The 141,820-nt window shown below is 46.2% G+C and overlaps 5 protein-coding genes and 2 non-coding genes across 7 annotated transcripts in view; 6 read left to right on the top strand and 1 right to left on the bottom strand.

Moving 5' to 3' along the window:
• The first annotated feature begins 2,049 nt into the window (after window positions 1–2,049).
• Window positions 2,050–50,115, top strand: ADCY6 (adenylate cyclase 6). Its single transcript, XM_033138114.1, has 22 exons — window positions 2,050–2,173; window positions 3,127–3,958; window positions 11,839–11,988; window positions 12,337–12,458; window positions 12,758–12,869; window positions 13,584–13,711; window positions 16,530–16,688; window positions 19,485–19,626; window positions 20,383–20,511; window positions 32,762–32,787; window positions 33,013–33,160; window positions 33,304–33,401; window positions 35,494–35,581; window positions 36,695–36,811; window positions 37,238–37,399; window positions 37,979–38,154; window positions 40,415–40,450; window positions 41,971–42,100; window positions 43,403–43,666; window positions 45,568–45,772; window positions 45,918–46,042; window positions 49,354–50,115. The coding sequence occupies exons 2-22, from the start codon at window positions 3,128–3,130 to the stop codon at window positions 49,477–49,479; spliced, it is 3,474 nt and encodes a 1,157-aa protein (XP_032994005.1). The 5' UTR covers window positions 2,050–2,173; window position 3,127; the 3' UTR covers window positions 49,480–50,115.
• A 5,872-nt stretch (window positions 50,116–55,987) lies between these two features.
• Window positions 55,988–61,354, bottom strand: TEX49 (testis expressed 49). Its single transcript, XM_033142523.1, has 4 exons — window positions 61,131–61,354; window positions 59,742–59,879; window positions 57,754–57,898; window positions 55,988–56,173 (listed from the first exon to the last, which is right to left on the bottom strand). The coding sequence occupies exons 1-4, from the start codon at window positions 61,213–61,215 to the stop codon at window positions 56,125–56,127; spliced, it is 417 nt and encodes a 138-aa protein (XP_032998414.1). The 5' UTR covers window positions 61,216–61,354; the 3' UTR covers window positions 55,988–56,124.
• A 4,756-nt stretch (window positions 61,355–66,110) lies between these two features.
• Window positions 66,111–76,271, top strand: CCNT1 (cyclin T1). Its single transcript, XM_033138127.1, is given in 14 exon segments — window positions 66,111–66,329; window positions 67,551–67,632; window positions 68,840–68,968; window positions 69,712–69,772; window positions 71,059–71,121; window positions 71,517–71,562; window positions 73,475–73,638; window positions 73,908–73,978; window positions 74,565–74,885; window positions 74,887–75,075; window positions 75,078–75,338; window positions 75,340–75,368; window positions 75,370–75,794; window positions 75,797–76,271. Coding segments are annotated over 14 exon segments (2,151 nt in total). The 5' UTR covers window positions 66,111–66,153; the 3' UTR covers window positions 75,931–76,271.
• Window positions 76,272–82,163: 5,892 nt separating this feature from the next.
• KANSL2 (KAT8 regulatory NSL complex subunit 2) lies at window positions 82,164–94,821 on the top strand. The gene is given in 11 exon segments (XM_033138141.1): window positions 82,164–82,233; window positions 82,908–83,166; window positions 86,758–86,936; window positions 87,685–87,799; window positions 88,961–89,073; window positions 89,076–89,123; window positions 89,695–89,861; window positions 90,189–90,282; window positions 91,165–91,418; window positions 93,562–93,801; window positions 94,684–94,821. Coding segments are annotated over 10 exon segments (1,560 nt in total). The 5' UTR covers window positions 82,164–82,233; window positions 82,908–82,915; the 3' UTR covers window positions 94,783–94,821.
• Window positions 90,372–90,507, top strand: LOC117043068. Its single transcript, XR_004426148.1, has one exon. It is a non-coding gene; the product is annotated as a small nucleolar RNA SNORA2/SNORA34 family (small nucleolar RNA).
• On the top strand, window positions 94,395–94,530 carry LOC117043069. The gene has a single exon (XR_004426149.1). It is a non-coding gene; the product is annotated as a small nucleolar RNA SNORA2/SNORA34 family (small nucleolar RNA).
• Window positions 94,822–103,022: 8,201 nt separating the features above from the next.
• NCKAP5L (NCK associated protein 5 like) overlaps window positions 103,023–141,820 on the top strand; it is a 45,924-nt gene continuing 7,126 nt past the window's right edge. Inside the window, exons 1-8 of the mRNA XM_033138154.1 lie at window positions 103,023–103,041; window positions 128,813–128,882; window positions 131,568–131,774; window positions 133,506–133,574; window positions 133,699–133,737; window positions 134,220–134,333; window positions 137,579–137,692; window positions 139,427–141,531. Coding sequence (XP_032994045.1) covers window positions 131,673–131,774; window positions 133,506–133,574; window positions 133,699–133,737; window positions 134,220–134,333; window positions 137,579–137,692; window positions 139,427–141,531 — 2,543 coding nt within the window. The 5' untranslated portion in view covers window positions 103,023–103,041; window positions 128,813–128,882; window positions 131,568–131,672. The remainder of the gene's footprint in view (window positions 103,042–128,812; window positions 128,883–131,567; window positions 131,775–133,505; window positions 133,575–133,698; window positions 133,738–134,219; window positions 134,334–137,578; window positions 137,693–139,426; window positions 141,532–141,820) is intronic.

Genomic DNA, 141,820 nt, shown 5'->3' on the forward strand with positions numbered 1-141,820 from the left:
ACACCGTTTGGAGAAGAGGAAGGGCACAGGGCTGAGAGAGCAGCAGAATGGAGCGCTGGAATTAGTGGACAAGTAAACTGAGTGTGGACTGAGCTGTGCCCATAGTAGTCCCTTTCACCTCGTGTTCTGGATCTTTGATGCGTGGATCAGGTGAGCCAGCAAGTGTCGGGAGACCAGTGGGGTCTGATCTGAACTTCAGCAGGAGTTTTCTGGATTTCATAAGGAAGGCTGCATATCGTAGGCTGTGTTCGCTGCACGTTTTAAACTTTTTGTATGCATACGCTTGTGTGTCTGTGTGTGTATTCGCTGCGCAGAGATACCATTTTGATGGGCAGTGTGTTTTGCAAGAGCTTTGGTGGAGGTCGGTGGGTTGCTTGCTGTGCGTGTGAACGCTCTCTGTGTCCTCTCCCCTTTGCCTCTAGTGACAGCCAAGGAGTGTGGCGTGTTGCCTTGAGATGTCTCTGAATAATTCAGTCCCTTCATCTGCATAAATCCACCTTTGACTCTTTGTTTCTTGGTCACTCTTAAGAGTGGGATGAAATGTTAGGAACCAGGTTTCGCTGCCAGGCTGACACTCGCTAAAGACTCTTCCCGCTTCAGGGGAGGGGGGGGGGCAGGGCACAGTCGCCTTGCCACCGACATGCCTTCTCAACCTGCCGCCAGTTAAACAGGGAGGCTGGCCTAGCTCCACCCGACCCCCTCCAGCAGCATTCTGTAGTGTAAGGCCTTGATCAATGCTAACAACCCCCTTATTGTTGCAATGGGCAGGATGTGTATAGAGAGGGGGCCTGTGTGTATAGTACCCCCTCGCCATGGGATCTATGTTGGTGAGAGCAATGCACAGGGAGATTTTGCTTCAGGCAGCCACTAGTTCTCCAGGTCCAGCACTTTCACTTTCTCTCTGGAGGAATTACTGACAGCTGTCCTCTCTCCTGTGGGAAAGTAGGGAAAGTGTGCAAGTGCACTGTTGGGGTGGGGCTGATCCCATTCCCTGCTCCCTTTCTTGATCTTGGGGATTAAGAAGAAGAAGAAGAAGAGTTTGGATTTGATATCCCGCTTTATCACTACCTGAAGGAGTCTCAAAGCAGCTAACATTCTCCTTTCCCTTCCTCCCCCACAACAAACACTCTGTGAGGTGAGTGGGGCTGAGAGACTTCAGAGAAGTGTGACTAGCCCAAGGTCACCCAGCAGCTATATGTGGAGGAGCGGGGAAGCGAACCCGGTTCCCCAGATTATGAGTCTGCCGCTCTTAACCACTACACCACACTGGCTCTCAAGCAGGTTTTCCCTTCTGCAACAAACCCCTCCTCATCCACGTAACACCTTCCTTTTGAGTCCCCCCCCCCTTAGTCCTCAAGTGGGTTGGAATGTTAGGAGCTGGCTTTTTTTAAAGAAGGAAATTGAGATTAGCATATTGATCATTGTTCTTTTGTTGGAGCTGACCTTGGAAGGACAACTGTTGCTGCCTGTCCTCCACTTTGCTGCACTGGGGATGCTAAATTGAAGCAAGCCGCTCCAGAGACTCTTGTTAGCTGCTTTTTGTGCAGGTCTGGGGGAAGAAAAAAAAAACCATGCAGATATTTCTGATTCTCAGTACCAGCAGCAGATGGCTCAGTGACCAAAGTACCTGCAAGTCTCCCTTTGTCAGTGCCACGCAGTCTGAGGTTACAAAGCGACTTGTTTGAGCTGTCCTTTTGACTCAAAGCAGTTAATGTATTTACTTGTGTTTGTGTGCTGTTAGTTAGAGCATCGCACTCACACTGTCATCCTTGTTGGAAGGGGAATAAGGGACAGATATCCTCTTTGCGTCACTCAGCATGCAGTATGCTTGGGGGGGGGGGAAGGGGGCGTCATACCCTGGTGGGAATCTAGTTGCATCTCAGGGGAAGTGTCTGTAATAGAACTTGAGGTGGAAAGAGAATGTGTGAAGGTGACCACAGGTTTGCAAGTAGAGAAATATCCAGCCTCAAGTTCCAGAGAGCAGGAGAACGGGATGCAGTGGGGGCTTCAGCCTTGGAAGAGCATCGAGGATGTACAGCAAGTCTGACTGCTTTCTTTTCTTTGAACAGGTTGCCGCTCAGCGCTGAAGAGGAAATAAGAGACTGCTGCTTGTTTGCCTTCCCTACGGGGATCCATGTCGCCTCCTCGTGTCCAGTTCCCAGCGGCCTTCCAGGTATTGAATCTCCCCAAGGCGAGGGAGGGCAGCCTCTGAGCCATTGGCATTCCTGATGCCTCTGCAGAATTATATTCGGGGGTGGGGGCTGAAGCACCGACCCCTAATAAATCTGAACCCTCCCTCTGCAGGCTCTCCAGATACTCTTTTCCTGAATCCAGAATGTGGATGCTCTGCTTCCCCTGTCCCACCTCTCTACGTTAGGCACCTCTGGTTTATGTATCTCGCCACGCAAGCCTTGCCTCGCCCCCTGGCGCTGATCTGGCTGCCCTGCTTGAAGAGGATCCTATTTGGTGGCCTCCATCCTTGTTACCTAAACTGGAGACGTCCCAGTGCCCTGTGTGCTTTGCCTCTGTGGTCCAGCCCTCTGTAGAGGGGAATAGCTTTGCCCAGGAACTGGTGGAGCCCTCCTTGCCAGTGGTCTACTAATGACCAGAATTTCATTCTTCCCTTGTCCTTGCTTTGTGTCCTGCAAGGAAAGAAAGCACCTCCTCCTAGGTTGTAGGGACCCACAACAACAACAACAACAACAACAACAACTTATTATTTATACCCCACCCATCTGGCTGGGTTTCCCCAGCCACTCTGGGTGGCTTCCAACAGAACATTAAAATGCAATAATCTATTAAACATTAAAAGCCTCCTTAAACAGGGCTGCCTTCAGATGTCTTCTAAAAGTCTGGTAGTTGTTTCTTTGACATCTGGTGGGAGGGCGTTCCACAGGGCAGGTGCCACTACCGAGAAGGCCCTCTGCCTGGTTCCCTGTAACTTGGCTTCTTGTAGTGAGGGGACCGCCAGAAGGCCCTTGGCACTGGACCACAGGAACTGCTGCCCTTACTGGGCTGCTTGGGGAACGACGTGGGGTTGGTCCTCTCAGAGAGGCAAGCCCAGTTGACTCCCTCCCTTGCTCTGCTTGTTCTTATTTCTCATGCCCTTTCCCCCTCCCCCCACAGTATGTCCTGGTTTAGCGGCATCCTGGTGCCCAAAGTGGACGAGCGGAAGACTGCTTGGGGGGAGCGCAATGGGCCCAAGCGCCACCGCCCGGCGCTCTGTGGCCCACGCTACATGAGTTGCCTGCAGGACCCGGAGCTGGAGCGCGGAGGCAGCGGGGGGCTGGGCCTGAACTGTTCATGGCAGGAGGACCACTATGGCAAGAAGCCGCCGCCGCCGCCGCCACCTCCGCCGCCTGGCACTGGGGACCTGGGACTCAAAGCCGTGGACCTGGGCTTCGAGGACGGGGATGGAGAGACCAAGGGGCTCTCGGCCAGCGACTGCGGCCGGCGCCTGCTGCAAGTGTTCCGCTCCAAGCGCTTCCGTTCGGCCAAGCTGGAGCGGCTCTACCAGCGCTACTTCTTCCAGATGAACCAGAGTTCGTTGACGGTGCTCATGGGAGTCTTGGTGCTGGCTTGCGGGATCATGCTGCTGTTCCACTGCGTGCCTGGCACACCCCGCGTGCCCTATGCCGCTGCCCTGGCCGTGGCGGCCGCCCTGTTCCTCTCGCTCATGGTCCTCTGCAACCGGACTGGCTTCCACCAGGACTGCATGTGGGCCGTGAGCTACCTGGTCATTGGAGCGCTGTGCGGGGTGCAGGCTCTGGGCACTCTCCTGGTCTCGCCACGCAGTGCCTCCGAGGGCGTCTGGTGGAGCGTCTTCTTCATCTACATCATCTACACCCTCCTGCCTGTCCGCATGCGGGCGGCGGTCCTGGCAGGGGCCTTGCTCTCTGTGCTGCACCTGGTAATCTCCTGGCACCAGAACAGGGCGGACTCCTTCCTTTGGAAGCAGGTAAGGGGGAAGGAGTGAGGGCGGAGGTTAATGAGTCCCTTGGGGACAAAGAAAAGCCTTGGAAGCGGTGAGGAAAGGCACACTTGAAACCGTACACTAATTGGGCAAAGGCCTTGGGTGTGAAACGAAAAGGCTGCCAAGTCGGGGACTCGTATGGTAATTGCTTCAGGCTTTTGTTGGGGCCTGCAGTCAAGTGGCCTGCAGCAAACTTCTCTCGTTGAGCTGCGTGGGAACCATGAATCTTTGGCCCCTTCCTAAGCTGGTAGGAGAAGCTTTGGGTAGTATGGGAGGAGCCTGCCTGTGGCTCCTCCCCATGCTGTGGGATCGGCCCAGTTTCTGGAAGTGGGTGATTGGGATATTTCGTTTCCTGAGTTCCCCAAATAACACGGTAAACTCGGCTTTCGGCGCTAAAGCCTTGTGTGTGAAAACTTCGTTTTGCTGCTGCCATGTATCTGTTTGGTCCTTGCCCGCTTTTCATTGCTTGGTGGTGACAGAGCAATGCCTGGGAATCTTGTTTGGACAGAACTAGCACTGAACATCTTTTTGCCAGCACAGAATCTGATGGCACGTCCACAGGATCCTCTACTTAACACAGGAACGTTCCTTGTGGTGGGATGGTTGAATATTTTTGGCCAGTTTTAAGCTGCCCGCTTGGCCTCCTCAGCATCCTGCCTCTTGTTGCCGCATGACCAGTAGCCCCTTTTTCCATCATGAGTTTGTCTAACCCCCTTTCAAAGCTATCCAGGTTGGTGGCCACAGCCGTGACGGCAAATTCCACAGCTTAAATATCGCTGGGTGAAGAAGGTTTCTGCCTGGTCTGTCCTGAACCTCCCAACATCCATTGGATGACTTCGTGGCTCGAGGACAATGAGAGAAACCCCTGCCCTCTTTCTCCCCACCTAAATAATTTTATATAACTGTCTGGTGGTCTCTTCTTGCCCTTCCCTGGTCTTACTTGCCTTTTTTTTTAATCCCCTAAACCAGGGGTGGCCAACTCCCAAGAGACTGTGATCTACTTACAGAGTTAAAAACTGGCAGTGATCTACCCCCTTTTGGGTCAAAGTTGTTGAGCTTTTTTGGGGAGGAGGAAAGCCCTGTTTTTTGGGGGGATGCAGGGCGAAAAAAATGAGCTTTTTTTAAGGGGAGCCAAAGTTCTTCTTTGGGGGAGCCAGTGATCTAGCCTGCCCTAAGCTGACAAGTCAGGCATGCTGTTCCCTTTTCTCATACAGGAGTTGCTTCAGCTCTTGATAATGTTTCCCTGTTTAGGGAAGTTTTTAATGTTTGATGCTGTGTTGTTTTTTAATATTTGGTTGGAAGCCGCCCAGAGTGGCTGGGGAAACCCAGCCAGATGGGCGGGGTATAAATTATAAATTATATAATATTATAATTTTGGTTGCCCCTTTTCTATGGATGCATTGGGAAACCAGGCATTTGAAAGTGAATTAGAACAATTTGTATGAGAAAGAGTTCTCTGCTGTCCAGCAGTTGCATATTATAAATCAGTGCCATGAAAGACAAAGTCTTACCTGTTTTGTACCTTAGAGAGTGATGCCCTAATTATGGTCTGCACTACGCAGAGAACCATATCTACACATTACTCCTAGACATCTCTACCTGCTGTCATCACTGTATCATTAGCGCTACAGAGTCAGTGCTGTGTAGCATCCAGATTTATGGTGACCTTGTTTTATCGGCCTTCGCTAACTTGGTACCTTCCAGATGTTGTAGATTGCCGTCATCCCTTGCTATTGGTCATGCTGGTTGGGGCTTGTGGGAGCTGTAGTTTTAAAACATCTGGTGGACATGGGGCTGGATAAAGCTGTTTTTATATGCTTACATTGCAAGCCTTGAATTCACTTTCCTGATGCTCTGTTTGCTGCAGAGATGAAGGCAAAGGTGTAATTTAAATGTCCACATTTATTCAGCTGGTGAATGCAGAAGTTCAGCTAACCATAATGTTAATAGTCAGTTCCATCACCTCTTTTTGTGCTTCTGTTTCTTTGGCCCTAGGAAGGAGCAGCATAATTTACCCGTTTCTTTTGTATTTTTATTCTTTTGAAATCCGTCAAATTCAGCGTGTGTAAAACTTACATAATTGCACTGCAATTAGGTTTTTGAACTACTACGTAATACACCTTTTTAAACACGGATCATTAAAATTGTGGTGTTGAACACTACAGTGGAAATGAGGCATAATTCTAAATGTGTGATGTTTGTGTGTGGAGAGGGAGAAAATGGGAGGAAGGGAAAGAGGCCACAAGAGGGTGGCCTACATAGAATAATGATCTGGCAGCTTGCAGACTCCCTCGGTGATTTATATCTGTGCCCCTTTATTGGCATGTTTTTAGAAACGGGTCTTAAAAACACTCAAATCCGCAAGTTCACTGGCTGTTTCTCCCCCACCCACAGCCCCCCCAGATCTCTCCTGTTCTTCTTACATTGTCTGTTAGCCTTGGTTAGCCCAACTTTCTCAGCGTTTCACTTCTGGGAATAACTAGAAGAATATGCATCTGCAAAGTTATCAGATTGATGATCGCTGCCGCTGGCGACGGAGAGGCAAATGTGGTGGTCAGTTTGCAGCTGCTTCTGCTGTTAGTGTAACCCTCACTGCCTGCTTGGGTTTCATCCACGCCTCCATTTGGTTCGTTCCCCTTCCTCCTCGGTTCAGCCTTCCAGTGCTCCTTTCCAAAAAAGGATCAAGGGTATAGCTGCTCACATCAGCCTTTTCTGTTCAGGAGGAAAGAAATAGCTACTTTAAAGCTTTGGGTTGCTGTGGATTTCTGTTGTTGTTTTTTAAAACACACACACACAAACACACACACACACACACACACACACAAATAGCTCCCCTATGATGCTTGGAATTATTGCTGTATCTTCAACTCGTAAACTAAATTAGAGTTAACCCTGAACTATCCAGTGCTGGCAGCAGCAATTGGGGAGTTACCGGTAGCTTGGAGTCAGCGGTCTGGAGGTGTCTATAAGTGGCCCAGTCACTGTCTGCCATAACTTGGTGACATTCTAGTGGGCAATCATTTTTGCTACTTTTCAAAACTCTGGTCAGAATTTATTATTATTATTAATTACATGTCCATACCACCCTTCATACAAAGATCAGAAACCAAAGTTTACAATATAAAAACACAAAAATACAATGCTCCCCCCACAGTTTAAAAGCCCATAGATTGTTTACCGTATTTTCCGGCGTATAAGACGACTGGGCGTATAAGACGACCCCCAACTTTTCCGGTTAAAATATAGAGTTTGAGATATACTTGACCGCAGATTCTCCACCCGGCGTATAAGACGACCCCCGACTTTTGAGAAGATTTTCCTGGATTAAAAAGTAGTCTTATACGCCAGAATATACAGAATATTCGCCTAAAGGTAAAGGGACCCCTGACCCTCAGGTCCAGTCGTGTCCGACTCTGGGGTTGCGGCGCTCATCTTGCTTTATAGGCCAAGGGAGCCGGCGTTTGTCCGCAGACAGCTTCCGGGTCATGTGGCCAGCATGACAAAGCCGCTTCTGGCGAACCAGAGCAGCGCACGGAAACGCTGTTTACCTTCCCGCTGGAGCGGTCCCTATTTATCTACTTGCACTTTGACGTGCTTTCGAACTGCTAGGTGGACAGGAGCTGGGACTGAGCAACGGGAGCTCACCCCGTGGCAGGGATTCGAACCGCCGACCTTCTGATCAGCAAGCCCTAGACTCTGTGGTTTAACCCACAGCGCTAAAAGCCTGGGATAAATGCTTTGACAGTGCCTAAAGATTAATACTAATACATTTCTTATACCACACACATCTGACCGGGTTGGCCCAGCCACTCTGGGTGGATTCCAACAAAAATACAGGAAAAAAACCAACAACAAGGCAGCCAAGGTGCTAGGCAAGCCTCCCTGGGGAGAGCATTTCTCAGGCGAGGGGCCACAGCAGAAAAGGCCTGTTCTTGTGTTGCTGCCCTCCAGACCTCTCACGGAGGAGGCACAGGTGATGATCGCAGGGTCCGGGTCAATTCATATGGGGAGAGGCTGTCCTTGAGGTTTGATTGACCTTGCTGAGATGAGATCAGAGCCATCAGTGGCATTGTGGGAAAGAGCCCGCTGTGGACATTTGTGCTCCAAGACTCTCATCATGCTGACAGCATCCCTAGAACCTACCATCAGTGCCCTGCAGTAATAAGCACACCTTTTACCTGTGAGCGTTCCAGCATTTATAGAGTGGAGGTTTCACCTGCCTCCTCCCACAGCTGACCCCCCCCCCCCAAGCAGATGTGTTTCCAGTTATCATGGCACTATTAGGTGACCAGGGAAGAAGCCTTAGCTTGTGTGTTATTTACATAGAAATTATTTAGACTCCCCCCCCCATGCTATCTCAATGGCTTAGGGCAGATTAATAATAATAATAATAATAATAATAATAATAATAATAATAATAATAATAATAATTTTATTTATACCCCGCCCTTCCCAGCCAAAAACCGGGCTCAGGGCGGCTAACACTAATTAAAATCACAGCAAAAAAAAACAACACAATCTATTTAAAATAACAGATTAAAATACAAATTTAAAAATTCAATATTAAAACTGCTGTCTCATTTTCAAATAACCCACCAATAAAAGAATGAAGCATAAATATCAAATAGAAACCACCCCAAAGGCCAGGTGGAACAGCTCCGTCTTGCAGGCCCTGCGGAAAGATGCCAAATCCCGCAGGGCCCTGGTCTCTTGTGATAAACCGTTCCACCAAATCGGGGCCAATACTGAAAAGGCCCTGGCTCTGGTTGAGGCCAACCTAGCATCTTTGTTGCTCGGGACCTCCAAAAGATTATTATTTGAGGACCTTAAGGTAGACGTCGGCCGTAGACCAAGGTACGAGGGTCCTAAGCCGCATAGGGCTTTAAAGGTCAAAACCAGCACCTTAAACCTGACCCTGTACTCCACCGGGAGCCAGTGCAGCTGGTAAAGCACTGGATGAATGTGGTCCCGTGGCAAAGACCCGGTGAGGAGCCTCGCCGCGGCATTCTGCACCCGCTGGAGTTTCTGGGTCAGCTTTAGGGGCAGCCCCGCGTAGAGCGAGTTACAATAGTCAAGTCTGGAGGTGACCGTCGCATGGATCACTGTGGCCAGATCAGGGCGAGAGAGGTAGGGGGCCAACTGCTTAACACGGCGGAGATGGAAGAATGCCACCTTTGCTGTGGCTGCAACCTGTGCCTCCATGGAAAGAGAGGCGTCAAAGGTTACACCCAAACTCTTGACAGAAGGCGCTGGCACTAGTTGGGCCCCCGCAAGAGATGGGATTACAGATTGGTGTTGCCTATTGACTGCAATAGAGTGAGAACGAATTCACCCAAGCTGCCCAGGAAGCTTACAAGGATACCGAGTACCTGTCACTGTGACAAACGTTGCATGAGCTACAAAGAAAGTCCAGAGTGACCAAGGAACTGCAGGTGCAGTGTGTGTGTGTGTGCGTGCGCATGCATGCTTGCAGTCAAAAGTGCCACTGATTTAACAAGGCAGCAGATTTTAAATTTATATTTCATATTGTATATTAATGCAGCGTCTTACCAAAAAATGCAGGTAGGAAGTGCAATAGATGGTAGGAGCGTGCAAAGGCTTTGCATGCAGAAGGTTCCAGGTTTAATCTTTGGCATCTCCATTTTCCATGGAAAAATGCTGCCACTCTGAGTAGGCATTATTGGGCTCAATGTATAAATAGTCTTTCCTGTTATTATAAGGCAGCTTTCTGTGTTTCTTATGTTTGTAAAAGAGGAGTCATTGTCTCTCCCGTCCACATAACCATGTGCGCACACTCAAGGAAATGCCTCTTCTAAAATAGAGCTTGCTTTGTTATCTACCGAAAAAATGCATCTTGCTTCAGAAACATTGTTTTCTCCCCTTAATGCCACTGTTTGCAAACGTGCACGCAGACATAATTGATCACACAAACTTAATTAATAGGTTAATCAAATAAGAGTTTCAGTTGATGAATCAGTTGAAATGTCTCTAATTGGGGTTGTCGCCCTGAGAATAGACGTCGGCCGTAGACCAAGTCTAACAATTTCTTTTTCTAGCCAGACATCCACCTACTCGGTATGGCAGCAATTGCACAAAGGTTTCAAGCTGAGGTCTTTCCCAACCCTGTCACCCAATCTTAGGCCTTCCCCATTCCAAGACCAGCTAGAGATCTGTTAACTGGAAGAGCTGGGGGTGGCCTGTGGAGCTAATAATTATTATCATTATCATTATCATCATCCACCCATCTGACTGGGTTGATCAAGCCACTCTGGGAAGTTTCTAGAAAAACATAAAATACACAATAAAACACACTCCCATCCAGGCCCTGCCCAGGCCTGCTTGGCTTCAACATGGCGGCTGCATCATGTGCCCATGGACGATGCCCTCGACTTTTCTGAATAAATCTGTGCCTCTGTCTGCTTGTTTGCCCATTCCCTCCCAATCCCTTTCTCCATCATGTCAGCTGGACTGTAAGCTGGTGGGGAGAGGCTAGGGTGTTTTCTTAATATTAATATTTGTGCAGTACCTAGAAAACATTAAAATTAAATGATATCAAGTTAAAGAGCTGAAGTGAGATTTCAGCTGGCAAACTTTTGGCCTGGATCTCACCCTTTAATCCACGGCACCATATCAGTTCTCTGCAGCACCTTAGCTCAGCGGCAGGTGAGTCCGGGAGGCAGGGCAGGCCCAATATGTGTCATTGCCTGAGGCAAAAGACAAGACTGTGCCTCCCTGTTGCGTATAACAAACCAAGCAGACTGTTAGATTAATCTTCCTTTGATTATGGCAACAGAAGAGTGGGCTCAGCTTAGGCAGGCCAGGCTATGTGGCACCCACAGCTCTCCTGCAACAGAGTGGAAAGGCCAAGGGGGTGTTGGTGCTGCCTATTTTACCTCCCCCAGCGGCAGCCACCTGTCAGGTGTGAGGCAGGTGAACACCTGGCTCCGCCAAAAGGGGATTAGCAGGTATTGCTGGTCAGCTGATCAACGGTGCCTGCAAAGCACTGGACAAGATGGTGCTCTGAAATGGGCTTCTAGGAACTGACAGTCAGCCCAATGGTCTAATATCTAAAAGCTGCTTTCAAAGTGCTGCACAAGCACTGCCTGTGAGGGCTGTAAGAGTTTGGCCCAGTGGTCAGATTCGGCTCCCTAGCCCTGCCTTAAACCTTAGGGAACTGTGTTTTGCTTGTTTCGCTTCCCAGCCTCTGTCTCCCGGAGGCACAATATTGGGACCCCTTTTGTATCCTGGCAGCAATGATAGCCATGTTCAAATATATAAAAGGATGTCATATAGAGGAGGGTGAAAGGTTGTTTTCTGCTGCTCCAGAGAAGCTGACACGGGGCAATGGATTCAAACTACAAGAAAGAAGATTCCACCTAAACACTAGGAAGAACTTCCTGACAGCGAGAGCTGTCCGACAGTGGAATTTGCTGCCGAGGAGTGTGGTGGAGTCTCCTTCTTTGGAGGTCTTTAAGCGGAGGCTTGATAGCCATCTGTCAGGAATGCTTTGATGGTGTTTCCTGCTTGGCAGGGGGTTGGACTGGATGGCCCTTGTGGTCTCTTCCAACTCTAGGATTCAATGGAGGTCGAGACTCCATTATGGGCCAAGAGGGTCTCCTTGGCTTGCAGAAAGCTCCCAATTCATTCTTCAGGGAAGGGAGCAGAGGGGCAACAGCCCCTCAGGTGGAGGGAAGGTGGTCCACCTCACAAACGTCAGGAACTAGAGTTGAAGATGAACGGGTTTTTTAGTAGGTCTAGGTTACCTGCTGAAAGCTTGCTGGGAAAGAAAACTGCTTGTAGCAGGTAGCTTCTTTCCCTGCTCCAGTAGGCTATGCGTTTAACTTGGCTCCCTCTCTTGCTTGCAGCTTGGAGCCAACATTTTGATCTTCCTGTGTACCAACGTCATTGGCATCTGCACCCACTACCCGGCTGAGGTGTCGCAGCGCCAGGCCTTTCAAGAGACCCGGGGCTACATTCAGGCGCGGCTACACCTGCAGCGTGAAAACCGCCAGCAGGTGAGGAGCCATTGTGGGGCCAGGGTTGGGCTGCAGCCTTGAGAGCGGGAGTTGCGGTGGGCAGGGCTGCCAGTTAAAGGGCCAGCTTTGCCGTTCAGTTCCTGATCTTGTTTGGCTGGCATTAGGCTGCCTGGGGACGAGAGGACGCCAGAATTTTGAGAGTCTGGCAATGTTGGGGGGGGGGATTGTGAATTGGGACAGAAGGAATGTTAAGGTTGGAAGAGAAGGATGAAGGGAGGATTATCTGTAACAAGGCTGAAACTGGTGCCTACAACTTTGGTGCGTTGTGTCAACATGCTTGTCCTGAGGGGAGTATTTATGGGGCTTTTTCTCTGGGGCGGTGGGCAGGAGCGGCTCTTGCTATCCGTGCTGCCCCAGCATGTTGCCATGGAGATGAAGGAGGACATCAACACCAAGAAGGAGGACATGATGTTCCACAAGATCTACATCCAGAAACATGACAATGTCAGGTACCAAGCTATTGAGAAACGGGGTGTGTGTTTGTATGCATGCAACCATGCCTGGGATTGACCGAGGCCTAGGAGCGGCAAGGACGTCAGTGAAGCAAAGGCCGTTCTACTGTAAACATGGAAAACTTAAAAACTGCAGGGCACTTGCTTTTCGACAAGACGTGAGCGGGTGGGTCGCTGGATGTGCGAGGAGAGAAAATATTGGCTGGGTTCTGGGTTTCTAGGTAAGAAAGAGACCCCCCCCCCCAGACTGCTTGAAGGTTCCTCTGCTCATTTCCTGTCTCTTCTCACCCCAACAGCATTCTGTTCGCTGACATTGAGGGTTTCACTAGCCTGGCGTCCCAGTGCACAGCGCAGGAACTGGTCATGACACTGAACGAGCTTTTTGCCCGTTTTGACAAGCTGGCTGCGGTAAGTGGGATCGGCCAGTGGAAGAGCTGACCTGTGTGGGGAGGGCGATCTGCCTGTGCTCACTGGAGGAATATGGCCCAGACGGGGTTCTTGCAAATGTCTGCATGTTTTAAGCATGCACACCCCCTTGAGCTTTGTGCTTATTACAGGTGTGCCTGTAGCAAACACAGTTGCCGTGTTAAGAAATCTCCATAAATGTGCAGCTCTGGCACCACCTCCTTCCCTATGTTGGTGGACAAAGCAAGACCCTTTAGGGCACATCCCACAGAACTCTGTTTATTCTTATAAGTTTACTTCCCCTATAGAAGTACAGTTTGTGGCTGCTGGAGGGTCTCTTTGTGGAGCAGAGGTATTGAACTGAGTTGAGATCATAACATACAACAATACAAACCACCAAATAAAAGACTTCCTTTATCCTGTATCTGGCCTCCTTATTTACTTCTTATAAACTGTTTCCTTTATGAATAATTATTAAGATTTTTCTAATTATAACTTAAATATCCACACTGTTATGCTCACTGTATGTTATGTTCACATTTAATGAGGGTGGGTTTGTGTATTGGGAGTGGGGTGGGGGGGTTTGTGTTATGTTGTAAATAAAATTCCAATAAAATTTTAAAATTCAAAATGAACTGAGGCGAGATGTGCTTGGAAGGGGCATGTTGTGAGTTTGCGGTGGTGGTTTTTCTGACTTCCTCCTCCTCCCTTTGGCAGGAGAATCATTGCCTCCGCATCAAGATCCTGGGGGACTGCTACTACTGTGTCTCTGGACTTCCAGAACCACGGGCGGACCATGCCCATTGCTGCGTGGAGATGGGCGTTGACATGATCGAGGCCATTTCGTGAGTGTGAGAGGGGAAAGCAGTTTGGTCTGCAAGGGCTGCATGCGTTCCTTGGGATAGTCAGTGCCTCGCCATATGCATGTAACGTGTTCCTTGTGACAGTTTCCAGAGAGGGAACCTTTTTAGCCTGTCACAGCAATCTTTGGGGCACTTTTTAAAGACGAATACATTGGTTACGGCATAAACTTTCATCAGCTAGGATGAAAATTGTGCGTGTGTTTGCTGTTTCGTATTGCACAATGGCCTAGTTTGGATGTACGGTAAACTGTGGTTTGTCGTGATGGGAACAAGCACCAGCTAGCTTCCTAGGGTGTTTGTGCTCTCCCCACCTCTAGTGTGGACAGGATGATGGACTGGAATGTTCAGATTAATGGCAGTTTATCAGTACAGTGGTGCCCCGCTAGACGAAAAATAATTCGTTCTGCGAGTATTTTCGTCTAGCGGGTTTTTCGTCTAGCGAAGCGGCAATGTAAACCGCGGCTTTCGCTAGACGAAAAGAAAAAAGAAAAAAAATTCGTCTTGCGAGGCAGCCCCATAGACTTTTTCGTCTTGCGGGGCAGCCTCCCGCTAGACGAATGCCTTCGTCTAGCGAGTTTTTCGTCTAGCGAGGCATTCGTCTGGCGGGGCACCACTGTATATCCAAATCATAAACTCTGGTTAATCTGAACAGTGGTTTATTTGAAGTAAGCCCACTTCATAACCCATGATTTAGAGTTGGTTTATTTCAAATAAACTCTAGTTAAAATTAATTGCCAAGTTTGGATGGAATGTCAAGCTTGTTAATAACTTTTGGATGGAATGTCAAGCTGGTTAATAACAAGCTTGCAAAATCTTCCACTCACCCCCTCATGGCCACTCTGGAGGAGGAATGGAGATTGTGTCACCTTCACAGGTGCAGCCTGTTCCCATCATGATAAGCCTTGTTTTATCAGGATATCTGAATCAGCTTACAGTGTGTGAGATACACCAGCCATGGCTGTGGCAGTTTGCGCCTATGCTTGACGCACAACATACAGGTGGCAACATCCTTCTTTATCGCAGGTCACAGTACAGAAAGCCAAATTCGTTACTTCTCCATTTATACAGATCACTGAATGGTTTAAAAAACCTTAGTATCTTTCTCACACTTGCAGCATTCAGTTGGATCCTGACTTGATAATAGCTTATTTGAGATAGCATCACCAGGGCTATGAAGCAGAACTATCTAATCTCAGTTCCTAGAAATGCAAAATTGTGGAACTGAATAAATCATACTTGCTGGGGAAACTTCTGTTGTTCTCCCATAATGTTCTTAGTGTTGGTTTGTCTGCCAGTAGGGCAGGGAGGGAGGTGCCTTGTCCCGCCCTTGCTTCCTGACCATTCCTCAACACGCCTCCTCCTCGTCCTCAGAATCTCCATACTTCACCAGGCATTGCCTATGTAATGTCAGGATTATCTCTACAGCCATATGGCCTAGAAACTTCCTTTTTGCAACACCCCCGCCCCCCATAAAAGCCAAAGTCCTCTCAGGGTGTCGGTTCTCTGTGCCAAGCCCTGTGCGCTTGTGCAGTGTCACTGGAGGAAATGAGAAAGGAGAACCCCGTGGGGTTATCGATGGACAGCTGTGAAACTGGAGCCCCTTCCAGAGGATCGAAATGCTTTATCTGTAGGCCCATTTTTTGTAAGCCAGAAGCATCTGCGAGGTGAAGAGGTGCGTGATAAAAGCCAGAAATGCCACCAGCTTTGTCCTTGACTCTGAAGTCATGGATGGCGGTATTCTGTGCCCCGCACTGCACCATCCAAATGCAGCAGCTGGTGCCAAAGCAGCAAGATTCTTTTTGGTCCCTCAACCCTCTGGAGCAGGAAGTCTGTTGCACGAGCAGAATGGCATCATTGAATACAACCCAGCGGTTTATAATGATGTCCCACTTCTGTGAGGGCTCACTCCAGTCCCAAGTACAGTAGTTGCTATATGTATGTGTAGACACATTAAAGGTAAAGGTACCCCTGACCGTCGCAGACGACTGGGGTTGCGGCGCTCATCTTGCTTTACTGGCCGAGGGAACCGGCGTTTGTCCGCAGACAGTTTTTCTGGGTCATGTGGCCAGCATGGATAAGCCGCTTCTGGCAAACCAGAGCAGCGCACAGAAACGCCGTTTACCTTCCAGCCGGAGCGGTCCCTATTTATCTACTTGCACTTTTGACGTGCTTTCGAACTGCTAGGTTGGCAGGAGCTGGGACCGAACAACGGGAGCTCACCCCGCTGCGGGGATTCGAACCGCCGACCTTCTGATCGGCAAGCCCTAGGCTCTGTGGTTTAGACCACAGCGCCACCCGTGTCCCGTAGACACATTGCCCCCCCCACAAAAAAACTAATCTGAACAAAAACACAAAAAATAAAAAGAAGCATACAAAGTCTTTTTCACGGGTAAATCGTAACTTGACCAACACAAAACCACTGATAAAAGGGTCTAAAGATATGCTTTTGGTATGGATATGCTGACAATCTACAGGTTCTTGATGCTGCATATTCCGTATATTGTATAGCCAAAACTTGTCTGTTGATCTTAGATTATTTTGTTCTCGTACTTCTATCCCCACCCTGGCAACTTGCTTGCAGGAAGTTTCGTTTCCCATTTTAACATCAGTCATCACCCTTAAGGGCAGTGACCTGTTTTCTTGTACCCTGCATCAATATGACACTTGGTTGACGGCATTATAATCAGTCTTCCCCTGTAAGCATGACACAGGCTGCGTTTCTTACTTCACGCGAGTGAATTCATGGGTGTATAAAGAGGGGGAGGGGTGCTTTGACACTTCCTTTCCTCATGCTTTTCAGGCTGGTGCGTGAGGTGACGGGGGTGAATGTGAACATGCGTGTCGGGATCCACAGCGGGCGTGTACATTGCGGAGTGCTGGGGCTACGCAAGTGGCAGTTTGATGTCTGGTCCAATGATGTCACCCTTGCCAACCACATGGAGGCTGGTGGAAAAGCTGGGTAAGTCTGAATAGGCCTGAATAAAGGCAGGGGCAGTAATGGCCAGTGGTCAGGCATGATAACAGTAGGGAGTCCTGGAACTTGTGACTGGAGAGCCACAAAGTCTCTTGTCTTTGGAGTAAAAGGAGGGGAAAGTTGGGTTGGTGGAATTCCTAAGAGGTGGCTCCATAAAGAGGAATGAGTTGATGGCTGGAATTGGAACTGTAGGATTGCTTCTGTTGCCTGAGACGGATGTGGAGGTGAACAGCGTATACATGTATTTGTGGGTAGGCAGGAGGAGAATTTGTGAGCTCCCCCCTTGGCTGGTGTCACAAGCACTGTCCAATAGGTGCCACCTTCCCTGTCCCAAAGGGACTGCCCTATACTTGGAAGTGGGGGTTGCTGTTATCCAAAAAATGGGGCAAGAGATGTGATTATTTTTAAACAGCAGCCATTGTCCCGCTGCCACGAAGATGCATTTTTGCTGGGGCAACGTTGTCTGACCACCTCAGCCAGCTCCACATGGCTCTGCCCACCTCTGTGCCTGGAGAGGCCCCATTGTTTTGCATTATTATTATTATTATTATTATTATTATTATTATTATTATTATTATTATTATTATTATTATTTGTACCCCGTCCATCTGGCTGGTCCCCCCAGCCACTCTGGGCGGCCTCCAACAGATATTAAAATACATTAAAATATCACAGGTTAAAAACTTCCCTGAAAAGGGCTGCCTTCAGGTATTTCCTGAATGTCAGATAGTTATTTATCTCTTTGATCTCTGCTGGGAGGGTGTTCCACAGGGCGGGCGCCACTACCGAGAAGGCCCTCAGCCTGGTTCCCTGTAGCTTTGCTTCTCGCAGTGAGGGAACCGCCAGAAGGCCCTCGGCGCTGGATCTCATAAACAAGCAGCTTGGTTTGGCCAGGACTCCAGCTTGCTGGTGGCATGAGCAAAACCCAGCTCTCTAGTTTTGGTGGCCATGGTCTTGACTCAATAGTGTGGAACTGGATCTAAGCTTGCAGGCCAAGCTTGACAGGTGGGTGGGGTGGACCATCCTGACAAGTAACTGATAGCAAGCGGCCCAGTTTGGCCCTCATGGTTTGAAGTCAACCCTTGCAGGCAAAGTCACTGCCACCAGCTTATCCCTGTCCCTCTTGCAAAGCCCTGTCCCCATTGCTTGAAGTGGCCTTGCAGGCCACAAATGAGGGCCTCTGGACTGGAGTTTCTCCACTACTGCATGGGCCAGGTGTGGCGAAGGTGACCAAAGACTGGGAAGGCTTCCATCTCTTCCCTTGAAGCTTCTCCAGTGGCTTTTCCCAGTTGCCACCTGCAGCTTCTTCACACTTCTAGTCCCTTCATTCAACACTCTTGACCCCAACTATCTCCCTTCTCAACTCCCCTTCTTGCACTTCTTAACCCATGAAAAGCCACCTGTCATTGCCTCCCCCAGTCCTGTCTCTGTGCTTTTCAGCCATGCTGTTCCCTGTTCCTGCCTTAGTTCCTGAAGACACACCTTTGAGGCTTTCCCCTGATATTCAGCTTAGTCCAATTTTGTCTTCCCTGCAGTCCTCCTCTAATCTTACTACCCACCTACTTGCCCTTTCTGTTCAATTGCCCATCGAACCTCCCATGAGAGGTGGGAGATTCTCCTTCATTGGAGGTTTTAAAGCAGAGGTTGGATGGCCATCTATCATGTATGATCTAGTTGAGATTCCTGCATTGCAAGCAGGGTGGATTTGATTTAAATCAAACTGATTTAAATCACGATTTTAATCCCTAGTCAGTAAGGCTTGATTTAAATCACAGTTTTCTACATAAAGACTAATTCTTGCTGGTATAACTTTAATAGGCAAGTAGATGAAGATTTTTAGAATAACAACTTTTCATATTAGTTTTTTTTTATCATCCCCAGTTTAATAGGTTAATCATTCATATTTGGACAACTTTTCTGTTGTACTTAGGAAGGAGAAAAATAATCATTACCTTAATAATAACAATTTAAATAGATTTATTAGATCCATTCCACTACAAACTATCAGAAAAATATTGTTTCTATTCTATTCACTGAACTTCTTGAAACTTAACACTGAAGGGGTTGATTCTGTATTCATAGGTTTGTAGAACAATAGGATTAAAGTCTTTTTCTCAACTCTGTTCATGTTACAACATTTTTGCTGTGAAGAAGAGGCATCTCTGCTGAGTCAAATTCAGTTTTGAGAACTGCAAAAGTGAACCAAGCATCTGTGATAATATCTTGTAGGCAGAGAAACTGCCCAATAATTTTACAAAAACCTCTGGAAGAGCATAAATGACATTGTGAATGGATTAATGGAATTTATTTACCAAAAAAATTAAACATATACAGCCTTATTCTACATAATTAAAAAAACTAATCTTTATTTCATGATTGAATAACCTTTGGATGGTAATATATTTTCCTCAAAAAGCATTTTATTTTAAAAAATCCGATTTAAATAAAAAAATCCGATTTAAATCAAAAGAAATCTGATTTAAATTTTAAAAAACCCGATTTTATTTATTTATTTTTTAATCATTGATTTTTATCCACCCTGATTGCAAGGGGTTGGACTAGATGACTCTCTGGGTCCCTTCCAACTCTGCAGTTCTATGGTTCCATGATTCTAGCCTCTTGCTCTCCAGCTTCGTGGGCAGAGACCAAACCACTTACATTTCTTCTTCTTCCTCTCGTGCATAATAATGGCAGTTGTAGGTGTGGCTCAGAGGGAGAGGGAGTGGGGGGGGTGGGGGCTCCACCAGATGACTTGGCTGAGTGACAAAAGTTCTGTGACAGGCGGATCCACATTACGCGAGCTACGCTGCAGTACCTGAACGAGGACTACGAAGTGGAGCCGGGGCACGGGGGTGAGCGCAACGCCTACCTGAAGGAGCACAACATCGACACCTTCTTCATTGTGGGCTGCAGCCAGAAACGAGTGAGTCCTGGAGGGGTTGGGGACTGGGGAAGAATATCACAGTAATTTGCTCTTCTGCGGGGTTCACAAAAGGCTTTCCCGCCGTGGCCCTTGGGCAGGTGCCCCCGTTTTCTCTGTCATTTTAAAGGGAAGCCTCTTGCCCTTCTAGAAAAAAAAGTTATGGAGCAAAATGTGAATATACCTTTTTCCTGGTACTGAGATATGTTCCCTGTTGCTTTTAGACTGCAAATGTTTGTGTCTAGGGCAGGGGTCAGCAACCGTTTTTTTCAGCCGTGGGCTAGTCCACCATCACTCAGACCATGTGGTGGACTGGACTATATTTATTGGGGGGGAGAGAACAAATTCCTATGCCCCACAAATAACCCAGAGATGCATTTTAAATAAAAGGACACATTCTACTCATGTAAAAACACGCTGATTCCCGGACCGCCCGCAGGCCGGATTGAGAAGGCAATTGGTCCGCATCCGGCCCACGGGCCTTAGGTTGCCTACCCCTGGTCTAGGGTGTGGAGGGTTAGAAATCGTACCTGCCAGCCAGCAGGGCACTGCTTAGGCCCTGTAGATATGGTTCATGGGGAAGGTGAGCGTTCTGCTATCCGAAGCTGGAGCAGTAGAAGCTGCAACTCTGGCCGCCCAAGATGAGCAGGCTTATTTATTCCAGGGGAGGGTATTGGAAAGGGCCTTCCCCCTCTCCCCATGGCCCCCCCCCCAGCTTCTTTGCTTGCACCTCCATGTCCTGTTTTTCTCTCCCGACAGAAAGAGGAGAAGGCCATCTTAGCCAAGCTGCAGAGGGCTCAGGCCAATTCTACCGAAGGACTGGTGCCTCGCTGGGTCCCTGAGCGCTCCTTCCCCCGGACGAAGGACTCCAAGGCCTTCCGACAGATGGTGAGTGCCAGAGAGGGACGGAGAGAGGGCTTGCTTTGAGCGCACATCCAGCCGAGGGGCTTGGAGCAAAAAGCAACCGGGCCTTGACCATGTTACACATCTGCTTGCAGGTCCCGGGTGGGTAAATGGTCTGTTGTGTACATTTTACACTATTTATTATCCTTAGAGAAAGAGACGGAAGCCCCCCGCAGGGCCCTGCTCTCACGAATGCTTAAGCACAGAGGGTTGTAGCCAACTTATGAGTAGACCTGTTGAAATTCATGGACCTAAATTAAGCCACGTCTTAATTTCATTTCCCCCCCCCAAAAAACATTTTTATTTTCTAAAATAAAAACATAAAATACAAAACAATACAAAACAACCACAAAACAAACAATAAAACAACAACATCAATACATTATCATATTCCAATACATCTTCCCATTACATTGTCTTAAAGACCTCCTCACACCCTCTCCTTCTGCGTACATTGTATCACATCTGTAGTAACCTTAAACCTCATAGTTCTATCTTATAAAATGTAGTTTTAAACCTATTCCTTTAATTCCAAGTTATTGTAGCTGTTGCCTTTTACTTCCGTCTGCTCCTCTTAAATCTTTATTTTAACATGATTTCTTAAATAGTCCTTAAATTTCTTCCAATCCTTCTCCACCGCATCATCCCTCTGGTCACGGATTTTCCCGGTCATTTCTGCGAGCTCCATATACTCAAATCATCTTCAACTGCCATTCTTCAATTGTCGGAATCACTTCTGTCTTCCAGTTCTTTGCTAACAATAAAGCCACGTCTTAATTTCAGTGGGTCTGCTCTGGGCCAGGCTAGCATTGGCTACAACCCATAATGACCATGGCAAAAGCCTTGCCTGTGCTGGCTTTTCTGACTGTGTGGCAAGCTGGTCACATGGCAGCACGTGCAGGATCTGGTCTCGTTATTGGTGCAGATGAAGCTGATGTCTCTTACTGAGTCCAGCATTAATCTACTTTGCCCAAATTGATTGGCGAAAGGGCTTTGGGTGGGGATCTTTCCAAGCGCCGCTTACATGAGCTCCTTTTGCCGGAGAGGCTGGGGAGAATGAGCGTGGCGAAATCTCCGCATCCGGAGCCTGTCTCCGCTGCCATTGGGGCTGCTTCACGCGGGCTCTTGAATGCCAGTCCAAATGGGGAAAGCCTTGAAACACCCTCAGGGTGCTTGAGAAGGGAGCCACCCGTAACTTCCCTCTTTGGTGGCGCAGGGAAGAAATCCGCCTTGCTTGATTCTGCAACTTGCGGTGGAGCAAACAAAGGAGAAAGTATGTGGAATTAAGGGAGAGGATTTCTCCGAGGCTTCTGTGCATTGAGGCTGTTTATAGGTCAGAGCAGCACCTTGACTTGTGCCAAGGAGACAATAGTGAGCCCTGTGCCAAAGGAGAATGAGGGGTGGGGGGGTGGGGATAGGGTGGGCGTAGCCATAGGCCATAACCATAAAGTTGCTTCCAGTGCAGTTGGATTACCAGCCATAAAACCAAACGTGTCACATGTCAGAGTTACAGTTTTATCCCACTTGCAGCAAATTGCATCCACGAGAACCAGGCTGTTCCTGATCCCAGCAGCTGAGAAAGCAAATAATGTCCCCACCCTTTATGTGATGTACAGATAATATATTTGATGCTCAACAAGCAGGCTGTTTTCCTCTTTCCTTGTGGCATGGGCCAGTTGGAGGCTTTGGGCTGAATCTGCTAAATATATATATATATATATAATGTGGAAAGTCCTCCTCTACCTCCCTCCCAGCTCAGCGCGAACCTACCCGCGTTACAAGAACTTCCTTGAAGGCTCTGTTCTTCCTGACCCCTTTTGCCACTTGAAGTAAATCGAGGGCAGAGTTACTTGGGGTAGGACCTCCTTGGTGGTGGAATCCAAACTCTGGAAGTCCCTCGCAAGGGATATCCACGCTTTCCCTGATCTCTGTTCATTTTTTGCTGCTGTTATTGATCTAGGCTGTGCCATCCCAGGGTGCCCTCAAAGTTGGGAGAGAATCCTCCCACCTTCTGCTAGCTTTTGGTCATTGTTTATTGCTGCTAACTAAATTGATTGATTAGTTCTTGATTATTATTTAAAAAACAACAACATTAAGTCGCCCCCCCCCCTCCAGTTATATTTATTCGGGTTCTTATTGTTAACCACTGTGTAGATGCTTTGGCTCAAAAAGGCAGGATATAAATTTTCTAATAAATAAAAGCCTAGATCCATATGGATATATTGAGTAGCACTGTTTTTTAACTTCGGAGAGGAGCTGGTTTTTGAAATGAGATGTCAGCACACCAGATGTCCAAGAATCTGCTTGGGTGCTGCAGCAGACGTGAAGAAGCATAGGGAATCTCCTCAATGTGTGTTTTTGAATATGTGTGTGGAATGAAGCCTGCTGTCTTTCTGTCTAGGAGTACCCTCCATGAGGACAGCAGAGAGGCAGATAAGTAGACTACACCCAGGGGCATAGCAAGGGGGGCGGGGGGCGCCCCTAGTTCCAGGGGAGGTGGGGTTGACACTTTGGCTGGCTCCTCCCACCCCGCTGGGCGAGCCCTGAACAGGGGCATGTCGCCTTTTCCCCCTTCCAGCGGCTATTTTTCGGCGGGGGGTGGGCCAGCGAGGAGGGGGTGTCACGCTGGCATGACACCCCCTCCTCGCTGGCCCACCCCCCGCCGAAAAAAACTGCTGGGGGGGGGGAAAGGAAGCAGAGCAGGCACATTCAAGCGGCTGCTCTGCTTCTCTTTTTCCCCCTTCCGCCGTTTTTTTTCGGCGGGGGGCGGGCCAGCGAGGGGGGTGTCACGCTTGTCACCCCCTCCTCGCTGGCCCATCCCCCGCCGAAAAAAGCCACAGAAAGGGGGAAATCCCCCTTTTCTGCATCCACGTGCGTCGTGACGTCACAATGACGTCACGACGCACGCGCCATGCCCCTCCCCCAGGGGGGTGCCTCTGCGCTGCCGCCCCCCCCAGCAGCGCAGAGGCTTGCTACGCCACTGACTACACCACCAGCACAGATCCAGCTATTTACCCTATCAACCTTTTGGAGGCTAGCTGACCAATGTTAAAAGGAAATCTATTGATACCATGCAGGTAGGGGAGATCGGATGTGTTGTGTCAGCACATCCTATTTTCCCTCGAGGTAATCATCCTGAGAGACAAGCTAATTGGACAAAGGAGGTGTCAAATATCCTACAAAAAACGAGAACAAAATAACTTTTTTAAAAAAAGAAGGCACAAAAAGTAATGGAAGGAATTGGGGTTAAAGTAGGATAGCATTGGTAGAGCATATATGCTGCAGGCAGATGGTTCCTGGCATCAGCCCCTGGTGTCTCCAGTTAAACAGATCAAGTAGGAAAACCTCTACGCCAGTGTGGTGTAGTGGTTAAGAGCGGTGGGCTTGTAATCTGGTGAACCGGGTTCGATTCCCCGCTCCTCCACATGCAGCTGCTGGGTGACCTTGGGCTATTCACACTTCTCTGAAGTCTCTCAGCCCCACTCACTTCACAGAGTGTTTGTGGTGGGGGAGGAAGGGAAAGGAGAGTGTTAGCCACTTTGAGACTCCTTAGGGTAGTGATAAAGCGGGATATCAAATCCAAACTCTTCTTCTTCTTCTATCTGCCCAAGACCTTGGAAAGAGACTGTCAGAGTTGATAGTGACAGGCTAGATGTATAAAGGGACTAAAGAGAAAGTATGGAGTAACAGTTAAGAGTGTCGGACTAGGGACTGGGAGACCAGAGTTCAAATCCCCACTCAGGAGGTTCATGGGGTGACCTTGGCTCAGTCACCTTCTCTTAGCCCAACTACCTCACAGGGTTGTTGTGAGGATACAGTGGGATAGGGGGGAGAACTGTGTACACAACCGAGAGCTCCTCAGAAGGATAGAAATGCCAGAAAGTAAATTGGCTTTCTCAGCTCCTGAATACCCGGGGCCCAGCTCTCTCAGGGGGAGGCACAACAAGGGACTGAGGGAAGGAAACTCTTTCATGCTTCCGATGGACTGTGTAAGCAGACAGGAATCGGGTGCCATGCCTGTGTCGCCCCAACCCACCCACCCTGGCTCCACGTTGGCTGAAACAGGACGGTTTCCAAAATGTCTGGAGACCCAGATGGTGGGGCAGACTAAAAAGTGCAGCGTTCTACAACTGGAGAATTACAATCGACCGTTTTGTCTGAAAACTGAATGGGTGGGGGCATAGTATGGATTCTTAAAAGTCTGGCCTCTGGTGAAGAAATGTCTAGTCACAATGCGGATTTTGAAGGCGTTTGGGAGTACATGGCCTTCTGAGCTTTGCCAAATAAATCCGAAGGATTTGGGTTTCTTAGACTTTTTAAGAAATACAACAGCTCTCAGGACAGAAAGTGCTTGCTTCAGGAGCAAGGAGGATTATTTTGAAGCATTAGGGCTGAGGGACACATTCACATGTGAAATTTGAAATTTATTAACAGCCCTCTGGATTGTTTTACCACAGAAGACAGGAGCGGAGTTGTGGGGAGCCGTTCCTTCATGTGAAAGCAAGTAGAGCAGTTCTTCTCCATATTAGAGGAAAGTCTTCTGTGTGTAAAGGGTTTTTGAAGTGGTGGCTTTTGTGGGGAGCGGGAGAATGTCCAAATTCTCTTTTTTATGACTTGTTGGTCGGGTGGGTGTGTTGCCAGCAGCCATTCTGGGCTGGTGGATTTTGCCTGGGGCAGTTTCAGTGCAGGTTGTTTCCAATCAGGCACTCACCCGAGCGAGAGGTGAGGTGAGCGGCTAACTAGGAAGAATTTCGTGTCTGAATTACTCTGGACTATCTTGTTTGGGTGGCAAGAATGTGCTTATTCGGTGGGTGGGGGAACCTCCCAAGGTTTTCTGGGCATTCATGCAGCAAAAGCCCGAGCCCTTTCTGCCCGTAATCCGGTGTTTCCCCAAGTTATCTTCTGATAAGTAGGGCGCACCTTTTCCCGCCTCCTCCCTGTACAGTATTGGGCACAGATATTTCATCTGAACAGATTTTATGTTGAGAAAATGTGCAAAAGTAAGAGGACGTCTCTTACTTCTCAAAGGAGGTCGCCCCTTAGATTTCTGTGCAATACCCTGGTGCCAGTGGGCAAACCTGGTTATGCTACTCAGGCAGAGATGTAACTGTTGGCCTCCTAGTGGGCGAGTAATTTTGCCATGTCTGTCTGTACACGGAGTGTATTTACATGCTCCAGCTGCACCCAGTGGAGTGATATAGCAGAATTAATTGCTCCTACTAGACTAGAGGCTGCTGCGAGGGGGCAAGGCGAGGTCTATGTCCTACTTTGAGTAGGACAAGTGTTGAATACCACCCAGTGAAATTGTGCAGAGTTGCAGTGGATGCATTTCCTTTGTTGCCAAGTACTGTGCGGCTCAGATTAAATTGTTAAATTTATTTCATGGCACACAGTTTAGGATCTACTGATATAGCATTGGAAGGAGAGTAATTCTTCCCCTCCCTGTCAGTCATCCACACACCACACACACCCCGCCCCACCTCCCAGTATATGAAGTCTGCCCATGGAGCAGGATGAGGTCTCGTGAGCTGGTACATGTGAGGCTTGCAACAAGATATAGTAGTATTGAGTGTTCCTGTTCAGGATCCCAACCACTTTTGACCTCTTCTGTTCCCACTTCACATGCAACTGGCCAGCATGCTCTGGCCGCTAAACATATTTGGGCTGCTTTAAGGGTTTTTTTTCAAAAAAAAAATATATATATATACTGGCAAACAGTGTGATGCAGCAGCTAAAAAAGCCAATGCAATTCTGGGCTGCATCAACAGAAGTATAGCGTCTAGATCAAGGGAGGTAATAGTACCACTATATTCTGCTCTGGTCAGACCTCACCTGGAATACTGTGTCCAGTTCTGGGCACCACAGTTCAAGAAGGATACTGACAAGCTGGAACGTGTCCCGAAGAGGGCAACCAAAATGGTCAAAGGCCTGGAAACGATGCCTTATGAGGAACGGCTTAGGGAGCTGGGTATGTTTAGCCTGGAGAAGAGAAGGTTAAGGGGTGATATGATAGCCATGTTCAAATATATAAAAGGATGTCATATAGCGGAGGGTGAAAGGTTGTTTTCTGCTGCTCCAGAGAAGCGGACACGGGGCAATGGATTCAAACTACAAGAAAGAAGATTCCACCTAAACATTAGGAAGAACTTCCTGACAGCGAGAGCTGTTCGGCAGTGGAATTTGCTACCAAGGAGTGTGGTGGAGTCTCCTTCTTTGGAGGTCTTTAAGCAGAGGCTTGACAGCCATCTGTCAGGAATGCCTTGATGGTGTTTCCTGCTGGGAAGGGGGTTGGACTGGATGGCCCTTGGGGTCTCTTCCAACTCTATAATTCTATGATTCTAAACTCTGGGGTTCTTCTGAGCACCTTGTATGTTTATGTGTGAATGGTGCTATTTTGACTATGCAAGGTGTAGGGTCACTTCTGTATGCTCCCCATGTAATAAAAGGAGCATATCTGAGAGGAGATCCATTTCAAGACCAGCTTCTCACCTGCTTTCTCTGTTCATGGAGTGCTGTTCTATGGAAAAGCTTTCAAAAACGTCCCTTCCCCTCTTGCTTGGAGTCGGTCTGCTCTACCACCTCCATTCTGCTGCAGGTGTCAAGCACATCTCAAAGAGAAACAAAATAGAAAATTCTTTCCAGTAGCACCTTAGAGACCAACTGAGTTTGTTCTTGGTATGAGCTTTCGTGTGCATGCACACTTCTTCAGATACTCAAAAGAGAGTCTTGGAGGAAATTCCCTTTCTGGACCCAGTTTCCTTCTCCTGCTATCAACCGCCACAGCCAACAGCGCTCTCTCTCTCTCTCTCTCTCTCTCTCTCTCTCTCTCTCTTTCTCTTTCTCTTCTTCCCACCCGCTGACACGCCTCACCCTTGGTCTTTCTAGGAGAACTGGAATCTTGTTTCCCCTGAGTCTTTCCTACTTCCTTCCTGTGACCTCGGCACAATGCGCTGCTTTTCTAAGTCTCCCTCCTCCCAGCCCTGTTTTGCTTCATAAATTGCATGGAGCATTGTTATAGCAACAGTTGCTGCACATTGGGGCAGCTACTGTTCCCAATTTGTGTGTGACAGGGAGAGGGAGATTTAGAAACTAACATGGCTGTGACCATTATCTTGATGTGCTGGCTAACGTTTAAGACTTTGGAAGCATTTAAAAAAAAAAGTTACTATATGTTGTTTGCTTTGTGAGATTCTCACAAAAAGCCAAGGCAACAAGCTATTTAAATAGCTGGGATAGCTCAGTCGGTAGAGCATAGGAGAATTAATCTCAGGGTTTTGGGTTCGAGTCCTGTGTTGGGCAAAATATTCCTGCATTGCAGGGGGTTGGACTAGATGACCCTTGCGGTCCCTTCCGACTCTACAGTTCTATGAGTGTATGAACCGAGTGAGGCCTTAGCATGAAATCTACCAGCTTCTGCACAATCCTGAGAGACTTTGCTTTTATTTTAAACAAAACAAAAGCAAGTTTGTAGTCCCCACAGCCCGCGTGTGAATGAGAAAATACAGGTGGCTAAGTTTTCAGCTCTCATGGCCAGGGTGTGACCCACAAGACCCTTTTAGCTGATCACCAGAGGTCTTACCAATGCTTAAGCAAACTGTGTGACATTTTAATTCTGAGTTTTTTGCAGAATGACCTTGGCTGTGCCTCTACACACATGTTCCACGGCTATGAGGGCCCTCATTGTTAGATGTTGATAACTTTATCACAGAGCCTGGCCGCATCTGAAGGGATCCGATTGTGCCACAAAATATACTCCGAACCCACGGACACATTTCTGGAGAATAGAGGGCAGATTCCCCCGATACTGAAGCTGTCTTTCCCTGGTTCCCAAAAAGTGTTGGGGTTTTTTTTTTTTTAGTGAGACTTCGTGCATTGCAACAGTTGTTTGTTCTCACTGCACCTTCCCTTTTCTGTGTTGGAAAAATCCCATTTGCCCTGCATAAATAAAACTTGGTTGTCTAGGGAGTTTAAACACTGTCAGCTCCGTATGGAGGTTGGTTTTTTAATGCAATATCTATCCAGACTTCTTAGTTTCTGTGGCCTATCATTTCTTAGACTCTCTCAGTTTCCGGCAATAGAAAACTTGTATGCAGAACCTTGTAGCCGCTACCCTGATTTCAACAGTGTAAAGTGTGAATTGGGCAAGATTTTAAGCCAATTTGCATAATTCCAGAGTTTTAAAAAAACCACCACTACCACTTAACATGCTCTTCTTCATCATATTGTCACAGTTTGCTGGTTGCTAAGGGACGACCCGTGGTCTTGTGTCATTCACTGTGAAGGGTTGCTTTTAATTTGTTGATTGTTCGATTGCAGGTTGTTGCTATGGCACTGGTTGCTCAGTGGATTTTGTGGTGTGGCATCTGTTGCCATGGCATTATTTGCATCTTAGGAGGAGCTTCACTAGCATGGTAGGAGGAGCCACTCTGCCAGTGGTGGCAGCCCATTGTCTGACACGGTTTGGTAGTGGCTGATTGGTTGCCACGATACTGGTGGCTGTTGCATGATCTGGCAGTGCCCTTTGCTCCTAGCATCTGTTGTTGTGGTTTAGCTCATTCAATACCGTGGAATGGTTTGTTGGTGGTTCTGGTGCCTCAGGAATATCTCCGGGCTCAGGCTTTCACTTGTGCTTGGGGCCGTGGAGTGAAGCAGTTTGGGGTCACTTCAGCCCTACATGAATTTCTGAGTTACCTACAGGTGAAACTCGAAAAATTAGAATATCGTGGAAAGGTTCATTTCTTTCAGGAATTCAGCTTAAAAGGCGAAGCTAATATATGAGATAGACTCATGACATGCAAAGCGAGGTATGTCAAGCCTTTATTTGTTATAATTGTGACGATTATGGCGTACAGCTGATGAGAACCCCAAATTAACAATTTCAGCTCTGGGGGGTTTTCATCAGCTGCACACCATAATCATCACAATTATAACAAGCAAAGGTTCTTCTGTTTCAGTGTATCTGAAGAACTTCTGTTTCAGTGTATCTGAAGAAGTGTGCATGCACACGAAAGCTCATACCAAGAACAAACTTAGTTGGTCTCTAAGGTGCTACTGGAAAGAAATTTTTATTTTGTTTTGACTATGGCAGACCAACACGACAACCCACCTGTAACAAGCAAAGGGTTGACATATCTTGCTTTGCATGTCATGAGTCTATCTCATATATTAAACTCCAGTAGCTCATGAAAACAATTGCTTACATAAATGGACTTTCCCACGATATTCTAATTTTTCGAGTTTCATCTGTACCTTTTCTTCTGATCATGGTTGGATCACTTCCTGCTCAGATTAAGCCCTACTTGGCCAAAGGCGTGAGGGCAAAAAACTGTGTTGTGGACACCAGCAAAACCCTTTGCCCCAATGCCCCACATATCTGCTCCCAGGCTTCTCACATTCAGGTCTGGAAAGAGATTAAAAGTGTATTCAGCTGGATGGTGACCAGGAACTCTCTACATGTTGGGGATGTCGCAAGGCAGGGCCAGTGCTTCTTCCACCCATACACAGCCTGGGCCCTTATGAGTTTGGCTCAAGCACCTGAACAGGACTTTAGACTTACGGCTATCCCGTTGAAGAGGAACCTGTTAAGATGGCCTGCTTTCAGAGGCTGTTGGATTCCCAATTGGCCTTGGGAAGTTTGGGGCTAGTGTTTCTGTCAATGTTTTGCTCTGTGGAACATGGAGGTGACTCAGGCAGGTGAAATAATCACTCTCGCTAGAAAGAGTCCATTTGCTCCTTGGTTTGCTGCACTGGCTAGCATGGTGTTGGCAGTAGCAAATCCAATCAAACGCAGGTAAACTGTTCATGATTGCCACCATTGACACAGAGTAGATTCAGTGAAGGAACAACACTTCCCCCTCACTGTTGTAACCTCACAATGCCATCCAGTGGAGGGTATGTGACCTTCTCCACCTGAGCCCATAGCCAGGTGTTACAAGACTCCCCAGAGGCCAGCTGCGACTTTTTTTGCTAATCATTTCAAAGACAGAATTTCTCATTATCTGCACTGACTGGAATGTCTCCTTTACTGCAGTATCTGTGATCATGTTCAGAACAGCACTGAGTCACATATTGTCGCTGGGGCCTGAGGCCATCGACAGGCTGCTCTGAGGGATGGGGGCAGCCTGCTGCCTGGATGCTCAATCCTTGCCCTTCCAGGCTCATTACATCTGCCTGGGGTAGTTTCATCAGCTGGGTCTATGGGCTATAAATGTCTCTTTCTGAGATAAGACTACCTTTTAAAGAAAATCACGGTATAACCAACTTTACAGTTCTATGATTCTATGACCATTCTTGATAAAGGGCATCCAAAGACCCCCCCCCCCCCACATTACAAACATTCCATTTTGGGGCAAGGTTCTTGAACTGAAACTCAGTCCAGACAGGATGGAGCTACTATGCATGGCTTATCTGACCCAGAAAGTGTGGTTTAGCCTGTTCTGGCTGCGGTTAAGGATTAGATCTGTAGTCTTGGTATGCTATTAGGACTGACGTTATCTTTTGGTGGAGAACCCAGTGGCTTTCTCGGCTTCAAGATCCTTTTTGCCACCATGGGTGGGTACACCAGATGTGATTTCTCCTCCGCCGAGATTCCAAGCTGCAGTTTAGTATGCACTGATAACATCCCATTTTGATTACTGCATTTAGTGTGCTTTTATGCGGAGACCCCATAGAAGAAGCTTCAGGTGGTTTAAAATACTGAAGACTGCTGCTGGGAATTTGGGGTTTTGATTGTCTCTCACCAGTTTTGAAAACAACTGTGCTGGCTTCCTGTCTGCTTTTAGGCACGATTCAAAGTTCTGGTTTTGACCTTCAGGTCTCTAAATGACTTGGGACGAGGGTGACTTTGGAAGCCCATTTTCAAGTGGTCCCTCCATCTAAGGAGAGGTGGGAGGGGGAGCCAAGATGGAACTTTCTCTCTGTTTGCACCCTGTCTTTGAAATGTGTTTCCCCAAGAGAGATTTGCCTTGCACTGACTTGGTTTATCTTCTCAGCACCAGGTGAATACCATTCCTCCCCAGGTCTTTGTGCTACTGTTGGGTCCTGATCTTATGTGGTTTTAATAACTGTATGTTATGCTCTGCTGTTTTAATATTTTGCATAGATATTATTATTATTATTATTATTATTATTATTATTATTATTATTATTATTATTATTATTTTATCCCACCTTTTCTCCAAGGAACTCAAGTTGGTATTCATGGTTCTTCCCCCTCCCCATTGTATCCCCAGTTTAGGTTGAGAGGTGGTGACTAGCCCAAGGTCAGCCAGTGGGTTTCATGGCTGAGTGGGGACTTGGTCTCCCAGGTCCTAGTCCAGCACTCTAACCACTATACCATATTAGCAGTATTTTGGTGAAGCAATACTTAGCAGGATTTTAAACAACTCCCCTCCCAACCTACTAGCTGATTGACAGGTGTGTGTGTGTGTGTGTGTGTGTGTGTGGTTTGGGAGATATTATCCCAGAGGCCTAATTGGACCCATTAATGGACCAAGGCGCTGGAGATTCCCCACCCCTCTCTTAAGTAAATAAATATTGCAGGTATTGCAGGATTAATAGCATTCATTCACAGTTGTTAGCCACCTCTGCACTTTAGACATTCACAGTAAAGATTGTGTGATTATATATTAATGTTCTAAAAAGACCACAAGTTCTACATTTTTTGTGCACGTGTATACAATTTTCTTAAAATCTGCTGCGAACACTTGAATGATATCCACACTGCGGAGAAGTCTTCTAGCAAAGATCTGATAGGCATCCATGCTAGTGTGCTGTAGTGGTTAAGAGCGGTAGACTCGTAATCTGGTGAACCGGGTTCGCGTCTCCACTCCTCCACATGCAGCTGCTGGGTGACCTTGGGCTAGTCACACTTCTCTGAAGTCTCTCAGCCCCACTCACCTCACAGAGTGTTTGTTGTGGGGGAGGAAGGGAAAGGAGAATGTTAGCCGCTTTGAGACTCCTTCGGGTAGTGATAAAGCGGGATATCAAATCCAAACTCTTCTTCTCTTCTTTTGACTTTCTGGTGTCTCTTGAATACTGTTTTTAGGCCAACAGGCTTTTGTAGCTGTTTAATTAGCCAGTCACTTGGATGATTTTTTTGATTTGTCTTTAACGGCGCTTAATTTTTTGTTGTTGCAAATCACCCTGGTATTTAAAGATAAGGTGGTACAAAAATACTTTTTATGAATAAATATAAATATCTGTTTCCTCTCTGTGTCTCCCTCTCCTTTCTCAGGGTATTGATGATTCCAGCAAAGACAAGTGAGTATCTTGCCATCCTCTTGGGCTCCCTAGCAGCGGGTAGGAAGGCTGTGCCACCAGTTAGAGCCCCTTGCCTGCGTTGTGACAGTCTGGGAGCTGATTCTGCAACGAGTGGCGAGATGAAGGTGGTGGTGGGGAGGAGGGACTTCACTGGCAAGGCTTGCTTTACTGCCACTTGATGCCCCCCACAACTAGTCATAAAACTGGGACATCTCCCTCTTGCAGCCGAAGCACGCAGGAGGCCCTGAACCCTGAAGATGAAGTGGATGAGTTTCTGGGCAGAGCCATTGATGCCCGAAGCATTGACCAGCTGCGCAAGGACCACGTCAAACGCTTCCTGCTCACTTTCCAGAAGCCAGAGTTGGAGAAGAAGGTACAATTCCCATTTGCTTCTGGAGTCTTCAGCTTTCAGTCTGGACGTGGAAACCCCACACCTCTCTGCTCCAGTTCAGGCGGAACCACCCACCCCACTCCCCACTGGTAACTTCCCTTTTCTCTTCTCCTTCCACCCTGCAGTATTCCAAAAAGGTGGACACCCGCTTTGGCGGCTACGTGGCTTGCACTGTTCTCGTCTTCTGCTTCATTTGCTGCATCCAGATTGTCATCTTCCCGCAGTGAGTGACACATATGCAAGAGTACGTTCGTCACGTACCCTTTCTGCAAACATGGTTACACATGCATTCATGCCCATGTGTGTGCGTTCATGTGCGCACGCAGTGAAGATGCACGCTTCACAGGATCCCAGTATGTGCAGTGGGTCTGCATCCTACACCTCTCCATTGCTGCATATGGTAGACATAGGCCAGGTAAGGTGGCATGTGCAGATGCATATTCCTAAGCACACCTTTTTTGTGTGTATTTTTCTTATAAAATGAATAAATAATATTTTTTTTTTAAAAAAAAGCACACCTAGTTCTCATAATGGCTTATTATGCACTACTTGCCATAATGTGCCACCAACAGATGCACAGGACCCTCAAGCCGCTGATTCCCAAGGCACACCCTGACACTGTGGAAGAAATTGGGCCGGGGGAACCTCGAAAGTCATAGGAAGCTGCTTTCTACCAATTCCGACTATTGGCCCCTTCTTGCTCATTATTGTCAGCACCAGATGGTGGAAGCTGTCCAAGATTTCAGATGGGAGTCTTAACTTACCAAACCTTTATTAGGCATTTTACAAGTAAAACCGCGCGCGAGAGAGAGAGTCACATACAAAGACCTTAAGATATATGCAAAAAGACGACAGTTAAGTACATATGCTGATTGTGTGTGTATATATATATGTAATCTGGGATTTCTTCCTGTTAAACTACTCCTTGGGGCGCTGCTGCCAAATACTCGGCTACCCCCGCAGTCACCTTTTGGTCAATGTCAGACAGACAGAATCCAACGCTTCCACCGTGCTGTGGTTTCAAACCACTCAGGAGGGGGGACAGTACACGTTCACGCAGCCTACTGTACAGTGGGCAATGAAAGAGAATATGCTCTGCTGTATCCGGGACATTCAGGGAACATCTGCAGTATCTCTTGTTTCTGGGAATGTTCTGGTATCTGCCCCTGACAAATGCCGAGGGAAAGACATTCAATTGGGCCAGCATAAATGCCCTACGTTGGGCTGGGATTATTAAGTTAGTAACATAGTTGACCCTGCTATCTAAGATACTTAAATCATAGAATATGGGGGGACAAATTCTATTTACAGCTGCCGCAATATTTTGTCTCTCAACATCCTTTAGTCTAGTTAGGACATTGTGGAAAATATGTTGCTCGCTTGAGTTGTACAAGGGCTCCAACTCGATGCCTATAGATGGGAGTCTTTCCGATCCCTGCCTGGAGACACCAGAGATTGAGTCCGGGACACCCTGCGTGCAAAGCAGGTGTCGTACCACTAAACCACAGTCCTTCTCTCAACTCCATCTCCTTGTCCACAAGTGTGGATGAACGCTGCTTGAACCAATGGGTTTCAGTTTCCAGTTGGATAACTCAATATATCCCTCATATATTTAGCCAACTCTGCTTGGATTCCAGTCAGTGAAATTATTTGCTGCCACAAATGTTTTAGGGGAAGAGGAAGGAAGAATTTCAGTTGCAGTTATTAGGGAGCATAGATGTGCTTTTCTGTCTGTGAGTATATTTACACTTTGAACCACGACACCCAAGTTCCCACTCTCGCCCGTGTTACACACCTGATGCGGAAGGGGTCAGCAAATGCCATGTGACAAGACTGTGAGAAAAGGCGATATGCTAGACTGATTAAATGTCTAATTTGGGGATATCACTGAGCGAAGGACGGATAAGTGGGGAAGTGGGGAGAGCACAGTCTGTGGTTGTGGAGGTTTTTGCTTTCAGGCTGATTCTTAAGCAAAAAGAGGAGGAGAAGTGACTTAGCAACACAGCCAAACTGGTCTTGGGGGTCACCACAAGTGGAAAACCCACACAATACACTATTTTTATTTTTATTTTAATTTAACATTCTGTCTTGCAACAATATGCACAATATTGTTAAATTACACAGTACTTCTGCCTTCCCCGCACCTGGGGCCTGGATCTTGTTGGGACCACAATTCTATCATCCCTGACCATTGGCCGTACTGACTGGGACTGATGGGAGTTGGAGTCCACCAGCATTTGATGAGTGGTGGAAAGCCACACGCGTTATGGTGTTCCCCTGACTGGTGGGGCTGATTCTGCCTTGTCTCCCCGCAGCTCCCCTCTGATGCTTGGCTCCTACATCAGCATCTTTGTCATCCTGGCCACCATCCTTTTTGTCTGTGCCATCTACTCCTGCCTTGGCGTGAGTGATTTTCTCTTCATTGGGACCCCGTGTCTTTGTGACTCCCGACTATCCTAAGGACTCCCTGACCTTCCCTCTGCCAGCCCTTGCACCCCACCTGGGAACACCCCTTGTGCCTTTTGAGGGTGCAGTGTGTGGGTTCAGTCTGGTTCCATGTGCAGCTCCTGGGTTTTTGCCGCAGCGTCAACCCCCAGCCCCTAAGCCCTTGATTACGCTGGGCTGAGCAGACGGGCCTGCTGTCCTGGTGTCAGATTGGGCTCCTGTCCATTTAAGGGTGAGGAAAGGCAAAGCAAGTCAGCAGCCAGGAGGAGGAGGGTCCCTTAATTGCTCAGGCCAATGAACAAGCTGGGTCTGGAAGGTTTTACATGGATCTGAGAGTGACCACCTCTGGCCTACTGTAGCTAAGAGGCTTTCTGGCTAATCTCCCTGCAGTTTCCTCCTCAGACCAGTCAGAACACAGGAAGCTAACTTCTATACCAAGCCAGACTATTTGTTCTCTGGGTGCTGCCCTGACTGGCAACTCCTCTCTAAGGTCTCTCAAACCTGCTCTGTTCAACTGGTCGTGCCAGGGACCTTCTGCATACCAAGCAGGAGCTCTGCCGCTGAGTGCCCAAGCTAAGAGCCAGTGTGGTGCAGTGGTTAAGAGCGGTACACTCATAATCTGGTGAACCGGGTTCGCGTCTCCACTCCTCCACATGCAGCTGCTGGGTGACCTTGGGCTAGTCACACTTCTTTGAAGTCTCTCAGCCCCACTCACCTCACAGAGTGTTTGTTGTGGGGGAGGAAGGGAAAGGAGAATGTTAGCCGCTTTGAGACTCCTTCGGGTAGTGATAAAGCGGGATATCAAATCCAAACTCTTCTTCTTCTTCTTCTTCTTCTTCTTCTTCTTCTTCTTCTTCTTCTTCTTCTTCTTCTAAATCCCCACCTGTTATCGCCTGGGTTCAGAACCTGCTGTGGGTTTGAATGCTAACACCTGATTCTGGTGCGCGTGAAGGGGGGCTGTCAAGGCTTCCACTTTCCTGGAGCCTTCCCTTGTTCTAGCCTCTTGGGCATAACGGGGTGTGTGGTGGCGGCCACCCCCATCTCATAACGACCTCTCGTGACTCCCTACAGCCTTTTCCAGCCGCCTTGCAGCGCGTCTCCCGCAAGATTATCCAGTCCCGAATGAACAGCACGATCACTGGTGTCGCTGCCATCCTGCTGGTCTTCATCTCTGCTTTTGTCAACATGGTATGAGGGTTGGGAGAGGTGGGCAGGTCTTGCAGGGAGGCCCTGACTCTTGTGGGGATATGGGAGTCAGGAAAGAGCACAAAGGTTGCTCTAGGCAGGAGATACACACACACACACACACACACAAGAGAGAGAGAGAAACTAAAGTGGTTTGAGGGAGTTATGCACATGCTTTTCTTGTCCTGCTGTTTCCCTAGATCAAGCAGGTGTTTGGAACAGTACAAAATTGTATTTACCAGTGGGCAAAAGTGGGAAGAAACCCTTTGTCTGTCTCCAGCCCCAGAGCCCAGGCGTTGGCTCTCCGTTATCCTGGTTGCCATAAGTCTCTGGCATTGGGTGGGATCGGGCAAGCCCAGAGCAAGCAAGAGCAGCATTGAGTTCCCTGTCAGCCCTACATAGTCGGCCATTTTTCCCCCCTCAACCCAGTTTGCTTGCAGCCGGCTCCGCCTCCAAGACTGCGCTGCCGGGTTTCTCAACATTACTCCAGCCGCCGTGGGGCCCTGCCACCTACGTGCCCTCAACTACTCGTTGGCATCGGACACTCTGCCCTGCCAGGGAAATGGTGCTTCTAGCTGCAGCTTCCCTGAGGTACGTGCATTTCAGAAAGGTCGGGGGGGGGAGTTGCATGAGGTGTGAAGCGTTGTGGGTGGGAGTTGTGGGTTCAGTCACTGGGCCTGGGGTCAGCATTTACCTGTCAGTCCAAGGATGGTCTCTCCTCCTTCCCTTCCTTTCATCCTTGCTCCTCCCACAGTGCCTTGATATATTGTGGGTTTGTGGCTCTGACTGTGAAATCTGACTGTGAAATCCGAGGCAGGTGGCATATCTGTGAGGACAGGAGGAGAATGTAACATAAAAGGATCCTGCTGGATAAGACCAAAGGTCAATTGACTATCCTGTATCACACAACCCAGGTGCCTATGGGAACGCCACAAGCAAGGCACGAGGGCGACGATCTCCCCCGTTTTTAGTGGCCGTTGGTAGAACCATCCTCTGTGAACTTACCTAATTTCTCCTTTTAAAAAATCGTGTGGCAACAAACACTATCCAAATTAAGAGGGGGGAGAAGGAGAGGTCACGCTTGTCTCAAGGGAATGAGTTTGGGCTTTGGGGAGCACGTCTAGCTGTTGTAAGGGGTGTCCTGACATCTCCATCCTTTCCTCCCTGCAGTACTTCACTTACTCGGTGTTGCTGAGTCTACTGGCTTCCTCTGTTTTCCTGCACATCAATAGCCTTGGGAAGCTGGCGTTGCTGATAGGGATGGAGGTGGTGTACCTGGCCGTGGCCGAAGGGCCCCAGGGGGTGTTGTTTGACAACTACGACCTGCTGGTGGCTGCTAATGCCCTGTAAGAATCCCCCCCTCCCCTCTGGGACTGTGGAAAAATCTCAGACCTTCAGCCCTGGGCCCTGAAGTTGTCTGGGTGACTTGAGGTGGGGAGGGTCTTCCAGCTTTCACCCTGGGCTTGTTTTCTTCCATGTTGCCCTCAAATTTAACTTCTCCAAACAGCCACGAGTAACCGAGATAAAATGGGCCCAGCTACAAACCACCGCAACAGCAAATAACATCAGAAACAAAGATGATAAAGCTCTGTCACTTTACATCAGAGGTGGTGGTTTTGTGGCCCTTCAGATACCAGCTGAATCGTGGATTCCCAAAGGTTCTCATTCATGCATTGTCTCATGAGAGGGGCTTCTTGTTCCTTTGGCACTTTTCCCCACTTGAAAACAAAAACCCAGCCAGCTCACAACATAGAAAATCCATAATTGGCACTGGAAGATAAAACAATGTACCCTACAATAATTGACAAGACTTATTCCATTTTAATATACGTCGTCTACAGTTACAATCTTTAGATGTTATATAATAAGTTCATTTTGCCGCTCCTGCATAATCCCGCATCTTGTTATGCTGTTTTTCAATCGTCGGGAGCTGTAACCATTCTCCATTTAGCTTCATGCAAGATCTTAGCAGCTGCTAGCGAGTAATAAATCATATCCTTATGTTCTTCCTTCATTGACCCTTCTAAATAATCCAGCAAAAATATGACCGGATGCAGTGGGACTTTTGTATCCAAAAATTCTTTTGAAATGAACTCGAACCCATTCTTCCTGAATATTTCTTGGCTTGTTTATATTTCTACCATGTGTGGAAAAACAAGCTAGCCAGCCAGCCAACAAACCATCACTGGGCAAACTGCTTCTTTCTTTTCTGTGCCCACCTCCCCCCCCCCCCATTTTGAGTGCCCACATCTTTTTCCCCACCCAGGGAGAGGAGAATGCAGCTTCCTCAGGAGGGGGGGGGGTATTTTTAAGCAGAAAAATCTATTGCTGGGTGAAAGGAGTAAGAACACCCCTTCCTCTGAGAAAATAATTTGCTTCAAATTATATACTGAAGCAGCTCTATCAGCTAATAATAATAATAATAATAATAATAATAATAATAATAATAAATTTTATTTATACCCCGCCCTCCCCGGCCATGGCCAGGCTCTGGGCGGCTAACACCAAATATGAATTACAATAAAGTGTAATGGAAAAACAACAACAAACAAACAGTTAATTAAAATACGGCTTAAAATACAGCCTCATTTTAGTAGTAGCCCATAAATCAAGACCATAAAGGGAGGAAACATCAGATATTCACCCGAGCCAGCTATCTAGGCTGGTCCTACATGGGCCAGCAAAAAAGCCAAGGGAAAATTTATATACCAAATCCCATATAAGGGGTCAGAGTGAGTCTAAACCGAAGGCCAGGCGGAACAGCTCCATCTTACAGGCCCTACAAATCCCACACGGCCCTAGTCTCTTGTGACAGAGCATTCCACCACGCAGGGGCCAGTGCTGAAAAGGCCCTGGCCCTACTTGAACCCAATCTAACCTCCTTGAGACTTGGGGCCTCCAAAGTGTTGTTATTTATGGACCTTAAGGTCCTCCGCGGGGCATACCAGGAGAGGCGGTCCCGTAGGTACGAGGGTCCTAGGCCGCATGGGGCTTTAAAGGTCAAAACCAGCACCTCAAACCTGACCCTGTACTCCACCGGGAGCCAGTGCAGCTGGTAAAGCACGACCAGATTAGGGAGAGAAAGGTAAGGGACCAACTGCTTAATGCGGCGGAGATGGAAAAAATGCCACCTTTGATGTGGCTGCAACCTGCGCCTCCATAGAAAGGGAGACGTCAAAGATTACACCCAAACTCTTGACCGAAGGCGCTGGCACTAATTCAGCCCCCGCAAGAGATGGGAGGGCTAGATTTTTCACATTGCTTATTTATGGAGCAATAGCATGATTTGTAAGCAACTAGATTTGGGGAGCAGAGAAAAAGGAAACCCCGCTGAGCCTGCGGTGTTTTGTGAAGCTTCAGAAACCTCTTAATCGTGATCCATTAGCTGCTAAGCTAAGGAGGAGGCTACGCAGTCTCTTCCCATTGCAAGATAATTGGGGCAGAATTCAGGTGCACCATCTGCTACCAGAATCTTCATTGTCTCCCAGCCCATTTCCCCACTTCTAACCCACCCTTTGCCTTTCATTGTGGGAGGTGGCTTGGGGTGTTGGTTTTGGGTGACTTGGGCCTCTATCTCTATAAAAATTCTTCTCCTCCTCCTAACAGGCCAGCCTTCAATGAGACCCACAGTAGCCAAGATTGGTGAGTTGGAACCAGAAAGGGAGCCCATTTTGATGTGGTTGTGGGGAATGGAGGGTGGTGGTTATAAAGGCTACCTAGAGGTTTGGTGAAGGTGTTACCAAAACTTCGGAAAAGTTAAGTGTACAGCAAGGGGGTACCGGTGGCCTCTCCAGATGTTGTTGGACTACAGTTTCCACCTTTCCTGACTATGAGACATGCTGATGGGAGTTGCAGTCCAACAATATCTGGAGGGTACTAGTTGGGGGGGGGACTGTCCCGAGGCTGTTTTTTAGGGTTTGGGAGAGTGGTAGATTCTGGTTTTCAAGCATCAGATTGTGCTGTTTTGTTTATATATTGTGATGCTATATCAGTAACAAACAATGTGACAGAAGCTCTATATGGGTACCTGCCCTGATGAGGGGAGGGGAGAGAACCAAGCAGTGGTGAAGCATGGATAAAGGTAAAGGGACCCCTGACTGTTAAGTCCAGTCGCGAACGACTCTGGGGTTGCGGCGCTCATCTCGCTTTACTGGCCGAGGGAGCCGGCGTTTGTCCACAGACAGTTTTTCCGGGTCATGTGGCTAGCATGACTAAGCCGCTTCTGGCGAAACCGCGTCCCTGAAGCAATGATAGCAAGGGACAAATATAAGCAAATGCAGTTATATGTAGTTAGGCTTTACTTAAGTGGTATATATACATAAATAGTTGAGATGAAATGAAATTTAAGCAAATTATATATGGAATTTGTGTACCACTCGATATAACAATCTCTTAAGTGATTTGAATGAAAATGCATTATTCGAGGAAAGGTTTTATCCAACTTATACTTGGAGTAGACCCGTTGAAATTAATGGATCCAAGGTAGTCAAGTCTGCTGTGAGTAGGAATAACTTCGCTGCAACCCAAAGCTTCCAAGGAAAGCTACCGTATTTTCCGGCGTATAAGACAACTGGGCATATAAGACAACCCCCAACTTTTCCAGTTAAAATACAGAGTTGACCGCAGATTCTCCACCCGGCGTATAAGACGACGACCCCCGACTTTTGAGAAGATTTTCCTGGATTAAAAAGTAGTCTTATACGCCAGAATATGCAGTAGATAAAAACAACACGTAACTGTGTACTGTAAATAAAACAAAACAAAAACTGGAATCTCAAATAACAGCTTTTATTTCAGCTTGGGATGGTAGCTAAAGGGAAATGCCAAATGCCTTGTGGAAGCGATGGACTTTATGGAGTAACAACGGGTGGTTGAATTTTCCCCCGTTTCAATTTATATTCCACCTTCTGCATGTAGCACCCAAGCCAGATAACAACCACGTAATGGCAGTGCATTTGGGTTGTCAGCTTTGGTGTCATGGGCAGGAAGGTACTCCAAGGATAAGGGACAGAGAGGGAGAATGGGCTGAGGTTGGTTTTTAAAGAGCAGGGGGGCTTCCTTAGGCTGGGGGAGCAGGCAGAGCAAAGGGGTTGTGTCAGGGCTGTATTGGGCACAGGAGCGCAGGAAGATAACAGCTTGCCTTTACTCTTTTTTTCTCCTAGTTCTGCAGAGGGGAAAGTGGCCCTACAGTACATGACACCTGTCATCCTGCTGCTCTTTGCTTTGGCACTCTATCTGCACGCCCAGCAGGTGGAGTCTACGGCCCGGCTGGACTTTCTCTGGAAACAACAGGTAGTGGAGGGTGTGAGGTTTCTGCCAAGGCTGGGATGAGTCTGGAGATCTCATGGTGCAAAGGATGCTGTTAGTTCTTGCTGTTTACTCAGTACTTTGGCATGCCTTCTTTAATTGGCTCTGGACTAAAGGACTTAGTTGGGTGCTTTTATAAATTCAGAGTTATTTTAAGGGACGTTTGCTTTATTTTTATTTGATTGACTGGGATGCTCCCTCTGAGGGTGTGAGAGTCAAGCCTATGGGTGGCTGAGTCCAGAGACCCTTCTACCCCAGAGTGAGAGGAAGAGTTTGATTTCCCCAGGGGAGATAGAGGGAGAAGGTATTCATATAGCCCCAAAGAAGAAGTGTTCTGAAGAAGTGTGCATGCCCACGAAAGCTCATACCAGGAACAAACTCAGTTGGTCTCTAAGGTGCTACTAGAAAGAATTTTCGATTTTGTTTTGACTATGGCAGACCAACACGGCTACCCACCTGTATATAGCCCCAAAGGTGAGAGATGGAGATGAAATGATTGGGGGAGGGTTGGGCTTTCACCTGTTGGATTCATACGTGGTTATGGGTTGTTGAGGGTTTTGCTGAAGTGAGAATTGAGAGGATGGAGTGATGTGATGGGTGCAAGGAGAGTGTAATGACAGCATGGTTCTTGAATTCTTGAATTGTATTATTTCATGTGAGAATCATTTTATGTAATATTAATGTGAATATATAAAAATGCACGTACACACACACATATTATGTTGCATTTTGTGTATTTTGTTGTATTTTTGTGTTGAATGATGATGTAAATGTCTCTGAGATTCATTGAAATATAAAGCATATACAAGTTAAAGAAATATATGGTAGGAAGGAGAGACTGGTACTGCGTCTCTTGACTAGGGGTGTAAGCTTCTGTGGTTTAAGATTATGGCTGCTGACAGTGCAGCAAGTGAAGAAACCTGTTAGTAGTGGTGAGTTTTAGTCCCAAACATTGCTCTTTCCCCCTCTCTGTGACTAGCAGGAAAGAATAAATTGTGCAGATGTGTGCAATCCTGCTGAATATACAGAACTTCTACAGGTTGCAGAATTTGTGTCTGGTATGTGTGGTGCAGGCTGGGCAAAACTGTGGCCCTCCAGATGTTGGGGCTCCCAACTCCTGTCATCCCTGACCCCCAGCCTTGTTTGCTAAGGCCGCTGGGAGTTGGAATCCCAAGAACATCTGGAAGGGACAGTATCTTCAACAGCGGAAGTTCAAAAGGCTTAATGAAATCACACGTCTTGGATAATTGGTATCCTCCTCGTTTCCTCCCTTTGCGACCCTCCCAGGCTACAGGTGAGAAGGAGGAGATGGAGGAGCTTCAGGCCTACAACCGCCGGCTGTTGCACAACATCTTGCCAAAAGATGTGGCCGCCCACTTCCTGGCCCGCGAGCGGCTCAACGACGAGTTGTACCACCAGTCGTGCGAATGCGTCGCGGTCATGTTTGCCTCGATCAGTAACTTCTCAGAGTTCTACGTGGAGCTGGAAGCCAACAATGAAGGCGTTGAGTGTCTGCGGCTGCTCAATGAGATAATTGCTGACTTCGATGAGGTAACCACGGGTCTTTTGTCTGCGTTGGGTTGGAAAAAGGGAGGTACCAAAGATTGGCAGAGGTTGAAAGACGAGTAGGTTCCCCCTCCCCCCCTAAAAAACAATGATGCTGGAGGAGGACATGTTTATAGTTTTGGACTTTTGAAAGTGCCACGTGAATGAATATTTGTTAGTCTTCCCTACTGTTTCGTGGTATTGTTTTTATTGTGAAGTACACAGGGGGCGTCACCATAATCTTTTCTGTGCTCAGGGCCTCTAGGGGTCTTAATTTGTATCTGGCTCTGTGCCCACTAGGGGGCCCTGTGCCAGGATGAGGTTGGTGTTCTCTGCGTGGCATTCTTCTGCGGGAGGCTCTCACCTAGTGCCAGGCATTTGCACGAGTACAGAGGAGAAATAGGAGAGACTTTTGAGAACCAAGACAAAATCTCTGCTGTTCAGGAGAAGTGCGGCAGTGCCCGTGGAAGGTTTTAAAACAGTAAGGTAAAGGTGTTTCCTGCTGGGCAGGGGGTTGGACTGGATGGCCTTTGTGGTCTCTTCCAACTCTATGATTCTATGATAGGGACCCCTGACCATTAGGTCCAGTCGTGTCCGACTCTGGGGTTGCGGCGCTCATCTCGCGTTACTGGCCCAGGGAGCCGGCGCACAGCTTCCAGGTCACGTGGCCAGCATGACTAAGCCGCTTCTGGTGAACCAGAGCAGCACACAGAAATGCCGTTTACCTTCCCGCTGAAGTGGTACCTATTTATCTACTTGTACTTTGACGTGCTTTCAAACTGTTAGGTGGGCAGGAGCTGGGACCGAGCAACGGGAGCTCACCCCATTGCGGGGATTCGAACCGCCGACCTTCTGTTCAGCATGCCCCTAGGCTCTGTGGTTTAACCCACAGTGCCGCCTGCATCCCCTTCAAAACAGTAGAAATATAAATAAAAAACAAAAAAATTGTCCAGTAGCACCTTAGAGACCAATTAAGTTTGTTCTTGGTATGTGCTTTCATGTGCATGCACACTTCTTCAGATACACTGAAACAGAAGTCAGCAGATCTTTATATACAGTGAGAGGGTGGGGAGGGGTATTACACAGAAGGGTGGTGGGAATGGGTGATTGGCTGATAGGTGTGGTAAACCTGTTGACGACTGTTAACGACTGCAATTGGTCTTACAGGAAAAACAAGGGATGAAATGGCCAAAAATAGCTTTATCATTTATAATGAGATAAGAATCCAATGTCTCTATTAAGACCAGGTCTCTCCATGCTTTTAAGTTTGGTAATAAGTTGTAATTCAGCAACTTCTCTTTCCAGTCTATTTCTGAAATTCCTTTGTAGTAAGACAGCTACTTTGAGATCTTGCATAGAATGTCCTGGGAGATTGAAGTGTCCTCCTACTGGTTTCTCTGTCTTGTGATTCCTGATGTCAGATTTATGTCCATTTATCCTTTGGCACAGGGTTTGGCCTGTTTGTCCAATATAGAGAGCTGAAGGGCACTGTTGGCATTTGATAGCATACACAGTGTTAGAAGATGAGCAATTAAATAGTCCTGAGATGGTATGTTTGATGTTGTTAGGTCCAGTGATGGTGTTGTCTGGGAGTATGTGGCAGCAAAGTTGGCATCTGGGTTTATTACAGGCTCTGGTACCAGTGTCCATGTTAAGTCTGCTTGCTGTATTATTGTGGGTGAGGAGTTGTTTAAGATTGGGTGGCTGTCTGTAGGCAATGAAAGGTCTCCCTCCCAGAGCTTGGGAAAGAGAACTGTCATTGTCTAGGAGAGGTTGTAAATCTCTCATAATGCGTTGAACTCTTTTAACTTGGGAGCTGTATGTGTTTTAAAACAGATGTGCAATTTTGATGAAAGGATACTCTCTCAGCATTAGTAGAAATTACCTTCCATTGCTTCTTTCTGTAGATTATCAGTGAGGAGCCATTCAGGCAGCTGGAGAAGATAAAGACGATTGGCAGTACCTACATGGCGGCTTCAGGGCTGAACGACAGCACGTATGACCGCGAGGGGCGTTCCCATATTACAGCGCTGGCAGACTATGCGATGCGGCTCATGGAGCAGATGAAATATATCAACGAACACTCATTCAACAACTTCCAAATGAAAATTGGTCAGTGGAGCCTGGGAAGGGTGGGTAGGTGGGTGTTCCATGTTGGGGAGAGAGATTGGGTGTCCTTAAGGCAAGTGGGTTGGCTGCTCCGTTTGGACTGATTTTCCTTTTCGCATCCCTTCCTCCCTTCCCATTTCTTCCACAGGGCTAAATATTGGGCCAGTAGTGGCTGGGGTGATTGGAGCCCGAAAGCCACAGTATGACATTTGGGGCAACACGGTGAATGTCTCTAGCCGTATGGACAGCACTGGTGTCCCTGACCGTATTCAGGTGAGAGCGGCGATGGCGTGACCTGTTTTGACTATGGTTAAGGTTGCTGGCAGGCCCATGCAGAGGTCAAGGGTGTGCAGCCCTGGCATGCTTGCCCCCAGCCTTGGAGGGATAAGCCGGCCAGGGACCCCACCAGGGGGCCTGCCTGACTTACACTGTCATGCGAAGAACAAGACACCCCATCCCAGGCCTCATGGTTGCCCGGATTTAACCTTGGAAGTCTACTTCCTAGGAGAGATTCAACAGGTCTGTAATAATATAATCTATGCTGAGCAGCTTAGTCACAGGTGTTCTGACAAAAAAAGTATACGTCCCATGCAAAGTTAAAACAGTTAAAAATCAACGAAACTGCAAACCTTACAAAACAAGGAGCAACATTGAACAGCAAGATTCACGCCACCCATCGTTTCTGCATCCAAAAGCCCCACTAAAAAGAGATGATGTTTTGGGGTTTGTTTGTTTTTACAAAGGGGGGGAGTAGTTGTCCAGGGAAGCCACCTGATCTGATAGCCTCCTGCTGAGCTTCAAATGTAAGGGCACCTGCTTTTCCCCGGCGGTAGCTGTGGCTGTAAGGTAAGCTCTGAAAATGGTCCGCTACTCACTTGACCCGGAGAACCCCACAAAATCATGCAAGTCAAGGGGGGGGGTCCAACCTTCGTGTTCACTTTAAGAACACACGTGAGACTGCCCAGGCTATCAAGGGTATGCACATCTGGAAAGCTACCAAGTACTTGAAGGATGTGACCCTAAAGAAGCAGTGTGTTCCCTTCCGTCGTTACAATGGTGGCGTTGGCAGGTGTGCCCAGGCCAAGCAGTGGGGCTGGACACAGGGGCGTTGGCCAAAAAAGAGTGCTGAGTTCCTCCTCCTGAAAATGCTTTAAAATGCTGAGAGCAATGCTGAACTCAAGGGTCTGGATGTAGACTCCCAGTACGTTTCCGAGCACAATTCAAAGTGTTGGTGCTGACCTTTAAAGCCCTAAACGGCCTTGGTCCTGTATACCTGAAGGAGCGTCTCCAGCCCCATCATTCAGCCCGGACACTGAGATCCAGCGCCGAGGGCCTTCTGTCGGTTCCCTCACTGCGAGAAGCAAAACTACAGGGAACCAGGCAGAGGGCCTTCTCGGTAGTGGCGCCCGCCCTGTGGAACGCCCTCCCATCAGAAGTCAAGGGAATAAACAACTACCTGACATTCAGAAAATTCCTGAAGGCAGCCCTGTTTAGGGAAGTTTTTAAACTGTGATATTTTAAATGTATTTTAATGTTTGGTGGAAGCCGCCCAGAGTGACTGGGGAGACCCAGCCAGATGGGCGGGGTACAAATAAATTATTATTATTATTATTATAGTAATTGAGCACATTCAGGTTAACAAAGCTCCCAAAATGCGCAGGCTCATGGTCTCATTAACCCCTACATGAGTTCTCCTTGCCACATGGAGATGATCCTCACAGAGAAGGAGAAAAATTGTCCCTAAGCCAGAAGAGGAAGTTGCTCAAAAGAAGAAGATATCTCAAAAGAAACTGAAGAAGCAGAAACTGATGGCTCGGGAATAAACATCTATCCAGTTCACAAATAAAAAACAAAATTTTAAGTTAAAAAAAATGTAAGGGCACCCTGACTAGGGCCATCTTGAACAAGGGTAGGCAAACTAAGGCCTGCGGGCTTAATCCGGCCCGCGAATCCTGCTGCCTGTGGCTTCTGATTGGCTGCAGGAAGCTCCTGCAGCCAATCAGAAGCCACAGACACCTCTGGGCGGCCGGTGCTTTGAAATTGTTACTTGCTGCCAGTTTTTCCTAGCTAATTTTTTTTTTGGGGGGGGGCAGGAGGCACTATTGGGGCTGGTGGGGAAAGCTGGAAATCCTGTCTTCAGGAGATTTCAGTGAGAGAAGAGGAGCAATTCAGGCTTTGTTGTGAGCTGCCTAAGAGACCATGGGAGTGGGAGGGGCGGGATATCTACATTTCTATTAAATAATATTACGGCAGCATTGTGTCAGTAAGGCTCCCTCTGCTGACCACTTCTGAATAGTTCTGGTTACTTTACGAGAGTAAGAACTCATTTGCCAGACCAAGCCGAAAGTCCCACCTAGGCCAGCATCCTGTTTGCAGTATCGTCCACACGTTTCATGTGCAGCACCTAAAAGCAGCAGCGCCCCCTTGTGGCATCTGGGTGTATATTGCCCCAGGATGTTCCACTTACTTGTTGCCACTGATAGTCGCGGGTAGATCCATCCTCCATGAAGCTACCTAGTCAATTTTTACAGCCATCCAAGTGGGCGGCCATCACAGAATCTTGAGATAATGAATTCACGGGGTTGTATTCACCAAGGGAAATAGTCTAAAGACAGGATGAGTTAGTATCAATTGGCTGAGCCCTTGCTTGTAGACAGAGTGGCTACACCAAAAGAAAGGCCACCTTCCTTTCTTATGGTCCTTCCCTGGAGACACAGAAAGCCTACCAAAGCTCTGAACCTCAGTACTTTGGGACTAGGTCTCTTGTAAGCCAAATAACTGAAATGGATACAAATGCTCAAAAAAAAAAAAAAAAAACCCCAAATCCCATGACTTAGGTTTGCCATATTTCAAAAAGTGAACACCTGGACAGAAAAGTTGTTGAGCTTTTCTTGGCAAAGTTGTTGAGCTTTTCAGGCCATTTCCGATGGCCGAATCCCAGCAATGTCCAGGGAATTATGGATGTATGGCAATCCTACATGACTTATTAGCCCAACCTGAGATATTCCATGACAGGTATTTCAGAGGGGCTGCTATGGTTTTTCTGGGTGGTTTAAACCCTGGGTGATGTGGCAGAAGATTTCTCTATGTCATCTCCAGTGTATTGGCTGGATCATTGCATTGCTTAAATGTGCACTAATCATGCCAGGCTTGGGCAGGATGGGGGCTGCATTGGCCTCCTTGCTGTCCTCAGTCACAAACTGCTTGCTGTCAAAAACAGCGGGATTCACATCACCTGTTTGGCTTTATTCAGTCGTCTGGCTTTCCCCCTCTCGCCAAAGCAGGGCAAGAAGGCAGTTTTTGCTGATTGCAACTTCCCCCTGCAGCCTCCTTTCGCCATCCAAATTTTGCTCCAGAGGATTTGGGGACCCTTTGGAACAGTGCTGGGGGATGGGGAGATATGACTGCAGGATAAACGGGAGAATTTGTGTTAATTGCCTCCCGCTCCCCATGTACAGAATCCTCTTCTGGAGCAACAGGTTTTCTGTGAGCAGAGGGACAGAATTGGAAACTCATAATTCCACCTGCCCAGAACTCTGTGTTTCCCATTCCTCCTAACACTTTGTGTTGTTCCCCTTCTCTAGGTGACAACTGACCTATATCAGGTATTGGCAGCCAAAGGTTATCAGCTGGAGTGTCGTGGGGTCATCAAGGTCAAGGGCAAAGGCGAGATGACCACCTATTTCCTGAATGGAGGACCCACCAGTTAGCAAGAAAAGAGCCTTTGCTTAACAGAGGGACCTATTAAGCTGGCCTCAGTCAGGCAGCATGGGATTGATTGGTTCTCTGTCTTTCTCTCTTTGCTCTGGATTTTGGAACACACCCTCCTAAAAAGGGAAGAAAAACCCTACAGCTTCTGAAATGGGATCCTTGATAGTGTTGGGAAAAAAGAGGAGATGTCAGGGGGTCGCTTTACCCCTATACAAGACTTATTTTTTTATTTATTTGGAGCAAAGCCTAACTTGGAGTGCCTCCTTTTGGGCCCGTGTGGGTGCTATTTTGGGGTGAAGTTTGTTGTGAACCTTCTGCCGCTCTTGGGATCAGCCAAAGGACCTGGTGAAGCAAGGTTGCAGCAGGGGTTAGAAGACCCCGCCCTTGTGGTTCCACAAAGCTGACATTTTGATTTTATTGTTGAAGAGAGGCTATACCCTTTTCTTTCTGCCCCGCCTCCACCCTGAAGCATTGCTCGGATGTTTTTTTGAGAGGGGCTCCATTTCTCTCGTGGCGCCATTTTGCTGAGACTTTCCAGAAGCGCAGCGACTGCACTTTTCTCTTGGGGGAGGTGACTTTTCCCCCAGTGCATTTTGTTGGTCACATCTCTCAGCAAACACCCACTCTTATCTTTTTGTTCCTGTGTGTGCGCCTTTCTCTCACACACATAACACGCTCTCACAAACTCACTGTGATGTTTGGGAATCTCTCTCTCTCTCTCTCTCTCTCTCTCTCTCTCTCTCGCTCTCTCTGAGGGATTGTCATTTGGGGTACAGTTCTCATTTGCCAAATTGCTGTGTCTGGTTGGAATTAAGGGGAGTGATGACAAGCACTTGGGGTGCTTTGAGAGGGGGGGAAATGGGACGGTGGCTGGGGGTTGTGGTTTTCGATGCCAAAGAGACGGGAAGGAAACAGGCCTTCTTTCCCCTGGCTCCCCTGCCACTCCATCTCCTCTAATAGCCAGGGAAAGAGGTGTTGCTGCCCTGTGGAGATGCAAACCTGCCTTAGGTGCCTGAAGTAAAGGGGACGGGGTTGTTTTGTGTGCAGCCCTCCTCTTCCACCTTACTGCAGACGGGAGCTTCTTCCTTACTCACTTGGGACCCCAAAATTAAAAAAGTAGAAATTATTTAACAGGAGCTGGAATTGGCAGACAGAGCAAGCTCCTTCCTTCCACCCCACTCTCATGGATCTTTTGCTATTAAGTGCCATGTCTCTTCTCCACTCACCTTTTTATCCATCTTTTAGGTTTGGTCAAGTTGGTTCTACTGACCTTGATTTTGGGGGGGGCGTGAGGGTACTTTCCCATCTTTCTAATACATATTATATATGTAGCTCCAGAAAAATAATAACGTACCGCCCCTTCTGCTCTTTATCCCAGATGTCGGAAGCCCTGAGGGTAGGCGGGTGTGCTTATCTTAAGCAAAGTGGACTTCCACAAGTTTGGGGTCTGGCTGCCCTAGTGAATGTTTGCTCTGGCCCTCCTGGTTGGGAGGAAACACAGCAGATGACAAAATCAGCAAAGTGAGAGCTCTGTGTTAATTGCCGGATTTAAGTTGGCGAGAACATGGCACTGAGGTGGAGGAGGAGAGGACCCTTGATTCCTTTTGTTTTTATTAGCCGAGGTGGGTGGGAAAGGGGATCTCTTTGCACCAAAGTACTAACTGGTCATAGGAACTGCAGAAACCGTGTGTAAAAAAGATTTGAAAGAGAGCTCACTGGTGAAAGTGTGCTGAAAAGAAGTGTGTCCGTTTGGTGTAGAAGGGCAGGTCCATGTGGTCAGTATCTGGGGCGGCTGGCCAATGGCACAGTTATTGAGTGCTTGCTATTTCCCAGATGGATGGGGTTGTGGCTGCCATTTTGAAATGCTCCAGCTACTTCTCCAGCCCCTGTAGGGGCAAGGGGACACCTTGGATAGTGCAGGCCTGCAGCCTGCTTACATTCTGCCCGTTTCCTCTTTTAATTTTCCCATTTTATGCTGTGGGTGCAATGCCCCCTTTGGAGGAACCACCTTTGGCCTATTTCAACTTGACCCTGTTCCAAGGAGTCTTTTATCTGCAGCTGTGGACTGAATTGGTTGCAAGCATGTGTATGGATATTTCCCACCCACTGCCATAGTTTGGCTCCTGCCCCTCTCAAATCTGATGTTGGCAAGTTACAGCCCCCTTTTCCACCTTTTGTTACATAGGATTCCAGCACTGAACCAGATTCCTTGGAAACAAGGTTTATTTTGCTCAACTCTTTTGTCACAAGTGACACCTAAATTGGGGAACATCGAAGCCACGGGGAAGCAAGGCAGCTTTGTGAAATCTCTGTTCCATTGAAGGGGATGGATAAAGCGGAAAACAGCTATTTTTAATTGAAAAAAAATGAGTCTTTTAAAGAAGGAGGGAAAGAAGTTGAAGATTATTATTTTTTAGTTTACTTGATGGTTTAAAAAGCTCTTGTATTCCTTTAATTTTTTAAAAAGAAAAGATTGTTTTTAATGGACAACAACTGTCATTGTGCATAGCCTATGAGTTATTGATGCTCACCATGGGGAACACTATGTAGGAGGAGAGAGTGAGCTTTTTTTAAAAAAAAGAAGACAAAACTAACCCAGATCTCCCCACTCCCTCTAGGGCTACTGCGAAAATGGCTGAGTTGTGTTCCTTGGGCGAGGTGTATGAGCAGAGTGGGCAATATGGCACTTATTTGGTACTTTTTTTTTCTTTTTGTGTGTGTATATATAAATTATATATTAAAGATCACTTTCTATTACATTGTTTCCTTCTTTCTCTTCTCCCTTCCCAGTGCCATAAACTTGAATATACCTACCTCTCTTCTTTCCTGGGCAACTTCCTCCCACCCCCCAGTTGCTCAGTGCACGCATACACGGAATAGGGAGATGGAAACTTGTGAGAACTGTGAATGTTAGGACTGTCATACAGTTAGGAAATTATTTTCTGCAATCCTCAACACAATTACCTGGGTGTAAGCCCCACTGAACCCAGTGGGACTTGACCACTGAGCACACTTGCATGAGATTTCACTATTGTACAATTAATCACATGGGTTTTTAATTGATTTAAATCTGCATGCCATCTGTGTATGAATAAAGATGCTTTTGAAGAAAACACCTCACTTAATTTTTAGATGATGCACCTCTCAAGATGGTACCTGTTAACAACGACTTTTGAATTTTTAAATATGATATATATAGAGATCAACACCTGATTGATTCAGGCTAAAGACATTTGTTAAGTCAATTTGACTGTAATCATTCCAGACAATTTGTGTACACTTACACGCCTATGCATTGGTAATTTGCAGGGTTTATCATTCATGTACTAAAGCTTGTACATCCCTGATTAAATCTCCTTACGTTATTTCAGGCGTTGAGAAACAACCATCACTCTGAAGAACCCAAAGTGTAATGCTCTTGGTATAAGCTTTCGTGTGCATGCACACTTCTTCAGATATCTGAAGAAGTGTGCATGCACACGAAAGCTTATACCAAGAACAAACTTAGTTGGTCTCTAAGGTGCTACTGGACAATTTTTTTTTATTTTTATATATATTTCGACTGCGTCAGACCAACACGGCTACCTACCTGAATCTAGAACCAAAGTGTAATGGTAATTTTGACATACAGGACCACATCATGACAGCCGCCATCCAGAAGAATTCAAAAACGCGTTTCATATTTTACACACATCACTGCCAACAGTATATTGTATAGGATAATGCCCAAGGTATTGGGATCATCTAACCGTTATAGAAAAGTGAGCTGCCAAAGGGGTGGTGTAGAGCAGGGATCTTCAACCTTTTCAGTCCCAGGAACCACATTTAGAGCCATAGAATTAAGAGAGTTGGAAGGGACCACAAGGGTAATCTAGTCCAACCCCCTGCAGTACAGGAATCTTTCCCCCCAAAGTGGGGCTCGAACCCATGACCCTGAGATTAAGAGTCTCATGCTTAACCCAAACATGCATTTGGGGACTCATTTCTTAAATTTTACCACGAAGGTAGTGCTCCTGTTGTGACCCACTTTGGATCGGGCTGTGACCCATTGGTACTGCAGGCCAGTACTGCAGAGGGTTTGCATGCTGGAACTTTGGCTAGGCTGTAGCTGCTAAGATGGCCTGCATTCATACCACATGACTGCAATCCTATATAGTTAAGTGGTAGTAACTTTCCTTAAGCTTATCATAGAATCCTAGAGTTGGAAGAGACCACAAGGGCCATCCAGTCCAACCCCCTGCCAAGCAGGAAACACCAGAAAGCATTCCTGACAGATGGCTGTCAAGCCTCTGCTTAAAGACCTCCAAAGAAGGAGACTCCACCACACTCCTTGCCAGCAAATTCCACTGCCAAACAGCTCTCACTGTCAGGAAGTTCTTCCTAATGTTTAGGTGGAATCTTCTTTCTTGTAGTTTGAATCCATTGCCCTGTGTCCGCTTCTCTGGAGCAGCAGAAAACAACCTTTCTCCCTCCTCTATATGACATCCTTTTATATATTTGAACATGGCTATCATATCACCCTTCTCTTCTCCAGGCTAAACATACCCAGCTCCCTAAGCCGTTCCTCATAAGGCATTGTTTCCAGGCCTTTGACCATTTTGGTTGCCCTCTTCTGGACACGTTCCAGCTTGTCAGTATCCTTGAACTGTGGTGCCCAGAACTGGACACAGTATTCCAGGTGAGGTCTGACCAGAGCAGAATATAGTGGTACTATTACCTCCCTTGATCTAGACGCTATACTCCTATTGATGCTTAATAGGTCATACATTTAAGCTCCTTGCAGAAAGCAGAAACCTGTAAGAAAAGTCTGTTGGATCTGACCAGTGGCTCATTTAGAAAAGCATCCTATTTTTACAGTGGCAAACTAGACCCCCCCATCAAAGGAAAGTATATCTCTAGTCTCTGCTTGACTGTTCTCCTCTGACTTTGTCTATGCTAAGCTAACACTGTCAATAGTAAAACCTGAAAGCCTCATCATCACCTTGCTAGAGGACAGAAGTGTGGATTGGTTGGGTGGTTGTGTGCAAGCATCTGTAAGGCCTGCTTTTAAGTTTCCTAGAGAGAAGTGGATTGGGAAGCAGGAAATTTACAAAAAACAGTTGTTCCATTTCTCTGTTAAGGTGGTTGTTTCAGAAATGCAGGTGTGGGGATGGGGAGCAAGAGTAAGAGTACAGTACTAGCCTGCCTGCAGGCCCTGCCTTTATCAATTTGGATCCTTCTAGCATTGACCTTCCTCCCCTTTCTTGAAGCACTGCTATAGTGACAGGTCAACATTATTGCAATGGAAAATACAAGGGGTCCGCATGTGGGGAAATGGGGTGGAGATAATCTACAGGTGAAACTCGAAAAATTAGAATATCGTGGAAAAGTCCACTTATGTAAGCAATTGTTTTCATTAGCTACTGGAGTTTAATATACGAGATAGACTCATGACATGCAAAGCGAGATATGTCAAGCCTTTGTTATAATTGTGATGATTATGGCATGCAGCTGATGAAAACCCCAAAGATGAAATTGTTAATTTGGGGTTCTCAGCTGTACGTCATAATGTCACAATTAAAACAAATAAAGGCTTGACATCTCTCACTTTGCATGTCATGAGTCTATCTCATATATTAGTTTCACCTTTTAAGTTGAATTACTGAAAGAAATGAACCTTTCCATGATATTCTAATTTTTCGAGTTTCACCTGTATTTTGAAGTTCAATAATGCTGCCCATAAACATTCCTTCTGCTTTAGAACATGTCATCCATTTGTTCCTGGATGAAACATGTATTGTTCAAATGTAGACATAACACATGCTCAGGTGCACACATTTGCCAGCATCTACTTAAATCACAGGGATGGGGGTGGCGCTGTGGTCTAAACCACAGAGCCTAGGGCTTGCCGATCAGAAGGTCAGTGGTTCGAATCCCCGTGACGGGGTGAGCTCCCGTTGTTTGGTCCCAGCTCCTGCCCACCTAGCATTTCAAAAGCATGTCAAAGTGCAAGTAGATAAATAGGTACCGCTCTGGCGTGAAGGAAAACGGCGTTTCCATGCGCTGCTCTGGTTCTCCAGAAGCGGCTTAGTCATGCTGGCCACATGACCTGGAAGCTGTCTGCGGACAAATGTCGGTTCACTCGGCCTATAGAGCGAGAGGAGCGCGCAACCCCAGAGTCGTCCACGACTGGACTTAACGGTCAGGGGTACCTTTACTTAAATCACAGCGAGTGTTATTGAAATGTCAGCAACAATCCTCATTCCTGTACTAATTCTTAAAAGAAGAAGCAGGGAGTGCATTGATATAGTACAAGATAAAAGGCCAAAGTCTTCACCAGCTGTGGACTCCCCAGATGTTCTGGACCGCAACTCGCATCATCCTTGACCATTGAATATGTTAGCTGGGTTGATGGGATTTACGAGTCCAACAACACTTAGAAGCCACAGGTTTCTCCCTTTAATTTATATCCACCCACTTTCTTTTCCCCATTCTTTTGTGGGCAAAGAAACCCCCAAACACAGATGATTGTACTGATTTCCTATTTATTTGTAGAACAAATGTGCTAGGTCTAAAACATGGGGGCCGGTTATTGTCAATGAGCTCTCATTGACACAGCGGTGCTGCCATGAGCCTCAGGTTCCTATTATGGTTCCAAACGGTTCTCAAAACATGCTGAAGAGGCGGTCGCTCGCTATCATGCTGTCCACAAATCTACAATAAACAAAGAAAACATTTTTCATTGCTGTTCCGTTGTCTCATAGGGGGTACTGTTTCAGCCGCCAGGACCTTATTTATCTATTAAATTTATATCCCTACCATTCCTCCCAAAGGAGCCCAGGGTGGCAAACAATTGACAAAGCTATAAAAACAAACATCTTTAAATCCATTTCAAAATAGGTGCACCCTGCTGGGAAAGACCTCAACTTTAAAAGGCTTGTTGAAAGAGGAAGAAGGTCTTCAAAGCACACACAGAGGAATCCTAGGAACTGTATTTTGTTAAGGGTACTGGAAACTGTAGCTCTGTGGGGAGCAAACAGCAGTTACCAGCTCCTTGGGGAGAAAGGTTCAGTGTATGGGAAGCAGGGGTGGGGGACCTTTTTCCAGTCAAGGGCCACATTGCCTTATGGGGGGCCAGTGGGCAGACTGAGTAGGTAAGAGGCAAAGCTGCCACAGCAACACATATGACTCTTAACCTTTGTACAGTAGCCTATATTCCAGCCACACAAAGGTCAAAGGTTTCCACACACCCGCAGCCGTACCTCTATCTGCCCTCCAGGCAAGCAAGAGCATGGATCTCTTGGACAATACAAAGGGTGGATGGATCCAGTTAAAACAGCCACCCAGCATCTCCTCTCTACATCTGCCCAATGAAACCAAATGGGAGGAGGAGGACTGGAAGAAATTTAAAGACTATTTGAAACGACGTGAAAAGATAGATATTTGAAATTAAAATCAGAGGATATATAAGGCTACAGTAATGTCAGAAGTTAGATTAAGATAGGATATAAGAAGTAGTGAGAAATGTGTTTGTTTATTTTTATTAGGATTATAATTATAGATAAATGTTGATTATTGTTTATAAAGATTAAGATTAGATGAGAAGGAGGATTTTATAATGTTATAAAGTAACTAAAGAAGATTAGAAATGAACGCAGAAGAGAGGATGCGAGGAGGTCCCAAAATAATGTTAGGAATAAGATAAGGATAGTTGAATAAGTGTTTGTTTGTTTGTTAAGATTTTTGTATTTTTGGTTGTTTTGTAATATGTATTTTGTATTATGTATTTTGTTTTTTGTGTTATTGTTTAAAAAATTAATAAATCTTTATTTTTTTTAAAAAAAGAAACCAAATGGGAGGAGGTGCAAGCTGTTGTGTCATGGCACTCAGAATTACACCCCCCACCCCAAACACATGCACACACACACAAACCCTCCACAAGCAGCAGTCAGTGAAATTGTGCTGGGAAAACTACCAACTGCAATAGCATTGTCCTTTGCAAGTAAAAGGAGATGTTTGGTGGCTGCAACCCGCCCAGGGCATATCCAGACCATACATTTAAAGCATGTGACTTTCTCCAAATAACCCTGGGAACTGTAGTTTGTTAAGGTGCCGAGAATTATAGTTCTGTCGATTCTTTGGGTGAAGCTATGTGCTTAAATGTAATTTGTATGGGGTGGATTTGGCCATGGTGTCTGCTGTACACACAATTAAAGGATGAGAGTTAGATCCTCCATCCCTGGCTGGGTGAAGTGGTGGGCGGGCTGATTCCCTGCTTCCCATTGTATGCTCACTTGGTCATCTCGCTCCGTAGCTGGGGGTGCCTTTGCACCCTCATCCAAGGGATGGCATCTTCTGGCTTGACTGACCGATTCTTCGGCAGCCACCAGCCAATCTCTTGTCCACAGGTCATTGGTTCCCTGTACTCTTCATTTGGGTCTAGAAAAAGAGACAGAGAGCTTGGGCTGTTACACAGGAGAAACCAAAAGCTGTCTGGAGGTGTGGAAGAGAAGGGTCTTGGCTTTGGGGTGGCCATCAGCACTTGCTAAAAATCCACTGACTTCAGCAGGAGCTTGAGCAACAATGGAGGCTTGAGAAGATAGCTAATAATCTGTGGGTTTAAATTACCGCTGTACATGTTGAGTTCAGAAGCTCAGTGGTCATGTCCCATACATGCATCAGCCCTAAACAAAGATGGGACCTGCCACTTTTGACCTATGGCCCCTTCCCTTCTAGAATTATCATATTTCCTCCTTGTCTTTTCTTCCCCTTCCCTAGAGAACCAAAAACTACTGTGTCCTTAACTCTCCTGAACCTGTTTGGTGCCCTGGTTTCAGCAATGCAGGTCTAGATGTTGTTGGACTTCAGATTACATCCTCGACTATTGTCCTTGCTGGCTAGGGATGATTGGAGTTATAAGTCCAACAACATCTGGAAGGCCACAGCTTCCCCAACTCTAGGTCAGCACAAAATGTGTTCACAGCGAAGCAAGCAAGAGAAGCTGGAAAGCCAAGCTCCAATGACAGCTGACACAGGCACTTAGGAGACAAGTAGCTTCCCAAGATGTCGCGAGCCTTTTAGGAGGCAGTGGGAGGTGACTGGTTCCTCATTATCATTTGCCTAGAGCAGGCACATCCAACAGGTAGATCATGATCACTGGACATCTGTGGTAGATCACTGGCTCCCCCCAAAGAAGCTCAACAACTTTGACCTGAACCCCCCAAAAGGGGGCAGATCATTACCAATTTATAACTGTGAGTAGATCACAGTCTCTTGGGAGTTGGCTACCCCTGGCCTAGAGGTACTAGCCTGCTGTCCAGGAGGAGGAGGAGGAGGAGGAGGAGGAGGAAAGAAATCAGAGAAAGAGATCAAAACCCCAGGTACACAAGAAAAATTGCTTTTGATTATTAAATGCAACACATTTCAAATTACTGTTCTTTCTCAGGAGCACTCTTGAACATCACATTTCCACCTGGTTGTATACACAGTATTGCAAATTGGTTTGCATGTTCACTAAAACTTCTTAACAACAAACTTCCTTTTTATGTAGCCAAAGGTTTCCTCTCTGTCTTTTCCTGCTGTCTGGAAGGGCCAGCTGTCATGCTGGTGCAGTGAGTATGAAGGTGGCGCACCTGCCTGGAGCCCAACATCGTAAGAATAAGCAGAGCTCTGCTGGATCAGGCCAAAGGACCAGCTAGTCCAACCCAGGGGCCTTCAATCTTCCTCCTTCCTCCAAACCTGCCAACAGGACTCTCTTAGATTTAGCTGTGAGTTAAACCACAGAGCCTAGGGCCTGCCAATCAGAAGGTTGGTGGTTCCCTGCTCCTGCCAACCTAGCAGTTCGAAACCACGAAGTGCAAGTAGATAAATAGGTACCGCTCCGGCGGGAAGGTAAACGATGTTTCCGTGTGCTGCTCTGGTTCGCCAGAAGCGGCTTAGTCACACTGGCCACATGACCCGGAAGCTGTACGCCGGTTCCCTCGGCCAGTAAAGCGAAATGAGCGCCACAACCCCAGAGTCATCCGCGACTGGACCAAATGGTCAGGGGTTCCTTTACCTTTATGCATTCATGCGCGCGCGCACACACACACACACACACACACACACACACACACACACACACAGAGCTCCTGCTAACCCAGAGGTCATTGCTCCTAGTCCTGGTCCCAGTGCTCTGACACGTGAGTATGGATGTCCCTCTACAGGATCCTAAAGGCTCCTTGTGCTTTTGCTGAAACCACCATTTAAACCCTGCCTCTGGTAATTATTTACCGGTACCTACATTTTTTGAGCTTCATCTGTTTGATAGCCTCTCGATACTTCCTGCAGCTTCCCCTGTGCACTGTACCATCATACCCACTTGGTCCTATGGGTGGCAGCTTTGGGTAGAAAAGTTCCAGTTTAGGGGTTGGTGTTCCCACTGAAGATGGACAGAAGAAGAAAGAAAACTAATGCAATTCTGGAATATAGCAAAATGGAAAGCAAATGGAACAAGAGGATCAGGGGAACAGAGTTCCCAAAATTATTTGGGCGAAGCCATGACTGTTTAAAGTGGTATGATGCTGCTTGAAACGCGTTGAACAGATGGGGCCTCAGTCAAGTAAAGAAGCAATTGAATTAGGGACAAAAATGGTCATGTTGGAGACAGGATAATTTCCTCATGTCCAGGGAATTAAGTTCAATCTAGATCCCAGATGTACCACTTCAGATTGCAGCTGGAAGACAACATGGATAAAAAAATGTCTCTAGGCATAAAACTAGCACACTGTGGGAGAAAGGCTTAAACCCTTCTCCCTGATGTGGACCAGTGCATGATTTTCTCCTTTGAAAGACTCTGGGATGGCCATCAACCCTTCATAACACCGGTCCTGAGAGATCTGCATTGGCTCCCAGTACATTTCCGAGCACAATTGGTGCTGACCTTTAAAACCCTAAACGGCCTCGGTCGTGTATACCTGAAGGAGCGTCTCCACCCCCATTGTTCAGCCCGGACACTGAGATCCAGCACCGAGGGCCTTCTGGCGGTTCCCTCACTGCGAGAAGCAAAGCTACAGGGAACCAGGCAGAGGGCCTTCTCAGTAGTGGCACCTGCCCTGTGGAACGCCCTCCCCTCTCATGTCAAAGAGATAAACAACTACCTTACATTCAGAAGACATCTGAAGGCAGCCCCGTTCAGGGAAGTTTTTGATCTGTGACATTTAAATGTATCCTAATATCTGTTGGAAACCACCCAGAGTGGCTGGGTAAACCCAGCCAGATGGGTGTGGTACAAATAAATTATTATTATTATTATTGTTGTTGTTGTTGTTGTTGTTGTTGTTATTATTATTATTATTATTATTACGTTTCAGAAGGGGATTGAATAGACAAAACCAGGAACCTCCTGTACAGTAGCGTTGATGTGTGTGAACAGCACACAAATAACTTATTTATGCAACTTATTTATCAGTTTTCTACAATCTTCAATCATGGTTTCCCTGCTAGAATCCTGGCAACAGTAATTTAGTGACAGTGCTGGGAATTCCATTAAAGATCCACAGCCTTCCTCAGAGCGCTGCAGTTCCCAGGGTTCTGAGATGAAGGAATGACAGTTAAGACTTTTGTGTGTACAGAGCAATCACCACTGGTGAGCTTTGTTTTTCAGTGAAGTGTTCTTGTCTAGTTTGCTTACCTGGCACTTCATACTTTGGTAATTCTAGTTTTCTGTCCCGAAAGGGGTCTTGATATCCCATAAAAGTTAATCCAAAGAAAGACATTTCCTGCACCTAATTTGCTGTAGGTTCAACTGACTCCACAACTTCCCAACTGCAACCTTCTGCCTTCTAAAGCATGTTTGCTATGTTACCATGGAGATGCACAGCTCAGCCCTTTCTCATGGGAGTTTCTTAAGCAATGAAAACTTGCGTGTGAAAGGGCAGTTGTGATACCTTGAGAAAAATGCACTGTGGTTTGGTTTGAGGAGGTATCTAGAAAGGAAAGGGGCAGAAGTGACCCTTCACCTTTTGTTTTGTTTTTCCAGCTTTATGACTTCATTAACTTGTATTTATTTGCATGTGATTGCCAAGTATTTAACCAGATGGCTGTATTTTCTCCTCTAGGGAGATCCGGCACTCACAGCAACTTTTAGCATTGTCTCTTGTAGATGTGAGCCAAACAGCCTTCTTGAAATGCCAGCCATGAAGAGTGGTTCACTCAGTGGAGCGTTCTGAGTAAAGATACATAAGTGTGTGCTGTGTGTCAGCCTTGTTTCCGACTCTAATAGGCAAATATTTGGCACCTCCAAAACTCAGGCATGATGATCGTCCCACTGAGGTGTTTCTTACCTCATCTTTATACTCTTTTAGGAGGAAGGTGAAGAAGCTACCTCTTTATACCCAAGAGGTGTAGTCTGTCTGAAATTTGCTATTTTATTTTAGTTTGTTGTGTTTATTTAGTATTTCCAGTTTAACAAGCATTTAATTGGTGTAATACATTGTCACAACAAATGCTCTCCTGCACTGAAATTCTAACAAGTTGTAATAAAAAAAAATTAAGGTCTTATATATATAATAAATGTTCATAAATGTACCAAGCAAACACGTACATAAATATATAAACCACATACCTGAAGCAGCACACAAACAGTCCTGAAACCATTTTGACTCCCATACGGACCAAATGTTTCTCTGCAAGGAGGGAGGGGGTGAGGGAACCTTCCCATTGTCTCAGGAATTAAGTGATTACCATCTCAAAGGAATGGCCATACTACCAGGAAAGGCAATCAGATAAGGCATAATCAGATAACCTAGCAGACAGGAGATAAACACTCAGATTTCTGTTGTAGACCGCCTTTTCTGTGATGTAGGTATGATGTATCTGGGGTGGTGGTCTTGGGCTACACCCCTTTGGTAATGTATGTTTGATGTTTCTGGGGGTGGTCTTGGACTTCAGGGTGGGCAATTTAAATGTCTATATAAGGGCAGGCACACCTTTGTTCTGGGTCCCCCTCCAATCTCCTGTGTGTGAGGGGAGCACCCTGTTGCAACAGCTCTAATAAAGATCAGGCTTACTAGCTGCTTTGCTTCTCAATATTTTCTGGCTGGCCTCTGTTATTTACTCCTACCGATGGAGAACCTACAAAGGACTCTATAAGGGCTCTTGTGTACCCCATAAGGGAATAAGGGCAGATTTTGTTTAATACCAATTAAAACATTCAGACAGCAGAACAATTAAAATTAAGTTTATATACAGATATTTTTATTCATTCAATTTATGAATCTTTCTGCATAAATCACACTGAAGCGATTTAACAATTAAAAAAATCAACCACAAAAGCATATTTAAAAGCAATTTCCAATCTAGTACAGACTGGAATAAAAAAAAATATCCACTTAAAGGTAAAGGTAAAGGACCCCTGGACGATTAAGTCCAGTCAAAGGCGACTACAAGGTTGCGGCGCTCATCTCGCTTTCAGGACGAGGGAGGTGGCGTTCGTGCACAGACAGTTTTCTGGGTCATGTGACCAGCATGACTAAACTGCTTCTGGCTCAACGGAACGCCATGATGGAAAACAGAGCACACGGAAACACCGTTTAGTTTCCCGCCCACAGCGGTACCTATTTATCTACTTGCACTGGCGTACTTTCGAACTGCTAGGTTGGCAGGAGCTGGGACAGAGTAACGGGAGCACCCCATCGCAGGGATTCAAACCGCCGACATTCTGATCGGCAAACTCAAGAGGTTCAGTGGTTTAGACTACAGCACCACCCTATCCACTTAAGACTTGTTGGAAAGGAAACGCCTATTAAAGGTACAGAATACAGACAGCACCTGCTTTTTAACACAAGTTCCGAATAGCAGATGTCTCTACACTAAAGGTCCAATTCTGACACTGTGCAGACCAAACCTCCCGAATGGGCGACGATGTGCGGGATGCCTTCTCCTGCAGCATGCAGTGACCAGTTTTGTTTGTATAAGAGAGATGAAGTTTAGCTGTCCTGGTCCCAAACTGTACAGAGCTTTATTCACCAGCACTACCACCTTGGATTTAGCCTAGGAAGTAACTGGCAGTCGGTGTAATTCCTTCAGCAGCGACATTAATATTGTTGCGCACTACCCCAATCTCCAATTGGTGCCAGATTCCAGGGCTTCCAGGCGCTTACCTCGGATTTGATTTCCTTGGGATGAGGGGCAGCAGAGACCGCAAGGTCTTTAGGATATAGGTCTTATTTACAACCTGAGCCTACGTTGGAGGGGCTCACAGCATTAACACCCCAAGAGGATCTTCTCCCAGGGCCAGATTTCGATGAAGAGAGGCCCTAGGCTACTCCACTTGTGCAGCCCCTCCCAATCCCCCACCTTTTTTTGCAAAGGGAAAAGCCCTGTTTTTTTGAGGATCAGCTAAAAGTTTTGCAGCTTTTTTGCAAAGGGGGAAAAGCAAAGCTCCTTTTGCAAAGGGGGAAAAGCCCCGTTTTTTATGGGGTTCAACTCACATTTCTGAAAAATCTTAAGGAAAGGGAGCCGTTTCAACAGTTTCCATGCAGAAAATCTAATCAGCCAGTCACATGTCGCTGGGGAAACAAACAACCTCCCTCTGCAGCACATTCAACAATGGAGGCCTGGGCAAGGGGGCTGGGCGAAAGGACTCTTATCTCTCTCCTGATCTCTTGCTGATCAGCTGCTAAGCGGGGTCCTTTCAACACCCCCTTTTCTCTTTGTAATAAAAAAGCATGGTCTGCTTTTGGCCCCTGGGCAATTCGGCTCCAGGGACCACCATTCGCCCCATAAGACGCACAGATATTTCCCCTTACTTCCTAGGAGGAAAAAAGTGTGTTTTACGGAGTGAAAAATACGGTAATCTGTGGGGTTTCAGACATGTGGTTTATATATACAGTTATGAACATTTAATTTTTTATATATGACCTTAAAATTCTTATAAGAGTTTACAAATCATATTGCCTGGGAAGTGTAAACAATATGATTATGATTACCTGACAGTGTGGCACTTTTAGAATCTACTTTATGTTCTCATTAAACAGTTTTAAAATACATATTAAGAAGTAAACTACAACCATCAAATAAAGTAAGACTATAAATTTTGTTGTTTTTTTAGCTTTTCTCATAGCAAAAATGATCCAAAACTTCGTCAAAATTTGTTTGTCTAAGTTTGTCACTTTCTAAAGGCAATTGGGCCAAATTGGACCCTGCGGGCCGCTCCCAAGGGGGCCCCCCGCACCAAGGCAATCTAGTTGGATTTTATTTATATCTCTAAGATTTTGCAGAATTTGGCTGTGAACTAGGGCTCCACAAAAAAAAAATTCAAGTTGGGCCCCAGAGTTTCAAATTGGGCCCCACTGACTTGCCCTGAGTTTCATAGTTGCTGGGCACGAATTGCCCTGCCCTCGTATGGTCTTGGGTTTGCAATTTGGGGAGAGGGGAGACAGCCCGCTAGGGGTGGGTGGGCTAGGGAGGCCCCCTAGATTTAGAGGCCCTAGGCTTCAGCCTACTTAGCCTATACATAAATCTGGCCCTGTCTTCTCCCATAGCCACAGCCTTGGATTCAAGCAGAAATCAAGCACGGTTCTCACTCTCTGGCTTCTGCCTGCTCCTAGCCCGGCTCTCTCCCACATTTCTCCTCCTTCCCACTCACTACCAGCCAGGGAGGGAGGGTGCGTCGTGTGCTGGACCCCATTTGCCCCCTGGCATGCAGCTGCCAAGCTGAAGGTTAAAACCACACTGGCACAGACTACAACGAACAAAAAAAAGCTCATGTAAGTCCCAGTGAGAGATTTCACTTTCTTGGGTTCCATGATCACTGCAGATGGTGACAGCAGTCACGAAATTAGAAGACGCCTGCTTCTTGGGAGAAAAGCAATGACAAACCTAGACAGCATCTTAAAAAGCAAAGACATCACCCTGCCGACAAAGGTCCGTATAGTTAAAGCTATGGTTTTCCCAGTAGTAATGTACGGAAGTGAGAGCTGGACCATCAAGAAGGCTGATCGCCGAAGAATTGATGCTTTTGAATTATGGTGCTGGAGGAGACTCTTGAGAGTCCCACGGACTGCAAGAAGATCAAACCTATCCATTCTCAAGGAAATCGGCCCTGAGTGCTCACTGGAAGGACAGATCCTGAAGCTGAGGCTCCAATACTTTGGCCACCTCATGAGAAGAGAAGACTCCCTGGAAAAGACCCTGATGTTGGGAAAGATGGAGGGCACAAGGAGAAGGGGACGGCAGAGGATGAGATGGTTGGACAGTGTTCTCGAAGCTACTAACATGAGTTTGGCCAAACTGCGAGAGGCAGTGAAGGATAGGGGTGCCTGGCGTGCTCTGGTCCATGGGGTCACCAAGAGTCGGACACGACTGAACGACTGAACAACAACAAAGTCCCTCTTCTTTGCGTGTCACTCTACCATTTTTGCCTCTATAGCGCTTCTTCGAGTCCGTACGACGATCGCCATAGAGATGGAAAGCATCGACCAACGCATCTGATACGTAACTGTGAACGCAACGCCCCACCCCCACCCCTACGCAAGCCAATACCGGAAGTTCCACACGCATATCCTCTTCCTTTCTCTCAGCGGGAGAGGAAAAGGAAGTACGCACGCACGCACGCACAGGCTATCTTGGGCGAGGTCACGCAAGCGTAGGCCGGTGCGCGGTGCGTGCGTCTACACGCGCATGCGTCGTTGTCGACGGCGACGGCGGCCATCATGGCGGTGTGTGGCGCGGCGGCTGCAGCAGGAGGCGGCGGAGGGCGCTGGTATTTCAGCCGAGAGCAGCTAGCGCGCAGCCCTTCCCGGCGCGCGGGGCTCGATCCAGACAAGGAGCTGTCGTACCGGCAGCAGGCAGCCAACCTGCTTCAGGATATGGGCCAGCGCCTGACTGTGTATCCATCGGGAGACTAGGCCGCGGCAACTCGAGCTGGGGCTGGGTTGAGCAGGGTGGGGGAAGCGCGCTTGGGCCGCTGGGCGAACTAGGCCTAGCCGGGGCTGAAGCCTGTGGGGCGAGAGACCAAGCCAGGGGCCTTGAGGTGGTTCGCGGCCGGCTTAGAACCGGGCACGTTATTAGGCCGCGTCTTACAAAGATCGCGCGTTGTCCGGTAGCGTGTGGGAGTTCGGACGCGTTTACGGTTGGCCGCGGAGGGTCGACTCCGCGATGGGGAGAAGGGTGGACGAGAACTAGGTGGGGTCGAGGAGAGGAGACTAGGCCCTGATCGAGCTGCAAGGCCCGACTCTTCCGTGATACAGGAAGCAGTTACTGTATTGAGCAACAACTTGGAAGGCGCACTTATTTGTTAGCAGGCCGGCTTGGCTTGTGATTGCGAATCTAAGATTTGGGCTAAATTTTAAGAGGGTTATTTGCTGGTGGGAAAAGAGGCCAATCTTGGTTCTTGTGCGTACATTTCTCTTTTGCGCAGGTTCATGCTATTTATACTTATTGCGATATATTTTTTCAAAATGCAGCCAAAGTTCCGTCAATGTTTCCTTTATTAGGTTTCTTGATTATGGAAGAGTAAATGTTGGTGAGTCCCTTAGCAATGCTTTAAAGCTTGGTTCTGATTTCAAAGATGTGATTTAGCCTGGAAAATTAACGTGTGTGGATGTGTGTTTGGATGTGTGTTCAGAGAGAGGGCCTATTTACTGTCAGTACAATCCTAGCCAGGTCTACTAGGAAATGAGTCCTATTGTGTTTAGTGGGGCTTATTCCTAGATAAGTGGTGTTATGACTGTAGCCTTAGTATAGTGAGTTTACTTAAAGGTCATATGGTGCTTAGTGTAATTCCATGCATGTTTATTTGGAAGTCCCATTGGTGCTTACTCTTGGTAAGAGCATTGCAGCCCAAGATTGTTTTAGCATTTATTGGTGTTGAACTTCCTGTGTAAGCCTGCATCTGAAGGATAAGTGTGCTAATCATTTTGTAGACATCTGGGATTTGTTAATGTGTGATGTATGTTACCTCAAAAACATTGATTCACATCAGTGTGTGTTGTGAAGATTGGAATACATGGAGCAGTGCAGTCCCTTAAAAACTACAATTTGCAGATAACCCTTTTAAAATATGCTTGGAAAGCCTTTGTCTGCTTTTCCCTTAACCACAAGCTACTAGTTCCCAACTGACTATCAATACAGCTATTGTCTACATGCATCGGTTCTACATGGTTCAATCTTTTACTCAATTTCATCGAAATGTAAGTTTTTATTATTATTATTATTATTATTATTATTATTATTTATTAATACCCCTCCTATCTGACTGGGTTTCTCCAGCCACTCTGGGTGGCTTCCAACAAAGATTAAAAATACATTTGTATCACTGGTATTATTACTTTTTCTTTGTTAGAATTGTGCATAGCTATGTTTCATATTCTACCTTATCCCCAGCAGATTTAAGAGAAAGAGGGTGTGTGCTGAGTATTGTGGTGGAAATCGTTAAAGGTTTCATTCTATGTCACATTTTTCAGAAATTGATTCCAAATAATTTATTATGAAGAGTGTATGAGAGCGGGGATAATCTCTCTATTAAACATTTGATCTCATTTTTCTGATCTAAAAATACATTTAAGGTCTCTAGCAATTATACATAAAGAAGAACAGAACATGAACAGATTCATTTTGTGTTCACTAGTTCACACCAATAGTTAAACAATAAGATAATAGAAGAGTCAAATGTAATGGGAACAGCAATAGCAAATCCATGAATGAACTTAGAGGTATCACCTAGTCCTAGGTCAAATGCTTATAGGAACAATACCATTTTGGTGATGTGCATAAAGACAAAGAAGAGGAGAGGAAGGCAACACATTTTAAAACTTGGATGCTGTAACTAACAGGGCACTCATTCCATATGAAACTGGATGGTTTTAACCTAGGTTTCTGTTTCAATAGACATGTATCAAGTTTTGGACTCTTTGGTGATCAAGGTAGTTCCTAAATTGATCATCAACTTATCAGTGGTCTTCACTTAAGGATCAGCAGTAGAATGCCCCAGAAAAACTTGAAAACTTACCCCACAGTTCCTTGTAGAAGTTGTTCATTTTTGTAACTTAGTTTTCCTGTGATGGTAAGACCTGGAGGCATAATGTTTTTAAGGGAAAAAATAAGCTTATAATTCCCAGAAACCATCCTCTGCTTTAAATTATAGCTTCTACTTGCATATTTTGTGCATTGTGAAGACCCAGGTAGTTATATCCCAAATTAGCACTGGATGTCTACTGTTTAACAGCTTTCATATTATAGCATGGGATTTATACAATCCAATATGTTCTGCAGGTTATGATGCCTTGCCAAATGAATCTTTTAATGTTTGTGTATACATTCTCTGGACTTTTTGAGACCAAGGATGTTTGCTGCCATTTGAAAGAGGATGGTGCATTTATATTTATTTTCTCTGTAAAGTCTGTAGCGCCAGCTGCCCTTTTCCTGGCAGCCAAGGTGGAGGAGCAACCTCGAAAACTGGAGCATGTCATCAAGGTCGCTCATGCCTGTCTACATCCTCAAGAGGCTCTTCCAGATACCAGGAGTGAGGTAAGTAACTGAATACCTGTGAAACATATACAGTGCTCAACAAGTGAGGGAGGGGAAAGGACAAATCCTGGCAGTGCAAGTCCCCTGTGCTTCATTGGATCTAGAGTGCTGCAGCTTTGTTGGAGTATTATCTGAACAATAGTAATTAGTTCTTGAATATTGCTGGTGCATAGTACAGAAAGCTCTGGGTTTTTGTAAGCCAAATAGCTTGTCTGTCCTGTGTGTTCCTGCTAGAGTGTTGTGAATTAAAGACAGATGTGTAGCACTGTTTGTATTAATGGGTGGATGTTGCCTGCCAGGATACCCTCTTATGGTGACACAGAAAACGTTTGAAATTCATTCCTGTCACTGCCATTCAAACAGGAGGATTGTTAAGCATATTGTTTTACATCTCACCACAGCCCTTCCTGACAGGACCAGCACATCTAACCTTTCCAACAAGGGGGAAGCTTTATTCTGAAGCCAAATTGAAGGAAAGGGCCAATTTTTAACACACACTGATAACTTCATGGCAGTTGAAGCCATTATGGAATCAAGAGCAGCCTCTTGAGCAAGCATTGTGTCTATTGGGCACTTAACTTTTTTTCCTGGGAATGGGATGCTTGTGCCAATTCTCTCCAGCATTGAATATGATAAAGATTCCCCCTTGATATTTTTTTGCCTCCCCAAGAGAGTGTTAGAAATATGCAGGCTTGATACAGAGTGCCTCATCACAAGTAACCTGCCTGTCCTCTCAACCCCAGGCTTACCTGCAACAAGCCCAAGACCTGGTCATTCTAGAGAGCATAATACTGCAGACCCTGGGTAAGTTTTTCCAAGCGGACGGGCTGCTTCATGAATCTCAGACCCAGGAAAGTTCCGCAGAGTGGAGAGTCTAATCCCAGTCTTCTTCACAGCTGGAGGGCAGAGGCACAGCTGGCCAGTGTGGGAGAGCATCAGTCCAGGCGACAAACCTCACAATTTATGACTTGTTTGATATGTTTTGTTTAGGGTGAATTTATTGACATTCTTGTAAACCAATGTGAATGCAAAAATTGGTTTAGGTTCTTTTTCAACAGGATTTATATTGTTCAGGTTCCATGCAGTGTACTCTGGATTGAAGGCTTAGCAACATGACAGCCTATTGTTCCAATTGTATGATTAGCTTGGTAATGCAGGGTGGGAATTGGATAACCAGACAAACTGACATGAATTGTTTATGTTGAGCTTTTGCTACTTTGTATCTAATTCAAACAGGTTTTTTTGATAGCTGAAACAATATTATTTCTATGCGTTGGTAACCTCTTGGCTTACAGATACTGTCTCACTGTAATTAGATGAATTACATATACAGTATGCTTGTTATATGCAGATATTTCAAACACCTTTTTTGAAAACACCTCAGAGGTTTTCTTACAATCAAGTGGTATATAAATTTTAGTCCCCTGTGTACAAAGAAGTTATCATCTTCAAGGGACACAACAAAATTATTCCAGTAACACTTTCATCAAAGAACATTGCAGAGGAAGAACTTGCTTAACTTAATTATTGCTGGTAGTAGTTACTGTCTGGCACAAGGCAAGGCTTCAAATAAATATTTTTTATTGTCTTTCCTGAGCCATTGCCCATTGGGACTTCTCAGACCAACCCATAGCTGGGCCAAACATTTCTCCTTAAAAGAAACCATTTAAAAACTAGGTTTATACTCAGTGAGCATCTGTTGCTTAAGAGGAAAACATTGCTTGTTGGTGTTTGGAGTGACAGGAAAAGCCCTCTTCCAGTAGATTGTAGAATTTTCTTTTCCTGTTGTTTTAATACAGGTTAGTTTTCTGATTTAGAATGCTCAGTTGTATTTTAGTATATTTGCAGCAAAGAATATGGTTGCCTTAGAAGCTAGACGTTTCTGTCATTTTCTTGTGCTGGATAACAGATTCATTTGAACCTAGGAAGATATTGTGCTTTCTTCTTGCTTGCAACTGAACACACAGCATGGGCTTTAATGGGGAAGAATGAGCAATCTCCTTGCCTCCCAGGATCCAGAGGCATCTGTGGTATGTAGAACCACAAGTAAGTTATATCCATGACCTAACTGTCACCTGTTTTTCTTCCAGGGTTTGAGATCACCATAGATCATCCTCACACTCATGTGGTGAAATGCACACAGCTAGTGCGAGGTAAGCAATGATTCAACACTGCTGTGATTCCGGCATAGCACTTATGATACTTTCACACAGAAATGGTTGGGTTTCTTAGCCGACAAATTGTTTCTTGGTCAAAGGAACAAGTAAAATAGACGGAGAGGGTGTTGCTATACTAAAAATTCACCCCTTACCCTGGCTTAATATGGTGGTAATGAGTTGGATACAAACTTTCAGAGTATGGCAGTATTAAAGTGGGCATTTGCAGCTGATGAGTATATATATATATATATATATATATATATATATATATATATATATATAATCAAAGTAAATTCAATATGCTGAGCTCTTTCCCAATAGAAACATATTGTTGTATATTAAAGAGGTGCTTTGCAGCGCTAACATGTGGTTTTCCTTTTTTCTTTCAGCCAGCAAGGATCTGGCACAGACATCCTACTTTATGGCTACCAACAGGTACATTTTGAAGGCTCACTTTTATTAGCTTTTTTATTTGGGAATGTAGTTCTTGACAATTGCAGTAGAACATCCTTCTAAACTTACAGAAGAAATGCTTTATTGCGCATTTGAATATCAGGGCAGTACATGTCTTAATTTAGAATAAATTAAAGTTTTGTTCTGAAGAAATCTCCTAGAAAATAAGTTGACAATGCTACTAGCCCATGTTTGTGGCCTAAACCGAAAAATAAACAGCTTTGGTAGCATTTTCCTGCCTGGTTACCCTGAAACAATTCTTGCTTGCCATAGGTGGCTGACTATTTATAATTCCAGGCTAAAATTGCTTTGCTACTAAGTGTGGATCAGACTGGATCTTTCTATCTTTCTATCTAGAAGTCAGTGAACACTTAGCAGCATTCATCTGAGATGAAAAGAATTAGATTTTCTTTGGAAGAAGCTAAATTGTTGGCTTGAGTTGGCTTTTTTCAATCTAGAATTCTCCAGAAGAGATGCTTCTTCAGTATTTGAACCCTGCAACACTGTTGAAATCACTTTTTGGAAATATATTGTGTGCAAAGGCTGCCGTTCTATAGATTTTATATTTCATGTTTAGATTTTGTTCTGATAACCATTGCTCAGTTTAGTACTCTTCTTGACAGTGTTTCAGACACTCATACAAACTAGTTTTCTCTGAATTCAGATGTGGCCTGGTATATGCAGCTGTTTAAATGTTTCAGCTTTGTACTTCATGGAGGAATTTTGTGTCTAATACAGCAGTCAGCATCCTGAGGATTTTACTATTTTTTAAAGTAGGGCATATAGAAGCTTGGTGATATGTTGTGCCTTGTGAAATTTCAGAAGCCAGAGAGTAGATACATAGGCCTTCCTGTGACCAATTAATGGGGTTTGAGTTCTCTTTCTAATTTCTTGCTTCTTTCTCATTGACTTGTAGGAACTGAATTTTTAAAATGCAAAATAACATAATGTAGATTTGCTTATTTGGGTTACCTTGTTGCAGAGTATATAGTCAGCTGATGTGTAATATGCAAATAGTATTAATTCTGCTGAAGATTTATTTAGAAGGAGGGGGATGGAATGGTCTTGAGGCCTCATCCTTCTCAAAACGCTGCTTGCAAGTCCCATCACCACAGCACTTGCTTCTTCCTCTGCACCTTTTTTTCATCCCTGGCAACTGGTGTACGGGAGGGAAAGAGCAGCTGGCACCATCTCCCAAGGACCACTTTTGTCCCAGCAGACACCATTTACAAATCAATGCTTTGCCCTGTAGTGTATCTCCAGAAGAGTTTGTTGGGATAGAAATGTACCATGAGTAAAGTAGTATCTTGTCATCTTGCCAGCATCTCTTTGTTATCAGGCTTCTGGAGCCAATTCCTATTAGGTTGTTGTCATGCAAGATGATTTGATGCTCTGTGGAATTGGCCAAAGCTTAAAGGGAACTACAGTTTGTCTAAGGCACAACTGTTTGACTGTTGGCTTTTGGGTCTGATGCAAAAATCTACTGCCATCACTGATCAGATTGTCATATCTGGTGAATAAAATTCCTTTGAAAAAGAGCCAAGTAGCCCAAATCTCTTGAGATTGTTCTCTGGTGCTATTGGATAATCCAGCCCTGTGGAACCCCAAAATAGTAACTTCAAATGCAGCATTTTCCCGTTGCCTGTCCTGTTGGCCATATGGGGGTCCTGGAGCTCCAGGCTGACGGGAGCTCCTGGAAAACCTCGTGGAAGAAGGCTGAAACAATGTTGTTTTAAGCAGGGCTGGCTGGACCATGCAGGATGATTAAAGCTTTTAAAGCTGAGGGATGCTCACTTCTTGCAGTGTCTGTCCAGCGGGCGGTTGTGTGTGCTGCTGCCGTTCAGGCTTGGGAGCTTACAGCTTTCTGTTTCTCTCTCCCTGCTGGTGATGTCAGCCTTCACCTAACCACCTTCAGCCTGCAGTACACCCCTCCCGTTGTGGCCTGCGTCTGCATCCACTTGGCCTGTAAGTGGTCCAACTGGGAGATCCCAGTCTCCATGGACGGGAAGCACTGGTGGGAGTACGTTGATGGCACTGTAACTCTGGAACTCTTGGATGGTAAGTTTGGAGCAAGGTCAAATACATTCCCATGCACAATGAGGTATTTTGTTACCTTGATATCTTACTTCTAAGGGACATTCTCACCAAGGTTTCCAGCATGGCAATAAAAAATTAAGTGGGATTAATTTGATAACTTGAGCCAGTATTATTAGTCCCAGGACTGCTCCATCTGTTGCTGGCAAGGGCAGAAGTTAAAGCACCCTTTGGGTTCTGGCTTGTAAATTCCACGCCTCTTACTACCTGGTGTTCTTGTGTTTATCTTGCAGAACTTACTCATGAATTCCTGCAGATCCTTGAGAAAACTCCTAACCGGCTGAAACGAATCAGGAATTGGCGGGTAAGTTCTTCTGCACACTCTGAGCATGACTTGGCAAAGTTGTGTGCGCTCTTCAATTTGATAAGTAATGCAGAAAGATACGTATAATAAAGACCATGCAGAGAGAGAAGTATAAGCATGCATGTAATAAACATCATCTGGCCGTGAGGAGATGAATTTTCAAGAGGTGTATGCTTCTCTACATACACACTTATATATTTTTCTGAATTGTCCAAAGGTTTCATCAGACAGGAAGCTGGGGTGTATAGACCCCCTTACTGCAGCATTCTCCTAGAATAGAATTTTCTAAATTGGGAGGATCAAATGTTGTATGCTGTTGAAATGCAATGTATTCTATTTTCTTGCAAGACAATTTGTGAATGAAAAAATTGTTTATGGAAATTGCATAACAGGGCAGCTGCAACAAAACAGGGCAGCTCGCTTCTTTCTTTCTTTCTTTTCTTTCTTCTTTCTTTCTTTCTTTCTTTCTTTCTTCTTTCTTTCTTTCTTTCTCTTCTTTCTTCTTCTTTCTTTCTTCTTTCTTTCTTTCTTTCTGAAGGGAGATCTGGCATTCTAAAGTTGGTACTGCTTTTGTTTTTTCCCCTAGGCCTGCCAGGCAGCCAGGAAATCAAAGACTGATGATCAAGGTGATGATGATTGCCTCTCAGAACAGACCATTCTCAGCATGATCTCCAGAAGCTCCTCTGACACAACCATTGCAGGTCTGATGAGCATGTCTACTTCCTCAACTGCTGGAGGCCTTGCTTCGCTTTCAGCTGCAGCAGGCGACTCTCCAGGGGACCTTGGCACAGATGTGATGTCAGCAGACAGCTGGATGGCTCCACACCCGTCACATAAATTGGAGGTCAGCCATAGGGCCAGTGAAATGTCTACCAGCACAGATCATCCACATCTCGATAACAGTAGTGGCCCTCTCTAAGCAGAGCATTAAAAGTGCACCATTGGCAAAAGTATCATTAAAGGAGTATCGTGCCAAACATGCTGAAGAACTAGCTGCACAGAAACGTGAGCTGGAAAACATGGAGGCAAATGTACGTTCTCAATACGCCTATGCTGCTCAGAACCTGCTTGTGCAACAGCAGCGGGAACGGATGTGCAGCAGCAAGAGAATAACCCATCTCCCATCATTCTGAAAATCCCATTGGGTGGCAACTCTGATGGTTCTGACCGGCTCCCAACTGAAAAGCCTGATAAGACCTCATCTGCCCTTAAAGTTCGGCTGACTGCACCAGGGGACAAACCTGCTGTCTCTTCCTCCAAACCGGAGGAAATAAAAATGCGCATCAAGGTGCCGACTCTGTCAGAACGGCCGGGCTCTTCTGATGAAAGTAGCGGCAAGAGCCGAGGAGAGCACAAGGAAAAAACATAAGGTCCATTCTTCTAACCACCACCCACAACCACCATTCTCACAAACATTCACATGCGCAACCTGTTGCCAGCACCAAGCGGCCAGTGGACTCCAAGCATGGCAACCAAAGTGGCATTGCATCCCATAAAGGATTTGTCCCAATTTGTTCCTTCCGCAAGAGACCACTTTCTGAGGAGGCCTCAGCTGTGGCACATGAACATCAGCCGAAAATCAGCAAGAATTCAAAAGGGCCCCCCATGCCGTTTCCCTTTCCCCAGCACCCTGGGCATAGCTTGGATGCAGCTGGTCTCCCTTTTGTCCAGGGCAGCAAAACCAGAGGGGGTCCTGGCAAACTGGACAAGAGCACTGCCGGAGCCAATGGGCATAACATGAACCAGGCCATTGATTACCAGGATACAGTGAACATGCTGCACTCCTTGCTCAGCGCACAGGGGATGCAACCCACCCAGCCTCCACCTTTGACTTGTTACATTCATATGGCGAGTACTTTGAACCCCAGGGCTGCTGCAAGTGTGGATATAAACCACGGCCGCCCCCTCTACCTTCAGAACCTCCCCCTCCCCTGCCGCCTCTCCCCAAGTGATTCCCGTTTTTAACTACTGAGGTTGGGCTGCCCTCTGATGAGGGCATGTTGCTCGTAGTGATCTCCACTGCCTGTGTGAATGCCCGAACCCCTTTTTAAAACTATTTTATTATTGGTAGAGAATGTGGAGCCCTTGAAGCTGTGAAAAGATGCACCCATCTTTCTCCATGTGCTTCCCCCACCCCCTCCAGTCCTCCTGGAAAGAAATGGGGATGTTTCCTGTCAGACTGATTTGAAGGTCATGAACCAACAGGAGATGGCATAGGGCTATTTAAAATTGTTGCAGTCTTTCTCCTAAAAGACATTTAAAATAATTTAAAATAAGTTATATATGTTCTTAGTGTGATTTTATTTTTCTAAGGTGGACAAAGGAAGGGGATTACAGCAGAAACTGAAACGAAGGCAGGGCTCATAGACTCTGCTCGCTCCTTAAGTGTTGCTTGTCCTGGTGGAAGTTGCTTCCCTCTGAATGGAGGCAGTGAAGGTTTGATAGGATGAAAAGGCATGAAACTCTCTGAGGAAGGCTAATGAACATTAACCAGCAAGCATAATGGTTGGGTAGGGGGTGGAGTTCCCCCTCACTTTCTCCCTACTGTGGCTTTTGGTTGCTCACCAGTGAGTGTGGAGGACAGATGGCAGACCCCGTATTTCCAAGAAACTTTGGAAACAGCAAGTGTGTGTTTTAGTTCTGGCTTGTCCAGCCCTTCCTGCTGAGCGGGAAGGATGTGGGAACGTGGCTTCCTTAACCTTTCACTTCCTGCCTTGACCCACATTGCTTCCATTCGGGTGCCCTGCTACTGTGTGTCCCACCAAGCATAAGGCATTGAAAATAATTTTGATGGGACTGCGTTATAAAGGTGGTCAGGACTGTGTGTTCCTGCAGGAACTCTTTTGAGGGTGCCTTCAAAAAAGAGGGTCTTTGCAGCAACGTATCTGGGAAGTGGGGGTTAGTTTTGGGAAGAGGAGCAGGAAGGGAGGCAGAAAGTCAATGTGAATGTTAGAACAGTAATCGTGATTCTGGGATGCTTAAATTGTACTTAAACTGCATTATGGGATACGAGATTTTCATATTTGCTAGAAGCAGAAAAGGCTTTTCAGACAGCAGTGAGGTGGAATCAGGCATATTTGGAGAATAGAGGAGTGAAAAGAGCTGTTAAAACCTAGATGAATTAATGGGAACTTGCTTGTCTCCTCATTTAATGATGTCTGCCGACAATATAAACCTATGGCCAGTTTTACTGTGTCCCTGACTTTGAGGTCTACAGGAAATGTGGGAACTGACCCTGTGTAAGTTGATTCAGAGAGGTATTCCAGCCCTATGGTTTGTATAGCAAAAGGCATAACATTCTGACCTGATCTCCAGTACTGTGTTAAAGTTAAATGGGGTTATTCTTTTTAAAAGTGGCCATATATTTAGTGTTTCTGTAGAGACATCTGAGTGCTTGTTCATTTGACAGGATTCAGCCTTGGTTTGTCGCATCATAACAATTGGACTGAACTCTGGGTTGGTACTCATAAATCCTGGCTTTGCTGTCCTTGTGAATATACATTTCCTAGTTCAGCAAAGTATTTCAGGGCATTCCCACTGCTCTGAAGAAACTTCCAAATTAAAATCTGGAGGATTGTGTGGTGTAAAGCATTGTGGTTTTCTTAGCTGGAATGGAATGCTTTGACTAATACATATCAATTGAAATCTATTCCAGTGTGTTAATAGCAACTAAAAGTTGTGAACAAACAAGGCTAGCAATGGCCTATGTCTGCAGTCTCATGTGAGAAAAGTTTAATTGCTGCTGGTTAGATAGAGTGTATCATGTTTAAAACAACAAAAGACACTCATCTGTGGGTATCTGTTTGGTTTTTATTGAAGTGTTTCTCTTATTTGGAACAATAACTATTTCCCACCACCTCTTAATTTCTAAGCAATGGTGTCTCAGCTGTTGATGGTCACAAACTTTGGCTCTGGTTTCACATAATCTTTCAGAAACTTTCTAATTCCCAGCTCATATTATTACTATTCTAAGTTTCAATAAATGTACTGTCTCACAATTTTGTCTGTTCTTCTATATTTTAACAGTTGCAAACTGCCTTTTTGGACACAATCCAATATTATATACGACAGAGAAGTCTGTACAGAAGCATTGGGGAAAGAACCTGTGCATATCATAGTTCTGGATCCAGGACTCATTTTATCCTTCCTCCTCTGCCTGTGGCTCTAATTTTTTACACTGGGATTTTACCTATCTTTAAAAGCTTTTCACTGCACCAGTTTTCTGCTTACAGCAGACAGAGGGAAGTAGCCATGCTGGGCAAATGATTCCCTCCCCCCAAGCAGTAGCAAGTAGCACAGAACCATTTTCACAAGTAGGTAAGCCACTTTGTAAGCTCATTGGAACTCATCCGTTCAAGCTGCATATAGATAAAATAGTGTGGAAGATAAAAAAAGATGTTGCTGGGCATGGGGAAAAGCCAGAGGTCTGCCATTTGCAATAGTCTTTTAATATCTCAAAAGAATACAGTCGTACCTTGGTTCTCAAACGCCTTGGTACTTGTACGTTTTGGCTCCCAAACGCTGCAAACCCAGAAGTAAGTGTTCTGGTTTTCAAACGTTTTTTGGAAGCCGAACGCCCAACGTGGCTTCCGATTGAGTGCAGGAAGCTCCTGCAGCCAATCAGAAGCTGTGCCTTGGTTTTTCAAATGTTTTCGGAAGTCGAAACAGACTTGCAGATGGATTACGTTTGAGAACCAAAGTACAACTAGATTTTTTTTTCAGGTGATCATTTGTCAACTGCTATTCTGCGCAACCTGTGTTACATTTGTGGGGCTTGCTGAAGGTTTTTGTGTGAGCCTCATTTAAATGAGTGACAGTTGCACTGGAGTGATGCCTACTTGATAAGCTCACTACATCTTTGAACTGGGTGTTCTAACAATATTCTTGCCTCGGGCAGCTTGGTGCGACAGGTATGCACTAATGTTCAGTAGCCCATCATTTGTATATTATACATCCCTTATACTCGATGCATTCACTCTTTTATTCATTCACAAATATGTAATGAGCATTTCAGAAATAAGCTATGCAAATCAAAAGTACTAAGTAGCTTTTTTTCTTGGTTACCTCGGTTATATATTAGGAGGAAGCAACTTAAAGTTGGCACTTGTTTCCACTGAGTTATTGCCAGGACTTGCATATATTTAGATCAGTGAAGAGGAACTTGTGGCTCTCCAGAGGTTGCTAGATTCCAAATCCAATCAGCTCCAGCCCTCATGGTCAGTGGTTAGGGATGATGGGACTCGTAGTTCAATGGCATATGGGGAGCCAAAATTCCTACTCCTGAATTATGCCTAAAATAAATTAAAACTCCATTCCTAGGCAATCTAAATTCTACACAAAGGAAAAGTCTGAATAAATTATGCAAATTTAGCAACCTTCTGTTATTCCTCGCTGCAAAATTCTGGTTCTGCTGGGCAATGAACTCTGCAGGGCACTGGTGCTCCACCCCACAACCATTGGCTTACATGTTTTCAGCAGGTATGGCCTATGCATTTTCAAGCACAACATACTTCTGCAGCCATAAGGGCTAGAACCTACTTTATTAATGAAAGCTTAGATTTCCATAGAACCTTAATTGTGCTTAGTTTTCTCCCTCTGACCCCGCTAGAATTGCAGCATGCAGAGCTAGTTCCTCATCCTGTGTGTGCGCGTGCACGCACGCTGCTTAAATATGTAGGCAAGTTTGCTTTAGATTTGTAAATAATGATATAGGTATACTAATGAAAGTTGCATGTAATGCCATGATAGTATCAACTGCAAATTCAGTAACACTTCTGCTAGGAAGCAATCCTACAGTGGTGGAAGCCTGCCTATATTGCCAGAGACTGAACTATTATGCTTACCGGTATTTGTTGCTTTAGGCCAGAGGTGGCCATCTCCCAACAGACCGTGATCTACTCAAAGAGTTAAAAACTGGGAGTGATCTACCCCCTTTTGGGGGGTTCAGGTCAAAGTTGTTGAGTTTTTTTTAGGGAGAAGGAAAACCCCATTTTTTAAGGAGTGCAGGGGAAAGTTGTTGAGCTTTTTTAGGGGAGCCAAATTTGATGAGCATCTTTGGAGGGAGCCAGTGATCTACTAGTGATCTACCAGACATCCAGTGATCTACCAGTAGATCACGACCTACCTGTGGCTGGCCATGCCTGCTTTAGGCAAACATCTCTAAGGGACTTAACAAGTAATAGTAGAATGCACAAAATAACATGAAAAATAATAAAAAGTCAAGTATAATACTGTTAGTTAAAACCATTAAAAACAACACTTTCACCACACCCCAAAAGGAAAACAGACAATTACAAATAAAAACAAATGCCTGGGGGAAGAAAGAGATTAGTTTGTCTAGTGCCCCAAAAGATGGCAATGTCAGTGCCAAGTAAGCCTCTCTTGGGAAAGCATTCCTAGATAAGGGAGCACTACTGAAGAAGCCCATTTTCTTGTTGCCGCCTCTATCGGAAGGGATATCTCTGGCCCGATAGCACTGATACATGTGCTCTGGCAGAAGTCTCCCAATATGCCAGTGGAGCTGTTCTGCCAGTGAAGGGGGTTATGGGTGGTACAGGGGGAAAGCACACTTAAACCATGTCCTACCTTTTCATTTTATGGCTATGCCCATGATAATAATGTAACTTTGCACCAATGCCCAGCGATGTAGCAACCCCCGCCGGTGCCTGGGGCAGACCAAAGTTGTTGAGGTTTTGTTTGTTTTGGTAAATTCAAAGTTTTGCCCACACACCTGCCACTTGAAGGTCATATTCCACATATCTGGTGAAATGGTCCACAAAAACGTATGCCATAATACAGAGGTAGCTAATGCAGGTGCCCTCTCAACTCCCAGCATGTGGAGAGCTATGTATGCCCTGTGGGAGATTAGCAGCCAAACCTAACAAATGCATATTCTTAAATAAAAACAAAATAAAATTCCTTCCAGTAGCACCTTAGAGACCAACTATTCTTAAACAGTTACAGGTGGGTAGCCGTGTTGGTCTGCCATAGTCAAAACAAAAAAAAACATTCTTTCCAATAGCACCTTAGAGACAAAAGTTTGTTCTTGGTATGAGCTTTCGTGTGCATGCACACTTCTTAAACAGTTAGCTTGAGGAGGGGCTAATTCCACAGAGCTGGATTGCTCAGACCATTGAAATACAATTGGTAGAGAGGACTGTGTGATGCCATTTCCCCTCTTCACCTGGAAAAGGAAAGTAATATAGTCTTTCCTGTTACAGGTAGGTTGCCCTGTTGGTCTGCCATAGTCAAAACAAAATAAAAAATAAAATTCCTTCCAGTAGCACCTTAGAGACCAACTAAGTTAGTTCTTGGTATGAGCTTTCGTGTGCATGCCATAGCTGTCAACCTTTCCCTTTTTTGTGGAAAATTCCCTTATAGCGTTGGGAAACAGCAGAGAGGGTTGCCATGCACACTTCATATAGTCTTTCCTGTTCCTCACTTCCTTTGACTAGGTTGGATGCAGGCATGCCTCTGCTTGCTCCAGCTTTAGTATAACATATCTGAAGCGGATTGTACTGCAAATATAAGTATTTTGCCTGGATAGATTTTACTGATACTGTGAATCAATGCATGATTATATAAAGTAGGTAAATCTTTCTAAACTTCCCAAGTAGTTGCCTGATTCTTTATTATCCGGGATAAGAAAGGGAAGCCAGTTTATTTCATAGCTAGACTTGTTCAAAACAAGTTTTAGCAGCCTAATTCCTATGCTTTGAATTTTTGCTTCCAACGATGGAGTTTTGAAAACTGTTCAACTCAGGCAGCGTGGGCGCCTGGAGGGATAAATTGCAATAGTATATCCTCTCCTACCCATTAAAACTCCCCACATGCCCATTCCCTAGAGGAAACATGGGATAAATACGCAACAAATAAATTAAAAGCATCCCTTGGCCATGCTGACTGCGACTGATGTGGGTTGTGTTATCGCAACAGCAGTCTGAGGGCGCCATGTTGGGTCCGCTCCTCTCCAGCCAAAACGCAGCGCGACGTCAGGCATTCAGCATCTAAGCCCCGCCCTCTTACGTGATGGAATGCTCACGACCGTGAACGGCAGCAGCTACAGCCAGTAAATTTGTGGGGTCCCTCCCACTGGCTGCGCGCCGTTGGGCATGGAAGGGAGAGGGAGAAGGAGAGAGGCGAGCTTTATCGCTCGAGCGACGTATCTGTCCACCAATCCCGTCCCTGCTCTCCGCCTCCCGTTCGGGTAGGCTCGCGATGGCGAGCGGGAGGACTTGCTGAAGCGCGAGGCGAAGGTAAGATGGCGGCGGCGGTTATGAACAAGGTGAGGCGTTGTTTTTAATGTCTCGTTTTATTCCCTTTCCTCCCGCTTCTTGTGGGCAAACTGCTTCGCATAGGAAGGGCGTTTCGTTGGCCCGGCGTGTGCCGTGGGGCTCTGGTGGTTTGGAGACGAAACCCCAAGGTGGGAGCCGAACGGCAGGGATTCACTGCTCCTGAGGGCGGCTGCGACGCGGGTGGGAGGTCGGGCGAAGCCCCTGGTGGGAGGTGAGTAGCTCTTCCCATAGGGGAGCTAAGCAAGTGCGCGCGCGCGCGCCTTACCAGAATAAATAATAACAATTTTATTTCCCCATTTCTATTTTCTACAACGGCTGTCTCCCCACCCCCCCATCACACTCCACTACCTGCTATATATGATTCTATGATATATATTTAATTTAACCACAAGGCAAGAAACCGGCAAACAAGAAGTCTGGCCTAATAACTAAAAATAAGGGAAAGGGCCGTAATGGGAGGGGGGCGAGACCCCATTACGTTGCTTTCCTCTCCCAAAACTTCGAGCAGGTTGGATGGGGTTTGGATTTTTTTTTCTCTTTATGCTTGGAGGGCCAAGGTTGAAATCTTGTGCCTGGAAACTGACACACCCTCTGTGTCAGTGGTGCTGCAGAGATTAATAAGATGCTCCTTGCAGACGCTGGCATGAACAGAATTCGCATCCACGTGTTGCCTTCAAGTCGGGGACGACTCACCCCTGTGCCAAGGCCCCAAGAGGCCTTGGCATGTGCCTTTGCTCACCGGCCGTGCTCCCAGCCTCGTTTGGAAGGACACGAGTTCTGCATAAAGCACATTCTTGAAGACAGGAATGCGCCTTTCAAGCAGTGCAGCTACATTTCCACTAAGAATGGGAAGAGATGTCCAAGCGCAGCTCCCAAGCCTGAGAAAAAGGATGGGTATGTGTTACGTATGTTCAGATTATCTGTGGAGAGCTGGCCAGGCTTCATCCATGTACAGTTGAAATCACATAACTTAAACCTGCACAAATTGTGAGATGTACCAAGTATTCATCCTCAAATGAGGGCACCTGTTGTGTTACTGCATGAGTCCTTGCTCTTTGTTAGGTGGCATATCCAGATCAATTTCTGAAGTGGCTGGTTACCTCTATGTGTAGGAAAAACAATCTGCCACGGAGTGTTATTTTATTAGAAAAATTTATAAACTGCTTAATAAAAATCTCCCTCTAAGTGCTTTATGTAAAACCTTAAAAAATACGCTTATCAATAATACTAGATCAACAAATATTAAAAACACAAATATAGGTAACTAAATTATGTGTCTGGGTAAAAAAAAAAGTAAAGATAAAGGACCTCTGACAGTTACGTCCATTCGCAAACGACTCTGGGGTTGCAGTGCTCATCTCCCTTTAATGGCCGAGGGAGCCAGTGTTTGTCTGCAGACAGTTTTTCCGGGTCATGTGGCCAGCATGACTAAGCCGCTTCTGGGCAGCGCATGGAAGCGCCGTTTACCTTCCCGCTGGAAGTATTTATCTACTTGCACTTTGATGTGCTTTTGAACTGCTAGGTTGGCAGGAGCTGGGACCTAGCAACTGGAGCTCACCCCGTCACGGGGATTTAAACCGCCGACATTCCGATCAGCAAGCCCTAGGCTCAGTGGGTAGGCTTGCTGAAATCAAAAAGTTTTAAACTGGCATCAAATAGCATAGCAAGAGTAAGTACCTGCCTAATGTTAATACACAGGGAATTCCAAAGCTACTGCACTGTAACACTGACTCCTAGTAGACTCAGAATGAACATTACATGGCACTTGTAGAAGTGCAAGTACCACGGATCATAATTGTCAAGTAGGTCAAGTAGGCACATATGGGCATTGGAAATCCTTCAAGAAAACCAGTCCTAATCAGTTAAGGGCTTATATAGTATACTAATTGTAAAGCCTTGAACTTGGCCCAGTAAAAAAATCTGTAGCCGGTGTTGTTGTTCAGTTGTTTAGTCATGTCTGACTCTTCATGACCCCATGGACCAGAGCACGCCAGGCACTCCTGTCTTCCACTGCCCCCCACAGTTTGGTCAGACTCATGTTGGTAGCTTCGAGAATACTGTCCAACCATCTCGTCCTCTGTCGTCCCCTTCTCCTTGTGCCCTCCATCTTTCCCAACATCAGGGTCTTTTCCAGGGAGTCTTCCCTTCTCATGAGGTGGCCAAAGTATTGGAGCCTCAGCTTCAGGATCTGTCCTTCCAGTGAGCACTCAGGGCTGATTTCCTTAAGAATGGATAGGTTTGATCTTCATGCAGTCCATGGGACTCTCAAGAGTCTCCTCCAGCACCATAATTCAAAAGCATCAATTCTTCGGCGATCGGCCTTCTTTATGGTCCAGCTCCCACTTCCATACATACTGGGAAAACCATAGCTTTAACTATTCGGACCTTTGTTGGCAAGGTGATGTCTCTGCTTTTTAAGATGCTGTCTAGGTTTGTCATTGCTTTTCTCCAAGAAGCAGGAGTCTTTTAATTTCGTGACTGCTGTCACCACCTGCAGTGATCATAGAGCCCAAGAAAGTAAAATCTCTCACTGCCTCCATTTTTCCCCTTCTATTTGCCAGGAGGTGATGGGACCAGTGGCCATGATCTTAGTTTTTTTGATGTTGAGCTTCAGACCATATTTTGCACTCTCCTCTTTCACCCTCATTAAAAGGTTCTTTAATTCCTTCTCAATTTCTGCCATCAAGGTTGTGTCATCAGCATATCTGAGGTTGTTGATATTTCTTCCGGCAATTAATTCTGGCTTGGGATTCATCCAGTCCATCCTTTCGCATGATGAATTCTGCATATAAGTTAAATAAGCAGGGAGACAATATACAGCTTTGTCGTACTCCTTTCCCAATTTTGAACCAATCAGTTATTCCATATCCAGTTCTAACTGTAGCTTCTTGTCCCACATTGAGATTTCTCAGGAGACATGAGGTGATCAGGCACTCTCATTTCTTTAAGAACTTGTCATAGTTTGCTGTGGTCAACACAGTCAAATTATTTTGCGTAGTCAATGAAGCAGAAGTAGATGTTTTTCTGGAACGCTAGCTTTCTCCACAATCCAGCGCATGTTTGCAATTTGGTCTCTGGTTCTTCTGCCCCTGTGAAATCCAGCTTGCACTTCTGGGAGTTCTCGGTCCACATACTGCTTAAGCCTGCCTTGTAGAATTTTAAGCATAACCTTGCTAGCATGTGAAATAAGCGCAATTGTGCTGTAGTTGGAGCATTGTTTGGCACTGCCCTTCTTTGGGATTGGGATGTAGACTGATCTTCTCCAATCCTCTGGCCACTGCTGAGTTTTCCAAACTTGCTGGCATATTGAGTGTAGCACCTTAACAGCATCATCCTTTAAAATTTTAAATAATTCAGCTGGAATATCATCACATCCACTGGCCTTGTTATTAGCAGTGCTTTCTAAATCCATTTGACTTGCACTCTCCAGGATGTCTGGCTCAAGGTCAGCAACCACACTACCTGGGGTGTATGAGACCTCAATATCTTTCTGGTAAATTCCTCTGTGTATTCTTGCCACCTCTTCTTGATGTCTTCTGCTTCTGTTAGTTCCTTTCCACTTTTGTCCTTTATTATGGTAATCTTTGTACGAAATTCCTTTCATATCTCCAATTTTCTTGAACAGATCTCTGGTTTTCCCCATTCTGTTGTTTTCCTCTATTTCTTTGCATTGCTTGTTTAAGAAGGCCCTCTTGTCTCTCCTTGCTATTTTTTGCAAATCTGCATTCAATTTCCTGTATCTTACACTATCTCCTTCGCATTTTGTTTGCCTTCTCTCCCCCACTATTTGTAAGGCCTCATTGGACAGCCACTTTGCTTTCTTGTATTTCCTTTTCAGTAGGATGGTTTTCGTTGCTGCCTCCTGTATAATGTTATGAGCCTCCATCCATAGTTCTTCAGGCACTCTGTCCACAAAATCTAAATCCTTAAACCTGTTCCTCACTTCCACTGTGTATTCATAAGGGATTGATTTAGATTGTGTCTTACTGGCCCAGTGGTTTTCCCTACTTTCTTCAGTTTAAGCTGGAATTTTGCTATAAGAAGCTGATGATCTGAGCCACAGTCAGCTCCAGGTCTTGTTTTTGCTGACTGTATAGAGCTTCTCCATCTTTGGCTGCAGAGAATATAATCAAAGCCGGTGCAGATCTTTAATAAAATTGTAGTAGGCTCTCACTCCTGTTAGTAGTCCTGCTGCAGCATTCTGCATAATGTACAGTTTTTGAGAGTCAACTGCAAAGAGAGCCCACATACACTGCGTAGAAGTAATGCAGTTACAAGCTATTCTGGTCCAGTAATGGTTGCAGCTATTGTCAATGATTTGCTCAGTTTCAGAATCTAGACTGCCATCGACAGGTTTTGTGTTCATTTCTACACTATAAACAAAGTGAAATATACTTATTATTGTTTTATTATCAATACTACTTCAGAAAAGGTTTGTATTTGGGAGCCACAAAAGGTTGGTTTCTCTTTTGGCTCCCCATCTAGGGTATCGTTTTGTGCTGAACATGCTCGTAGAAATGCCCTGGCACTGCAGGCTCAGATGAAGAAGTCAAACCCTAGTCCTGTGCGGGAGTCCCTTCTCTGTCAGCTGAGCTCCTATGCCAAGACAGAGCTGGGCTCCCAGACTTCAGAGAGTAGCCGCAGCGAGGCTAGCAGAATACTGGGTAAGTGGAATAGGTGGTGACGGCATTGATCTAGTCATTAAAAATAGGTGTGAAGGCTGGAGTCTGTTACATCCTAATTAAAAAATATTTTTAGTTATCATTGAAAAGTAAAAGCCACCCAAGAGAGAAGACGGAAGCAGTGGGTGTTATATTTTTCACTCAGTGCTATTTTATATATGTTTTTTGTTACATGCCCTTCCCAATGCTGCTTTTATAACCTGCTGGCCAAAATGTCAGAATGGGCAACTTATTGAACTGTGGAAGGGAAAAGATTTGCAGAATCATAAAGTTGGTAAACTTTCCAATTTTCTTTGTTTTCTGATTTCTGATTTGTCATTATGCGCTACCTTATATATGGCCATGAATACTAATTTTTGATTTAAGAAAAACCCAGATCTCTTGGTTCTTTGGCGTAGGATGAGCAGCCCATTGTACTGGGAAAGGGAAGAATGTTTATATGGCTGACTTGCAATAACCAATCTGGTTATAGTAGTGTGCAGTTTGTTTCTGTGATCAAGGCTTGGTCTCTGAAGATTATGTAGAACTGTTGGACAGTGGAAACCAGAATTAGTTGGTAGGACCATCCCTTTTCTCCCCCCCGCCTTCCTCCACCGTTTGACCTTCCTTCCCTCTTCCCTGCCCTTCTCAATGCAAGACACATCCATAGCACATGCTCCAGGGTTCCCCACATGAATTAAATCCTTAAAAAAACTTTTCTCCAAATAACAAATGGGTATTCTTCCTTCAGACGAGGACAGCTGGAGTGATGGAGAGCAGGAGCCGCTTACTGTAGATCAGACATGGAGAGGAGATCCTGACAGTGAAGCAGATAGCATTGACAGTGACCAGGAGGACCCCCTTAAGTGAGTCATATGAATGGTGAATTGCTGTTGTATGACAAATCAGAATTAAGAATTCCTGTCAACAAATGCTGAGAACTTCATTCCAATATAAGTCATCTTCAGGAAAAATGTGGGGGCCTTTGGATGACGTACCATATAAGAGAATGGCTACAGGACAGGTGGATATTTTAATCCTTGCACTTCTGGAGCAGATACAGTGGTACCTCTGGTTAAGAACTTAATTCATTCTGGAGGTCCGTTCTTAACCTGAAACTGTTCTTAACCTGAGGTTACCACTTTAGCTAATGGGGCCTCCCGCTGCCGCCGCACCGCTACCACATGATTTCTGTTCTCATCCTGAAGTAAAGTTCTTAACCCAAGGTACTACTTCTGGGTTAGCGGAGTTTGTAACCTGAAGTGTTTGTAACCTGAAGCGCTTGTAACCCGAGGTACCACTGTATAGTCATTCTATCCAAATGCAATCTTAGTTGTCAGTTCTGTTTTTTTGAGAAGTCCGAAAATAGACTTTGGGAATTCCTTTGTCCCCAGAGACTTTAATTAAAAAATATATTTAGGCTGCATTTAAAAGTGAAAATTTTCTCAAGATTGAGAAAATTGTAACTAAAATATAAAACCAGCACCACCACATACATTCATTTATATATGTGTGAGAGCACCCATTTCCATGTGCTAGCCCCCAGAATGTACAGCAGTTGTTTGTTGTATCCTAAAGGCGTTGGCCAGGGTACAGTTATGAAAGAAATGTTATCCCCTAATCTCTCTAATTGTGATCACAAACAGCTCAAATGAAGCGTTAAAATGGCTCAGAAGCTGGAGCTGGTCTGAGACCGTTTTATAATAATAATAATAATAATAATAATAATAATAATAATAATGGAGTGTTAAAATGGCTCAGAAAGTGGTTTTAACTTTAGAAACAAGCCATCTCCATTGTAGCCATTCCAGGTATTTGTGTTGAGTTTGTCAAGTTAGCATCCTCTCTTAAAAGGTTAACAAAAATCCTGCTCGTAAGTATTCCTGTTGAAGGTCACAGGTCCACCTGATTCAGTGCTTTGCTGTTAAATGGCTTCCTTTTGCTACTTGACACTACTTTAGCTTTTTTAATGACTTGAGAAAATGACGTGGATTGCTTCCTTGTTAAATTGGACCCTGTTTCTGCAGACATGCTGGTGTGTACACCGCTGAGGAAGTGGCACTGATCATGCGAGAAAAACTCATCCGGCTGCAGTCTCTATATATTGATCAGTTCAAACGACTTCAGCATCTCCTGAAAGAGAAAAACGACGGTACTTACACAGCCGCAAGGTGGAACATGAGGCCATAGGTAAACAGCCCTTGTCCTGTACATAAGCGTTACTGGGTTGCAGCTCAGAGGCTTTGCTAAAGCTGTTCTAAAATTCATTAGGACAATCTCGAAAGCAGTTTACCAAGAGTTAGAATGCTTAATGCTTGGCAAGTATTTCTGTAGATCTCTCAATACTTTCTTGTTATATCTACTGAAATTGTTTTCATAAGTCATCTTCTGATGAGCTAGGAAGTTTCCAAATCCTAGTTTGGAGTATTGAGCACCATTTGTCCCTAATGGAAGGAGAGTGCATAGAAAGGAATTCAATGTAGTGCTTAGCAGGTTGCTGTGTCAGCACAAACATTTCTGCTTGCCTGATGAAATGACCTGCCTCCCCTGCTCTTCCAGGGGTTCTCCCAACCCCCAGAGGCAATTAGGGGAAGGGGGCAATTAGGGGAAGGGGGCAAAGGCCCCATTGCACTAGTGAAAGTTCTTGCACAGGCTTCTGGCAGGGCCACAAGTATGGGACTTGTTCGACACATGACTTTGGAAACCTGATGTAAGAGTAGTGCTTTGAGTCTGCCTTGAGGATGCTTCCTTGGTGTTCCAGGTAGCAGCCTCCTGACAGGCCCAGAGGGACTTCTGGCTAAAGAACGTGAAAACCTGAAACGGCTGAAATACTTGAGGCGATACCGGCAGCGGTATGGTGTGGAAGCTCTTCTACACCGGCAGTTGAAGGAACGCAGAATGCTGGTCACTGAGGGTGCTGCCCAGCAGGTACTTGAGTCAGGCTGTGCTTCTGTGCCTACTAGGCACAGTGGAGCTAGAAATTGTGGGTTTTGTGATTTTCCTCTGAAAGTAAGGCAGGGGTATAAATTGGCTCTGAAATGTTGGAAGTTTTTCAGATATGACCCTTTGTTTTGAACAGGGCACAAAATTATTGTATCGGCTCAGCCTCTTACATTATTACGAATACATGTGGAAACAGGTGTTGAGACGATTCTCTTATTGTGTGTATTTTGATTTCTGAATGGAAGAATGTATTCCGGTAAGAGGTAGCACCTTTTTCACCAACAGCCTGCAAAATTATCTTGTGCTCTGCAGGCACACACCCGTTCTAGCCAGAGGTGTTTGGCCTTTGTGGATGATGTTCGATGTTCCAACCAGTCTCTTCCAATGACAAGACACTGCCTTACTCGTATCCTTTTAACCTATCAGTTGCCTGTATTATTACTTCTGGAAGTAGGAGACGAATTGAATTGTTTTTGTTTTCCATTGTTTTTTGTTTAGGCCCTGAATCAAGGCTGCTGGCTTGCTGTAGCCACTGGTTTCAAACAGGTGCCCAAAGAAATGTCTTCCTATGGTCTGTTGGCTGTTCAATTGCTTTAGACTAGAACAGCCAATTCAGTTGGAAGCAACAAGCAAACCTCAAACTACAATAAGGCCACTGTCTGAAATAAGACTGATCCCTTCAGAATCACATGTGTGGATACTTGAGTAGTTCCAATTCCAGGATGATCCTTAAATCTTATATTCTGAATTTAGACATAATTTCCTGCTGACTTTGTGTTATATTATCCTAGTGGTCTATTCCTGCATTAATTATTCAGCTGCTTTTGGTTTGCTAACAGCTGACTACTAGTTGTGATATGCAGAATGAAAGTTATCTACTAAAAATTCATGCCCCATGAGTTTAAAAGCTGGTTTTTACTTTGAGGCAAAAGTCCAGCATTTCCCCCTTAATATGACAGTGTATTCCTACAGTAAATTTAAGGTGCTCTAGATTATTTATGTACAGATTATGATACTGCACATGGAGTTCAGATGTGCACCTTGATATTTTCTACTAAATAGAAGTATTTCCAAGGAAAATGGAAATTAATAGGGAGCTGTCACCTGCCATTCTATAGATCTTATGTACTCTTCTGCAAATTATTATTTTTAATGAAACATACAAAATTGCAGGCCTGCTGACTTACTAAAAATCTGCTTTTAACACTTCCTTTTAGTTCTCATGTCCGGGAACGGATGACCTTGCCTTTTTGCAAATCTTGCTTGTCTTCTTTGACTGCGTCTTTAGATATTTGCCAGGATACCAATCAGCTTCTATTTAAGCTGTGCCAAGGGTCAGAAGAAGCACCCTGCAGCAAGCCAGTGCCTGTAAGCCTCTCTGAAGATCCCTGCTGCCCACTCCATCTCCAGCTACCACCTCAGATGTATGTTCCTGAACAGGTACTGTCTGTTCCTGAGGAGCTGGAAGCTGCTTCCATGGATCTGTACTTGAGCGCAGCTGAACTCCGGCCCACAGAGAGCTTGCCGCTGGAGTTCAGTGATGTAAGTGAATTGTAATGCAGCACCTGCCCATGGCACTTCAGAAGGCACAGTTACCTCTAACCCGGGTATGAGTACTTCAGTAATGACATGGGTTGAAGCTACATGTAAATGAGTAAGGGGAAAGAGTTCTGTTACATCAAAAACATGGATTATCTAGGAGAAGCGGGCATCATGGGGGTGGTGAACAGGGCTGACATTTGAGTACAGGAAAAAAGTGTGTCACTTGAAAAAGGTTGCTAATGCCATGCCTGTCGATATTTCTAGAGGACTTAAATAAATTTGGTGCATTAAAATAAAGCAAACCCTATTCTCAGGTTTGCAGTCTAAATAATAGACTAAACTGACAACTGAAGGGGAACAGAGTGAAAACTCAAGAGGTGCAAGATCAAGCTGATTGAGCAAGTGAGGTGGTGAGTGCAAGGAAGCAAGAGAGGAGAAAGAAGGCTGTTGGGGCATGAAGAATGTCATTTTGGATTAATAGGAGAAGACTTTCTGGGGGAACAAAGAGTGAGGGGGATAAAGAGATTAGTGGGTGCGAGAAAATGAAGACACTTGAAAGTTCTTTTTATAAAAAGCGAAGGGAGAGCTAAAGTAAAGAACGGAGGGGTAATATGATCAAATGCTTCTTTCTCCCATGTTAAATAGAGGCACTTACACCTGTGGAAAACCTGGTTTTCTTTGATACATTGACTTTGTGGTATACATGTGGGTTTTTTGGGGGTGACGGACACTTGGTATGTGTGGTCTCCCAGCTGCTTGCAGAGCTGGTACATTCCTTGGAGGTGTGCTGTTTTGGAATGTGTAGTTTCAGCTTTGTCTAGGAAAGGAGCACATAAATATTTTAAAACAAATAGATTGAGAACAGAATTGTGGGTTCCTCTGTGTGTATTTGGAGCAAACACTTCTTGTATTTGTGTAGGGCAGTGAATTGATGGCCTGTTGTCCTGACTGAATTTTAAGTGAAATAATTTGGTCTATTCATATAAAGGCATCTTGTTGGGGAAGACTAGAACACAAAAGGGTTAGATTGGACCTTTTGTAACTCTTTGAAAACATCAGACCTTTAAAATCCGTATTTAAAAGCTTTTTTTTTAAAGCAGCTTTTTCTCTATCCCATAAGGGTTTGTGTGGGTTATAATCCTTGGATTACTAGGATGGCCTGTGTTTGCTAAATCTGTGTACTTTATAAAAAAACAAAGCATTGTAGACACAGCATGCTGACTTAAATGTCTGTCTTCTAAAAATAATAGTGTAAAATCAGCTAGCAGTTTCATTCTAGGGCCAGCTCTGAAAGTGGTTCTGAAAATAGTGAGGGTGTCAGGCTTGTGCTGAACATAAGGACATTTGTGGAGACTTGTGTAATGGGGGATATTGAGTCCTATCAGGCCATACTCTTCTGTATGGACCTTCTTCCCATTCATGCAGCATACATCCCACTGTAGGGAGGGAGTTGGAGGTCTGCCACATAGTTCAACAAGGTCTATTGCGTACAATGAACACTGATCAGATTAGTTTCTCCTACTTAACTTGTTCTGAAGTGCAAGCACTGGGATGGTGGCTTTATCCTGTGATTGCAAATGGGGACATTTTCTGTGGGGAGTAGAGTGTATTAATGAGCTTCTGTGTGGGCCTTTAATATGTTTTCCAAGAGGAATGTTGGGGCTTAATCCCGACTGCTTTCTGGGTTACACTGGATTCCAGCTGCAAAGCCCTAGGCAGCTTTGTATCATCCCTGATGGCATTTATGCCATTATTTTGCTGTTTCAATTAAAATCAAAATCTCCCTAGATAGAAGTGTCCATATGTTTGTTCTGAAACTATTCTGTTTTGAGGTAGAACCCTATCAAGAGGCAGCTAGAGTATGTCATTTTATCAAAGTGGCTGTTCTGGAATTGCAAGTATCTCCTTTCTCTGTCCACAAAAGTGACTGTTAAGCTAAAAAGCAGACTCTGTATGCCTTTTAATAAAATAAGGATGTCAGACTGATTTTCATGTTTACTTTCAGCACATGCTGACTTTGTTTGATTCTTGCTTCCCTTCAGAAGAAGCTGAAATACTATTAGGAATGGGTTAAGGGAGGGGGACTGGAAACACCCTGTTTTGCCACATCTCAAAACGGCTTGTTTGGTTTTCTCTGTGACAGGACTTGGATGTTGTTGGGGATGGCATGCAATGCCCCCCTTCTCCTCTGCTCTCTGATCCTTCTACTTCTCTTGAGAACCAGTTAAACAAAAGTGTTGCTGAAACCCCCACAAATGTGCCACCGAGTGAAGAGTTTGCTCATCAAGGACTTCTGAACCAGGCAGCACAGCCAGGCAGAGGGTTCTTCCCCAGACAAACTGCATTTCCTGCTTCAGAGTTGCTACAAGAGCTACCCTCACAGGTACTGAGCTGGGCTTGGGAGAACCTGCATGGGATTCTGGATGGGAGTCAGTAGATCCTTTTTATGAGTGCACTAAGGTTTGCTGGCAAAAGTCTTGCCTCCACTAAAGTCCAATGAGATTGCCTGTTCTGTAAAGATTTTCTGGAAGTCAGCCTGAATACGTGCACAGGCTAGCTACTAAGGAAAAGGCAACCTGTGCTTGTTTGTGAAGGGGATTAGCCATCTGCTCATTGTATGTGTTGGAGGAGGGAAGAGGACCGTCCCCCAGCCGTGTAACATTGCACAGCTGGCCTGGCGTATTAATGCAGGGATGGGAAGTGGGTTAGGAGCTGGCAGGTGGCTGATGCTGTTTGTTTGAGTTTCCAGAACCGTGATTGGGTTATTACTATTTCTTTAATGTTTTCTCATCTTGCTTTTTTGGTCGCATTCCGCTTAAAATATATTCACATGAGTTCGGCTTATAGCTGTTGGCTGTGCACATATTTGTTCTCTCAATTCTGCTTTCTCAAGACGAGACTGTTTTCCTCCCATGCCCTCTGAAATGAAGACTTTTAATTGTCTTACCAACCAGGAATTGAAGCCAATCCATTCTGCAGGCCTTGAATTGAAGGCTAATGGTTTGCTGTAGCCATTGGTTTCAAGCAGGTGCCCAGAGGAATTTTTTCCCATGGTCTGTTGCCTGTTTTGAATGTTTGAATGGAATAGCCAATTCACTGAGCAGTAACATCCAACAAAGTGGGAGAAAGCACCTTCTCTGGCCTGGGTATGATCTGATTCTAGAGTTGCTGTATTGTGTCCTTTGCATAGGAACACACTAGGTACAGTTTCTGTAAAAAAAGTATAGGATATGATTGTCAATTTTATCCTCTCTGTTTCTACTAGAATATACAGCATCTTGTGACAACTGGGCCAGGACTGGAGGAGGGTAAAAAGGAAGAACCTGCAACCAATGGGAATTCAGAACCAGCTTCCATCAGCTGATAAAACTCAAAACAGATGGCAACCCCCCCCCCCCCACAATGAAGCATCTGCTACTCTTGGATTCCTGGTTCTGTGTGTTCCTCCATCTCCATATTAAATATTTCTAGATTAGTGAAATCTCTTTCTGGAAGGCCACATCGCTGGCAGGTTTTGGGTGCTTTTCTAGTGGCCTTCAGATCTTGTTCAGTTGATAGTCTTTTAGGGTTGGTTGGTTGGTTTCGGGTACTGATATAAATTCAGGTAAGGCATGAGAAACTCTCAATGTTTAATGAATACAAACACTGGGAAGCCACACCTTGTTTATATTCGTAGTCCTAAATTCATAATAAAAAAATAGCTTGGAAAACATTTTGTAACTGGATTATTGGGAATATGTTTTAAGTTATGGGCTTGTCCACGCTAAAGAGGTTTTTGAACTGCGCACTTGCCTGGTGATGTCTGATGGTGTCTGCTGCACAGCTGTTCCTTCTTTTTCTTTCTGGCATTTAAGTCTTTAATCAAATATCCACCTGTAGCTTTAACTTGTGTACATATCCCATGTAGTATAAAGACAATGGATAATGTTTATAACTTGGCTTTACAACTATGACTTTGGTACATAAGAAGAGCTGTACTGGATCAGACCAAAGGCCCACCTAGTCCAATACTGTTTCCACAGTGGCTAACCAAGTGCCTATGAGTAGCCTACAATCAGGACCGGTATAATAGCCCACTCTTATGCATGATCCTCAGCAACGGGTATCCAGGGGCATACATTGTCTGATATGGGAGGTACCGTATTTTTCGCTCCATAGAACGCACCGGACCATAGGGCGCACCTCATTTTTTAGAGGAGGAAACAAGGGAAAAAATATTTTTCTGGTTTTCCTCCTCTAAAAGCCCTTTTTGTGGTTTTTTTTTTTGAGGATCAGCTAAAAGTTTTGCAGCTTTTTTGCAAAGGGAAAAGCCCTGGCTTTTTTGAGGATCAGCTAAAAGTTTTGCAGCTGTTTTTGCAAAGGCAAAAGGCTTTTTTAGGATCAGCTAAAAGTTTTGCAGCTTTTTTTGCAAAGGGGGAAAAGCAAAGCTCCTTTTGCAAAGGGGGAAAGCAAAGAGGAAAAGCCCCATTTTTATGAGGTTTAACTCACATTTCTGAAAAATCTTAAGGAAAGGGAGCCATTTCTACAGTTTCCAGACAGATAATCTAATCAGCCAGTGACATGTCCTGGGGAAACAAACAACCTCCCTCTGCAGCACATTCAACAATGGAGGGCGCGGCTGAAAGGGAGCCGGGACTCTTATCTCTCTCCCCATCTCTTGCTGATCAGCTGCTGAGCGGGTCCTTTCAACACTCCCTTTTCTCTTTGTAAAATAAAAAGCATGATCCTCTTTTGGCCCCTGGGCAATTCAGCTCCAGGGACCACCATTCGCTCCATAAGACGCACAGGCATTTCCCCTTACTTTTTAGGAGGAAAAAGTGCGTCTTATGGAGCAAAAAATACGGTAAGTATGTAGCCATAATGATCCATAACGATTAGCAGCCATTGATAGCTTTATTCTCCTTGCAATTATCTAATCCCCTTCCAAAGCTGTCCACGTTGGTGGCCATCATTCCATCTTGTAAATTCTATAATTTTAACTCTTGATTCCTTATGTTTGTCTGGCTCTTCCAAAAATCCTCTCAAAAGAAAAGTGGGGTGTTAAATGAGAGGCACCTACTGTACTTGCATCTTTTATGGAGCTGTGTCAAAGCAGAAGTCAGCGTCCAAGCTGAAACGGGGGCTGTCCTAAAAAAATAAAGTAAACTTGGACTCCCTTCTTTGTTATCCATGTTTGCAGGGAACAATGAAAAAATGTGTAAACGGTCCTCTTGATTATGATGGTGCTAATGCTTGTCGTGCAACGTTAGAAAGATGCCTCTAGACTTTGAACAGACAGCTTGCATGTTAAGTGGGTCACCTTGGCGGTGGTGGATAGGTAGCACAACTTCAACGGAAGCTGCCCAATGAAATGTAAATTGCAGGTGGACATTTTTCAAGACATGGCAGAACTTAATTTTATATTTGAACAGTTCAGACAGACTGGTGGATGCGTGTCTAGAAAGCTTGATAATGTGTTTTAGCACTTGTACAACAAATCTCGTACTTCAACAATGGATTCTTTTATCACTGGTGACAGAAGTACTTTGACAATAATAATACTCTTACAGGAAGTTATATGATTAGATGAGCAGTGGGACTAGGAAAGGATATTGAAATATATCGGAGCCAATAAAAAATTGTTTGGCCACCTTGGTAGTTAGGCAATGGGTAGGATGGTAGGAGAGCAAGCTGAACGTGGCTTGGGCTGGAACTGCTGTACAGTAGTACAAGCAGACAGGTATAGTTTCCTTATTCATACTTGGTGCAGTGTTGCCAATGCTGAAAGATTTGATGGACATCTGAAATCCTATCCCCTGGTGCCTTTTTACATACGTCAGAATAAATAATTGTCTGAAGATGGAGTGCAACTTCTGTTCTCAGAACTTTTTTTTTTGATATGTTGTACAAGAGAGGGATAACTTGGGGTGATTTGCTATGTAATCGTATAATTATAAAGTCTTGGGCAAATACAAACTTGTATGTTCTCAAGTGACTTGAGCACAGATTGTTCAGAGCATTGGATTTGGGGTGTGTATTTAACTGCTGTGATAAATGACTTCTCTCAGGGTTGTGGAATGTGGATCATGTGTTCCTGAGCTGTCCAAGCCCTGCAGCATCAAGCAGAAACACACACTTTCATGTTTCACTCTTTATTACACCAATCTTGAAAAACAGGCACTAAGTTTAGAGAGAATGGTACTAAAAGAAGATCAGCAAGGTCCTGGGGGAGATTGTAGCCTTTTACTTCCTATATCTGGTAACTGAGTTAACTTTGTTTGCCTATGTATATTTCTCTGCCTTCAAAGAGGGACATGTTTTACAAATGTTCCTGAGCACCATTTCTTTGCCTTTTCACAAATGCCTGTATACTTGAGAATCAAACTTTTCACTAATCACAGAGCAAGGCTTTGTGATGCTTTGCTTCCTTACAGCTGCAATCCTATAGAATTACAGTATCAACAAATTTAGGACCATGGTACTACTGTACACCCCATGCTTTCAAACAAAACACGCCTCTCCTGTATCAGTCTCTATAGCCACAGCAGGTGCTGTATCTCTCCCAACAGCTTGACTTCACCCCTGAAGGTGCACACTTCCACTGTATTTCAAGACAGATGGATCGAACCAACTTGTATCTTTCTTTTCTCCATCTTGCTTTTACTATGTCACTTCAAGAAATGCCTCTTCCTAGAGAGAGGAAAGGGGGAAATGCAGTAGGCAACATCCCATACACTTGCAATAATATGGCAGGGCAGTGCCATGTTCCTCTTGAGAAATGTGGTAAAGGTGAAGGGACCCCTGACAGTTAGGTCCAGTCGCGGACAACGGGTTGCAGTGCTCATCTCGCTTTACTGGTCGAGGGAGCTGGCGTACAGCTTACGGGTCATGTGGCCAGCATGTCTAAGCCGCTTCTGGCAAACCAGAGCAGCGCACGGAAATGCCATTTACCTTCCCGCCGGAGTGGTACCTGTTTATCTACTTGCACTTTTGGGTGTACTTTCGAACTGTGAGGTTGGCAGAAGCAGGGACCGAGGAACGGGAGCTCACCCTGTAGTAGGGATTCGAACCACCAACCTTCCGATCTGCAATAATTGAGCACATGACAATTTTGCTTATTTTCCTTCCATAGGAGTGTGTCTCCAGGTTTTAAACTACCGTATGAGAATTGGCAAGTGTTTAGGGACTTAAAAGTGTTGCTTTCTCTGTTAAGGAAATAACCCGAGCTAAACTCAAAAGTATTTACAAGGCTCATATCCTTATATTGGTTCTCTTTTTCAATTTCTCTGCTTGGGATTGTTTGACAATTATGCATTTTGCCTTTCCCTTGATAGGGTATACCATTTTATGAACGTCACATGATTAAATATGTGTGAATGTTGTGGGGAGGGAGCAAATCAGTTATTCTAACTCAGTAAATTTTAAACTATCTCTGAATAAAACAAAGGAATTGTATGCCACAAATATTATTTGGTTTTAGTCCATCTTGTGGACCAATGTATAAAAGAAAAAAATGGTTGAACTATAGTAAGTGAGGATTGTTTTAGTCCAGTAAAGGTAAAGGTAATGGGGACCCCTGACCATTAGGTCCAGTCGCAGACGACTCTTGTGTTGCGGCGCTCATCGCTTTATTTGCCGAGGGAGCCGGCGTACAGCTTCCGGGTCATGTGGCCAGCATAACTAAGCCGCTTCTGGCGAGCCAGAGCAACGCACAGAAATGCCCTTTACCTTTGCCTTCCCGCCGTAGCGGTACCTATTTATATACTTGCACTTTGATGTGTTTTCAAACTGCTAGGTTGGCAGGAGCAGGGACCGAGCAACAGGAGCTCACCCCATCGCGGGGATTCGAACCGCCGACCTTCTGATCAGCAAGCCCTAGGCTCTGTGGTTTAACCCACAGCGCCACCCGCGTCCCGCAGGTCTGCTCCAAATGATTCCACTCTCCTCATCCCTTGCTACCAGACTGACTTTAACAACTTATTATTTACAAGAAATAGTAGACTGGGCAGTTTCTGCAGCCTTCCCATTAGAACAATTTTAATATACTTTTTAAATGTCAAGGCTCAGCTTGGTGATTTGGTCAGGGATTTAAAATATTAAAAGACTTATTTAGGAAAAAAATTCAGAACAAGCTGGAGAAACAATAGCATTCTAAATTTAAACTGTTTAAAATGGGAAATTATCTTCAGCTTACAGAATCATAATCTGCAAAAGCAGACCTGGCATTCATTTTCATAAGCAAAGTTTATGATGCTGGTCACTCGAGGCGGCTTCTACCTGAACAGATAAGCCTTCATAAGTTATACCAGTCCATCATTGGAGGATGACCTCCTTTCCATCATGGAGGTCTGTACTAACATGGCTTTGCAATAAGCCTTCAACCCTGTCGAGGAAAGCAGAAAATTAAGAACCTTGCCAATTGCATGTGGCAATTATCACCAAATCTCATATGTCTAACATGAAAGCTTATAGTGAATTATAAGGAAATATAAATCTGAGCTTGTTTTAATTCAGGAAAAAGGACAGCAGCAAAGATAATCCAAAAGTTGTTGAGCTTTTTTATTATTATTTTATTTTTACAAAAATGCCAAAACACATTTTTTCAATTGACTTGTCTAAGATCCAGGACAAAGGACGAACTTTGAGAAATTTCCCCAAACATCAGTTCCACCATTGAAATCCAGCCGTATGGCAGCACTAGTTATTCATGAACTTTTCTACAATTGCTAGTCTTAAGAGAATGAGTTGTTCTGGGACACTGGATATGTAACAAAGGATTCAGGGCTGTATTGAGCTGTTTGTGCTAGGCTTCTGTGACCTCATTGATGGAGGGGACTGAAAGGCAGAAGGAGTTGAGCAGAGGTCTTCATTGCTCTGTGGGCATTTCAGTGGCCTCCATCAAGTTACCAAGACAGTTGCAGGCACATCTAGAAAACAAACCCATAGCTTTACAAAAGGGCTAGGGCTCCATACTCTGGATATATCTGATGATTCCCAACCTGACCACCCCTATCTCCCCAAAGGATCCCTCTTGCCCACAGCACAAATGTGCCACTGCTTGGTGTTAAGGCAGGGAGCCTACAGAGCTGGTAAGCCCTCAACTGCACACGCAGTTGTCTTTAGGGTGTAGCAGCAAGAGGCAGCACCTCTGTATGCACATTGGCATTGCACAGGGTGCATTACACTTGGGGATACATGGGTTGTACGACAACTGGAACAGCCTAATATGGTGTGCAAGAAGCAATGCCAACTAGGTGCTTCTGATAACTACTTTGATCCTGCAAAAAAAGCCAAAGTGAGAGCCAGTTTGGTGTAGTGGTTAAGAGCAGCAGACTCGTAATCTGGGGAACCGGGTTCGTGTCTCCGCTCCTCCACCAGCTGCTGGGTGACCTTGGGCTAGTCACACTTCTCTGAAGTCTCTCAGCCCCACTCACCTCACAGAGTGTTTGTTGTGGGGGAGGAAGGGAAAGGAGAATGTTAGCCGCTTTGAGACTCCTTCGGGTAGTGATAAAGCGGGATATCAAATCCAAACTCTTCTTCTTCAAAGTAGAAAGTAATTCTGTTACTGCAGATCCTATTACTAATTGGTATTTCCTGGCTGAATTTGGTAACTTTTACAATAATAATACCTTTAATGTCAATGTAAACTTGTGTACATTTTGCTTTCTTGTACATTTGTGTATTTCTTTTGGATAAACCATGGCTTTAGGAGCCTTGGGCCCCAGAGGGGTGTATAAATAATCCATCTCCCAGAGGATGCCATGAGGGTGCTACCACTAAGAAGTCCTGCCCTTTTCTGGCAGCCAACCCAGCATCAAACAATGCCTCACTTCTGTGAAACTTCCCTTTTCCATAAGCTACACAAGTATACACAACAGTACACTAAAGTCTGAGAACACATGAGCCTAAGGTGTACAGTGGTACCTCTGGTTAAAGACGCTTCAGGTTACAGGACTCCGCTAACCCAGAAATAGTACCTCAGGTTAAGAACTTTGCTTCAGGATCAGACAGAAATCACGTGGCACTGGCGTAGCGGGAGGCCCACTTAGCTAAAGTGGTATCTCAGGTTAAGAACGGTTTCAGGTTAAGAACGGACCTCCAGAATGGATTAAGTTCTTAACCCGAGGTACCACTGTATTACAAAATACAGAAATATTTTACCTAGGGCTTGAATATATTCTTTTTAAATGCAACCAAACCTGTACTATTTTAGTCCTGTGCCATGGGTTGTTGGGCTTTTGGGGTGCTGTTGGTTTTCTGTATCTTTACTTACTGTTTTCTGTATATTTTTGTTCTTGTGAATTATGTGGAAATTGTTCAGTAGGTTACCGTAGGTATTTTTGTGTTATGATGACTCTTGTTATGGTGGTATGTATTTTTTCACGTTGTAAGCCACTTGGAGCATGGTTTGAACCTTAGAAAGGTAGCATGCCTGCCAAATAAAATAATATATGTATGTATGTATGTATGTATGTATGTATGTATGTATGTATGTATTAAGGTTCTGCACTCCAAACACCTTACCCCAGTAATAGTAATGCCAGCGCGTGGGCTCAAAAGTGACTTCACACGGGAGTAAATAGTTATGGAGTGCAAAGGAAACCTGGGGAGATGGGGTTTTATGGAAAACACCTCCCTGGTTGTTGTTGTTGTTCAGTCGTTCAGTCGTGTCCGACTCTTCGTGACCCATGGACCAGAGCACGCCAGGCACGCCTATCCTTCACTGCCTCTCGCAGTTTGGCCCAAACTCATGTTAGTAGCTTCGAGAACACTGTCCAACCATCTCATCCTCTGTCGTCCCCTTCTCCTTGTGCCCTCCATCTTTCCCAACATCAGGGTCTTTTCCAGGGAGTCTTCTCTTCTCATGATGGTGGCCAAAGTACTGGAGTCTCAACTTCAGGATCTGTCCTTCTAGTGAGCACTCAGGGCTGATTTCTTTAAGAATGGATAGGTTTGATCTTCTTGCAGTCCATGGGACTCTCAAGAGTCTCCTCCAGCACCATAATTCAAAAGCATCAATTCTTCGGCGATCAGCCTTCTTTATGGTCAGCTCTCACTTCCGTACATTACTACTGGGAAAACCATAGCTTTTAACTATGTATAACTGGTATGCCCCATTTAAGGTCAGTGGAGCAAGGACTGCATTCTGATCTCCAGAGATCTGAGCGATTTTTGCCCGGTGAGGAAGGATCTCAGGAACCCGCTCAAGCCCAGGCTCCATCTGGAAAACAGAACCACCTCTTTCCTTGCCTGCTCCTAAAGCTGTGCCCAAGCCTTTCCCCCTTTTGGCAACCGTTGCAAGCCCTGCTGTTTTGCTGCTTCCCCGGGGCTACTCGACTCACTAGGCATGGAGAGAGCTGAGCTCAGCCTTGGAGGCCCGAGCCCCGCTCCGAAATGAGAAACATCTGGCGCCAAGCGAGCTTGGACCAAGCGCCCCATTGGCTGCCGCGGGTCAGGATGCAGGGAGGAGTCCCCACCGTTTTAAAGCCGCGATGACATCCCTTTCTTCTGGAGTGGCCTTGGGAGGCGAGGGAAGGCAGAGTCTCGCTGCAAGTCCCAGCAAAGGGGAGCCGCGTCTCCTTCGGTGCAGTTTGGGCACCGTTTTGTGGGGCTGACAGCAGCATCGTCCGCTATTGACGCCGGGGTGAGTCGAGAGCAGTCCTTTCTTCCCCACAGCACCGATCTGGATTTCCTGTTACACCTCCTCCCCCTGGAAGACCTTAACTCTTTGCAGGCCGTTTGTGGGTGCATTAAGGGAAACGTTGCATGCCCCACAATGCAGCCTTGGGTAGCATTAGCCCGAGCTGGCTGCCAGCACGGCGGGTAATGTGGCGGGGGAATAACTTGCAAGGCGCAATATCCCCTCTGACAACCGGTTTGTAGAGCTCCTTCCCGGGCCCCTTTCCGAGAACGAGGGTCTTGTCTCTTTAAAAACGCTGGTTTGGTTGCACGATCCCTGACTTTAACCCTTTCCGTATGGAGAGGCGTCTGTCGAATGGGGTCTGGAGGGAAGATAGCGGCCTATAATAAGACCCCATCTTGCGAGGCAGGGGCAGATGGATATTTATCTGTCGCTCCTTTCGTTACGTGCCAGGGTGGTTTTGCAATCCTGTGTAACAGACAATCTGCTCAGAAGCAAGACCTGTTTTCAATCGCACTTAACCCCGCGTAGTATTTCAGCCTAAAGTAGGTTTGATAGGGTTTGCGTACAGTAAATGAGAACACTTGGATTTCAGAAGAGCCTGCTACTAAGACGTAACGAATTTCGTGGCAACGGTGCATTGGAGAGACGCCCGCCTGCAGCGTCCCAATACGGAGACCCCTGCAAGTAAAACGGCCGTTACGTCGGGAATTTCCCGCTATTTTGCAACTTCCTCCGCAAAAAGCGTTCTTTGGGGAATCCATCGTTGTTGCAGCTCTTTCTGGGCCAAAGCGCGTCTCCTCTCCCGCCCCGTTGAAGATTCTGCTTCGTGGGAAAAGGGAGACGGCAGTGGATGATTTCCATCTCATTTCCACAGCCCTGGCGGCTTATTTTGCCGGCTGACTCCTGCTGCTGCACTGGCCAAGGGCGCGCTCGGTTGCTGCAGCCCCTAAGCGCGACAACCGTGCGCGACTGCCAGGCTTGGAGCGGGTCCCGCCGAGTTCGGTGGCGCTGCCTTTCCGATTAAACGCGCAATGCACACGCGCGCACGATTTGGGACGAAGCCCCAGCTAACTCGGAGGAACTTCTGAGCCAGTTTCTGCTCCCCACCCGCAGGATGCTGCCTTCCGGGATTACCGACCCGTTATCTACCCCTCCTCCTCCTCCTCCCCCGCTTCTCATCCCAAAGCTCCCTAGTACGCATGCGTGAACGACCTCTCCCCCACCCCACCTCCCCATGCCCCGGCCAGCGCTTCCTTTCCGCATGTTTGCAACGGATCCGCTCAATCCTTGCATGAAGGACTATGGTCGGAGGAACCTGGCCGCAGGAAACACCAGAGGTATATTGGGAAGGAGGAGGGTAGCAACTGCTTTAGCCAACCGCTGCCTGTTGTAATGCGGCACGCACATCTGTATTAAATGCTGCTCTCTAATAAGCAGCAGCTGGCAACAACAACATTGCAACTGCTCTGTAGGCCTGCTTGAAATAATCATCTTCGTAGCCTCCAGCAAACGCAAGAGACAGCATCCTTGCTTCTTTCTCTACCACCTTATCGAAACCCTTCCCTGCCCACCTGCTTTGGTTTTCCTTATCTGTAAAATGGGTTTAATGTGAGGAGGGCCATATCCTTGCTCTATGGAGACATAGATTGAATTACCTTCTCTTGCCTACTGTTCTTGCCTTTCAACTGGTGAAGTCCTCTCTTCCCATGAAGATAGGGAGTGCTTTATTTGTTGAATTTATCTGTATTGTATGGGTGTTAAAAGCACAAGAGCCTTCCCCCCCCCCCAAAAGAGAGAAAAGAAACCCACATGTGGCAATTAGAGCCTTGCCACAGATTCTGACCAAACTTGAGGCCATTTTTTCTCCAAATATGCACCAACCTACAAGATCTACATATCTGTGTGACTTAGGTGATGGATACAGAATGTGCATACCAGTTCCGTCCTCTTGGGAATAAAATCTGGATAAATAGGACTTTTCTTAATTTTACCAGGTCCAGAGTTAATTGGGTCTGCACTGTCCTTTGCCTTCCGTTGCGTCATGATATATCAAAACAGTAAAGTCATCTAGCGCAGCTTTCCCCAACCTTCAGATATTTTGAAGTTCATTCACTGACAGAGCACTAGGTTGGGAAAGGCTGTACTGGAGGCACTTTTAAAGACGCATTGATGTGCAATCTTCAGTTGGCAAACATATACACAACTGACCAACTGAAGATAACACATCATACATCTGATCGACTAGAACACGCACTTGAACAGATTGTGGCATAATAAGCTTTCCTAATGTGCCACAAGTATCTCTCTCATGTTTTTGCTGCTACAGACCTGCATGCTTAGCTTTCTGGGAGTTGGCACGAGTTCAGTAGGGAATTTTGTGCTGAAGAACTGCTTTGCAATGCTGCCTATGAATTGTAAGAGCAAATAAGTTGTGGGTGCTGAGATACTTCAGGGATGGAACCTGGTTTAGTAAACAGGATGCAAGGCACTGTTGTTGTCGAGATGATATCTGTAAGCTGTTGAGGTTTTGTTGCTAACTTATAAGGCCTTGAATAACCCAGCTATCTGAGAGAGTGCCTCCTTCCATACAGATTTGCCTAGGCCAGAGCTTTCCAAACTTTTTATGTTCGTGACACACTATTTAGACACAGTAATTCAGTTTTAATAGCAAACTAGAGGTTCAACTAACCCCTTTCTGGCCCTGGGAGGAGCACGGGGAGCATTTGTGCGACACACCTTGTAGCTATGCCACATCTAGTGGAGATGCATCTTGTGGCAACTCGAAGTAGGGTCTTTTCCATGGTGGCCCCTATTTAACTATTTATGCAGACATTTCCAGCCACTGATTCTTGGTACTGACTTTGCTGAGCTGTGGATATTTTGTCTTATGTTTTATTCTTATTTTACTGTACCGGTTTTATTTCATTTTTTTTTATTTTGCTTTGTTGCTTTGTTTCATGATAAAATAATAGATAGATACTATTGAATACTTTCCCCTCACATTTCCTTCCCTCTTAAGAAGCAATTACTCTATGACTTTTTATTGAGTGTAAGCTTGTACACAGGGCTGTATTACCCATAGGCACTAGGGGTGCAGGGCACACAGGTGCTGGGCTCTCAGGGGTGCCAGGCCGAGAGTCCGGGGCCCGAGAGTTGAGTCCAGGGAAGAGCCGCGGTGGGCTCTTCTGCTGTGAGCGAGGTGACCGAGCCAACGAGACACTGAAGCAAGCAGTCGGCTCCGTCCTCCTGCGCACCTGGGACTGGGTAAGCTGGGGGGTGGTGCGCCAGGTGGATCTTTGCACCCTGGTGCCACATATGCTTAAGACAGCCCTGCTTGTACATGTAGTTGTGCATGAATGGACTTGGAGAATTCCTGATAAAGGGTGTATTGTGTTGACCACCCATACAGACATGCTGTCTGTGCTCCTTTGCAAACTGAGCATTGGGTATAAGCATGAACAGAGCCACCACAATCCACACTGAGCGTAAAAGTCAAGTCACTGGGACATTGACGTGCTGCCGTCTCCCTATGAAATTGTGTTTGGAAAAAGAGCAAAAAGATGCCTATCCAAAATATTCCAGCATTATGTTGGGTTCTATCCTGCACTGTTCATTGCCTAGTGCTGCTAGTATTTCAGACAGTCCCAAGTGCAAGGCTGTCACTTGTAAGTACCCAGGAAATCCTGACAAGGAAATCTGTCTAAAGCAGAGGTTCTCAATTGGTGGTCTTTGGATCCCCCCACCAGAGGGTTCTGTGGCACCATTCACATAATGAGAAATACCTCAGAGGTATAAAAAATGTCAAAAGTAGGGGGTACATGGCTCAGCTTTTGAAAAACAGGGGGTCTTGTTGTTCTTAGCTGATTGGGAACCGCTAGTCTAAAGTAAAGCTTGGGAACCTGTGACTCTCCAGATATTGTTGGACTCCAGTTCCCATCAGCCCTAGCCAGCATGACAAGTGGTCAAGGATGATGGGAGCTGTAGTCCAAATATCATTGGGAGGCCCCCAGGTTCCTCCTGGCCATGTTGTAGAGCATCATCTTAGGCTGATGATGGGAGTCACAGCTCAGCAACAGCTGGGGGGCCAAAGGTTTCCAACACCTGGCCTGGGGGAAGCAGAACAGTGTGTGTGTGGGATGGGTGTCTGGTAAGAGCATAATTCAGGAATGGTGAAGGGTACCAAGGTGGTGAATGTTGTTGGTAGTGAGAAATCTTAACAGGATAGCCATTTCAGGACTCAAAAAGGCATTGGCTATCTTTTACAGCTACATGCCCATGGAAAGGACAGGAGGTGCCTCTGGAGAGAATCTGTGGCAATTTAAACTTCTCCTTTCTTGCATTTACTGTGGAAATATTGGAGAAAAGCTGCTAACACGGTGCATGATCTTTTCACATAATGTGGCCCAAATTCCGAGGGCGTTTTCAGAGGAGTCCACCTCTTTTACTTGTCTCAACTTGCCTATTTAGGGCATGGGCTCAGCACTCTAAATACACTCTTAGAGAGTCTTGCTTTGGGTGGCAGTCTGTGTCAAGACCCCTAGATTGTTTCTGCAGCACTGGGAGAGAGTGTTTTTATTTCATCTTCCAAGAGGATCTTGGCTTTTCTCAGGCATCCGTTGAGCCAGATAAAGCAGCGGCATCCCAGCCGCTGAATCTGATGCCTTAAGCCATGACCTCCTTTTGTCTCTGACATCTGTCGGAGGCTCAAGTAGCCCCCATCAGTTCCTGGAGGTTCGAAAGCCACTGCTATGTAGCAGGAGGTGGGCCTTGTAGGCACACACTGACACAACTCCGCCGGCAGTTCCCCTTCAGGGATGATAGCAACCTGGCTGAAATCTTGCAATAGCACTCTGTTCGTGGCGGTTGCACTCCCGAACATTCACCGCATCACCAGTACCAGAGTTGTCACAGTTTGTGCCTGCCACTCGTCCCTGGAAATGGTTGAAGATGAGCTGCTTCACAGGAACATCGCCTGAGAGAGGCATCTGATTATACCACTTCCTTGTCGTTGCAACTGAAACAGGCTCCAGGGCCATAGGTGGGCTCATCTGAAATCCCACACCCTCGGTTCTGAGAGAAGAGACCAGGAATCCTGGCTCCCAATAATGCTGTTGTTTTCTCCCCTCACTTCCAACACCCTCTATGTTACTGCAGCAGGTGTCTGTACAGGTAGGTTTCTTACAAATTAAACCACTACTATACGGTATATTTTCATGTAAAAAAAAACAAGTTACAGAACCGTCTTGTCTTTACGATTAGGCTGCTGAATTCAGCTGGCCATCCACCCGTGTGGCAGAAAGAGGTGGGTAGAGACCGGACAATGGGAGGATGGATGATATCTTGCAAGTGCTGGTACTATTTTTTAAATCCTCCTTCTAGGTAAAAAAAATAAAGCTCTTAGCTAGAAAGCCAGGCTTGTAGGGAGAGTGTGTGTATCATATGCCTCTCCTTGGTTTGCAAGATTTCTACCACCTAGGAGGCTGTAGTATTTGGTTTTGTGAACACGGTGTTGTTTTTACAGAGAGTACTGTATTCTGAAGTGTGAAAAATACTCAGAGAAAGTTGGAAGTGGTACAGTCTGTCCCAACCCTCGTGGGATTTTTTTTTTCCTTCCTGATTTCTCTGTGCCTGAGCAGCAAATTTGAGTCCAGGTGTTAAGACCCTCCAAGCTGAGCATTTCTTCTAGAGCCCCTCACTGTTCACTCTTAGCCATTTAATGACACTGAATGCTGTTGCATGCTGCTCTGCTGCGCTGGAATATGGGAAATGGATGTAATGTCTATATGAGAAAGAGATGTAATTATCTTTGGTGGAAATGGAAACTGCTGGACTGCTGGACATGCTATTACATTTGTCAATAGCTGTTCATGTGGCAGGGCCGAATGCTTGAGAAGTGTGTAAGGGCAAAAATAGCCCACCTTTGGGGGGGGGGGGAAATGCATTCCTTGTGTTTTTCCATGAGTTGCTAATCTGGGCATGGCTTCTGATAGGAAGGAGCTTGAGTCCAGAGCAGTGACTCGTGTGTGTTGCCTTTCAGCACTAGGATGCAGAATGATGCTCAAATCTAAGCAGAAGCTGAGTGGAAGCAGGCAAGGTCAAGAGTACAGACATGCAAAAGGCAACTTCCTCTGTGGGTAGATACTTCAGGCTTTCATTTATTTAATGAACTCACTGGTTTGGGACTTGCTGGTCTCCAGATCTCATGGTGACTACTGGGTAACTGGTGCCTCCCTGCAGCTAGAATTTAACCTGGGTTCTTGTCTGGCCAGATGCACTTTTGAGCCCTGCCTGCGCAGCCTTGGGCTGCATGCAGAATGCTAAAATCTAAAGCGCTCTGCAAAGCCATCCGCAGCCGCTTTGCAGCTGAGTGTGCATATTGACTGTCTCATAAATGACAGAAGCCAGGATGACGAGAGGGAGGGAGTAATTCTGCACCCCTCTTTGGTTTAGGTCCCTGGGACTTGGGTACCCCACTTCCTTTCTAGCTCTGTAATCCTGATTCCCTCTGAAGCTGTTGGGGGACAGGATGGAAAGGGGGCACTCTCTCCTTTCATGCCATTGTTTTGTGCACAATTACTGACTTTCCTTTTCCTCACAGACAGCATCTCACTTCCCCAGGTCTGCTGTTGATGTGGTGCCATTTCCTGCCATTGCTGCAGGGTGGGATGGGGAAGGGGGGAAGGGGGGGGGAATGTTGGAACAACAAGAGAGTAAAACTCTGGGGCCAAGTTGACGAAAGTTGGAGGTGGGGCAAGCTGAAATGCATGGCCAGGACTGCAGCAGCAAGACTCTGCTCCACCCAGTGCAGGCAAAAAGGAAAAGTTGCAATGCTCTGTGGCGAATTTTGAACACAAGCAGTGCCACAATTCAAGCCGGCACCTCTCCATAATACAACACCACATGGTAGTATGGTGGGCTTAGCAAACTACTTTCCCAACAAGTTAACTTTTTAAGTATTATTGTGGCTCCTGAGGATTGGTGTCCCTTTGGTGTGTGGGGAGGGGAGAACCTCACCACACACCAAACTTACAGAAGTTGGCAATCTGTTCTCTGGGACATGGGTGGTAAGTGCAAGATGGTATAGGATGTTTGTGGAGGGTTTAGCTGCACCCCAATTAGTCCTCCTTACAAGAGTCTTTCTACGTGGATTTTTGCTTTGTCCTCGAGATCCGATTACCACTTTCCTGGAAGGTTCAGTGAAGTTACCTTGATTCTTTGTGGGTGGGGAAGAGGGATGGAGATGGCCTTTTCTCTGCAACATGGTATGACTTTGGCTTTGTGCTTCAAAAGTGTTGTAACGTGGGTGGGAACCAATAATACTGAGGATCCAAATGCAGCAACTTGAATGAACCAATGGTAGCTGTTCCTTTCTGGAACAGGAAGGCAGTTACTTTTCCCTAATGTGAATACAGACAATAGCAATACAAATATGATAACCCTTGAATCAATACACAACAAAAAGGGAACTGAAACAGTCATTCGAAGCAACTCCCTGCGCAAGAGCTTTGTGGCAAATGGTTGCTGGATCTGCCGTTGGCCACTGGAGAGCAGTTCCAAAATATTAAAACATAACTTTAATGAAAGCAGCCGTTGTGATATTTCAGTTACAGGTGTCAATACAGTGTTATAGTATGCTGATGAAACAGAAAGTTATATGAGGTAGTCATCGTAAGCAGTTATGGATCAAAAGCAATCATTACTTTTGAGTTTACATAGAAGGCCTGCGACCTCCTTGCACAGACAGGCATCTTAAGCCACAAGTGAAGAAATGCTGATTTGGAGGGCACCATCTTAGCCACCCCCATGTTAATGAGCATGCATGCACAAAGGATCCTGCCCTGGGCTGGGAGTTAATGACCTCCAGTTCCTTGGCAGCCTTGACACCGAGGAGCCTTGCAAATGCTCTCGGCAGTTTTCCTTTACTTATGTAACGGGCAGCCTGGGGAGAAAGCTCTGGGATATGCGCTGTATTAACAAGAGGGGTATTTATGTCGGCTGTTAAAAACCTTGACAGAATCTCAGCTGTTGGGTGGGGTGAGGAGGGTGAACGAAGGACAAGCTGGGAGAAATCTGCAGGGCAGGACGCAAAGTACAGCTGGCCTGGGCATGTAGACACTGGCGAGGAGGATGTTGCAAACATCAAGCCCAGGGTTGCAGGAGTGTGACAGTTACTCTGCATCTGTGCTAAAGTGCTGGGTGTCATGCAGAAGTAACAATGGCTGGAATAATACAAAATAATAATAATAATAATAATAATAATAATAATAATAATAATAATAAATTAGTGTCCCGCTCATCTGACTGGGGCACCCCCCTGCCTCTGCAGTGCCCGTTTGTCTCAGCTCCACCTGTAGGCTTCCAGATGTTCTCAGATTACAACTTCCATCATCCCTGGACATGCTGGTTGGAGCTGATGAGAATTGTAGTTTAACAGCATCTAGAAGGCCACACATTTTTCTTCCGTGCTCCAATGTGACCAAGAAACAAATTAGGATGTAGCTATTCAATTAAGAGCTGGGTGTTTGTTTGTTTTTAAGTTAAATGATGGATGTCGCAATTGGTAAAGCATAGGGATGGGTTGGCCAAACTGTGGGAGGCAGTGGGAGGTGCCTGGCGTGCTCTGGTCCATGGAGTCACAAAGAGTCGGACATGACTGTACGACAACAAGGGATGGGTCATGAAGGGACGCAGGTGGCGCTGTGGTCTAAACCACAGAGCCGCTTGGGCTTGCCGATGAGAAGGTCGGCGGTTTGAATCCCCCGCGATGGGGTGAGCTCCCGTTGCTTGGTCCCAGCTCCTGCCAACCTAGCAGTTCAAAAGCACGTCAGAGTGCAAGTAGATAAATAGGTACCGCTCCAGCGGGAAGGTAAACGGTGTTTCTGTGCGTTGCTCTGGTTTGCCAGAAGCGGCTTAGTCATGCTGGCCACATGACCTGGAAGCTGTACGCCGGCTCTCTCAGCCAATAAAGCGAGATGAGCGCCGCAACCCCAGAGTTGTCTGCTACTGGACCTAATGGTCAGGGGTCCCTTTACCTTTACCTGGGGATGGGTCATAGCCTTTTGATTTGCATGAGAAAGGTCCCAGGTTCAATCTCCAGGTAGATCTAGAAAAGACTCCTGTCTAAAACCTAGAGAGCTGCTGCCATTTGGTGTGTAGACGGACTGTTGGTCCATTGAGCTTAATTAGTTACAGAGCAGCTTCCGAATCTCCACCTGCCAACCCCAGAACACACTCTTCCTGTTATGATGGACAATTTTCTAGGTGTAATTGCTTTTACAGCATGTTTCAGTGTTACACGGTGCTTTTTTTGTTGGATCTTGGCACATAGGTCACTGCTGTGCCTGTTTACCCCTGTGTGGAACGATATGAAATAAACTCCACCCAATGGTAAAAAATGTGGTCTAAACCACCATTTAAATCCACCTCAGCCCAAAAAAAGAGAACTCGCTCTGAAACTTTTTAATAGATGGTACCTAACACCATTCAAGCTGGTGCTGATACACCCAGGAACCTCATCTAAATGCTGGAAAGGGCTACATTTCCACAGACACATACCTCCTCCACTTGCATGCCCCAAAATCAAATCCTTTTGGATATTAGGGCTGCAGGAAATCTGCAAAATAACAAAACTAGTAATAGAAGCAACTGGCCTGCTCAGTGGTTGTGAGAATAAAATTGAGTGGGTGGAAGTGTGCACCACATTGAGCTCCTTGGATACAGGGTGGGGAAAACATTCAAGTTGGAAAACAAAACAGCAAGGGTGGGAATAAGAAACTGAAATAATGTTAGCATAGATTACTTCTCCCTTGGCAAGCACCTGCAACAAATTCAGTAAGGTTTGAGAGTCAGGCTCCTCCATTCACACAGCGGTTTGTTCCATTTACCCAACGTTCCCCTAACAGTTAATTTCTGCGTTATTTTTGAGCTTGTTGGGAAACCAGTGGAATATGTGTTGATTCCAGAAACAATGTGTTTGCAGCTCCCTTGCCCTGAAAAACTGTGGGAGTAAAGTGATGAAATTTGGGGCGGTGCGCCAGCGCACGGTGCTTAACTGCTGTTTTCATGCAGCAGTCATGGAGAAACAGAAGTACACATGTGCAAAAAAGGTGAGAGAGAGCAACATTGGCCAGTGGTGCGTGTCATTATGTCACAATGCGCCCCCCTGGTGCGAATGAAATTTAGCTGGTTTATCAGTCAGAAAGCCATGGTTCCATAACACAACAGGTACTGCAGGGTGAAAGCCACAGTAGAAGGAGTGTGGTGGAGTCTCCTTCTTTGGAGGTCTTTAAGCGGAGGCTTGACAGCCGTCGGTCAGGAATACTTTGATGGTGTTTCCTGCTTGGCAGGGGGTTGGACTGGATGGCCCTTGGGGTCTCTTCCAACTCTATGATTCTATGAAAATGCAACACAAGTGCTAGCATTATAATCTGAAGAACTAATGCAATTATTATTATTATTATTATTATTATTATTATTATTATTATTTTATTTGTACCCCGCCCATCTGGCTAGGTCCCCCAAGCCACTCTGGGCAGCTTCCAACAAATATTAAAATACATTAAAATGTCACGGATTAAAAACTTCCCTAAACAGGGCTGCCTTCAGGTATTTTCTGAATGTCAAGTGGTTGCTTATCTCTCTGACCCCTGATGGGAGGGTGTTCCACAGGGCGGGTGCCACTACTGAGAAGGCCCTCTGCCTGGTTCCCTGTAGCTTTGCTTCTCGCAGTGAGGGAACCACCAGAAGGCCATCGGTGCTGGATCTCAGTGTCCGGGCTGAACGGTGGGGATGGAGACGCTCCTTCAGGTATACAGGACTGAGGCCGTTTAGGGCTTTAAAGGTCAGCACCAACACTTTGAATTGAAACGTACTGGGAGCCAATGTAGATCTCTCACGACCGGTGTTATGTGGTCCCGGCGGCCACTCCCAGTCACCAGTCTAGCTGCCGCATTCTGGATTAATTGCAGTTTCCTGGTCACCTTCAAAGGTAGCCCCACGTAGAGCGCATTGCAGTAGTCCAAGTGGGAGATAACCAGAGCATGCACCACTCTGGCAATATTTCCCACATCTGAATTCACCCTGAGTGTTGGGATGAGATACTAATTCAGAATTCACCTTTGCATTTAACTTTTCTGTTGGACTTGGGCAGGCCACTGTTCTCTCATCCTCCAGCCCTGATCCCTCGTCTACAGTACAGGGATAACATTGGCCTGCTCTACAGGGGCGTCGTAAGGATTGCTGAAATAAGATGATGTGCGTTGAGGCCGCTTGAAATAGCTCACACCAGGCTCATCTCTCTTTCTTTGCATGCTTAGCCATGACTATCAAAGGTGGGTGGTGGACTTTTTTGGGAGAATAAAAGGGAGTAGCTTTGTGTGTATTGAAATACAGTAATAATAAAGTGTGTACACCCCCACCCCACCCTACACACTGACGCTCCCAGCTCCCAGCTTCCCCCTTCTTGCTTCACACGCAGACATGCTGTGGTGACCAGTTGCAGCTATAAATAAACGGCCGTATCCTTGCCTGCGGCTCTGCTGCTATTTTTGCTGCTGCTGCTGCTGCTCTTGTTGTGTCTGGGCATTCAGAAGTTGGTGACAGATGCTTTTTGTTCTATTCCGCATCCTGACACAACCTCTCCAGTTCGAGCAGGGTGCAGGATGGGTGGGGGAGTGGAGACCAAGTCTCTCTCTGAGCATTGTGTACTTGGGACCCCTGCTTGGGGATACGTACAGCTGTATTGTTTTTAAATCAACTTCCTGCTGCAGACTGTTCCAAAAGATGTAATGTTGACATCCTGGTTGAGTTTCTTAAAGCTGTCTTTCTTTCCTCTTGAACGAGTTGAATAATTCTCTTGTATCTCGGCCAAATTCTTGTTTTGGGCCCCATAAATGGCCATCTTAGACTTTCAGTTCAGGTATGTGATCTCTTCCTTCTTAAAATGTTCTCCTGAATAGGTGCTTTGTTACTTCCTCTGAAGAGGACTGGCTCTTGCCGCAGGATGACACGTTGGACGAAATCTCAAATCTCTGGAGTGCAACAGGAAACCTGGTCTTCACGCCAGTGCCTTGTAAATCTGTGGAATGCCTTGCTGCAGGATGTTGTGATAGCCGGGTAACCAAAATGATGGCTAAATGGATTGGATGAATGTATTGCCGTTATAAGCACTTGAGCAGAAAGTATGGATCTGACCAGCGATTCCTGGGGTTACACATAAAGAGCGCTTGAGCACTTGCCTTGTGAGATCTGAGTGGCTGCTGTCTGTCTGCAGGAAGGGGGAGAGCTGCTGAGCTAGGTGGAACGCTGGTCTGACTCAGCACGGCAATTCTTATCTTGTTGGAACTATCTTGAGTAATGGATTTTTCACTGCAAGAGACAGGACAGCCTTAAGCAGAAGGCTGATGTATGCATGGCAGAAGTGGAGCTTAGTGTGTGTGTACAGAAAACATATTCGTGATTCACACCAAGACATGTCAGGATGTGAAATGACATGAGAGAATTATTTGTGCCCTCGGGGACCTCACTGGGTACTGTATGACGTTGGCGATGCATCCACCCTTTCGACAGAACCACCGAGATTCCTGGTTTTGGAGGCGGGGTGGGGGGTGGAGGAGGGAAACCAGCAGTTCTTCAACGTAATAGCGAACTGGTTCGCATATCATGCAAAGCCAGACCATGGCCTAGCATGAATTTGTTCCTCCTTGGCCATTCTGCCGCTGCACAGAGCTAGGCCACGGTTTGGGTCAGTGTGCATCTGAATCCAGGCTCGTGGCTTACTGTAGCTCATTCCAGACTAACCAGAACCTGCAGCCAAGATTTGTCGTCTGGCTTATGGCTCAATGGTATAGAGCAGGGGTGGCAAACTCCGAAGAGACTGCGATCTACTCACAGAGTTAAAAACTGGCAGTGATCTACCCGCTTTTGGGGGGTTCAGGTCAAAGTTGTTAAGCTTTTTTTTTTTGGGAGGAGGAAAGCCCCATTTTTAGGGGTTCAGGTCAAAGTTGTTGGGATTTTTTTAGGGAGGAAGGCCCATTTTTAGGGGTTCAGGTCAGAGTTGTTGAGATTTTCTGAGGCGGGAGGAAAGCCCTGTTTTGGAGGGGTGAAGGGATAAAATGTTGAGCATTTTTTAGGGGAGCCAAAGTTGTTGAGCTTCTTTGGGGGGAGCCAGTGATCTACCAGTGATCTACCGGTAGATCACGATCTACCTGTTGGACGTGCCTGGTATAGAGAGAGCTAAACTACGAGAAGCTAATCTAAGCTGTGACTTAGAAGAAGAAGAAGAATTTGGATTTGATATCCCGTTTTATCACTGCCCAAAGGAGTCTCAAAGCAGCTAACATTCTCCTTTCCAAAATAAAATAAAAGATTCCTTCCAGTAGCACCTTAGAGACCAACTAAGTTTGTTCTTGGTATGAGCTTTCGTGTGCTTTCTCCTTTCCCTTCCCCACAACAAACACTCTGTGAGGTGAGTGGGGCTGAGCGACTTCAAAGAAGTGTGACTAGCCCAAGGTCACCCAGCAGCTGCATGTGGAGGAGTGGAGACACGAACCCAGTTCACCAGATTACGAGTCTACTGCTCTTAACCACTACACCACACTGGCTCTTAAAGAAGAGTCTGGATTTGATACCCCACTTTATCACTACCTGAAGGAGTCTCAAAGCGGCTAACATTCTCTTTCCCTTCCTCCCCCACAATAAACTCACTGTGAGGTGAGTGGGGCTGAGAGACTTCAAAGAAGTGTGACTAGCCCAAGGTCACCCAGCAGCTGCATGTGGAGGAGTGGAGACGCGAACCCAGAACCCGGTTCACCAGATTACGAGTTTACCGCTCTTAACCACTACACCACACTGGCTCTCAGTGCAGCAGCAGCACAACCAGAGAGGAACAAATTCCTCTCCCGGAGCTGGCTTGTTTTCTCTAAGCCATGGTGTAGCTCAGCATTACATACAAACCAGGCTACGGTGTGCTTAGTGGGGTGGGGGGCACCCATATCCACATTGTTGTAGTGTTGCTATAAACAATAGCTGAGAATTCTGCCCATGCGCCATTTTTGACGGCAGCCCTAAATTATTGCGATCGAAGTGCAGGGTTCTGTTGGTGAAATGTGTAGAAACCAATTTTATATTGCTTGTACAATAGCAGATTTATAGAACATGCAGTAGAAGAAAGGTTGATAATGAATGGCAGCGTCTGCTAAACCCTCAAAAGTTGTCCAGTGCAAGGGTTTCATAGCTCCCCCAGCCCTGATTCCCTCCATGTGTGAGAAGCGGCCTTGCTTTCTTGCTTGCGTATTGCATTTATTCCTCCAGGGAACTCAGGGTGTCCTGCATGGTTCTCCTTCTCTCCATTTTATTGTCACAACAACCCTGTGCAGTAGGTTAGACTGAGAGACAGTGGCAGGCCCGAAGTCTCCCAGGGAGCTTATGGCTGAGTGAGGTCCAGAACCCTGGTCTCCCAGGTCTTGGTCCAACACTCTAACCACTATGCAACACTGCTTAAATATATTTACACATGTATATTGCTCCTCCATATGAGGGGGCATCCTGAGCCAATCGCAATCCCTGCTTGTGTGAAGCAACAAATTGGGTATGCACATAGCTCTGCTTCTCGCATGCACCCAGCGGGGTAGAGCTGCCAGGCATAGCCACTGGGTTTGTTGAGGGCAGACCCAGCCTGCACAGCCCCTGTGATGCCCTCAGTGCTTTTTGAATGCAAGAAGGTGAAAGGGGATTGTGAACTTGAGTCCACGAGAGCTTGTGCCATTATAAGTTTTCTAGCCTTGGCCACAAACTTCTTCGTTTTAGTTGCAACAGACTGACATGGCAAAACCTCTCCAAACAGGGAATCCTGTCAATCGCGTGCGCACCCACCCACCCACCTTGTCCCGATACATTTTTCACGGCTTTCCTTCTGTCATCCTATTCTCCCATTATTCTAATTCTGGTTAATTCCAGTTGAAACAATCTGGGTTAGTTATTTATATAATATTGATAATTCCTCATTTGCATGTAGTGTTGTGTGATAGGTGGAAGTCACCAAAAAGTCATTTCCATTTTTCTTTTTTCTCTCTTTTCTCTCTCTTTTTTCCTTGGTATAGGATGCATGTATAGTAATAATGCAAGTACTGTAAATAATGTAATTTCAGGTTTAATTTGGGGAGCCATGTATTATAAAATGGATTTAATTATCAGTATGTTTTTTTAAAAAAAATTATTCTTATTTCTTATTGTATATTTTGCATATGTGCGTAATTGTGTAATTGCTAAAGTGAAATAAAGTTTATTTAAAAAAACAACAACATGTTTTTCAGGGGTCAGGGTGATGGAGTCAAAATCCTTGAGCTCAGCCCCATAGAGAGCATCACTGCACAGGACAGCTTTTTTTTTAGTTTCAAAACTTACTTTTAGTGTCCTGTATTTGAGGCATTTGGTTTTTTTTTAAGTTTCTCTTGTCTTTTTTTAAGCTGCATTTCTGTCCTCCATTTTCTCTCTCTCTCTCTCTCTCTCTCTCTCTCTCTCTCTCTCTCTCTCTCTCTCTCTCTCTCTATTTCCCCCCACATAGGATAACAGATGTCCTCCTTTCTCACCATGAGTTTCAGTTTTTGGCCTGGAAAGTGTTTGAGGGTTATAAACTCTGAATCATGCTCAAAGCAGCAAACTCATCTGGTTCTAATTATCCCGCCGCTGCTCCTCTCCGCTCCGCCGTTCTGCATGTTTTCCCTAAACCATCTGATTCGGTGGGACACACCCGAAAACAGGAGTGCCAGAGGCACCTTGTGAATCGGGACTTTGTGAGGAGGAAAAATAAATAAAAAAAACCCAAGATGCAGGCCAGCAGGATGGCAGCTTCCTGCAACTGGGTTCCCAGGAGGTGCATCACAGAGTGTTTCTATGTGCGGAGGCAGGGGAAGGGGCAGAACTGGGCTGCATCTCTTTCACATGCTTGGGAGACTGACTTGGATGGAAAGGTCCATGGTGGTTTTTTTCTGCATGTCAGGAATAGGAAACCTGTGGGACTCGGACTCTCACCACTGCTGAATGTTGTTCCACACTGGCTGGGCTTTATTTCACCTGGGTCAAAGACCCAGTTTGGCACCCCCACATGTGCATTTGTGTACACACACACACACACACACAGAGAGAGAGAGAGAGAGAGAGAGAGAGAGAGAGGTTGGGAGCCTTAATGGTGCCCCTCTGAAGGCTTAACCCGAGGCAAAAAACCCACCTACCTGTTCCGTAGCTGCGGCACTGCCAGGGCTTGATGGGAGTTCTTCTTCTTCTTCTTCTTCTTCTTCTTCTTCTTCTTCTTCTTCTTCTGCAATCACTCGTAGCCGAGTAAGATTGTCTTCCATGAACACTGTTGATGGTTGTAACCTTGTAGCTTAAGCTTCCAGCTTTGCACTGATCTTGATGAGAACTGATGTACTTCTCTGAAGACAAACTCTCATTTGATGGTTAAGTTTTTGAGGTGGGAGATTGACATCGGAGCTTTAATGCAGGTGTGGGGATGCTTCGGCCCACCAGCTGTTGCTGAAATTCAACTCCCAACAGTCCCAGCAAGCATGAGTAACGGAAGAAATTATTTTCCCTCTGGGTGATGGGGAATCTAGTTAATTTTGAAATGCTTTGTTGGACAATGCCTTCATTAGAAGCAACCGAAATGTCACAAGCGAGCTTTCGAGTTACCCAGAAGTTCTCTTCATCAGGTTGGATGATAAAGAAGAGACATGGGTGAGGGAGAGAAGAGTTGTCTTGATGTTGGCAGCCATGAAGCCTGCAGTTGGCCACAGTGTTTAAAGATGGAGGAGATAGCCTCAATTGGATTAAGCTTAACTAGGTGTGTTATGCAGGTTGCATCAAAGACAAAGAAATACACAGTAGCCCCCACTTGTGAAATAACAAATGCAATGGTTACTCAGGTCTGTCTCCTACCTTAAGCAAAACACATTAGCTTCCTTGTTGGGTAGAGAACAGAAATAAAGAGAAACAGGAAGTTTTTATATTCGCACGCAGGAGATTAATTTTAGGTGGTGTAAAAATGCTGCAGAAAAGTCAAATTTGAGCTCAGAGGGAATTAAAAAGTCTGATGTAAGATATTTTGGTACCCCAGGCAAAATCAAGGCAAATCAAAGGAAGCGGTAACACAGCAATGCAGACCAGTCCACCTATGACCACATAGGAGTAGACCTTGGAATCCTGATCAGAAACTGAGGATTTCTGTCAGCTGGGAGTGTAGACCCGGTTGTTGACACAACTCCCACCCTTATAGATACTTTCCCCCTCTTCTTTCAGCTCTGTGTTTGGTGGGAGCAACCAAAAATCCTCCTCAAGCAGCTGGACTGGGTCCCTGCTGATCCCTACCTTAAAAGAAGGTAACCTTGTGTGTGCTCTGTTAATGATATGGCAAGGTGGGAGCAGACTACATTTGCAGTACAATGCTAAGCAGTTTTCCTCAGAAATTGCGCTGAATTTGGTGGGGCTTTCTCCCTAGTAAGTGTGCTTAGGTTTTCCACCTTAGAAATCTATCCTCTTTTCAAGGGAAGTTTTTAATAATTGATAGTGGAAAAAATGGCAAATATATGAGCAGATTATGTCTTGAAAATACAGGATTCTTATTTGAGCTGGGCGCTTTCACTCCAGATTATTTTTTTTAGCTGTTGCTGCTATTTGATGGTGAGGCTGAATCTGCTTCATGGTACATTTTTCTGTTTGAAGGTCCAGATGCAGCTTGGGATATGGACCCAAAATACAACCTTAAGGTTATACAGTATTTCACTGGTACCCTTAGTGAATGCAGCAATCTCCTGCCATTAACCAGGGGGAGGGGGCTTTTGGGATGATGTAGGGGCCAATTTGTTATCTATGGCAATGTTGAATGTTGCCATTAGGCCAAAAGCGCAGACCTCAGAGGGGTTCAGTTATGACTGACCTTCGAGAGGCACAGTTTTGCACTTAATAAAACTGTAGAGTCGGAAGGGAACCCGAGGGTCATCTAGTCCAACCTTAAGCAAAACTGCATCATCCTACATGGCAGATCTTATAAAATTCCGATAACAACATTCCGTTTATATTTTGAAGAATTTTATCGCTTTTGAAGTAATTCGCCCATTGGAATTGTTTGCAGTTTTGTGCGTGCAAGTAGCTCTCCTTGCCTAGGGCGCAAAAATAGCCCGGCACTGGCACTAGTAGGATGGGGAATATCGCCGCGCCCCCCCCCTTTTCCCGTCCCCCCCCCCCAAGGGCGAGACACGGCGCTAGTTTAGTTTGAAATCCTTTAGGCAGAAGGAGGGGATTGCCGGGCGAGGGGGAAAGGCTTCGCAGGGGCTGGTGGTCTGGGCTGCGCGCAGGCGGGGGACGGAGGAGGGCGGAGCTCGGCGCGGACCGTTCCCTCCTGCCTCCGCCTCCGCCGCCCAACAATAGCAGGCCCCGAGTCGGGCCGTGTCGGGCGGGAGGATGCCCAGGCGGCGCCGGGGCCTCCATCGCAGAGACGGGACCGCGCTCGACTCCCGGGCCTCCCGCCCTGCCGGGCTGGCGATGCGGCCGAGACGGTAAGGATGCGGCGGCGGGGGTCGGAGGCAGGCGATGGAAGGGCGCTTCGGGGGTCGGCGGGGTGTGAGCCAAGGGGCTCCTTGGAGGACTGCGGGACCTCGAGGAGAATGGGAGGCGGGAGAGCCCGGGGGGGGTGTTATGGAAGAAGGGGGGTTATTTGGAGCAAAAACCTGGGGGGGAAGGGGGGGTCAGTATATGAGAGGCATCTGCACAACTATTCCTGCAGCCCTTGAGCGCACTTGCAAGCCTCTGTCGGAGCCCCTGTGGGGTTGGGGCTCCAGGGGGGTCTCTGGCGCTTGGAGATCACTGTGTGAGAGAGGGTGTATACGTGTGAGTGCATGTGTGCCATTATGGATAAGCTGAGAAGTGTGAGTTAGGAGGCTAGCGGAGTCCAGGGAAAGATTTGGAGCATCCTCCGACAATTCCCGTTTGGAGAAGATGCGGGTGCGGGAGGATCTTTTCACCTTGGCAGCGTTGGCCGAAACTGGTTTGGGGGCAGAAAGCGCTGCTTTGCATGGGATCCCGCTTCCCCTCCTGTTCTCTTTGACCCCCATATAGGGACTTCGGGGGTGTACCGAGGAGAGTGGCGTGATCTGAAGCGAAGCCGCTGAGGCCCTTTAAGAATCCTTTTTTTGTATTTAGGGCAGTGTGTCATTTTCTGCAGCTGTTTCCCCCCCCTGATTTAACGGGGTTCAGACCGAACAGCCGTCTCGGATGTCTCTGCATTCCCTACGGTTAATCCCTTTGTGCTGAGCATGTAGACGTTGGCACTACCCAGCAGCGGCTTCCCTTTGCCCACCCACCCCCCTCCCCAAAAGTCCAGGAACGCAGCCAAGAAAACGGCGGTCTTCCCAGTATGCCGGGCGGGCTGGAGTCGGCTGAGTGCCCTTGAGAAAAACTAGTGCGGAGTACTGTGCTAGATGGACGCAGGAATGTTGGCCGGCTGGCGCGCATCACGGTCGCAGGTGCTAAGGAGGGCTTCCTCCGAGGGGATGTGCATGCATGGGGCAGACGTGGGCAGCTCATCTGCAAGGGAGCCTGGGAGCGGGGTGGGGGTGGGGAGGAGGGTGGGATCGGGGAGCACCCTTGCCTTGGAAGAGCAGAGGTGGCCTTTCCACAGGAGACTCCTCAGTGCGCTGCTTAGCTTATTGGAGCATCTCAAAGCAGCCATTGACCCAAACATCCCAACTGCCAGGTTTAATTAGACCTACTGTGTGTGTGTGTGTGTGTGTGTGTGATGCTGAGGAAATTGGAGACGCAGAGGGAGTGGGTGTTGCGTGGCCTCTGATGGAGAAAACCCTGGGAAATAGTCTCCTTGACCAGTTTCAGCCTCCCTTCTCTAGCCTTTGGAATGGAACCCAGAGGTTTTGGCTGCTCAGGGGTTAATTGTGAGCTAGAACTGGGATTTTTTTTTTTTAAGCATGGCTTAGTCCTGAAATGCATCAAATAGCAATCTTAGCTTTGCTCTTCGGCTGGCGAGTTGCAATGGCACCATCAATACTGTAAAAATACACACACATATACAGAGAGAGAGAGAGATGTTAAGAATTGGGCCCACAAATGGATGTGTGGCCCAGAAAGGTTGAAGATCTCCAGTACTCTGAGAACATGCAGTCTTTCCTTCAAGACTGGGGTAAACCTTTGGTAGTTCCCATGTGATTGGAGGCAGGGAGGGTTTTTTTGTGTCATGCAGTCTGGGCAAACTGGAATAGTATATGGGCAGAGCTGAGTACACACACATGTGTATACTGTATTGTGTATTTTTATTTATTTATAAAGTGCTAGGTTGGCTTTTGGTTTTCTTGCCAGCTTTTATCCACCAGACTTCCACTTGCTTGCTGGAGCTGCAGTTGAAGCTAGAAATAGGAAGAGGAATGGTTTGAGAGATCATGGTCCCTTTTTATTATTTATTTGTTTTATTTATTTAATAAGATGTATATGCCACTTGATTGTAAAAGAACAAAAAACAAAAAAAAACCTCAAAGCAGTTAACAAAAATATAAAACAATAAAATTGAGGGGAGGAGAATTACAACCATACTTTAAAACATACACAGTTAAAATACTAAAGCAGGTTAAAATTACCTCAACTTTCTAATCGTCTGGGTAGGTTTGTTTAAACAATAATGTTTTTATGAATTATCAGAAGCAGCAGTACAATCCAGATTTCTGAAGCTTCTAGGATGGGTAACATAAGAAATTTGAAACGTTGAATGTCAGAATATTAGGAAATACTAAAGAGAGATTAAAATTAATTCATAAAGTAGTATAGTACTGTACAATGTAATATAATACATTGTTGTTCAGTCGCGTCCGACTCTTCGTGACCCCATGGACCAGAGCACGCCAGGCACGCCTATCTTTCACTGCCTCCCGCAGTTTGGCCATGTTAATATAATACATTAGATTTTTCTTATAATAGCAATGATACTGTGTTAATCTAAATGGCCATGATTGATAGAACAAGATAATTTTTGAAGATTATATACACACACACTTATTCATATATATTTATATTTAATCTGTGAGCATTGTATGCCTTATATTCTATAAAAAGAAAACTAGAATTTCTGCTTTCCTACACTTCTCTGCAAACCTACTGGGCTTTTGTCCTTCACCAAACAAGAGAAATATAACCCTGAAGTCCTGGCACCTCTCCTCCTGTTGTCTCCAATTCAGAGGTTTCTGGTTTTCTTTTGAGCATTTTGGCAATCTTTGTATACTTCCTATTGAGCTAATTTTCACCCCATGAGAGAACAGCTGGAAAGATCTCAAGCCTGGCTTCCTAGAAATTGGACGCCGACTCCTAGGAATGAATGAATGAATGAATGAATGAATTATTTATTTATTTATTTATTTATTTATTTATTTATTTATTTTGCAATGCTCTGATTACCATATTGACACATGTCACTCCTCCAGATTAAAATATAATTTTATCTATCTATCTATCTTTCCTTCCTTCCTTCTTTCTTTCTTTCTCTCTCTCTCTCTCTCACACACACACACACTTGGGCAAAAAAAATGAAAGGCATAAATACAGGATGGGTGACACCTGGCTTGAGAGCAGTACATGTTGAAAGGATCTAGGAGTCTTGGTAGACCATAAACTTGACACGAGTCAACAGTGTGATGCAGCAGCTAAAAAAGCCAATGCAATTCTGGGCTGCATCAATAGGAGTATAGCATCTAGATCAAGGGAAGTAATAGTACCACTGTATTCCGCTCTGGTCAGACCTCACCTGGAATACTGTGTCCAGTTCTGGGCACCACAGTTCAAGAGGGATACTGACAAGCTGGAACGTGTCCACAGGAGGGCAACCAAAATGGTCAAAGGCCTGGAAATGATGTCTTATGAGGAACGGCTTAGGGAGCTGGGTATGTTTAGCCTGGAGAAGAGAAGGTTAAGGGGTGATATGATAGCCATGTTCAAATATATAAAAGGATGTCATATAGAGGAGGGAGAGAGGTTGTTTTCTGCTGCTCCAGAGAAGCGGACACGGATCAATGGATTCAAACTACAAGAAAGAAGAATCCACCTAAACATTAGGAAGAACTTCCTGACAGTGAGAGCTGTTTGGCAGTGGAATTTGCTGCCAAGGAGTGTGGTGGAGTCTCCTTCTTTGGAGGTCTTTAAGCGGAGGCTTGACAGCCATCTGTAAGGATTGCTTTGATGGTGTTTCCTGCTTGGCAGGGGGTTGGACTGGATGGCCCTTGTGGTCTCTTCCAACTCTATGATTCTATGATTCTCTCTCTCTCTCTCTCTCTCTCTCTCTCTGTGTGTGTGTGTGTGTGTGAGCCCCTCATGACAACAAAGGGTGGATCACTCACAAGAGTGTGTGTAGCAGCTGGAGTGTTGTGTTTAGAATGTTAAATGGGATTAGAGTCCTGGGTTCAGATCTCCGCTCAACCATACAGCTCACTGGATGAATTTGTGCCGATTAACAACTGGGGGTGAGATCTGCTACTCTGAGCTTCATGAAAGAAGGGAAGGATTTGATTTTTTTTTTAAATTAAAGCCATCACCACCACAACATGTACTAGAACCAGTCCAGACACCCAGCTGATGGAGTTAAGCAAGTTATACGCTGGTGGTGGCAGTAGAACATAGTTCTTAGGCTCGCTTCTTCTTTCAAGTTAATGGAGCTCAAATAGCCCGGCTGTGAAGGACCACCTTCCTGAGATCCCAGAGAGCTGCTGCCAGTTGGAACAGGCCATAGTGGAGTAGGTTGAAGATGGTGAGATCTGCTGCACGCTCTTGACTTGTGGACACACACACCACGTCCTGTGTCTGTAGAGAAGGATGAAGGATCTGACCCTCCACTTACTGTTGGGTTACAGCTTCCACCATCTCTGCCCCTTGGCCATTCTGGTTGGGGCTGATGGAAGCTGGTGTTCAAGCACTTTCAGAGGACCACAGCTTCCTCATCCCTGCTGTGGAGGACATTCTTGGGGCTGCACTCAGTTGTGACTTAAGCATTTGAGAACACAACGGCTCTGAATACCAGTTGCTGGAATCCAGAGGCTCTTGTGCTTAAATCATCCTGCTTGCTGGTTTTCCACTGTGAGAACAGGATGGTGGACTAGATGGGCCATTGGCCTGATCCAGCAGACTCTTCTTATGTTCTTAGGGTTGTCCCTCTGAATCAGACCACAGTTCTACCTTGTTCAGGATTCTTCCTCTTTAACATATGCCTTTGAGAAGCTTGTCAACTGGACCTGATGGTGGGGGATGAAATTGATTGACACATCCGTCATGAATTTATCCTTTGAGTGGTGGTGTGGAAGCAATCTTGTTTTATCTAAACCGATCAAGAGGGTTTTTGTTGTTGTTGTTGTTGATCAAGTGAGATGTAAATCTTGCCAAGTAAATAAAATCTGGACATCAACTACCAGGCCATGTTCAAGGTCTTGTTATAACATATAAAGACCCGCAAGGGGTTCGACTAGGATGACCCACAGGGTTCCTTCCAACTCTTTAATTATATGGTTCTATGAACGCAGGTGGCACTGTGGTCTAAACCACAGAGCCTAGGGCTTGCTGATTGGAAGATCGGCGGTTCAAATCCCCGTGACGGGGTGAGCTCCCGTTGCTCAATCCCTGCTCCTGCCAACCTAGCAGTTCGAAACCACAAAGTGCAAGTAGATAAATAGGTACCGCTTTGGCGGGAAGGTAAACGGCTCTGGTTCGCCAGAAGCAGCTTAGTCATGCTAGCCACATGACCTGGAAGCTGTACGCCGGCTCCCTCGGCCAATAAAGTGAGATGAGCTCCGCAACCCCAGAGTCATCCGCGACTGGACCTAACGGTCAGGGGTCCCTTTACCTTTTATGAACAACTACCTGAAAAAGCACCTGACCCTGTAGGGTTGCTTGGATCAACTGGAGAAAATCTCAGAATACAGAATACCCCATGGCAGTGACCCCATAAACATTTTTCTGCTGTTGCCCCCCGCTCCCTTCTCCTCTGGTGTACATGAAGCAGCAACCATCACATACTTTAGATACAAAGGACTGCCTTTTTAAAACTCGGGCATTTCCTGACCCATAAGAATCAGGCCCTGTTTTGTGTGCTTGAATCCTTTGAGTCCGAGTGTCTATTTTATTTGCTTAAATGTGTTTTTATACTGCTGTTTTGCTGGTTTTAGGTTATCTCTTTCTTTCAGCCTATATTGCTTGATTTCTTTAGACGCTACACTGCTTCAAGATTTTTGAAATGTTAAGTGGCACATAAATACTTCTAAATAAATAAATACATAAATAAAACTCAAGGTGGGGGACAGACGGACCTTTTTTTGCACTTTGTAAATGTGAAATTACCACTGGAGTGGAGAATGGCCAAGAGGAAGTTATTGGGGGGGGGCGTGGTGTGTGGAGAGATCCCTGAGTTAAAAATACCTCTCTGCCCCTTCCACTTCCTCTCTTGAGTGTCTGATATGCCTCTGTTCCCTTTTTTGTGTCTTGATTTATTTAACAGAATTTATATACTGCTCTCGTCAAAACCTGACAGAGGGTTGCATAAAATGTACAGTGTACCGATAAATCAGATACTGTACTAAAAAACAAGCCAGCCTGAAATTTTGAAAAAATAATATCAAATTATTTTAAATCAAATCAATTTAAATGCAAATTATAAATTAAAATAACTTACTAAAATGCATGTCAAAATTTACACGTCTGGATAGGCTTGCTTAAACAAAAAAGTTCTTAGCTGGCTCTCAGAACAGTACCGCGAAGGTGCCTGGCTAATTTCAATGGGCAGGGAGTTCCAAAGTGCAGGGGCTGCCAAACTGAACGGCTGATTCCTTGGAAGCGTGGAAATAACATTATGTGGCACTTGTAAAAATGCCAGATCTGCAGATCCAAATTGTTGAGTGGGCTTATAAGGCTATAGGCCCTACTTGGCTATTGTGACCCAAATCCACTCTTGAATCTATCTAGGGCAGGGAAAGGGAATGGATGATTCTCTGGGAATGGTCAGACCACCACAGCTTCCATCGTTCTTGACGCTCCCTAGTCCTGGTTTAAAATGCACCACAAAATTTCTAGGAGGGAGGTGGCATATATCTTTTTTTTTTTGTAAATCTGTTAGTTAATCCCTTCATTGATTTTTGAACCTATGAGACATCTCAAAGTGATTTACAATATAAGGACATAAATGAAACATATATGTTGAAAACAAATGTGTATAAAAACAATTTTTGAAAACCAACCCTGAAAACATAAGAAGCAGTTTAAAACAACAACGCATCCATGAAATAAGTTCATATCCACGGCAGGTATCAACTGGGATAAAGATTTCTGAAGGCTCATTGAAAGAGGAACATCTTTGGCAGGTGGCAGAAAACCAATAGAAAAGGCAACTGTCTGATATGCAGTGGGAGTGAGTTCCACAGGGTAGGTGCCAGCCCACTACAGGCCCGGTCCTCCTCCTGCAGAACACAGCAATCAGTTGGGTATGTAGGAGGTGAGGTGATCTTTTGGGTGTCCTGGTCCCAGGCTGTATAGGGCTTTGTACACCAGTACTACAACCTCGAACCTAGCTTGGTAGCTAATTGGCGGCCAGAGCAATTCCTTCAGCGGTGGCATGATGTGACGGCAATTTTTCTCCCCAGTGAGCAGTTGAGCTGCTGCCTTTTGCACTAGCTGTGGCTTCCGGGTCTGCCTCAGGCAGCCTCATGCAGAGGCCGTTGCAGTAACCCAATCTACTTGGCTTCTCTTTCAGGTAGGAGTGACTAAGGAAGGCCTGGAGATCCAGTCATCCACAGCATCTACCTCTGGGTCCTTTGAGAAAGGTAAAAGACCCGACGGATACGTGGTCAGCCAAAGATACTTTTGGTGTCTGAGGTGCAAAATCCAGACTGAAGCACTCGAACTTCCCCGGTGAATGAACGATCGTGAGACCCATTCCATTAGGGAGCGTTTGCTTGTGGTCAGACCTGCCTTCTGCTGAAATCTGCCACCCAAGGTGATGGGTTTCATTTGGCCCTCGTGGGCCTGCATTTGGGTGGATCTTATACGGCTTTCACAGGTTGATATTTCAGGCACTGAGACACAGGGTTAGGGCTTGCATGCCAGCGTGGTGTAGTGGTTAAGAGTGGTAGTCTCATAATCTGGTGAACCGGGTTTGCGTCTCCGCTCCTCCACATGCAGCTGCTGGGTGACCTTGGGCTAGTCACACTTCTCTGAAGTCTCTCAGCTCCACTCACCTCACAGTGTGTTTGTTGTGGGGGAGGAAGGGAAAGGAGAATGTGAGCCGCTTTGAGACTCCTTTGGGTAGTGATAAAGCAGGCTATCAAATTCAAACTCTTCTTCTTCTTCTTCTTCTTCTTCTTCTTCTTCTTCTTCTTCTTCTTCTTCTTCTTGTATGCAGACTCGTATGTAGGAGGTTGTGGCCCTGCAAAGTTAGAATCATAGAAGTATAGAGTTGGGAGGGCACACAAGAGTCATCTAGTCAAAGTCCTTGCAATTCAGGAATCTTTTGCCCAATGTGGGGCATGGACCCACAACCCCAAGATTAAGAGTTTCATGCTCTACCAACTAAGCTGTGTGTTGTTGGGCTCTATCTCTCATCAGCAGCCCTTGGCTGGGACTGATGGGAGTTCGGAGTCCCAACAACCTCTGAAAGGCCACAGCTTCCCCCACCCCTGGTGTAAAGGCAGCACCAGCTTGAGACTGATTATTCTCTCCCCGGTGGTGCTGAGAACCTATGAAGCTGGAACGAAGCTGCCTTACCCTGAGGCAGACCATTAGTCTGCTGAGCCCAGTACAATCTTCTTTGATTGGCAGCAGCCCATCAAAGTCTCTGGCAGAGACTTGACACCCAAGATTTGTTTAATGAAAAAGGCGCTAGGTGAAGTATGTGCTCTACCCCAGAGCTCTGCCTCTTTTAGTCCAGAAGATATATTCCAGTTCAGTGTAGCTTTATTATTATTATTATTTTTGAATCGTAGAAAATGGAGAAATGCAAAAAAGAGAGAGAGAGAGAGAAAAATCAATATTGGAGAAACGGCTTAATAGTCATTCAGAGGGAGGTTGATAACACCACATTCCCAGCAGAGTAAAATGGGTCAGAATGGCTCGGTTTGTACTTAACGCTAAGCCAAACTGTGGCTTAGAGCGAATGTGCTGACTTCCAGAGAGGAGATTGTGATTGCTTTGTTCCTCCTCCTGTGCTGCTGTGAGCTAAGCCATGTTATCCAAACCTGGGCTTCTGGCTTGTCTCGTTCCAGACCCGGCAAACCATGAGCTGTAGTGTTTGCTTACACCTTGTGGATTGTTTGGGAGGAAATAAACCTCAAGCCCAGGTGTAGACAACATGCAAAGCCAAACCACAGCTTAGTTCACATCAGGACCAGAGAAGGAGCAAAGGGGCTGAGTTCTCTGCGCTGCTGGAGCCTGCATGCTCGTGCATTTATGCTAAGCCACGGTTTGGCTTAGTGTTAAGGAGGGACCAGGCCATTGTCCGTCTGCTGGAACTGGTGTCTTTCCCCAATTCTTACTTCCTGAAGTCATGCACAGGGAGAAGATTGTGCAACGATCCCTGCACCTGAATCTGAAGACACTGGGTTGGGAGGAGAGATCGGGGCATTTGGGCCAGGCCTTGCTGCCTGCTTGGGACACCGTGTACAAAACTGAGCTCTTCAGATGAAGGCCAGGCTAAACTGTAGTTACAGTCTGAACAAATCTGCTACCGTCTGCTCTGCCCCTCAATAACAGCCGCACAAGCAGAAACTCTGTGTCTTTGCCAGCATTGCGACAGGCAGAAACCCAACAGAAGCAGCTTCCCCCACCATGCGAGATGCAGAAGTGGGGGGAAGCTGCACTTGTTGTGCGCATCCAGCTCTGAAAGGGGGAAGAAAAGCTTGCAGCCTCGCTTTCATCACCAAACGCCGTTTCAGTAATAGTAATAGTAATAATAATAATAATAATAATAATTTATTACTTAAACTCCACCCATCTGGCTGGGTTTTCCCCAGTCACTCTGGGCGGCTTCCAACCGGAGATTAAAAATACATTAAAACATCAGTCATTAAAAATCTTCCCTAAACAGGGCTCCCTTCAGATGTCTTCTAAAAGTCAGGTGTTGTTTATTCTTTTGACATTTGGCGGGAGGGCGTTCCACAGGGCGGGTGCCACTACCGAGAAGGCCCTCTGCCTATTTCCCTGTAACCTCATTTCTCGCAGGAAGGGAACCACCAGAAGGCCCTCGGAGCTGGACCTCAGGGTCCGGGCTGAACAATGGGGGTGGAGGCGCTCCTTCAGGTATACTGGACCGAGGCCATTTAGGGCTTTAAAGGTCAACACCAACACCTTGAATGTAGGAGCCAATGTAGGCCTTTCAGGGCCGGTATTATGTGGTCGCAGTAGCTGCTCCCAGTCACCTGTCTAGCTGCCACATTCTGGATTAATTGTAATTGTAAGAAGTGCTCTGAGTGGCTTCTTGCTGATGGTTTTTCACCCTCTTCCGCCCTGCCCAGGATTTGCTGGCGCTCCTCTGTCTGTGGCAAGGAGCATGATTATTGGCACTTCAGCAGTCTGCTGCCCCCGGGGAGAGAGGTCTCTGCCCTTTCTGTCCAAAGGAAATGATGTCTGAAGCCAAGCTACAGGGAGAGATGAAGCCAGAAGGAGGCAGCAGTGAGACCATGACAACCCAGGAGCTGCTTCAGAGACTCCGGGAACTGGAGGTACGTTCCTTAGTTTTCTCTCCAGAAGAGTTTAGGCACAAGGAGTGACATAGGTAATGGCTTAAGACCCTAAGAATCTCCCCCACCCCACCCCACCCCACTTTATGTTGAGTAGGGTGGTTTTTCCTTTTGGCAAGGGAACAAAATAGCATCTGTTTCGCTTGGCTGGTGAGCTGCCCTGGACCCACTGATGCCTCATTGGCCCTCTGCGGCTTCTGCCAGTGACTGGGAGGTTAGATTTAAGATTTTGGAAGTGATGTGAGTGACATTCTGTTTTGCTGGGGGAGGGGGAGGGCTTCCAGGCAAGGAGGTTGGAGTAGGGTCACAAAGACCTAGATCCAAAACAGCTATTGTGACTCTGTAGGGGTATTTTTTTTAACACAATAATTTTCATTGTAAATATTCTTCAGCAGCTGTTAACAAAGTGGGGTGGGAATCAGTTGGGACAATGAACCTGCCTTGTTTCACAATTGAACTGCACTTTTCGTACAAAACTAGGCACATTAGTACATCACATTCCAGATAGGAATAACATTTGGTGGTGCGTTCACTTTATGAAAGATTATGAAGGGAAACAAAATTTCTACCAAGTTTTCCTGTGTCGGTGGCCCCCTAGCCAGCAGCTGGATTGAGTTAAACTGGGGTTAGTCAATGTGGTGCCTTCAAGAGGCTGATAGACAACAACTCCCATCATGCCTGACCATTGGCTGTACTGGTTAGGGCTGATGGGAGTTGGAGTCCAGCCACTTCTGGATGGTGCTAGTTGGCTCTGCTGGTGTGGTGGAGTCTCCTTCTTTGGAGGTCTTTAAGCGGAGGCTTGACAGCCATCTGCCAGGAATGCTTTGACGGTGTTTCCTGCTTGGCAGGGGGTTGGACTGGATGGCCCTTGTGGTCTCTTCCAACTCTAGGATTCTATGATTCTAGTGCTGTGTTCCACAATCTCCAGCACTCTGGAGACACATGGTCATTTATTTTGTCCATTTAGTCATGTAGCACTGGCCATTAAAAAAAAAGGAATGTTTGACTTGCCTTTACTGGCATATTTTTGTACGGCAGAAATGGAATAGCTCCCGTCCCCTGGCTTTGAGGCAGAAGCATCTTCTCCCAAGCGTCAAAGAAACCATGTGCAGTTCCTCTTCTGCCAGTGTGTAGGAGCCCTTTGCACGAGCAGTTTGTGATGTGGGTCCACTTATGGGACGGTGGGCAACAAGCTAATAGAGTGGAAGGACTCACTGCTCTTGTTTCTGAAGTCTGCCTGCCTACTGAAGCTGTTGCTTTTGACCCTTCTGTGTTCTTAGGTATGCAAGAAGATCACTGGTGGATCAGGCCAAAGGTCCATCTGTCCAGCGTCTTGTTCTCCCAGTGGTCAACCCTATGCCCTTATGGGAATCCCACAAGCAGGGCATGAGTGTACCAGCGCTCTCCTCCTAGCAGCTGGTCTTCAGTGAGGGTAGAACAGCCATTGTGGCTAGTGGCCATTGAGAGCCTTAGCTACCACAAAATGGTCTAATCCTTTTTTTAAAACCATCCACGTCACTGGCCAAAACTGCATCATAGAAGCCTGGGCTTGAGCCTTGGGTCTTGCCATGCTGCAGTGTAAAAACTTCCCTGTAGGGCAAGGGATCTGAATGAGAGCAGGAAACGAGATGTTCTTTGCTTCCATTTCTTCCTAGAGAGAAAAGCTGGGATTCTGGGCCCTTTTGCTCACCTGTTGTCTGATTATATTCCCAGGCAGAGAATTCGGCTCTGGCACAAGCCAATGAGAACCAGCGAGAGACGTATGAACGCTGCCTTGATGAGGTACAGCTGCTTCTCCTTCTTCGTTTTCCCTTCCCTCCCCTCCCTTTTTTGTGGGGGGGGGGCACAGCCTGTTTCAGGGTCCTTAAGACTTTCCTCCTCATACCTGTTCATTACTGTTCTACAGGTAGCAAATCATGTTGTGCAGGCGCTGTTGAACCAAAAGGTGAGTCTCTTTATCTTGTGCAAATCTCACGCTGCAAACAATTTAGGGTTTCCCCCAGGAACGTTGTTTTTGCGGGTGCACTCTGCAACTTGCCATTGGCACCATAATAGTGCACCAGTGATAGATTTACACTGGAAACAAAATAGAAAATTCTTTCCAGTAGCACCTTAGAGACCAACTGAGTTTGTTCTTGGTATGAGCTTTCGTGTGCATGCACACGAAAGCTCATACCAAGAACAAACTCAGTTGGTCTCTAAGGTGCTACTGGAAAGAATTTTCTATTTTGTTTTGACTATGGCAGACCAACACGGCTACCCACCTGTAACTAGATTTACACTGGATCATCCAGATATCGTTCTGCTTTATCAGCTGATTCATTGAAGGATGTGTCTGTGGGGTGGCGGGATGTGGGGGGTGGGGTGAAGCTGTCTCCCAAACACCAGCTTAGAGGGTGAAGCCCATTAACCCTTCTCTTTCCTCAGGACCTTCGTGAAGAATGCATCAAGCTGAAAAAGCGAGTCTTTGACCTTGAGCGACAAAACCAGGCCCTGAGTGATCTCTTCCACCAGAAGCTGACCTCTGTCTCTCTCTCCCAGGTGGGCCCATTCTTCTCTCTCTCTCTCTCTTTCTCTCTCTCTCCCCCACCCCACTTTTTCTTCTCAGCCACTCAGCCTTGCTCTCTGCATGGATGCGCAAACAGGAAGCTTCTAGGTTGTGTGTGATGGAAGTCTTAGAGTCATAAAACCAGAAATGGCTCTTTTTCTAGTATGCTTTTTAAAAATTATTATTAAAAAAAACATTTTGTTTTATTTTTTAGTCTTACAGAGTCAAAAATAAGAAAAAAAATTACACAAAAATTACATAGACAGACAAAAACATACTTCTCACATCCTTTTTACACTCACTCCCCTTTCCCCCCTCCCTGGGAGATTTCTCTCCCCCCCCTCCTCGGTTGCTTCTCAGCCTCCCCATTACAACATTTGTATTTGCTCCTTGTTATATATGCATGCCCTTATATCTACTTTTATTTCTTCTTTTTCCCAATTACCGTATTTTTCACTCCATAGGACGCACCGGACCATAGGGCGCACCTCATTTTTAGAGGAGGAAACAAGAAAAAAATATTTTTCTGGTTTTCCTCCTCTAAAAGCCCTGGTTTTTTGTTTTTTTGAGGATCAGATAAATGTTTTGCAGCTTTTTTTGCAAAGGCAAAAGGCCTTTTTTTGAGGATCAGCTAAAAGTTTTGCAGCTTTTTTTGCAAAGGGAAAAGCCCTGGGTTTTTTTTTTTTTTTGGTTTTTTTTTGAGGATCAGCTAAAGGTTTTGCAGCTTTTTTTGCAAAGGGGGAAAAGCAAAGAGGAAAAGCCCCATTTTTATGGGGTTTAACTCACATTTCTGCAGCTGCTAAAGGAAAGGGAGCCATTTCTACTGTTTCCAGACAGATAATCTAATCAGCCAGTCACATGTCCTGGGGAAGCAAACAGCCTCCCTCTGCAGCACATTCAACAAAGGAGGGCGGGGCTGAAAGGGAGCCTGGACTCTTATCTCTCTCCCGATCTCTTGCTGATCAGCTGCTGAGCGGGGTCCTTTCAACACCCCCTTTTCTCTTTGTAAAATAAAAAACACAATCTGCTTTTGGCCCCTGGGCAATTCAGCTCCAGGGACCACCATTCGCTCCATAAGACGCACAGGTATTTCCCCTTACTTTTTAGGAGGAAAAAAGTGCGTCTTATGGAGCGAAAAATACGGTACTTGAGCCTTTACAACTCTGCCAAGAGATCAGCCTTTTCAATATGTAATTTGATATAATCCTTAAATGACTTCCAGTTATTTTCTCTCTCCTTTTCCTTTATCCCTTTTAATTCCTCATATTTTGATGCTAAATTACAATACGTCATCATTTTTAGTTGCCAATCCTCTTTATTTGGTACTCTTTCTGATTTCCAGTTTCTCGCTATTAGGAGTCTGGCTGAAACTGTTGCATACATGATTATGGTTCTGTCTTTTGCCTGGATATCCTTGCCCAGCATTCCTAAAAGGAATGTTTCAATATTTTTCTTAAAGGGGTATTTAATGATTTTCTTCAATTCTTTGTATATCATCTCCCAAAACATTTTGATTTCATTACAGTACCACCACATATGCATATACGTGCCTATTTCTTTTTTGCGACGCCAACACTGATTATTTATACCTTTATACATTTTTGCCAGCTTAACTGGCGTCAGGTGCCACCTATATTGCATCTTTAGTATGTTTTCTTTGATGTCATAATTTGGTGTTTTTCTAGTATGCTTCAAACAGAGCAGATCCCTCACCTGAAATAGGGCAAAGTGTATTAGCCAAGTTTGCCCTGGCTGTGGAATCTCACACAGAGACTAATGCCGGCACAATGGTGATTCTCCCCAATATCCACCTCAAAATTGGACTGGGGCGTGTGCAGAAAGAAACCCAGGCCAGCAGAAATGCTTGCGCAGACAGAGTGATCTGCTTAGAACAACGTTAAATCCCTCCCATCTTTATTTTTAGGTATTTTTATTTTTTAGAAACCTGTATTGCTTTTCATCCCCACTGCCCTCTGGGTTTTAGACTGCTTTGCATAGAAACAACAGCCACGGGGTGGTGCCTATATTGCATGTGTTTCTACGCAATGTGTAGTCTGGTCCGCCTAACGGTGCAGCCTTCGTACATCTTACTCATGTGGTGCCTCTCAGCCTACAGCCCACCATGTCTTAGTGCATCTCGGATTTCCTGGGGTTGGAGGTGAAGGGACATGGGCTGCCTTCTGGCATCGCTGTTTCAGCTACAGTCGAGTTAGAAGACGACCAGAGTGGCTTCTTGGGACTGACCAGCGACAATTGTGCTGATAAGAAGCCTGGGTGGGTGGGTGGGTGGGGAGAGACTGCAGGAGGAGTCTGAAGGGCAGCGTCAATGAGTGAATGAAAGCGGGGTCTTAAGTGGAATCTCATGAGCCTTGCCTTACAGGGCTTTCCCCAGTTGGCCACTATGAGATCAGGGTGCTGGGTAGAAGGACCTTTGGCCTGATCCAACAGCTTGTTCTTATTGCTCCCTTGAGCAATTCATGCAACTCAGTACTTGCCAGTGGCCTTTTCAGCTTTGCTCATCACCTTGCCGTTTCACCTTTGGAATTCAGGAATGCATTTTAAAGGAAGCCAAGTGTACACAACATCATCTAAAAAGCCCCGTAAGACCATTGAGGGTGGAATCTATTTGCATTGGTTTTTTTTTAATTTTAAGTACTCCTTTCTCTTCACCATAATGCCCTAGGGCAGGCACGTCCAACAGGTAGATTGTGATCTACCGGTAGATCACTGGGTGTCTGTGGTAGATCACTGCCCCCCCCCCAAGAAGCTCAAGAAGTTTGGCTCCCCCCAGAAAAGCTCAACATTTATCCCTAAAAAACTTGGTTTTCTCCTCCCTAAAAAAAAAAAAAAGCCCAACAACTTCAACCTGAACCCCCCCCCCCCAAAAATGGGCCTTCCTCCTTCCTAAAAAAGCAAAAAAGCTCATCAACTTTCACCTGAACCCCCCAAAAGGGGGTAGATCACTGCCAGTTTTTAACTCTGTGAGTAGATCGCTGTCTCTTGGAAGTTGGCCATCACTGCCCTAGCAAGTTAAAAACAGTTTAACTTCGCTTTAACCAAAGCCGAGTGGAAATGCACCTTGTGGAGAGTGGTTTCCCCTCCGAGTGTCGGTGTGAAGGAGGTTGTGATCTTGTGTGTATCGGGTGCCTGCCTGTGGTTCCACCGAGGCCATTTAAAGCGGCAGTTCCCTCCCTCGCTGCAGCGCCTTTGCCCTTCACGGTGCCCCTTCTATCCCCAGCTCCCAGCCCATCCTGCTTCCTTGCTCTCGGATCCATCGTCCGCTTCCCAGCCAGGCACAGTGGAGAAGCTCCCAGCTTCGTTGCCCTTGGGACACTGCATCTTGCAGAGAGAGGTAGGTTCTGCAAAGCGCTCCTGCCTTGGATTACCTGTGAGGGTCTTGGCAGCCTCTGCAGCCCCCAGGCCCCCGTACTCTTCCCGTTGCATCCCTGTTTCACAGCAACTTGGAGACTGGAGGTGTATGCTTCCTGGAACGGGTCCCAGAGCCATTAATTGCTGCTTTGCTGTGCTGCTCGGCACTGTGTGTACCTTCGACGCAGCTGTGACATCTCAAGGTGCCAGGCTCGACGGCTCGCACTGAATCATGGGAGTTTTGGACGTGGCCCAGTTTCCCAGGGAAGAAGAGATTATCTGAGGTGGACCCCAAATTAGAATGCTGGTCTTTGTTTTCCATCTGGGGGATGCTTTGGGTAGAAGCACCTGTTAACAGGCGAGAGACTGTTCCTGTTGGTAGGCTGGGGGGTCGTCATTCCCAGGTGGCATCAGAAACTGGGGGCAAGCTGAGGCTTTCAGATATGCCTGCAAGGCAGCAGGTGCAAGATTGGGCTTTGGGGGTAAGGGCTAAAAAGCAGCCTGGTCAAGATAGATAGATAATACTTTATTCGGCTATAAGCGCTCAAGGTAAAACAAATCAATAAATAAAACAGCATTTTACATTCTAAAATATCAACTAAAATATTTCAACGCATAATATCCTTCGCATTACAGTACTTACAATCTCTAGATGTACCGTATTAAGGCCTTGAAGATAAAGATGGCGCATAGAGTTTACTAGATTTTTAATAGTCATGCAGCATTCCATGAAGTCTTTTATATGAAAGAACTGAAATCAGGAATCTGGCAACCTGTAATGTTCTATAAGAGTCTATGTCCTGGAGTAGATAAGCTAGATGCAATTCAGGTGGTTTAGCAACAGTTTCCAGAATGATTGAACTCAGAATCCTTGATCGGGGAACACTGTATAATGGGCAATTAAACAAGATATGGTAAAGGGATTCTATTGATTTGTTATCACATGCGCATAAAACAGAGGTTTTACCGTTAGAAAATCTATTGCTCAGAACATTTGAGGCAGCCTGGTCAAGTGTTCCAGCCCCACCTCAGACACCATTTTCCCCCTTACGGTCTCCGTATAACTCAAGCTTCCTCCAGATTTTTGTTTGCTGGATTTATGCCGCAAGAATAGAGGAGCTGTAGCATGAGCTGGGAACATGCTTTGCATGGGTAGGGACCATATAGAGCAGTGGTGGAGCATGTGTTTGGTGTGCAGAAGGCCACCGGTTCAGTCGCTGGTATCTCCAGGTAAAAGGTTCTTGGGCAGCAGAGGATGGGATGCAGGCAGAGATAATGACTGGCTTGGACAACCAAACAAGCAAGGATATGCATGAGCCCCAGGCACCTGTGTGCACCCCTTTCCAAATAGGAAAACAGGTCAGGAACTCGGTTAGCTGTAGCTTCCCATGGCATTTGCACCGGGAAACTGTGGTTTGAAGGCTCCCAAACAAGCCAGGATATGAAGCCGTGGTTTGAAGGTGGCCTCTAACCCTGCTTTGCCGCATTTTTCCTGCTTTGGGCCTAACGGGACTATGGGCAGCTGAGGCTTCCTGACTTGTCTCCTTGCTTGCGCATAGGGAGGAGCGAAGGGGCTGCGTGTAGATGTGGGAAGCTTGTGAGTATCCTGACATATTAAGCCATGATTTGATCGTCGGAACATCTATACTGTTTGTGTTTGTGTGTGTGATCTAGAGGTTTTTACACTTTGCCTCTCCCTTTTCCGACTCCCCCTCAGGTCATCTCTGAGGAGCAGTGTGCTGGCACTCCAGGGCCCAACCCCCAGTCCTTGGAAGCCCTGTCCCCGTTCCTGCGCAAGAAGGCCCAGATCCTGGAGGTGCTTCGCTCGCTGGAGGAGATGGACCCCCTGCTCGCCTTCCCATCCCCTTGGAGAGAGCCTGGGCAGGTGGGCTCTCCAGAAGGGGTGACTGCCGAAGCCTGGCCCTGCCTGCTGCTGGCGCAGGGGGAAGGTGTCCCTGGGCAGCCTCCTCCGAAAGGAGAGGGCAGCTCCTCTTCCTCATCGGACGAGGCCGGCGAAGGTGACCCCCCAGAGAAAGGACACCCCGGGCAGGTGCTGCTGAGCGCTCTGGCCGAGCACAAGCTGGACTTGGGCGACATGGAGACTTACCTGCACCATGTCCTGAGGGAGGCAGGAGACAGCGCTCTGCTCAATGGCGAGCCCAATGGGCCTGGCTTAGTGGGAGCCCCAGAGGGGCAGCTGGGCAGCTACAAGCACATCCAGGCGGTCAGTTGCCTGGAGGCCTTGGGGCCGCCCTCTGCTTGCATGGAGCCGACTTACCTTGGGGTCTTAGCACCAAGCGAGGGCAAGGACAAGTCCCGCCCAGGTCCGCCCATCCCCTCCCCCTCCAAGGTGCTCAAGCTGCTCAAGATGCCACCCCCTCCCAGCCCCGCCGCCCTCCGCCTCAGCCCCCAGCTGACCCGCAGCTCCAAAATCCCTTGTCGCAGCAACACCTACGAGGTGTACCACTCCCCGACGCCCAGCCGCAAGGCCTCCCCTGACAGCCCCTTCCCCAGCGACTCTAGCGTTGCTGGGGGACACCCTTCTCCCAAGGCTGCCCGGCACCTCGTTCCGGTGCCCCCCAAAGTCACCCCAACCTCTCCTGATCCGTTTGGCTACCCCAAGCCCCACGAGTACGAGAATGTCTTGGAGCTGTCCCTCAGCAGCGCCATCAGCCCTCATGCCCCCTCGCCCCGAGACGCCAAGCCGGATGTCCCCGACGCACTCCCGCCCGCGTGCCGTTCGGCACCTCTCCGTGCCGTGCCGCCCGGCGACATCTCGCTCGAGCCCTGCCCCATTGCCGGGGGCCGGGAAAAGCCGGGCCCTGAGAGCAGGCACTCTCCGCCACTCCCTCGCCGAGCCTCCGAAGGCTCCAAGAAGGTGGCAAACGGGCCGGGCAAGCGGGCGCCCGAGGCAGCCAACATGCCCTTCAAAGAACGGCTTACTGTGCTCGGGAGGCTGAAGGGAGCGGAGGGCAAGGATTCGGCAGGCTTTGAGAAAGGGAGGGCCCCGGCCCGGCTCTGCGAACGCACCGAAGGCTTTGCCGAGGCTCACCCCAGGCTGGGCACCGGAAGCAGCAGCCTCAAGCACCACGAGCCTTGCCATGGCGGCGAACCCGCCCCTCGGTGCTACTCTTCCCACTCCGTCGGCTCCCGGGGCAGTGACCCCGAACACCACGTCTCCAAGAGCCGCTTGTTGGGAATTCCAGGCGCAAGGAACACTCCCAAGCCCCCTCCGCCAGGGAAGAACACAAAGAGTCCTCATGGGAGCCCAACAAAGTTGCCGTCCAAATCCCCAACCAAGGCCTCCGCCCCGGAGCCCAAGCCGTGCCAGGCATCAGCCAAGACGCCCGCCAGCGCCGGGCGCAAGAACCCGCCTTGCCTGGACTCGGTCAAGGGCGGCAAAGCTGGGCCCCCAGCCAGCATTGAGGAGAAGGTGATGAAAGGTATCGAGGAGAACGTTTTGCGCAGGCACAAAGGAGGGGCGGCGGCGGGTGAGGCGAAGCAGAAGAACTCTAGCGGCCTCGCCAGCTGGTTTGGCCTGCGCAAGAGCAAGCTCCCTGCCCTCAGCCGCAGGCCCGAGGCCCCCAAAGTCAAGGAGGGCAAGATGGTCTCTCGTAGGCTGGAGGCTGAGAGCCTGAACATTTCCAAACTCATGGAGAAGGCGGAGGACCTGCGCAAAGCCCTGGAGGAAGAGAAGGCCTACATCAATGGGTTGGCCTTGGACAAGCCGCGGCCCCACGCCTGCGACACCGGCCACAGTCAGCTGACGCTGATGTATCAGGAGGTGACCGCGGAAAACTTCATGCAGCAGCTTCTCAATAGGTAGGTGATGGAGCTGAAGCCCGGCTCCTGTGAGAGTGGTCAACATAGAAGAATGAGTCTTGCTGAGCAAGAATCAGCATGGCTTCTGCAAAAGTAACTCCTTCTCACAAGCTTCTTAAGAGTCCTTTTTGAGAGTTCATGGGGATAGAGGTGATCTGGTAAGCACGGTGTATACAGGTGAAACTCGAAAAATTAGTTACAGGTAGGTAGCCGTGTTGGTCTGCCATAGTCAAAGCAAAATAAAATAAAAAATTCCTTCCAGTAGCACCTTAGAGACCAACTAAGTTTG

The sequence above is a fragment of the Lacerta agilis genome, chromosome 2 (genome assembly GCF_009819535.1).
Source record: "Lacerta agilis isolate rLacAgi1 chromosome 2, rLacAgi1.pri, whole genome shotgun sequence".
Classification (NCBI taxonomy): domain Eukaryota; kingdom Metazoa; phylum Chordata; class Lepidosauria; order Squamata; family Lacertidae; genus Lacerta; species Lacerta agilis.

What these genes read in the sequence shown, in the direction of transcription:
- ADCY6 (XM_033138114.1), top strand. Translation starts at nt 3,128, where the DNA reads ATGTCCTGGTTTAGCGGCATCCTGGTGCCCAAAGTGGACGAGCGGAAG. An exon ending in CAGAAACATGACAATGTCAG is followed by an intron (nt 12,459 to 12,757) that starts GTACCAAGCTAT and finishes TCACCCCAACAG; the next exon opens with CATTCTGTTCGCTGACATTG. An exon ending in AGCCAGAGTTGGAGAAGAAG is followed by an intron (nt 33,161 to 33,303) that starts GTACAATTCCCA and finishes TCCACCCTGCAG; the next exon opens with TATTCCAAAAAGGTGGACAC.
- TEX49 (XM_033142523.1), bottom strand. Translation starts at nt 61,215, where the DNA reads ATGTCTTTCTTTGGATTAACTTTTATGGGATATCAAGACCCCTTTCGG. An exon ending in ACCAAAGTATGAAGTGCCAG is followed by an intron (nt 59,880 to 61,130) that starts GTAAGCAAACTA and finishes GTCCATCTTCAG; the next exon opens with TGGGAACACCAACCCCTAAA. An exon ending in CTACGGAGCGAGATGACCAA is followed by an intron (nt 56,174 to 57,753) that starts GTGAGCATACAA and finishes TGTTTATTGTAG; the next exon opens with ATTTGTGGACAGCATGATAG.